The following is a 121,896-nucleotide window of genomic DNA, read 5'->3' on the forward strand; positions in this document are numbered from 1 at the left end:
ATACGGAGAAGTCGTGTTGGATACGGTATTAACACAATTCCAACTTGTAGAAGCGGAGTTATTTGAGTTTTTCGATAATAATTCTTGGATTATCCACCGATCAAGGATAATCCAAAATTAATAGAGAAAAACTCAAATAACTCCACTTCTACGGGTTGGAATTGACTCAAATCTGTTTTGCATCGTCTTTGAAGAAGATGCAACAATTATGGATGGTCCCGATTTGACTCAACTTGTTTCCTCGCTACTAAGACAGATCAGTAAATATTCTGGCGACCCATCCTTATCACACAGGTGAAATGATTTCAGCTATCATTACCACATAGGTTGAACGTTTTCAGCTATCTGGATGATGATTTACAGCCCCACATTATTAAAGTTTAAGCGCTATCCTTCAACAGCTTGATTGACATGGTCGTCATTCATCCTATTTTCTTTGGTTCGTGTTGTTGTTGTTGTTATTATTATGAGTAAAAAAAAACCAAAAAAATAAAAAAAATCATGATTTGAGTTATTTAATTGATTGAAAATGATTTAAACCAGAACCCTAATTGGCGGCCGTCGACATGCAAATTGAATCCCAAATTCTCGGCCGACTATAATAAATCTTGCAATTTTTTTCGCGCTGGGCGCTATTCAATGTGACTCTATTTTTCGATTTTAATACAGTAGCGCCCTTTGCAATATGAGCCCCACTTTAGACGCGAACAGTAGAGGATAATGATGCGCCCGAGATACAAATACCAACTTGGAATCGTGTTCTCCTCACGAAAGAAATTTGTTTCGGGTACGTTTGAACGATTGCAATGTATTTCCACTATACCGACAATCCTGATGAGAGGTCAAGAAATAACAGCATACAACAAAGTGACCAGTACCAATTGGCTCGCTCGAAGATGCATCATCAATTATAACTTTCCCTAACTTTTCTAAAGCACCCTCTCTATCAACTTTACCGGTGAATATCCGGTCACATGGGCTGAGAAAGCATAAATATTTGATAGTGAAACTACTAATAACAATGACGAAACTGATCCGTGAAACTGAAAAAAGTACGCGCTTCCAGCAATAATACCCTTCCCAGTAACATGACCACTCGCGACCACGGTGCGTATAGTAAGGCTATATGAAAAAGTAGATTAGTCCGGAGTTCCTCGGAAATGGACATGGGCAGTTTAACATGAGTATTTGGCGTTCAGTTAGTTCATTACTGCCATGTCCTGGAATGCGGTCGTAGGCTACTCAAGTAATCGACATGTCCCTGTGGAAAGCAAAAATGTAGCCCATCTCTGCACATAGCTATCAACATAAACTAAACCAAAAGTAGCCAACGACAGGCTTGTGTTTGACATTACAGTAATTGACTACAATAATTATATTTTATCTTCGTCGGTAGCAGGGGTTCTCAACGTTTTTTGGTCATGGCTCATTTTCCGGTTGGAAAAAGTGATGTGGCCCACCTCTTATCTTAGAGCAGACCGGGGCAAATTGCAGCCCGCTATAGTCTGAGCGGCCCGCGTGCCCGTTGCTTGAAATTCAAAACATAAAATATACTTTTGAATTTATAAGGATTTATACACTGAACCAGAAGTGAAATTGGTTCACTTTGAAGCCTGTTCAGTGTTCATGTGCATTGGGCAAATGTGCAATAATATGCCGCGATGACTCAGCCAACGCATCGTGCAGGCTCGCAAGCGGAATCTAGATTCAAAATAAAGCCAATGCATCGAAGTATTCCCTAACAATTAAAGTCACAAGGGGTCTCTCTTTCCATATGTAGTTTGCTTCAAATATAGATAAACTAATCTACGTAGGCAAGATATCTATCGTTCGAACCTTCTTTGCTGCCATTCGTCACATTATGCGTTACACGGTCTGTGCTTCAAATTGTTGCGTGATAGACTACCAATCTCGTGAAACAATTTAATCACTGCTCGTTTTTACTACGAGAAATCACCATTCATAAAAGATGAAGAGGTTTGTCAGAAAAAATTCGAAAGCTGAAATACAAAGATAACACAGAGCACTAAATACAGGGCCATAACTTTCGACCCCCCCCCCCCCGTCAATGGAAGGGGCCATAATTATTTTGTAAATTAACATAAATTAGAGTGTTTTTTAAATATTCCTAAATTTCTACTAAAATTTTCTTCTCGCTATTTATCAGTGCTAGTTGTCTTGATATTGATATGGGTACCGCCCTCCGCGATTAAAAATACGCTTCATTTACAGAGATCAGCGTTCCGGTGTCGGCCGGTATACCGTGTCACGACACACTAAAACGTTGAATACATGCGGTACCATGCGACTCCGTGAAGTCTGCTGCTAAAAATCTCGGCGGCGAGGTACTCTTGACCAAAAGTACCGCCTCATGTAGACCGAAACAGATATATATATATTATATAGCCTTTGTCGATTTTACCAAGCCGCAACGGGTCGCGAGATGCCATAATAACTCCGATTTTGGTGGTAGTCTAAAAAGCTGCTTTACTGTTATTTAACTGTTATGAATTCTCAAGTTAAAGCGAGCTAAAGAGCAGAACACACAGTATCGTGAGTTTATTTGCTCTTTTCATTTACACGCGAGACAGAAAATGGGAAACTGAAAAAAATAGAACACAAGTTGGAGCAACTAATCATAAAGTAGCGAGTTCTGATGTGCTCCGCTTGACCGTTGTTTTGCACCATATTTTTCAAGACATAAGGCAAAAGCCCCAGCACAAATATGTAGGTTTTTCATCCTTCCGACAAACTGGAGCCTTCGTGACCAATGTGTCAGCTCTCGATTTCTGTGATCGAGTTTTGACATTGTGGCGCAACAATTCTGTCTGCCAAAAAAATAATGAAGCTGGGAAGAAAGAGCCAGACAGCATTGTTGCGTCACAATGTCAAAACTCGATGGCGATGCAATTTTCGGGGCTTATTTTGGAGGGTTCCAGGACCATGAGCAGAATAAACTTTATATTTTCGTCATCGATACAGCAGAGGCTTTTCATTGATATCTGTTTTATCGAATTTACCGCTCGGCAAGCCGGCCAAAAATGGCCGTAAAGTTGCCGTTGACCAATTGGAAGTTATGACGTAGTCAGAGGTCTCAAACTTGAATGTGCTCGGGGGCCAATTTCTTAGTTTTGATGACGCCACTGGCCGCACCACCAATAGTAGGGATATTCAACGCAGAATTTCCAAGTAGGCCTTGTTTGATGGGAGCTTGAAGACAGGCATTCCACAAACATCATGAAAATGTAATTTACTATTGTATTATTCACGTTTGACACGGAAAAAATCATTTTTTCAAATATTCGAATAAAATTGTTTTTATGTCGGGCAATATTTGTTAAAATAATCAGTTATAGACAGCATGTGAGATGATGCATCATGACCAATGTTCCCTCTAAGCTGCGCACGTGCGCAAATGCGCAGTGCTGACAAGGTCTCTGCGCACAGAAAATTCAAGTTGCGCACAAAGAAATCCGAAGTGATGATCTTTCTCTTTAGTCGTTACGCACTGTTGTCCAAGGGTATGTGCAGTGAGTTGGTGACTCTGCGCAGATGCGTCAAAATTAGAGGAAACATTGATCATTACATCGTCAAACTGTCGGGTTGTAATATTTTAGCGAGTGGACGTTTGACGTGCCACAATTTTATGTAGAATATTTTTAAATCTATACGGAAGATTGATCTGATAGCAGAACATTTAAGCGGTGTAGCCTAATCCGGGTTATGATAGAGTCGTGATAAGTAGGCTATTGTTAATATGTCATTGCCAAAGTCAAATTAAATCATCGTCAGATTTGGCCTTCGATTAATATTGGAACATATCAATAACAACTTGAATATAGTAATAGCATTGTTTCTTAACCTTAGCGATCGTGCCCCTCGTGCTTTGAATAAGATTTCTCGTAGCACCTGGATATTTTCAACACAATTTCTGATTGTACCTATATTAAAAGTAGAAAGCCCATACACGTAAAATCTTGCGTAGAGCGAAGACCATTTTCCAGTTGAATAAATTGGTCAAGAAAATATTCCACAGCATAGAGGCCTAATTCCACAATGCATCTCGTACCCCATGATGTGGTGCTCCGTACCCCGAAGGAGTCTGCACGGTTTAAATCAGCCTGATTTAAGCCAGAAACCTACCGCCAATACATACTAATTTAATTACGTGTCGACGGCCGCACGAATTCCCTTCTACGGTCGTAGGTTGCCCACCCCTGGTTATGTGTGACATTATAATATGAGGATAGGCTATTCTTAAAATGTCATAATTTGACAGGTCTTTATCGAGCAGAAGATAAATATGTCACTGCAAAACATGGGCAGCGAAGGTCCTATTCCATTATTAGAAGACGTGGACGGAAAACTGATGTTCAGAAGAGACAACCTTAAAAAGCTTTTTGAATCGGAAGCATTGAAGAACAAACAAATAGCAATAATTTCTATTGCTGGAGCGATGCGATTGGGAAAGTCTTTTCTTTTAAACCTGTTCCTGCATTATTTTAGGATTAAAGGGGTAAGAGATATATTCGATCTACCAAACAATGACCTGCTGTAATAGGTTTGTTTGTTTTGTGGTATTCATGGTGTTTGTCGACTACTATGGTCATTCACACCAGGCCGATATTATCCAAGTTTATTCTGTAACTGCCGACTTACAGCACGTCCCACTTCTAGGCTTGTTGTAAGACACCGCTTACGCGGATGAGTTGTCGATGAGGAGGCTAGATAAATCGCCAACACTTATGGATAGGAATTCTGAAGTTGACCTCGGTGGGACTCGAACCCGCAATCCATTAGTGTTGCAGCCGCAGATTATACCACTGTCCTATCTGGTCCCACTGGTGTACTAGGTGTTTCGATCCATTTATTGCAGTGGTTCTTGACCCCTATGGTCGCGATACAAATTCTGATCACTGAGACATTTTGATGACGAATCTAAAATTTGACTGTTTCTGTTGGCACGATAACCCGCATATAATATGGTTACAATCAATGTTCCCTCTAATTTTTCAAGAGTCTGCGCAAACACGCTAACTCACTGCGCAGGCCCTCGGACAAGAGTGCGCAACCACCCTCCAAAATGGTGATAAAACTAACAACTGGGGGGCTTCGCCCCCCAGACCCCCCACGGTTTGTACACTTTTCCCGGTATTCCGGCATCTACATTGGGTGTACGTTTAGTGGTTGCGTCCCTAAACGCGCCAAGCGCGAAAAAATTCTATATTCATGATTGCATCGGTCAATATGATTGGGAATTGCATATGTATTGCTATCAATTTTTATCCTCTCCCTGCTCACATATTCAGATTTACCGGTAGAGCCGATCCAGTGAGGTGTGTTGGAATAGATGGATCCTCTGAATAATATTAAATCATCTTCGGGCATACCCGTTGATATAATGACTTCGTTACATGATGCTATTTCGTGACCCCCCATCTGCTATGTTAGAAGATATTGAAATCGTCAAAACGTACTAAAGTGAAAGACGTACACGATTTCAAATTGGTTTTTATTTACTGGATAATAATGTTCCCTCGATATGGCATTTGTGGGACTCGGATCGCCAGGACAGGAATATTCGGCGTCATCCATTTAGGTGCCTATGAACATGAACATTGAACAAATACACATATATGTATATATATCGAAGTTTCCGGTCAGCACAGGGGCAGTCTTTTTCGCCTTTGGTTTTCTCGCTGCTGATCGTTCTGGCGTTTTCTTGGAGTCGCATGTTACATAGCCTTCAACTTCATATGTCTTGGCGCGTCATGGTGCGGTAATGGTCGACGCCCAACTGCCCATTTCTATAAATCATGCGTATTTTTTTGTTGGGAAAGAGTACCCAATAAACAAGATATCTGACAATAATAAATCGCGCGTAGCGCAAAAAAAATTCCTGAAAGATTCCAAAAAATACACCATGATTTATGTTAATTCTCGAAATAATTTTGGGCCCCCTTCGAGCTCGGCCCCTCTAATTAGGGGGTTTGAGGTGCGACAGTTACGGTCCTGAGTAAATCTTACGCAATGTTCAAGCCACGCGGAGAAGGCTATTCGTTAGTTTCTCGCAGATTAACTACGAGCTAGCCCATTGTTATTATTATTTATAACTTTGGTAAACCATTTTATTTCGCCATTCCCAGAAAATAATGCGCTATTGAAATGATATCAGTATCGCTCACGCGTAAGAGACCATACTAATAAAATATCTTTCGTGAGGCGCACGTGATTGTAAATTCTCTTTTCTGCACGGAGCGCAATATTTACCTTTGCGGGCCGCAGTTGTACCTCGGTTTCAGACTTCAGTGATAACACTATTTGGCCCTGGCAATGTTTCATCTTAATTTCCACAAGTCTGCGCGCCCACGTGGTCCATTGGACAACAGTACGCAACGACTAAAAAAAACATCATTTCGGATTTTTTGTGCGCAGCGTAGATTTTCTGTGCGCAGAGACCGTTTCAGCACTGCGCTTTTGCGCACGTGCGCAGCTTAGAGGGAACATTGGTTACAATACGTCCTCCTTTAGAAAGATTTGTCCTCCTTTTTCAGGTTCTTGAAAATGTTCTCGTTTTTGGCATGTTTTTATTGGGTTTTTTTATGTACTTTTTTCTAAGTCATGACGGCACGCATATTTAATTGTGGCGTGATAGTGAATTCATATTCATAAATGAAAAATATAGGGTAACATATCTCCTTTGATTAAATAGGCTTCCAAGCCCTGACATATACGGACAAAAAATCTCTTTAACCAGAACTAGATCGTCTTGCAGCATTTCTACGGTCGTTTCTCATCATCATCATCATCAGAGTCCACTCTGTACCAATGATGTATATCTACGAACTATAGCTGTTGGGCCTACTATTTCGAAAGTTGCAATCACCCCGTATCGTATACCTTGGCTATATCCAGTGACGTGCGGTGAGGTTCATGGCTGGTGAGGCACGGACCCCCACCCCCCCGCACCCCCACACACAAACAAGCACACACGGACGTAAAGTAGCCTACCTGATACAAAGAGATCCCAAATGTTAATAACACCAGCAGCGGGTATATACAGAGCATTTTCTTTGCACACTGATAGCCGTTGCAATTCCACGTTATACAATACATGTAGGATTGGTCGCTATTGTGCTAAATGGGCAAGTTTAGACGGATAATAATTAGTATCTCTTCAAGTACCGATATAAATTATTCGAAGCATAAAGCAACGACAATGAAGCATATGCAAGTAGCTATCACATACCACAATTTAACGGAAAATAAATAACAACAGAAGTAAGGGAATGTAGGCTATTTCCTCCGCATTACGTATTGGCCGTCACTACTATATGATTCCTACAAGACAGTCAAGACCAGTGGTTCCCAAACTTTTTCGGTGTGAGGGCCAAATTTAGAATTTCAGAGTACGGTCGGGGCCGCACGAATACTACGACTATGAAACGGACCCAAAAGTCATCATGGCTATTTCGGAGTAGTTTTATTGCCCTGGCGAGATTTTAAAACTGTACACTGTTTACCGCTACTTATCTGCTGCATTGGGTGTCCGTCGAGTGAATCAGCTTTTCTCGCCTAAACGCGCGAAGCGCGAGTAATTTATTTAGTTTCATGACTTTAGTTTCATGACTTAAGTTTCATGAATCGTTCAATATGATCGGGAATTGCATGTATTGCTATCAATTTTTGTCCTCTCTCTGTTCACGTAATCTGATTTACCCGTAGAGCTGAGTGAGGTGTGTTCGAAAAGGTATAGGCCCCTTCAATAGTAATTAAACATCTCCGGGGGTACACTCGTTGGCAGCAACGTAACAGTACTTCGTCAGGACCCCGGGCTCCCATAGGGTTATAAACTGACCCCGCATCACGTTGTTTGCTTTTGCCACGAAATTAAAGTTGTACTGTTTAATGAGACAGCGCGACGCGCGAATATTTCGATAATAACCCCGTAAAATTAAACATCTTCGGGCGGCCGGACCCTAGGTATGACTTTTTTACATGATGTTATTTCGTGACATCCTGTCTGCTATATCAAAAAATGTAGAATTGCCCAAACCTACTAAACTGAAAGATCACATGATTTCAGACTGGTATTTCTGCACTGGCATAGAATTTTCTTTCCTGCGGGATTGTATTTGTCTTGTGAGGTTCAGATTGCCAAGACAAGAACATTCGGCGCCAGTCATTTAGGCGCCTATATTGACAAATAAACCTATATGTATTTTGTATATATAACGAAGTTTGTGGTCAGCATAACAGCAGTCCTTTACGGCCAAGGCTTTTTCGCTGCCGATCGTTCTGACACACTTCTTGGAGTCACGTGTTACATTGCCAACGCTGATATGCCCATTTCTATAAATCTTATGTATTTTTTTCTTGGGGAAGAGTACCCAATAATCAAGGTATGTGGAGAATTAAAATCGCGCAAAACGCGAAAAATTTTTGAAAGAGTTGCACAAATTTTTAAAAAATACTCTATATTTTATGCTAATTCACAAAATAATTTTGGGCCCCCTTCGAGCTCGACCCCTCTCAATTGGGGGTTTGGGGTGCGGCAGTTACGGTCCTGACTATAGGACTACCAATTATGCTGCTTTTAGCCGGCTAAGCAGTATGCATCTCGGCGTATTCAACCGTGAGTCACGTGTTGCACATGTAGTTATCATAGGGTTACCATACGTCCTCTTTTAAGATGATTTGTCCTTATTAAGATGATTTGTCCTCGGAGGACGCCCAAATGTCTTCTTTTTTGAGATTTTGTCTTCTTTTTTGAGGATTTTGGTTACATATATGGCCAAATTCGACTGGTATACATTAAGTCAGCACTGTAGGAACGCTACGGCGGCTATTTCGGGAGCTGGACCGGAAAGTTGACCTTATTTTCAGTAAACCACGTGTTAATGTGAAAGAAAAACCGTATTTTCTGGGAGTTGAGCCTCGTTTTCTTTTTTAGTCAAGCGACCACGAACTATGGGAAAAATCTACAATTTTTTCAAGATATTCCTCCCGTTTTGAAAGTTATCAATACGTATTTATATCTATAGCTACTGCTCGTTCATCTGGAAAGTTAGGGCACATTGCATTGAAACAGCAGTGACGTAACGTTAGCAGTCTATGACAACTTTCCTGCAATTCTATTATTAAAAACTACAGAGGCCAAGCCAGGCAAGAGTATTTTATAAATATAAATTTTATTTTTTGTCATAAATCGATTTCTTAATATATTTTGGGGGCCGCAAGAAGGCTATCTGGGGGTTGCATGCGGCCTTCGGGGCCGCACTTGGGAATCACTGGTCAAGACTGTTGTATTCCGAAATCGATAGCGCGTTTCACTGTGCTGCGATTGTCCAATTGTTAGCGAATAGTGCATGAAGCAAATTCGTTTGTGCCTCACCTGGCCATTGTTTTTCTGCGATGGCATTGTTTGTAATGAAGCCGAATGTCACCTTCCTTGGCGATTTTGAGGGGGTTCTGATGGCCTGACACTGTTAATATTTGGATTTTCGGACGTGTGACGATAGCATTTGATTGATACCAGTTGTTATGAATTCCGAGCTATTTATGATGAATTGCATTGTCGCAGGTGAGGCACGACCCGCCCGTGCCTCAACTGTGCCGCAACTGTCCTTTCGCGCTGTATTTTTGAATATTAATTATGAAAATTGATGGTGTTGTGTGTTAATTGATGATGTTGTGTGCCTCACCTGCCTCATTGGACCGCACTTCACTGGCTATATCGGGTGGTAATCGTAGTCCATAGGCTCATACAACATGTTTTTTGAAAGTATTCACACAATTATGGCATAATTTATACAACTTGAAAGTCCTTTGTTTGAAGCACCATATAAAAATGTTTTTAACAAAGTGCTTTAAACAACCATTTGTTTTAAATGCAAACCTAGTAGCAATTTAATGATAATGAAACTTTCTTGGTTGCTTTCGAACCTTATTTAACGTCCACTTACAAAGTAATAATTATATTTATAATACGAGCTTTCGAAGCGCCACTCCTTCATCACGTGTTAAAGTGATTATAACGCAGAAAGATATTGAATCCAAACAAATACCCATATTGTGACATCATTATAATGTAATGTTAGTAAGACCAAGTTAATTCATGCAGTGGTTATAACTAGGACAAGTTTTTGTTGCAGTCAAATCCGTGGAATATTGCACTTATTTTTCACAAAGGTTGCAGGTATTTTTCGCAAAATTTGCACTAAAAAGTTGCAATTATAGACAAGTTCCTTGAAATTACTAGGGTATATGAGATACTTGAATCGATCCATATCCAAGCCACTGTAGCAAAACTCAATATTGGCGACTTCAACAAAATCGTTGCCTGGAAAAATTGACCCAGTGAAAATATAATTTTTGGCGGTATAGCCTGAATGTACGTCAAATCAGAATGGACCTCAAATTTAAACGACAATTTACATACTATATACTTATGTTCAGCTAACTTCACCTAGCGTTCATTTTTATCATAGAATTTTTACGTCAAAGTTTGCCAATTTGATTTTCGTTTGAATATCTTTCTACATGCTTGTTATTGTGTCCTTGATTCTTGATATGGGGCATACGAAAAGTCTTCGAGTTAATAAATTCTTTACTGCATTGAATGTAGTTCTGAAAGAAATATTTACAAATAGTGCCTAATATTTCCAGTAAAAAATTATTTGAAGTAAAAATAAATAAAAAATTGCAAAATGTTGCATGAAAAATCGGAAAAGCTGCAAAAATTTGCATGAAAAAATATAGAAAAGTTACAATATAAGATTCCTCCAAGCAACTTAAAGCATAGCATACTTCATAGCTTCTTAGCATATAGTGCAGTGGTTCTCAACCTTTTTGGCTTCGCGGACCATTTTTGACCATCACGGACCCTCGCGGACCCCCCTCAAGTTTTATTTCAATTTTAGCTCTATTATGTAGCAACCTTCATCTGTCTTGTGCAAATATGAACAGTAGGCTTGTGATAAACAGCAAAATAATGATTTTTTTGAAAATAACCTCATACTATTTATGTAGAAATTGGTAGACTTTTATTATTTCAAAGCTAATTTTGCTGCTGTATTTCTTGAAGTACGTGGTCGTGTTTTGAAAATCCGCGTCTTCGTTTTGATATGAACGAGGAGTGCCGAAAGTCATTTTCGCAAAGATAGATGGAGGCTAACGCAATAGCAACGCACAACGCTTCCGACGGTACTTTTGGCGTGATCGCAACATTTATGGCAACAAAATGAAGAATTAGATATTTTATGAACATATCACGCCCAGCATCTAGCGCAGGGACGGGCAACATACGGACCGCGGGCCGGATTCGGCCCGCAGAGACTTTCTACCGTCAAAGTGAAATCCTAATCTAAAAGTATAGACAAATTTTATGCGCCAAAGAATGAATCCAAGTTTTCCAACCTGAGAAAGACTGTCATGAAACGACTGTTCGGGTTTACATATATATAGGCTATATACGAGCAAACATTTTCGACCATGAACAATTGAACATTAACAAGACAAGGCTGCATACCAACATAATTGGTGATATGAATTTCAGGGTTGGGCCGTAATGCTTTGATAGCAACGAAACACCCCTTGTTCATCAAAAAATCAGCCTTATTGTCGATAGGGCATCCGAAATAAGATTGCGCCAAATCTGATAGCCGAGCTTTAAGAGCATTGTCCGATTTATGACGAGTGTCTGCCGAAAATATTCGGGCTCATTTCAATATGAATATACTATTCAATTGTATGTTGAAGTTCTGTACCTCCGAGAAGCTGCTCAAATAGTGGTTATGTATATCACAGGACAAAATGGATTATGTGGCGAGGTTTCAATCGGTGCATTGGGACAAATTAGGGAAATACTTCGGAGATTTTTATTTCAAACGACTGTTCACTAATTTGATGAGACTGACAATTTCAAATCGAGAAGGTTTCGCAGACATTATGAAGTCACCCTGATTGACGTTACAGAACTTTAATACATTTTTAAGCTTCGGGTTTTAATAAATTCTGCAATGAATATATTATTAAAATGTATATCTCCATATTTTTATTTTTCTCCACAAACATCAACAAAACTTCTCTAAACAGCAATAAGTTTGTATCAGCAGGTTATTGGAAAATTGGCAATGAAAATGAATTTCCATACTACGATAGGTCATGTCAGACGATTACTATGATGATATATGAGTCATGAGGTTTTAGCAGTTGTGGTGCGAAACTGCCTCATGCTTTCTCAAATTAAAAAATAAAATTAAAATTACGTTATCAACCATTTTAAAAATTTAGAGGTCTCGCAGACCCCCTGAAATTGCTTCGCGGACCCCCGGTTGAGAACCGCTAATATAGTGAGATGCCGGAACCTGTTAAAAAGTTGCACAAAATTGCAAAAACTTGCCCTATAGTTACAACAAAGACAACGACTGAGGATTAATTTATGAACTGAAAAACGATGGACAGCCACCTTTGTCGTTATTATTGAAATTGAATCACTTACTACAATCCTCCAGCTGCGTTTTCACACGCAATTTGTTTCTATGCAATGTACCCTATGGAAATAGCATCCACCATATCCAATCGGAATAATATGATATGGAACTCTTATGTTGTGGTACTTTATCATATAAAATCTTTGAATATCAGCCCAGTTATCACATATTCTATATAATCAAAATGGTCATGAAATTTTTTATGTAAATTTTAGTGGAAGAAAAGAGACGGCGAATGGTTACGCGACTGGAGTTCACGAGAAAATCCAGGATTTGATTGGCGTAGTGGAGATCAAGGTCATACCCGAGGTATAGTGGCTTGGGGACAGCCGATCGTCGTAGAGCGACCTCGTGATGGAGTTGAAGTAAGTAAAGTACAGACTATGGCTGAAAGAAACGATTTGAATTCATAAATATTAATCGGATGTTATTTGTAACCGTTCGAGTCGGGTAAAAAAAAATCGATTTTTTTAGTACTGGAATTATTCGCTTCGTGCAGTGGTATGATACGCGGTTGCAATACCAATGTGTTGCGGGTCCAAGTCCGACCGAGGTCGACTTCAGAAGTCCTATACCTAAGTTTTGGAGGTTTATCTAGGCTCCTCCTCGCCAGACTTGGATCAATTACAATAATTCAGTTCAATTACAATTACTCACTGCTAAAAAATATCGAATTACAATATAATTACAAGTACTGTTAAACATGTAATTAAATGAATTACAATTACTGTTGAACATGTAATTGCTTCATGTTCTTTGACAACCGTATATCGACGTAATTAGCAACAATCTCAAGTTATTCATGTTTCTTTCATGATACGTGGAATACCCTTTAATTAAAAAAAAATACTCGAAGGTATTCGAACTATTCCTAATCATGAATACTGAGAACTACAAACAAGGAAAAATGTTTCAAGCGATTGCTGTTAACAACCAAAAGTTTCAGCGACTAACAGCGAATAGGCTACAGGACAGTCAATGAAATGTAACAAACGATTCGGCTACTCAGAGCTGAGTGAGGATAATGAAATCTAATGTGTAAGGCGTCAGCGATAATGACGATACCGATAAGATATGTAAAATTAAAATAAATGCAAAAGGAAAGAACTTCCTGAAAACTAGGAATTACAACATTCTGGTGCGCCTTTACATTTTCACTTGCTCGGAAAATGTTAGATCGCATTTGATGAACATCGGGGTGCGAAAATTTCGGGCCCCAGTTAATTCGGTCAAGATTGGAGGTAAGATTGGGATAACATTTCAACAAATGCGTGATCAAGTTTGTTGAAGTCTTGGTTGGAAACTTGAATTTCTTTTTGCAATTGTTGCAGCAAGCCTCGGTACTGGTCAGAGATTTAAAAATAAAACTCTGACCGTGGTGTAGTAAATGATTCAGCACAGGTTTCAAAAGAGTTTATTTGCTGTTCATTCATTTTGATATAGTAAGATTTAGTTTAGCTTACTGGTTCTCTTAACGCCCCCCTTTATGACAGTGAAATATATCGTGCCCCCTGATCGTCATATCACACGATGAAACCAGAATGTTAGCAATCCTTACAGATAGTTTGATGGTATGGAAGGTTATGACTGTTGATGGGAGAATTGTCCAATATGAAATTCGGACTATACACAGAGCAATAACCAGAAATGGAGGTGAATCGCGCCAAGCCCGGAAAAAATTTAAGTTTACCGAAGCTTTGCGCCCCCTTCAGATGCTTTCACGCCGTTCAAGGGGGGAAGCCCCCCCCCCCTAGTTTGAGAACCACTGGTTTAGCTTATATTGTAATTCACAAAGTTTTCTGTTGCTACCGAAGTATGGAGAACAGTTTAGCATGTCTAAATTACCTAGTTATAAAGCAGAACGCATAGAACAGCGATGTAAATATAGTCTAAATATTACAGGTGGCGACTGTGTACTAAGGCCGTAAGGCAGGGGTCTCCAACACGCGGTCCGCGAGGTCCTATTTTGCGGCCCGCGACCTGATTTGAAAAAAATTCAGAAAAACGCATAGTAAATCATGTTGAAACGCTAAAATTGATTTCAGTTGAAACATAATGTTGTTGTTTTTCAAAGTGAGCTATTCTATGTGCCCACTATCACTATTACTCACTAGTTGATACGGCTTCGGCATGGTAATATCATTCCATGGATGAAGAATTTGCTGGTACGAATGGGCATATTGCCTTGACGTGCAATGGCCCACCACTGCCAAGACCGAGACGCCTGCAAAACGACTTCGGGCGCTCCAAAAGACCATGCTTTACGAGGAGATAGTTGTCTAGCAAGTAGGCCTACCGTGTATAGCAGTAGTAGGATTAGCTGGCTTTGTTGCCCGCCAATCCCAGAAGGCCACGTCGCCTTAATTGCCACGCCTACATTGCCACATCATCCGCCCATTGCCGCACCTATAGCACACCTATTGCCACATCATCCGCCCATTGCCGCACCTATATGACGGCCATTGCCACATCATCTGCGCCACATCATCAAGCGCCACGCCTATAGTGCCACATCATCCATCCACAATATCATGATTATGCGTACTGAGCTGTTTTTGAGAATATGAATTCCCCTGTAATACACTAAACGTTGAACTAGATTTCATAACGTCATCACAGAGGAATCAGCCAACTATATTGATCTAGGTTTTAGGTTTGAAGCCTGTAGTCACCGCATTTCATACGATTCAGCGCTTTTCATGTCTCCTAACACTTTACTCAGTCTCATTGAAATAGCATTGCATAGTCTATCAGTTCATTTATTTCGAAAAAAGAGCATATCAATGATATCGTTGAACGTTATTGCGTCGATTCGCGTGCTGAAATCCTCCAGATCGGTTGATGTTTCGAGGTAGTCCGCTTTGATGGCATCCGACGCTGCGATCCGAGTTCTTGCGTTCGATCTGACCGTTTTGTTTGATGTAGCGATCACTGTCGAAGTGCCCTTTGTTTATGGAACGATGATTGAGTTGGCGGCATGCTGTGCAAATTGTAGCTTCCGTTCATTCCCGTCATAGCAGAGGTAGAGTTCATGCATGGGTAGGGTGTGGTGTCGTCACTTGTAACTGTTGCGGTTGGTGATGATGTGAACCCAGAGAATGTCGGTACAGTTGCAAGGGATTGCCTGGCGGAGACATCGATCCTATCACGCCCTGTTCATTTTTACAGGCGGTCTCACACACTTTGGTGCGTCTGAAGTAAAATTTCAGCGTCGTTGTTTGCTATAAGCCGGGAAATTAGAGTCGCTGCTTCGCACCATTTTAAAGGCAGTCTCACACACTTTGCTGCATCTGAGCTTCATACTAATACATGCATAATTTTTGCATGACGAGAATACGGGTGATACGGTCAATAAACGCCGGAGGCGAGTCATTTAAACCTTGTTGCTAGATAATACCGCATTCGGCTACGACAAAGTTGCCCTGCAACAAAAAATAGAAGCCCTAATGATCATGCAGAGGAAAGTTCAATTATACATCGAATTATTCGAATAGACCAGTGCTTTTCAACCTGTGTGACGGTTCGCACTCGTGCGAATGAAAATAAATGCAGTGCGAATGACGAAGATGGTGCGAACGGTGCGAATGAAAATCCCGGATGAGTGCGAATGACGAAGGTGGTGCGAATGGTGCGAATGAAAATCCCGGATGAGTGCGAATGAAAATCGTGAATAATAATTGTTAATTTTTATGACCTGGAATACTTCAAATAAACCTAATTAGAAATTCAAGGGTAGTGTAACTTTTGTTGTTGCGACGCAATTGTAAAAACTTGTTTAACTTACGACCCACCATACTAATCGTAGCTCTCCCAAGCCGTCGTGAATTGATATTTTCGCACTCTAATTATTACGTAACCAAAGGCCTGGTTTGGAAGCTTGTGTAGTGGCAGACATATACAGTATATCAGCCAGTCTGAGCCTGCGACAGGCCGGAAAAATGACGTCAAATTGACTTTATGCTTTCTTTCGCTAAACAATCATCATACTTTTGTAATAACTGTTCGATTTGTGCGAGGCTCGTGGATAGTAGTAAATACCATCATTACAGACTCACAATTGCAAGTTGGTGTATTGCAAATTTTACCCCTTCAAGGGTTATAAAAGTATGGACGGCAAAAGGTATAATTTTTGGTCGACATGGTGCCTTAGCTATCTGTCAATAGGTATGTAATATTTGTTGAAATAGTTGCTATTGATCATAGACCAAGCTTGCTTTCAGAGCTGGAAACTAAACGCATATGAAAATTTACCTAGGTGTTCCCCACACGCATCAAATGTAGGTCTACTCAAGTGTTTATGAGGTGGCGAATAGTTCGACGGTTGTTGGCATGCAAGGACGTCACATAGAATTGTGGAGTATTCTGTAAACTATAATCCAGTGATCTATTTTCAATCACCATATTTTTCATTAATCTAAACTAAGTACTGTTAGTAGGCAAACCCTAGGAAAATATATCCTCTGATAAAAGCAGGAGTAATTTGTTATCCGTGAAATAAATAGATGGTGCGACTCTAATGGACATAAAGAAATGAAAATTTTGTAAAGTAGATATTTTTCGGTATGCTAAATTCGGCTACGCGGTGCTAGACTTCTTGGCCGCATGAAATAGGATGTTTTAGCTTCAACCTCAACGCATTAGCACACCGAATTTAAATATAGGCGATAAATAATATACAGTAGCTCCAATTTTAATGAAAAAATAAAAATAAAAAAGCGTGAAAAATTGCATTTATCCTGGAACGCACCAAGAAAAACCGTATGAATTTGTAAAGTAGTTAGAAAACTACACTATTCCGCTACACTAAAGACTTAAACAATCCGGATTTTGTATGGTGTATACTAATTTTACATTGCGGAGTATTTAGTAAAGTTCAATCCAGTGATTCTCCATCTATTTTCAATCACGATCCTCTTATTTGTCTAGGCTTCGAACCCCACACCCAGTACGTTTTATGGGGATAGTTACTTCTACCCTAATTTAAAAGGTTTCTCAGATATCGATGCAATGGAACTGGGTTGAGCGAGCGGTTAAGGCGTTGGACTTAAGTTTCAATGAGCAGGTGTTCACGTGGGTTCGAACCCCACACCCAGTACGTTTTACGGGGATTAACATTTTTAGATTCAAATATAGCGTATCGAGTACTTTTTTCTCAACTGTAATAAAAACTTTTAGACTCTGGATTTTGTGTAGTAGGCTATATACTAATTTACAATACCGCATTTGTAATTCGTGCAAGTACAGGAATATCATAGTTCTTGTAACAAAGTTGTCTGCGCACAATATATGTTAATCATAAGTCCTACACATTCATGGTTTCGTCCAAGTTTGAGTTTTAGAAAATATTATACCGACATCGCGGCATCTTTTAAAAACAAAACCATGATCAATGCTTGAGAGACCATTTTTGCTATTTTTCATTGACATAAGTCATTCTGGAACGCGAAAACGCATTGTACGATATAGATGAAAATTAAGCAAATCCTAGGATCCTCATTTTCAAAGTAGCTTAGATCTCGAAATAAGCTTTGACTCGCTATTCTCCTCAAACCATGGAATTATCACGAGTATCAGCACCTTCGATCACTGAAGAAAAGGATGAAATTATATCCGAAGCATATTCCTTGACCAGGAATTTTATCATGTACGAACTCGACGGCTCATGCTAATATGTGACTCCTCACCTTGAAACTTGGTACGTAGTTGTAGGAATTGTGATTATGCAGCATACCAAATTTCCTCACGCATTTCATAATGGAACAACTTTAAAACTAACGCGGTTCTACATCGACTTTTTGCGTACATCTGTTTTGCGTGGGGGCGTATAGCACGTACCTATACATAGTCAGCTTTAACAACGGAATTACCATGCTTAACATTGAATCCCAACTCGAAACTTGATACGTAGTTGTAGAACATTATGGCAATGCACCATGCTAAATTTCATCACACATCTAATGATGGAACACCTTTAAAACTAACGCAGTCGAATACCGACTTTTACGCATATCTGTTTTGCGTGAACATAGCATATACCTATACATAGTCAATTTTAATAGCAGAATTACCGTGTTAAACATTGAATTCCCACCTTGAAAGTTGGTACGCGGTTATAGAAGATTATAACAATGCACCATACCAAATCCCATCACACATTTCATGATGGAACAACTTTAAAACTAACGCGGCTCTACATCGACTTTTTGCGTTCATCTGTTTTGTGGGAGCGTATAGCACGTAGCCTACCCATACATAGTCAACTTTAATAACGGAATTACCATGCTTAACATTGAATCCCAACTCGAAACTTGATACGTAGTTATAGGACATTATGGCAATTCACCATGCTAAATTTCATCACACATCTAATGATGGAACACCTTTGAAACTATCGCAGTCGAATACCAAATTTTACGCATATCTGTTTTTCGTGAACATAGCATATACCCATACATAGTCAATTTTAATAACAGAATTAGCATGCTAAACATTAAATTCTCACCTTGAACGTTGATACGCGGTTATAGGACATAATAACAATGCACCATACCAAATTTCGTCAGACATTTCATGATGTAACACCTTTAAATCCAACGCAGTTCTATACAGACTTTTGGCTAAATCTGTTTTCCCGTAGCGTAGCACGTACCTATACATAGTCAACTTTAATAACGGATTTAGCATGTTAATAATCGACTTTGTTTAAATAAAATACGGAATATAAACTAATCGAAAAATTCGGTAACCAATTTCGCGTAGGCTATGCATGCATACAAATGAGGAAAGTTACATCAACGCGTGTTAAAGTAGCTGTATCGAGTTATCGAATGATTTTTCCTTACATCAAAACAACTAGAATGTATAACTAAATTGAAAAACGTATCTAAATGAGCTCCAGGGCATTGTGATTATGCTGCATACCAAATTTCGTCACACATTTCATGATGGAACAACTTTAAAACTAACGCAGTTCTATAGCAACTTTTGCCGAAATCTGTTTTCGGTAGCGTGTACATATACATAGTCAGATTTAATAACAGAATTATCATGCTAATATGTGACTCCTCACCTTGAAACTTGGTACGTAGTTGTAGGACATTGTGATTATGCAGCATACCAAATTTCTTCACGCATTTCATAATGGAACAACTTTAAAACTAACGCGGTTCTACATCGACTTTTTGCGTACATCTGTTTTGCGTGGGGGCGTATAGCACGTACCTATACATAGTCAACTTTAACGACGGAATTACCATGCTTAACATTGAATCCCAACTCGAAACTTGATACGTAGTTGTAGGACATTATGGCAATGCACCATGCTAAATTTCATCACACATCTAATAATGGAACACCTTTAAAACTAACGCAGTCGAATACCGACTTTTACGCATATCTGTTTTGCGTGAACATAGCATATACCTATACATAGTCAATTTTAATAGCAGAATTACCGTGTTAAACATTGAATTCCCACCTTGAAAGTTGGTACGCGGTTATAGGAGATTATAACAATGCACCATACCAAATCCCATCACACATTTCATGATGGAACAACTTTAAAACTAACGCGGCTCTACATCGACTTTTTGCGTACATCTGTTTTGCGGGAGCGTATAGCACGTAGCCTACCCATACATAACCAAATTTAATAACGGAATTACCATGCTTAACATTGAATCCCAACTCGAAACTTGATACGTAGTTATAGGACATTATGGCAATTCACCATGCTAAATTTCATCACACATCTAATGATGGAACACCTTTGAAACTATCGCAATCGAATACCAACTTTTACGCATATCTGTTTTTCGTGAACATAGCATATACCCATACATAGTCAATTTTAATAACAGAATTAGCATGCTAAACATTAAATTCTCACCTTGAACGTTGATACGCGGTTGTAGGACATAATAACAATGCACCATACCAAATTTCGTCAGACATTTCATGATGTAACACCTTTAAAACCAACGCAGTTCTATACAGACTTTTGGCTAAATCTGTTTTTCCGTAGCGTAGCACGTACCTATACATAGTCAACTTTAATAACGGATTTAGCATGTTAATAATCGACTCCCCACCTTGAAACTCGGTACGAAGTTGTAAGACATTATGACAATGCACCATGTCAAATTTTGTTACGCATTTCTTGATTGAACAACTTTAAAACTAACGAAGTTCCATACCGACTTTTGCGAGTGCGTAGCACGTACCTATATGCATACTCAACTTTCATAACGGAATTACCGAGCTAAACATTGAATGCGCAACTTGAAGATTGGTTCACAGGTGTAGGGCAGTATGACAATGGAACACATCAAATTTCATCACACATTTCATGATGGAACACCTTTAAAACTAACGCAGTTCTATACCAACCTCGCGTGAATCTGTTTGCGGGAGCGTAGCACGTACCTATGCGTGATCAACTTTAGTGATGGAATTACATATGTAATTAAGTTTCAACACTTTTACAATGATTCGTCTTGCTTCCTATAACATCCCACTCGAGAAAATGCGTCGTAGGATATAGATGAAACTAGCACCACTCATCAAGACCGCTGAAAACAGTACATTTCAACATTTAGTAGCAGTAAATTTCTAGTAAAGTACAAGACGTGATGATTTCCGAGTGAGCTAAAAAGTAAGTATTGCAGGTATAGTTTACCTGAAAACCGAATACTCTGAAATAGAAGTAGATGCAGTGTAAATAGTTAATCACTTGATTAAGTTTAGTGCAAGCAGATAAAACCTATACTTGAGTAGTACAAAATGCACGAGTACTTCGCTATCGCCTCCCTCCACGTAATAAGTGTCTACGGTTTAAGACTGCTTTTACCGATACTCGTCCGTTTCAGTTTTAGATAGAATTCGGAAACCAAATAATTTCATAAACATAAGCTAATTTAATGAATTTACTCGAATGTACTATGCTGCGCTGATAAGATTAATTATAATATACTTATCATGTTACAGCGATTTTTCTAGCGTAGAAAATCTTTAAAATGTAGTAAGCAGGCCAAATGAAGATATTCGTTGAGCTGAATAAACATAAAAATACTCTAGACTACTTTATCGGTACTTTACAGTTACAGTTTTAGATAAAATTTGTCCCTTTCACCTATAATTACAACTCCTCGCTATCTAAACATGTTTAGAATATATTATTTGCGATGATACGAACCCGTGAAGTACTCAAGTTGCTTTTCGTAGGATATAGATGAAACTGACAACACTCACCAAGACCAGTGATCCACTGAAAAAAGTACATTGTAGCAGTAAAGTCCTACTAAAGTACAAGAAGTAATGATTTCCCAGTTAGTTAAAAAGTAAGTATTGAGGTATAGTTTGGTCGAAAAAGCGAAAAACTCTGAAATAGAAGTAGATGCAGTGTAAATAGGTAATCACTTCATTAAGTATAGCGCAAGCAGGCCAAACCTATACTTAAGTACTGCAAATGTACAAGTACTTCGCTATGTTCTCCCTCCACGTAAAAAGTGACTAGGTTTTAGAGTACTTTATCGGTACTCGACAGTTTCAGTGTTAGATAAAATTTGGTAAGACTTTAAATTTTAAAGTAGTTTGAGCTTACGCTTGTATCACCTTGACAAGTAACATTATCAGACATGAAAATGATACTATCACCGAATATAGAAGTTAACACGCGTCAATGTGCTTCGGAATGCACGAGAAATTGCTTACTAAGAGAAGTATATTGTTGTATACACAATAGTGGAGAGAATATTTAAAATGTAGTAAGCAGGCCGATGGGTATTCGTTTAGTTGTATAGGCATAAAAAACATTCCCGCGCGCGTCTTAGTATTAGGTGGTAGGGTTAGGAAGTGTTTTGTTTAAGAGCGCGTGGGAATGTTTTTTATGCCTATACAACTAAACGAATACCCATCGGCCTGCTTACTACATTTTAAATATTCTCTCCACTATTGTGTATACAACAATATACTTCTCTTAGTAAGCAATTTCTCGTGCATTCCGAAGCACATTGACGCGTGTTAACTTCTATATTCGGTGATAGTATCATTTTCATGTCTGATAATGTTACTTGTCAAGGTGATACAAGCGTAAGCTCAAACTACTTTAAAATTTAAAGTCTTACCAAATTTTATCTAACACTGAAACTGTCGAGTACCGATAAAGTACTCTAAAACCTAGTCACTTTTTACGTGGAGGGAGAACATAGCGAAGTACTTGTACCTTTGCAGTACTTAAGTATAGGTTTGGCCTGCTTGCGCTATACTTAATGAAGTGATTACCTATTTACACTGCATCTACTTCTATTTCAGAGTTTTTCGCTTTTTCGACCAAACTATACCTCAATACTTACTTTTTAACTAACTGGGAAATCATTACTTCTTGTACTTTAGTAGGACTTTACTGCTACAATGTACTTTTTTCAGTGGATCACTGGTCTTGGTGAGTGTTGTCAGTTTCATCTATATCCTACGAAAAGCAACTTGAGTACTTCACGGGTTCGTATCATCGCAAATAATATATTCTAAACATGTTTAGATAGCGAGGAGTTGTAATTATAGGTGAAAGGGACAAATTTTATCTAAAACTGTAACTGTAAAGTACCGATAAAGTAGTCTAGAGTATTTTTATGTTTATTCAGCTCAACGAATATCTTCATTTGGCCTGCTTACTACATTTTAAAGATTTTCTACGCTAGAAAAATCGCTGTAACATGATAAGTATATTATAATTAATCTTATCAGCGCAGCATAGTACATTCGAGTAAATTCATTAAATTAGCTTATGTTTATGAAATTATTTGGTTTCCGAATTCTATCTAAAACTGAAACGGACGAGTATCGGTAAAAGCAGTCTTAAACCGTAGACACTTATTACGTGGAGGGAGGCGATAGCGAAGTACTCGTGCATTTTGTACTACTCAAGTATAGGTTTTATCTGCTTGCACTAAACTTAATCAAGTGATTAACTATTTACACTGCATCTACTTCTATTTCAGAGTATTCGGTTTTCAGGTAAACTATACCTGCAATACTTACTTTTTAGCTCACTCGGAAATCATCACGTCTTGTACTTTACTAGAAATTTACTGCTACTAAATGTTGAAATGTACTGTTTTCAGCGGTCTTGATGAGTGGTGCTAGTTTCATCTATATCCTACGACGCATTTTCTCGAGTGGGATGTTATAGGAAGCAAGACGAATCATTGTAAAAGTGTTGAAACTTAATTACATATGTAATTCCATCACTAAAGTTGATCACGCATAGGTACGTGCTACGCTCCCGCAAACAGATTCACGCGAGGTTGGTATAGAACTGCGTTAGTTTTAAAGGTGTTCCATCATGAAATGTGTGATGAAATTTGATGTGTTCCATTGTCATACTGCCCTACACCTGTGAACCAATCTTCAAGTTGCGCATTCAATGTTTAGCTCGGTAATTCCGTTATGAAAGTTGAGTATGCATATAGGTACGTGCTACGCACTCGCAAAAGTCGGTATGGAACTTCGTTAGTTTTAAAGTTGTTCAATCAAGAAATGCGTAACAAAATTTGACATGGTGCATTGTCATAATGTCTTACAACTTCGTACCGAGTTTCAAGGTGGGGAGTCGATTATTAACATGCTAAATCCGTTATTAAAGTTGACTATGTATAGGTACGTGCTACGCTACGGAAAAACAGATTTAGCCAAAAGTCTGTATAGAACTGCGTTGGTTTTAAAGGTGTTACATCATGAAATGTCTGACGAAATTTGGTATGGTGCATTGTTATTATGTCCTACAACCGCGTATCAACGTTCAAGGTGAGAATTTAATGTTTAGCATGCTAATTCTGTTATTAAAATTGACTATGTATGGGTATATGCTATGTTCACGAAAAACAGATATGCGTAAAAGTTGGTATTCGATTGCGATAGTTTCAAAGGTGTTCCATCATTAGATGTGTGATGAAATTTAGCATGGTGAATTGCCATAATGTCCTATAACTACGTATCAAGTTTCGAGTTGGGATTCAATGTTAAGCATGGTAATTCCGTTATTAAATTTGGTTATGTATGGGTAGGCTACGTGCTATACGCTCCCGCAAAACAGATGTACGCAAAAAGTCGATGTAGAGCCGCGTTAGTTTTAAAGTTGTTCCATCATGAAATGTGTGATGGGATTTGGTATGGTGCATTGTTATAATCTCCTATAACCGCGTACCAACTTTCAAGGTGGGAATTCAATGTTTAACACGGTAATTCTGCTATTAAAATTGACTATGTATAGGTATATGCTATGTTCACGCAAAACAGATATGCGTAAAAGTCGGTATTCGACTGCGTTAGTTTTAAAGGTGTTCCATTATTAGATGTGTGATGAAATTTAGCATGGTGCATTGCCATAATGTCCTACAACTACGTATCAAGTTTCGAGTTGGGATTCAATGTTAAGCATGGTAATTCCGTCGTTAAAGTTGACTATGTATAGGTACGTGCTATACGCCCCCACGCAAAACAGATGTACGCAAAAAGTCGATGTAGAACCGCGTTAGTTTTAAAGTTGTTCCATTATGAAATGCGTGAAGAAATTTGGTATGCCGCATAATCACAATGTCCTACAACTACGTACCAAGTTTCAAGGTGAGGAGTCACATATTAGCATGATAATTCTGTTATTAAATCTGACTATGTATATGTACACGCTACCGAAAACAGATTTCGGCAAAAGTTGCTATAGAACTGCGTTAGTTTTAAAGTTGTTCCATCATGAAATGTGTGACGAAATTTGGTATGCAGCATAATCACAATGCCCTGGAGCTCATTTAGATACGTTTTTCAATTTAGTTATACATTCTAGTTGTTTTGATGTAAGGAAAAATCATTCGATAACTCGATACAGCTACTTTAACACGCGTTGATGTAACTTTCCTCATTTGTATGCATGCATAGCCTACGCGAAATTGGTTACCGAATTTTTCGATTAGTTTATATTCCGTATTTTATTTAAACAAAGTCGATTATTAACATGCTAAATCCGTTATTAAAGTTGACTATGTATAGGTACGTGCTACGCTACGGGAAAACAGATTTAGCCAAAAGTCTGTATAGAACTGCGTTGGATTTAAAGGTGTTACATCATGAAATGTCTGACGAAATTTGGTATGGTGCATTGTTATTATGTCCTATAACCGCGTATCAACGTTCAAGGTGAGAATTTAATGTTTAGCATGCTAATTCTGTTATTAAAATTGACTATGTATGGGTATATGCTATGTTCACGAAAAACAGATATGCGTAAAATTTGGTATTCGACTGCGATAGTTTCAAAGGTGTTCCATCATTAGATGTGTGATGAAATTTAGCATGGTGAATTGCCATAATGTCCTATAACTACGTATCAAGTTTCGAGTTGGGATTCAATGTTAAGCATGGTAATTCCGTTATTAAAGTTGACTATGTATGGGTAGGCTACGTGCTATACGCTCCCACAAAACAGATGAACGCAAAAAGTCGATGTAGAGCCGCGTTAGTTTTAAAGTTGTTCCATCATGAAATGTGTGATGGGATTTGGTATGGTGCATTGTTATAATCTTCTATAACCGCGTACCAACTTTCAAGGTGGGAATTCAATGTTTAACACGGTAATTCTGCTATTAAAATTGACTATGTATAGGTATATGCTATGTTCACGCAAAACAGATATGCGTAAAAGTCGGTATTCGACTGCGTTAGTTTTAAAGGTGTTCCATCATTAGATGTGTGATGAAATTTAGCATGGTGCATTGCCATAATGTTCTACAACTACGTATCAAGTTTCGAGTTGGGATTCAATGTTAAGCATGGTAATTCCGTTGTTAAAGCTGACTATGTATAGGTACGTGCTATACGCCCCCACGCAAAACAGATGTACGCAAAAAGTCGATGTAGAACCGCGTTAGTTTTAAAGTTGTTCCATTATGAAATGCGTGAGGAAATTTGGTATGCTGCATAATCACAATTCCTACAACTACGTACCAAGTTTCAAGGTGAGGAGTCACATATTAGCATGAGCCGTCGAGTTCGTACATGATAAAATTCCTGGTCAAGGAATATGCTTCGGATATAATTTCATCCTTTTCTTCAGTGATCGAAGGTGCTGATACTCGTGATAATTCCATGGTTTGAGGAGAATAGCGAGTCAAAGCTTATTTCGAGATCTAAGCTACTTTGAAAATGAGGATCCTAGGATTTGCTTAATTTTCATCTATATCGTACAATGCGTTTTCGCGTTCCAGAATGACTTATGTCAATGAAAAATAGCAAAAATGGTCTCTCAAGCATTGATCATGGTTTTGTTTTTAAAAGATGCCGCGATGTCGGTATAATATTTTCTAAAACTCAAACTTGGACGAAACCATGAATGTGTAGGACTTATGATTAACATATATTGTGCGCAGACAACTTTGTTACAAGAACTATGATATTCCTGTACTTGCACGAATTACAAATGCGGTATTGTAAATTAGTATATAGCCTACTACACAAAATCCAGAGTCTAAAAGTTTTTATTACAGTTGAGAAAAAAGTACTCGATACGCTATATTTGAATCTAAAAATGTTAATCCCCGTAAAACGTACTGGGTGTGGGGTTCGAACCCACGTGAACACCTGCTCATTGAAACTTAAGTCCAACGCCTTAACCGCTCGCTCAACCCAGTTCCATTGCATCGATATCTGAGAAACCTTTTAAATTAGGGTAGAAGTAACTATCCCCATAAAACGTACTGGGTGTGGGGTTCGAAGCCTAGACAAATAAGAGGATCGTGATTGAAAATAGATGGAGAATCACTGGATTGAACTTTACTAAATACTCCGCAATGTAAAATTAGTATACACCATACAAAATCCGGATTGTTTAAGTCTTTAGTGTAGCGGAATAGTGTAGTTTTCTAACTACTTTACAAATTCATACGGTTTTTCTTGGTGCGTTCCAGGATAAATGCAATTTTTCACGCTTTTTTATTTTTATTTTTTCATTAAAATTGGAGCTACTGTATATTATTTATCGCCTATATTTAAATTCGGTGTGCTAATGCGTTGAGGTTGAAGCTAAAACATCCTATTTCATGCGGCCAAGAAGTCTAGCACCGCGTAGCCGAATTTAGCATACCGAAAAATATCTACTTTACAAAATTTTCATTTCTTTATGTCCATTAGAGTCGCACCATCTATTTATTTCACGGATAACAAATTACTCCTGCTTTTATCAGAGGATATATTTTCCTAGGGTTTGCCTACTAACAGTACTTAGTTTAGATTAATGAAAAATATGGTGATTGAAAATAGATCACTGGATTATAGTTTACAGAATACTCCACAATTCTATGTGACGTCCTTGCATGCCAACAACCGTCGAACTATTCGCCACCTCATAAACACTTGAGTAGACCTACATTTGATGCGTGTGGGGAACACCTAGGTAAATTTTCATATGCGTTTAGTTTCCAGCTCTGAAAGCAAGCTTGGTCTATGATCAATAGCAACTATTTCAACAAATATTACATACCTATTGACAGATAGCTAAGGCACCATGTCGACCAAAAATTATACCTTTTGCCGTCCATACTTTTATAACCCTTAAAGGGGTAAAATTTGCAATACACCAACTTGCAATTGTGAGTCTGTAATGATGGTATTTACTACTATCCACGAGCCTCGCACAAATCGAACAGTTATTACAAAAGTATGATGATTGTTTAGCGAAAGAAAGCATAAAGTCAATTTGACGTCATTTTTCCGGCCTGTCGCAGGCTCAGACTGGCTGATATACTGTATATGTCTGCCACTACACAAGCTTCCAAACCAGGCCTTTGGTTACGTAATAATTAGAGTGCGAAAATATCAATTCACGACGGCTTGGGAGAGCTACGATTAGTATGGTGGGTCGTAAGTTAAACAAGTTTTTACAATTGCGTCGCAACAACAAAAGTTACACTACCCTTGAATTTCTAATTAGGTTTATTTGAAGTATTCCAGGTCATAAAAATTAACAATTATTATTCACGATTTTCATTCGCACTCATCCGGGATTTTCATTCGCACCATTCGCACCACCTTCGTCATTCGCACTCATCCGGGATTTTCATTCGCACCGTTCGCACCATCTTCGTCATTCGCACTGCATTTATTTTCATTCGCACGAGTGCGAACCGTCACACAGGTTGAAAAGCACTGGTCTATTCGAATAATTCGATGTATAATTGAACTTTCCTCTGCATGATCATTAGGGCTTCTATTTTTTGTTGCAGGGCAACTTTGTCGTAGCCGAATGCGGTATTATCTAGCAACAAGGTTTAAATGACTCGCCTCCGGCGTTTATTGACCGTATCACCCGTATTCTCGTCATGCAAAAATTATGCATGTATTAGTATGAAGCTCAGATGCAGCAAAGTGTGTGAGACTGCCTGTAAAATGGTGCGAAGCAGCGACTCTAATTTCCCGGCTTATAGCAAACAACGACGCTGAAATTTTACTTCAGACGCACCAAAGTGTGTGAGACCGCCTGTAAAAATGAACAGGGCGTGATAGGATCGATGTCTCCGCCAGGCAATCCCTTGCAACTGTACCGACATTCTCTGGGTTCACATCATCACCAACCGCAACAGTTACAAGTGACGACACCACACCCTACCCATGCATGAACTCTACCTCTGCTATGACGGGAATGAACGGAAGCTACAATTTGCACAGCATGCCGCCAACTCAATCATCGTTCCATAAACAAAGGGCACTTCGACAGTGATCGCTACATCAAACAAAACGGTCAGATCGAACGCAAGAACTCGGATCGCAGCGTCGGATGCCATCAAAGCGGACTACCTCGAAACATCAACCGATCTGGAGGATTTCAGCACGCGAATCGACGCAATAACGTTCAACGATATCATTGATATGCTCTTTTTTCGAAATAAATGAACTGATAGACTATGCAATGCTATTTCAATGAGACTGAGTAAAGTGTTAGGAGACATGAAAAGCGCTGAATCGTATGAAATGCGGTGACTACAGGCTTCAAACCTAAAACCTAGATCAATATAGTTGGCTGATTCCTCTGTGATGACGTTATGAAATCTAGTTCAACGTTTAGTGTATTACAGGGGAATTCATATTCTCAAAAACAGCTCAGTACGCATAATCATGATATTGTGGATGGATGATGTGGCACTATAGGCGTGGCGCTTGATGATGTGGCGCAGATGATGTGGCAATGGCCGTCATATAGGTGCGGCAATGGGCGGATGATGTGGCAATAGGTGTGCTATAGGTGCGGCAATGGGCGGATGATGTGGCAATGTAGGCGTGGCAATTAAGGCGACGTGGCCTTCTGGGATTGGCGGGCAACAAAGCCAGCTAATCCTACTACTTATAGCTAACCCCAATATTGATTCTTCAATCCATGGGTGGCCAATCTGCAGCAGTAGAAGGAAAATTATGCGGCTGTCGACACTTGTAATAACAACCCTAAGTTTTCACAGATACCCCCTGCATCAGCTGTATCTGGGAATCTGATCACATTGGCCGAGAAAGGATAAATATTTTATAGTAATATGTGAAACTATACTAATATTTATTGACGAAATTCACTCATGAACATGAAAAAATTTTCGCGCTTCGCGCGACTACAGATTGGTTCTCTGTGGCTCTTTACAACATAACTACTAACGATTTGGTGCGCATAGTAAGCCGATATGTGCATATAGATTAGTTCGGAGTGTACCGGCAATGGACATGGACATGATAACGTGGGTATTTGGCCCCAGCTAGTTTATCACGACTAACCACCGCGGTATGCGGCCGCAGGCTACATGAGTACGCGAAATGCGGCCGTGAATTACAAAAATGTTGGCCACCCCTGTTTTAGCGGCTAAAGAGTGTTGTCATTGTCAGGTATCGTGTACAGCTCATAGTCCAAAATATAATGACATTGATGATCATGATACTTTTTGTTGTATTTGTGTTTGTTCAATAAAATATTAGTTCTTTTGTGGTGACTATAACCGTCGCCTATGTTAGAAAGCACAGCGTTGTAATAACGTAGAGTTATCAGACGTGGTTGTTGAACTGCGTTGCCTACTTTTATATCGATATTGATGTCATGCGGCCCGCGGCCTCCAGGAATTTGGAAAAGTGGCCCGCGACCTATTTTGAGTTGGCGACCCCTGCCTTAAGGCCTTGCGATCCCTCGTCGTCATCCTGGTCTGTACCGAATTTTCACTGGTGTGTCGAATAAATGATGGATTAATTATATTTTATGCTGTGATTGTCAGGTTTCCATAACAATGTAATTGAAATTGTAATTTAGCAACATTTTTATCAATTACAATTACAATTACACAAAACAGAAATGCTTCAATTACAATCACAATTACAATTACATGAAAAAATGTATTAATTACATTCAGCTCAAATACAAATTACAATTGATCCAACTCTGCTCCTCGCCACATCATCCGCGTAAGCAGTGTATTACAAAAAGCCTACAATTGGGCCGTGCTACAAGTCGACAGTTACGGAATAAAACTGAAGAATATCGGCCTGGTGTATATGATCTTAGTATTCGACAAACACAATGGTTACCACAAAACAAATTCGGTTCATGTCGAGAGTTATAATTGTTGGATTTATCGTTCTAATTCTTTCGTCGCACCGCAAAAGCGTTGAAGCTGAAATACTTCGAATTAGAGCATCCAAATCAAGCGTGTCAAACAAACAAATCAGGTGGCATGTGACGAAATGTGTTATGTTCTTGATCATGTTTGAACAATACCTCATACGACGCGGTTGCAATATGAAATCAGTATATTATCAACAGAATACCTTTAGTACAGGCGACACGATCCAGAGTACAGGTGAACGAAAGACCAGTAGACAGCAGCACACAAGGGTATTAATACGAAGCACGACACACGATAAAGTAATGCTTGACGGTAAATACTAATCCTAGACAAATAAGAAACAAACGATACCAACATAAAATGCAGGAACATGAAAGTCCTTCCCTGTAAGGTAAAGGGTACAGGTACTCTACGTTGGCCGATCGAAATCAGTTTGCTTCCTATTTCTAACCGGATAACGTCTAATCGACGTTCGAGCAGGACTAGATGCAGGACGGTGTGCCCTATTCATGACCGATTGTTGCTCAGCTTGCGATTGTTGAGGCTGAGCATTGAGCAACTTACTGTGTGACTGTATCATTACCAGTGGAAATCAAGCGTGGTTGGAGTTGGTTTTTATGCCTTCTCCAATACCCATGATCTGTTTTTATAATGTACACAACACGTCCCAGTATTTCCGCCACCACGCCAGCAACCCACTTTGGTCCGTGTCGGTAACTGCGCGCGTATACCGAGGAACCAATCTCGAAATGTGCAACTCATTGTCCAGGCGTAACGGATTTCGATTTATCGAAGCACAAACTTAACAAATTGCGCGGCTGCCGACCATGTAGAATCTCAGCAGGCCTTCTACGGTCCATGCGCGGGTGCGGTGCACATCGGTACGTAGCGAGAAGGGTTTGGAGCGCGATATTAATCTTTTGCCCAGTCGCAATTTCTTTATTAATCCGGATTTAAGAGTCTGGACGAAACGCTCCTCATCCCCGTTCGAAACAGGGTGAAAAGACGGTGATGCGATATTGCTGATTATCAAATTTGAACAAACCGTATTGAATTCATTCGATGTGATTTGCGGTCCGTCATCCTTGACAATTGTTACGGGCAAGCCGTCGATAGAAAAGACCTCCCCCAAAGCGTTGATTACACACGACGGTTGTGGTAGATCCGACATTCATTACTTTAAAGCAGTGGTTCCCAACCTTTTTTCACCCGCGAACCATTTTGAGGTTTTATGCAGTGCTCTCGTACCATCACCTACATATAAGTTACGCGGGCCGAAGGCGGACAAAAAATGATGTCATCGTGATGAGCTGTCGAAGGCAGCGAAACAGAATATAAGGCGCAATATATGATTTCTGTAGCGCAGGATTGGCCAACCTTTTTGCTATTCACGGCCGCATTTTGAGTAGTCATGTAGGCCTAGCCTATACGGCAGCATTATAGGACATTGTTCAGAGTTCGTAATGAACAAACTAGACGCCAAATACCCGTATGAAACTGTCTAGTCCAGTGGTTCCCAAACGGTGGGGAATTCCCCACTGGTGGGGAATTCAATGATTTCTGGTGGGGAATAGACGCATTTGTTCAAAATTATATAGAAGACAGTCTACACATTCGTGGAGACACATGCGCAATTACCGTTACCAGTAGACTGCTGTGGAATGTATGTATCGACAATTATATTGCGTGTTGTTCACAAAACTTCATATTTAGCTCTGGATGGCCAATGATGGCGTCACAAACGCATCCAGAACGACTAGTTTGACGTGAAATAACGCTTTCGCGAAATTTTGTGCGTTACTGGTATAGGTTCACAATACTTTTTATGTTGCAGTTATTGGCGATTGTCTTGCGTACTGGTGTGGTTGTGTGTCTTGTGTAGTCAAACCAGCAAATGGCTGCTCTGTGATGACAAAAGTGCTGGGTAGTGGGGAACTGGACCGTAACTGCCGCACCCCAAACCCCCCGCGATTTAATATTGCCGAATATCTGATTATTGAGTACCCTTCCCACACGAAAATAGGTAGAATTTAGAGAAATGGAGACTTCGGCGTCGGCCATTACTGCGCCACGACGCACCAAGGCATATGAAGTTATAGGCCACGCAACATGCAACTCCGAAAATTGTGCCAGAACGATCAGCAGCGAGAAGACCTTGGCCGAGAAGGAATGCCCTTGTGGTGACCCAAAACTTCGATATAAATACAATATACATATATGTTTAATTGGCTAAATGGCTGGCGCCGAATGCTCCTGTCCTGGCGATCTGAACCCTTCATGACAAATGCTATCTCTCAGGGAAAAACTATTTGCCAGTAAAACAATACCAATTTGAAATCGTGTTTGCCTTTTAGTTTTCGCGATTTCCCTATATTTTGACATAGCAGATATAGAAGGTCACAAAATAGCATAATGTAACGAAGTCAATGTACCAACGGGTCCGCCTGAATATGTTCAATTCTTATTTAGGGGTCCTACGTTTTCCAACACCCCTCACTCAGCTCTACCGGCAAATCTGATTACTTGAGCAGAGAGGGGGTAAAAAATTGATAGCAAAATATATGCTATTCCCGATCATATTGGCCGATTCAAACACGAACTATGTAAATTTTTCGCGCTTCGCGTGTTTAGCCGAAATAAGGCGACGCACTAAACAGTAGACCCAATGTAGCTGATAAGTTGCAGGGAAAAAGCGTACAGGCTCAGCGAAGGGGGTTCTGGGGGCCCAAGACCAAAGTTTTTTTGGCGGGGCTGAAAAAGTGCTGTTACGGTACTGGTGGGGAATGAAGGCTCGGAATCAATATGAAGTGGGGAATGAAGACAAAAAGGTTGGGAACCACTGGTCTAGTCCATGTCCATTTTCAGTGAGCTCCTGACTAACGTAGGCTATTTATTCATATCGGCTTACTTAACACACCGATATCGCGAGTTGTCAGGTGATAAATTGATTCTTGATTACGTCATGATCGCGCCAAGCACGAAAATTTGTCAGATTCACGAATGAATTTTGTCATTGATATTCGTAGCTTCACATATTACTATCAAACATTTATCCTTTTTCGGCCAATGTAATCAGATTTTCAGGCAAAGTTGATGGAGGTTGTGTTTTCGAAACTTTAGGGCAAGTTAAATGAAGATGTATCTTCGGGTGGACTAATTGTAATAAGTCACTTTGCTGCATGTTTTTATTTCTTGACCTCCCATGAGAATTGACGGTATATTGGAAAGATATCGAGATCACCCAATCGCACCATAGAAGCAAATTTCTTACGTGATAAAGACACAATTCCAAGTTGGTATTTCTACATGGGGCTCGTCATTTTTCGTTGCTGTTCACATCTGTACTGTGGTGCTCAGCTTGCAAAGGAAGCTATCCTACACTAAAACTGAAAATGATGCCGCATTGTATCGCGCGCAGCGCGAAGAAAATTTAAGGGTTAATCAAAATCACCCAAAAATTTGGGAGTAAATTCGTAAATTCAATTTTAATGTCGACGGCCACCAACTCCTACTGATTGAAATATGTGTCCACGGCCACACACATTTCCTTCTACAGACGCAGGTGGTCAAATCTTTTAAAACGAAATTTGTTTTGGTAAGAATCCCAATGCTTTACGACTAGGCCATCATTGGAGGGATTGCCCATACCCACGACGACGACGATGGTTCAAAACAACTCATAATCAACCCCACCTGAACTAATAACTCCCTTCGGTCGGAAAAAATAAACGAAATCTACACGCGTACCACCTGAAAGACCTTTGCGTACCACAGGCTGGGGACCACTGCTTTGCCGAAAGGATATTTCGAATGCGCACCAGCGATGACAAGAAACATTATATTTTTTATTTGAACTGCGAAGTCCAAGTGAATCCGTTCAAAGCTTTCAGAAGTGTTGGGCCATTCGCGTTACTGACGACCAGGCGGTTTTACTACCTTACGGCAAGCGTCGCAACTCTTAACGAGATTTTCAATGTCACGATTTCTGGAAGTCCAGGCGTTGTAACGTCGAGTCATCTGCTTCATTTTCGCGATACCCCAATGTCCTTCGTGCAACAACGATAAGGCTCGCGAGCGAAGTGACTGCGGAATTACTACGCGCTGAAAACCATCAATATTGAGCACGACTATGTCTTCGTGCAGAGAGAGCGAATGTTCGCGAGTGGAAAACCAAGAAAAATCACTAATGTGCGTCTTTCGATTCCAATTACCACAAGTGACGGATAATTTCACTAGCTCCATGGTTTTGTCTTTCAGCGTCGCGTCGCGAATTTCATTGCGAGTTAACGGTAAGCCATCGAATGTCATATTAATAGCGTGAACGATCTCCGCGTTTTCACGAGTTTCCTGTTCGTCACACTCAGGGTCTGGACCCCAGTGATTCCCAACCGCGGCAGAAATCGATTTATGATATTAAATAAAATTTATATTTATAAAATACTCTTGCTTGGCTTGGAGTCTGGAGTTTTTAATTAAGATTGCAGGAAAGTGGTGAGTAGAGTGCTAACGTCACGTCAATGCTGTTTCAATACAATGTGCCCTAACTTTCCAGTGGAACGAGCAGTAGCTAATAGCTATAGATATAGGTGATGATAACTTATCTACGGATGCATGTACAACACGTGACTCACGGTTGAGTACGCCGAGCCAGCTAAAAGCCGCATAATCGTTAGTCCTATAGCTCGCGACCCCAGCGTCAGATCCATTTGATATGTTCGGTCTTTATCAAAAGCTAGATGCCGCACCGATTCCAAAAATACGAATTGAAATCTCGCCAGGGCAATAAAAGTACTCCGAAATATAGCCGTCTTAGGTCGATCGTTCTGAAGAATGGGAGCGCGGCAACACAATGACCATAACAATAGCCAATGGCGTCGAGCGATTGTGCCAATGACTAGACTATTTTGGGTTCGTTTCATTGCCTTGGCCAGATTTAAATTTGTATTTTCTGAATCAGTGCGACCCTTGCTTTCGATGAAGACAGTACATATTAGACATATTGAATGTGGACGCTCGGATCGCCAGTTATAGGACAACCAATAATGCTGCTTTTACCGGGCTCAGCAGTAGGCCTCTTGGTGTTTAAACCGTGTGTCATGTGCTGCGCATCAATCCCTATGTTAGAAATATATGGTTAAGGCAGTGGTTCTTAACCTTTTTTCCTACAGCGCCCCCTTTCAAAAATTATCGTGCTCCAGCGCCCCCCAACCGCATATTTTAAGGAATATAATATGTCGTTAACACACACAGCCACGCACTCCTGAACCGGATCGTGACTACCTCTATGGCAGAGGTCTCAAAAACGCGGCCCGCATACGGTCCGCGAGAGCATTTTGTGCGGCCCGCGACGGCATTTTGGAATTTCAAGTATTCAACAATATATTCAAGTGCCATACATTATTTTAGATATAAGAGCTCAAAGTTCAATCTAAAACTACTATAAAAATCAGTGGGATCTCAACAAACTTCACTATCACATCACTTTTAAAAGCTACCATGAGGTAGAAGATCAGCTATTACGTCACATTTTTAGTTCATGACGATAGAACATGACCCGTTGATGATTCGTGACTTAAAATTGTGATTTGGTTTGGTGCGACCTTCTCGTAAAATTACGCGGTTTTGGATTGACTGAGTGATTAAATAAAAATGACTCGAGTTGAGTCGGATCAAACGTTAAAATCAGATAAGGACTAGCGAATCGAAACGGTGACTTGTTAATTCTACGGGCGCAACAATCTATGAAACTCTAATGGAGAATAGCAATATATCAAAAGGTCGCAGCTTTCGCTGCTTAGAGCGTATAACTATAGAGCAGTGGTTCCCAACCTGTCGTACGCGTACCACTGATGGTACGCGAAGGTCTTCCAGATGGTACGCGAGTAGATTCTGTTTTTTTTTCTGCCGAAGGGAGTTATTAGTTCAGGTGGGGTTGATTTTGAATTTTTTGAAGTTATTGACTAGTGGTGAAAAAACGATCCCTTGCATCCCATCGGCCGTGGCTGATAATGCCTAGTTTAATGGAATTTGTTTTTACTAGGGCGATTTTTTTGACATGTCGAAATGAGTCAAAATTTTATCGAAATTGAAGTGCTAGGTACAAAAATTGTCAAAATTGTTTACAAAATCAAAATTTTTTCGACCCCTACATTTCGTTTGTAGAGTTTGCACTGTCGGTGAACTTATCATTTGATATTTTACAGCTTATAGCCTACTTTATAGGCCTACCGTTGTAGACGGTCCATTGTCTGCTCATGGTGAATCATAAACGGTCAATCGAAACAAATAGATTGACAATTGACATGGTGTTGTGGTCAACGTGCCGCAATATCCCAACGGGAGCAAGACTGTTTGTGATTGTTTGTGATGTTGACAACATTGTCATAATAAAGCAACATGGTGTGTCACCAGCAGTGTAGGCCTACGGATAACTTCAGTGTTGTCAGCCAACAACTGCTGCTGTTGAACGTTATTTCACCATTCTTGGCAAGCTACTTAGTAAGGACAGACACTTTCTACCCGAGAATGTAGGAAAGTATCTTTCGTTGTTCTACAACAGATTTTAATCAACTCTACCATAATACGTGATGTAACTACTGGAATTCTTCATAGGGCCAGATATCGTTGAAATAAAGTTTTTTCATGTAAAAATTTGTCTGTTTTAAGTCAAAAACGCTTTTTCAGGCCAAACTACTTCTAAGGACAGACAGTCCCAACCAAAAATGAATATAAGTAGTACAGTTTTACAATTATGAGCGAAAACACCTAATTTGCATACGTTAGGTCAACATTTGGTCAAAATTAAGTTTTTTTAAGTCAAAACCCTCCGTTTTTTAGGTAAAAATTCGCTCTAGTTCTTACACCCCACATAGGTCAAATACGTGATTATGACGTCATAAATAGTGAAAACATTTTTGAACGCCTACGGCACGCGTAACTTATGTAGGTGGTACGCGAGCACTGCATAAAACCTCGAAGTGGTACGTGGATGGAAAAAGGTTGGGAACCACTGCTATAGAGTATGACTCGAGTGACGACTCGATTGTTTTCCCATTGTTAGCCGGCAGAATGGTCACGGTCAGATGGCTGCACCCAAAACAGGAACGCTCAGTTCTTGTTTCTATGGCGTTCAAGGCGATTCGTCATGTATTTCTCGAAGTAGCGTCGGATTTAGTTGGAGAGTTCAACATTTAGGTAGCGGTGGCGAGTCGTTATGACTAGTGAATATTACCATGTAGCCTATGTTACATTTCTCACGAGATTGATGTAATATTGTGGCTTTGATCCTTTATAGAGTTTGCTACGTATATAAATATAATGACAGAAGGTATATAGAATATCTGGTTCGTGTGCATGTGCATTGGCTATTGTGAGATGAATTCATGGAAAGGACGACTGAAGAATACTACAGAGTGAACAAGTGGAAAGATCTTGAACTATATCGATATGCAGTTAACAATAGCTTTGATTGAAAATAAATCCTATATTAACTGCAGAAATTCGAGTATGAATATAACAAATAATATCGCAGCAGTCTTGTGTGCCTGTCCGATAACCGAAGAAACTTGAGTATACCTAGAACCAGAGCCTTGTGTAATGTCAATGTTCTGCTTGATCTCGATTCACAATAGTCAGAGCTTACTCCTTGGAAGTATGCAAAATCGCACTTGAATGGAACTCGTTGTCATAGCCAAAAATACAAGAATACCCTGGAATTCGCTTGGAAGACCTCTGTCAGTCGACATTAGTAGAAAGCCAATGCACCACGTCAAGGTTTCGACCAACGCATTGGTTTCCTTTTTTAGGTAGGGAATCTCAATGTGGATAGGCAGCATTTGCCACAGAGAGATAAAACTACCATACTAACACTACCAGAAACTACATTCGCTGCATCTTTTCTTGGTCATGGGTTCCTAGCCGACTTTTGTCCTAGGATTTTGATCACCATAGACTTATGTTGTATTGGCACCTTTCCCTCTCTTATGGCCTTACGCTGGCATAAGGCATTTACTGAGTAACTGACTTGGCTAATATCTGGATTCCTGCTGTATGTCATCGAAGACCGCTTTTAACTTTTAACATCGGTGAATAATATTAATGAATGTCAACTGAAGTTACCAAAGATCCAAATGCCGCTTCCAGAACATCTTGTGTTAGGACTCTGAAAGATACTGATTCCATAACACCATTCAAAAGCCGAATTGCTAGCTTGACCATATTCTTGGTCCATATTTGTATAGAACTCTGAACATAGCGTTCACTTTGGCCTTCTTGAAATTGGATGTAAACTTCACCGACTTGTTACTAGTGGTAACTAGAGTGGAGCCACATAGTCGGGTGGTTATAACGGGACCTATGAACATGGAAGTATTTCCTGCCAAAAATCTCAACATTTGTAACAGATATGCTGGAAAATATAAGAATATTTCAATCTACTCGTAATTGCTTCGCGGGCCGCATGAAATCGTCTGGCGGGCCGGATGAGGCCCGTATCGTTGACACCCCTGCTTTACATTATAGTTAACCCCACAGTGATAGCAGTAGCAATTGTCAGATTGGTAAATAAATACCATGGCTTATACAATTTCAACAATAACAAAATAGAAAAGACTTTCAACAGCATCATGATTGAAACAAGAGATTTGAAAGTATAGAAAATGGTGGTAAAAGAGCATTTTTTTTTCAAGCTATCTTGCAACCATTTGGAGAATTGTGAGAACATATGTTATTCAAGTGTTTCAATGCCTTGTCCATGACATCCTCAACCTCAATTAGGTGTGAAACAGATTGAAGGGATACAGTATGAATCAATTTGTTATAGAATGGATCGCATTGAATTGCCTCAAGTACCCTGAAAAAATTTATCTTTTTGAAAAAATTTATCTTTTTCAGGGGTTTTGCCATTTCTTTACTGTGGATAACATAAAAGCGGAGAGCCATGCCATGAAACTGTTCAGACGGGCTCTTCAATCCACCGTCTTTCTTCTGCATCACTTTAATGAGGTTTCCCGATGGCGCTGCAGTTGTTAGGCATGTGGCAATTGCTTCGTTGGCTTGCTTAGAAATGGCTTCCAAAAGCACTCGACCAATATATTCAAGTATGTCTAAAAACACGTCAAAGTTTTTCCATGGAAAGGCAAAGTATAGGCTATTTACTTACCAGATTCCTTGCTGTTGACTCCTCCAATCTCTTTGATTGGATGCTGCTCTTTACCGCAGACGAGAGAACCAAAAATCTTCAAAAGTAATGCTGAAGCTGGCAATTGTGGCAAACCCAGAAACTTGTTAGCTTGATGGCAGGATATTAGAGTAATGTTGATAAAATCCGTCAACACCAAGTTTACAATATTCAGAATGGAGTTTTTCCACCAATCGAACGGCTTTGGTCATGTCTAGTTCCTCGAATGATGGCGCGCATTCAAAGTATTTTTTGCTATTTACACAAGCTCTCTTCAAAACAGCAATTACAGCATCCTCAGATATATTCCAATTACTGTTGAGAACGCATCATTTTTGTAATATTTCTTCAAAGCTTTCACAGTGGGAAAGGATGCTTCGCATTCCTCACAAAACACACCTTTCCAGTTGTTGAGTCCTTCGAAACATATTTCAATTTCCATTTCAGTTAGTCCCTCCCAGTCATCCCCAAAGGCCAAAGTGATGCGGCCGAATCAGCCATGATACCGACTTCTATGCGTGACGAAGTATGATCTAATTCTGGCGAAAAATATAACAGAGGATACACGGTATTATTCACTAGTCATAACGACTCGCCACCGCTACCTAAATGTTGAACTGTCCAACTAAATCCGACGCAGCTTCAAGAAATACACGACGAATCGCCTTGAACGCCACAGAAATAAGCACTGAGCGATCCTGTTTTGGGTGCAGCCATCTGACCGTGACCATTCTGCAGGCTAACAATGGGAGAACAATCGAGTCGTCACTCCAGTCATACTCTATAGCAGGGGTTCTCAACTTCCCTTGTATAACGGGCCGCATTATAACAGCAAAAGGCGCTGCGGGCCGCAGAACAATATTACCATGTATTTGTGGGCTAATATAAAATTTAGGCTACTGTAGCCTATTTACCAGTCGTATACGGGCATTTAGTACATTTTCATGCATTATAAAGTATTAATGGACACTGGACAGCGTTCGTAAGTTTGCAGCTGCTGCTTGTTGTGAGAATATGTAGTGTAGGCCTATCTTCTAGCGGCGCAAGTAAATCTTTTCATGGATGGTGCATTGCATTCGTTGCGAAGTCGGTATATGCAACTTCAAACCCTACCACCGGAGAACCGAACTCTCTGTTTCAATGCGCGAGCGAGCAAGTATAAATTAGATAACTTTTGCGTTACAGAGGCCATTATCACATTGAGCTCTGAGTGATATGAGAAGAGGCCCGGCGTTCGGGGCCATTTCTGAGCAAACCAATCACCCCATATCATTTCCTTCTATGCCTGGGGGAGAAGCCAGCTTTTTCAAGTTGATATTTTTCGCTGGTCCCCTCCCCACGTTTGCCCAGCCAGCATTTCCTCTGCATATATTATGCAAAGTTGGTGGATTCGTCCGAGGCTGGGTTAAAGTAGTCTACGCGGCAACTTGTTTCAGAACATGCGATAAAAGATCGACTGGCATTAATGTTACTCCTCTGGTCACGATTGAATCGGACGACTGTATCTTAGAAATTTGTCCGGTGATATTGCCCTTGCTGCTAGTCCGGAAACAACAAATATTCGCGAATAATGTCAAGGTTTTAAAAAAATCACACCGTCTACAGTAGATTCCTTGGGGTTAGCCATATGCCAAGCACTTTTGAACGATGCCTCTGTAACGTAGTCGGCAATCTCAACAACCGTTCGCAGTGAGTCAAACGCTCATTAAAAGTGTACGCCTACAACATAGCGGGATTATCTTGAATCCGAGTCAAGCCTAATACCGATTCAAAACAATAACAATCTGAAATCGAGCATATATCATGAAACGCCCCATTAAAGCAGTGGTTCTCAAACTCTTTCAGACACGCCTACCTTTTTGATAGGGAAAAAATTCGAGCCCCCTAACGTGATACAACATAATGAAACCAGAATGCTAGGAATACAAACGGCAGGTTTGATGGCACGGAAGGTTATGGCTGTAGATGAGAGAATTCTCAAATATGAAACCAGACTATACACAGTGAAATAACAATGAATTGTAGATATATTGCGCGCAGCGCGAACATTTTTTTTCAGTCGACCTCATTTTTGCGCCCCCCTTCAGATGGTTTCACGCCCCAAGGGGGTGCGCCCCCCAGTTTGAGAACCACTGCATTCAAGAATGAGTAATCAAACGAAACAAATACGGTGCGATAAAAGTGCTAAGTATCTAAATTAATTTGTAGCAATACTGTGTCAGTAGTACTTGAGTTTATAATGAAAGATGTCGCGGGCCGCAAAACAATCGTCTGCGGGCCGCATGCGGCCCGCGCGCCGCGGGTTGAGAACCCCTGCTCTATAGTATAACTATCCAATCTGGTCAGTATGGCAACCAGGGCTGTGGAGTCGGAGTCGGAGTCGGAGTCTGGTAATTTTCGCTTGATGGATTGGGAGTCGCAGTCGTGAAAACTATAATAGCTGGAGTCGGAGTCGGAGTTTGTGAGAATAACCCAGACTTCGACTCCCACTCCAACTTCTTTATCATGAAAACATTTGCTTTCAAAGAATTTTCAATATAATTTTTATGTACCGCCAATCACTGTTATTAATAACCATACAGATCAGGTGCGGCCAACCAGTGGCACGCAGGCCAAATTTGCCACACGAAAAGGTTAGGTGTGGCCTTCGAGGTAATTCTCGAAATTATTTATGACATCAGGTACAATTGCAAGGCCAACCACAATTTGATTAGCATGACCGTGGAATTTGATGATGACTAAAACAACAGTTCTGACGCATTGACGTATCCAGGGGCCAGTCTCATTTATCCCAGATCTTCGTATATGACCATAAAGTAGAATATTTCATAGCAAATTTAGTTGACTTGAAATTTTTCTCTGTTCTCGCAAGTAGTTAGATAAATGGGCACGACGCCCCCATTCGCGATTTATAAAAAACAAACAAACATTATCAATATAATAAACAGTGTAAGAATTAGCTCATTCTCAGTTTTGCAGCAATACTCGAGGGGAATTCCCTTCTGGCTGTGCGGCAATTAAAAAAGGGGAATAATTACCAATAGAGAGAAAACGAACAAAGAATCTGAGTTGACCTTTGTACTCAGACATGAGACTGGAGTACTTCTACTTGTACTTTTCCACTCCTGATTCTACCTCGCTTGACCTCTGGACACGAGACTTGTGTATTGAGTATTTATTATATTTTCTGACCTGTCATTCCGTGGTCCAATTTCGTGGCTCGGGAACAATAGAGCGTCAAGCTGGTTGACTTGTCGTTCCGCGGTTGATTCAATTTCGTGTACGGTGGGTCATAATTACCGGTCGTGACGTCAGTATAGTTTCTTCTGATCCATGAGATCCTGGTGCGTGTTTTAGGTGTCCATACGTTCGGCTATGTAAAGTGACGCTTGTGGTCTATGTCTTGTGTACTGTTGTACTTGAACCCTTTTTTGCTTTGTTATCGACCCAGACAGTAACGAGAAATGATCTGTTATTATTATAAATATGTGTGTCATTTCGAGTCATATCGAGAATGAGAATGAATGTCCTAGTAGAAATGTGTATTAGGCACCCCGACATAGATTAACTTAAATAAATTAACATTATAAATACAATAAGTAATTGAGCAAATAGCTGATTCTCAATTTTGCTCGCATCAACATGTTAACCCCTGGTATTACGTACCTAGTAATCGGTGCAAGCAACAAATGTGGCTGTTCCATACCTATACCTCGTTCTAGCGTATTCATAAGGACAGACAGTCCCGAGCAAAACAATGTATTTATGATGGGTTCTTTTTACTGCTTCACGGTTGGTCAAGCGTAATCATCCCGGTGTCTGCAAATGATATTCAATTTACCGCGGGATATTAATTTTGTATGCTGTACATGATATACAACTTGAATCGATCTGTTGGCGAACTAATGCTTTGCCCGTCTGTAACATACACATATCGATCACGAGCTCACCACGCACTTGCCGTTCGAGGGCGACTCATTTCGCTGCAGACAATCAGTTGTGTTCGCGTGTATCGTAACATATCCTCAACACTTGGTATGCCAACACCTCCACGCATATTTACAATATCATACCAAAGAACTATTGCTTCGGCAGCCACGCACTGTCGCTCGAAGTCGACAAATTTCGCTACAGACAGTCAGTTGTGTTCACGTATGTGTCGTAAATATATCCTCAACACATGTTATGTCAACACCTCCAAGCATATTTACAGCATCATACTACGGATATATTAACTCGGCGGAGCGTTACCGTCAGAGAATTGCTGTGTCACGCCTTCGAGCCTCGCATTTTCCGTTCGAACTCGGTAACTGTGAGTACGACGTCAGATTCAATTGTATAGTGACAAATCGGGGAAGCTCGCTTCATCGGGGTGGACTGACCTTATTTGGCTGAAACGAGCTCGGGTGGTGTAATAATGGGAATGAATTATGACAGATCATATGTGATGCGATCTATAGCCTGAGGTGAGGTGTAAAGATGAGTGTGAGATTTCGTAATCGGAATCCACTGCGACTATAGGATTGCAAAATCAAAGTCCAAAAAATCCGACTGACCCGTAAGGTCCTGGTTTCTCCATATATTAGGCTGGGTAAAATGCGGCATAAATCCGACTCTCAAAGACACTTGGCCGCATCCAGTCCGGGTTTAACCAAAGCTGATGAAATCTGCGCCGGAAACGAATCGTGACCACCCCGTCCAGTTCTGTTGTAAGGGTAGTGTCGCTGTACATTCATTTGCGTACAGCGAAACTTTGTATCGACTCATTGGCGGACTTCTGTTTGTCTGTACAGGTGTTATCCGTGTAATTAGATTTGCCACCACAAGGAGCATACTGGTAAAATCACACAACGATAACAACTTTACCCGTCAACAACTCTCATGACCTGTCGTTGGTACGCTTCCAATTTCAATGCGGTCAGATGTACGCAAATCAGCTGTGATCAATCGAGCGTGACAAAATCGATGTCAGTCATCAATCCGCCTGTTTGCTAAAACTCGCGTTTTCGGGTTGACAGCAACACAATGCGATACATTTGATGTCACCGTCGACCCTCCTATTTAATAGGGTTACCATACGGCCTCATTCAAGGGGGCATATGTCCTCCTTTTCCCAGATATGTCACCCCTTCGCCCAAATGTACTCTCTTTCTATCAATTTGTCCTCCTTGTTAGCTTAACATATCCAAAAAACACCACGAGTAACACAAAATGGGGGCCTAGATTACGAAAGTCGGGGATTTAGATAGACAAGTCGAAAAAAATGACGCTATGATGGCATCGTGCAGGCTATTACGTGGATACGGGGGCCTGTGTAAACATGTGAATAGTAAAAGCGCCCCCAAACTACCGTTACATGAAAAAGATCGAGCGCACTCGACCATGCCGGGGTATACCCACCTTAGTACAGCGAAATGATCCAATGTCGTACCGAGAATAGCCAGGGTGGTGGTGTATCATTCTCACAAGATGTACTTTGGAATGCGTGTGAAATCGACATCGCCCGTTACTCGACTGAAGCAAGTCGCCACTACAGCCCCTCTCTGTGTATAGACAACGAGCTGAGCACTGCAGATCCAGACGAAACTAGGCATTCTGGCGAGGTTATCGAGATAGCTGGAGCGATTTACAACACATGCTAAATTTACTTCAAAACGGGATGACAATATATAGCTTTGGAGTACTCAAGTAACTTTAAAATAAAACATCGGTATCGTGGAATCGCTTTTCTATCCTAATTATAAAAGAGTAGGTGCCCATAACACTGTCGAGCTCAAGCACGTTGGTATCTGTGATAGTAAACAAAACTGACTCGAGTCCCTCAGAAATAGCGACTGTATTTCGTAGCTGACCACGCGCCTGCTTATTCACACCGACTGACTCTCGTAGTAAGCAACTGCGGCCCCCGTCATCTTCTTATTGCTCAAATAATTTTACAATTCACGAAATTCATTCTAATTTGTCGGTAGTGTTATCAGCACAAGAGACATAGTTACACAAGTCTCGTAAATAGGTGTTGATACACTATCATCATCATCATTGGTTTATTAGCAATTTTATCAGTTCAATACACCACAAAAAATGCGATACAATGAAAAGACAGGAAGATGTCGAAGCGACAAGGAGTAGTCTATGGAATCTGACACCCACCTTGGCCTAGGCGATGTAAAGAGGAGGCATGCACACTGAATGAAAGTAAAGAAGATAGTATAGAAAAAGAATGCGACAAGAAAATAGGGCGGCATGTCATGGGAAGCGAGATCGATAGGTCAGTCGTGGTCCGGTAATCTTGAGGATGGACTACAATCGTTTTATCGCCTCTATTTAATTCATAGATCGATCGCACGAGTGACGTTTCCGCAGACCAATTTTTGGCGTTTGATCAACTCTTGAATGGTTATGGGGTTTCTAATCACAGGCCGATTGAGATTCGGGTGTGTCTTTTCGATACGTTGGGCAAACTCGATACCTTTCGTTCGGAGTACGTATTCGCACTGCGGAAACCATTTTGCATGTTCTGTCCAAGCCTCGTCTTCACGGTCCCAACGAAGCCCGCCGTCACAGTAAAAGCATTTGGTTCTGTCCGAATCAACGTAGTAAAACCCCGCTTTTGCCAACTGTTCAACACTAGCTCTAATTTTATTCGGTTCCCAGCCCTTGTCGAACGTTGCGATTCTTTTTGACAGCGACGACATGAAAGGATTTACGGGGTTAAGACAAGGAAATAGTTGCTCAAGACATCGCTTTTCGTCCTCGGAGGGTTCCTCTGGTTCTTGCAGATGTAAAGTGAGACGTCGTATTTTGTCGTCAAGCAACTTATCCAAATTGTCTCGTTCGTACTCGGTTAACGCCACATTCCCCGAATCGTCGCCACGTGCGAAACAACAATCCGGGCGATACGTCAAGTGTATTTCAGATACATCGTCTGTAGGCCTCCAATTGCGTAGAACGTCGGAGCAGTTGAAGCACTGCGTTCTGTCCAGGTCACCGAGGTAGAATAAACCTTGTTTTGCCAACTCGCCGACCGCCCGTGGTATGGGATAGCTGGGCCATTTCTCAAAGGTTTCGCGACGCTTCGACTCCTTTCGCAAGTCTAGATTCCTAACCCGATACTCGTGCTCTTGATCAACGATATTCACAAAGTTGATATTGGCGTTTCCAATGGCTTTAAACTGTCTCAATAAACTTTTGAAATTCGATTTCACAATAGGTATGTTCAACGCGTCTCGTACACAATTCGCGTCATGACGCCGTGCACTCGACCCGGTCCATCTTTCTAGGTACACACTGCATCCAAAGCATTTGATTTTGTATTCAAATCCTAGCCAGTAGTATCCCTCAGACGCTAAATCGGTGCGTGTTGCGTATGATACTTTAGAGAATTTGGCGAACGTGGCGAGTCTGTATAATTCAGTGCGGTGTGAACCGAAAGCGATATACACTCGTTTCTGTCCGGGCGGATCAGAGTTTCTCCCCATTGACGTTATGCCAAGCTCTTTCATAAACATGGAGTACTAAGACAGAGCTTTTTGTGTCTAAACCTGTACCATAGCTCACACATATAGGCTATATTCCTAGTTTATCCTTGCGAGCTCTATCGCTTACTGGTTAGTTGTACTTTTATGTGTGATTGACAACCGTTAGCTGTCGCTATTGCACCATTTCTATATGTGTTATACCAGGAGCGGTCAACTTCTGCAGTCCGCGGGGCGTGTATAGCATAATTAGGTACTTGGTGGTGCGAATTGCTGAATCGATACATTATTCGACCACCGATCAGCATATGCCAGGAATAAATCGTATTCAATCAATGTATTTTAACAACAGCAATGTCAATGCAAAGCCGTATCTCGCCGATATTAACGAGGACAAAGTGGATTTGAGAACAGTATTTTTATACAGGCACCGCCATGTCTGCTTCTCTCTCACGGTGCAATACTTAAATAAGATTTCATAGTGGTCTATAAGCCCGATACTCTAAATTGACAGAGATATCAATTCAATAAAGTTGTTTTCTAACGACATTACAGAGAACAACGCGTACCAGTAAACACAAACCGAATTGTCCCACTGTTGCGTCAATTCACCGCCGACTCAGTATGAGACACTCTCGACCAGCGAATGTACATTAGGCAACCGAAACAGGTGACCTTGCGTAGGGGGTGTTTTCGATAACACCGATACGGCAACTTAATTCTTTCTACTGACAATGTGATGGAGAGCGGCTTAATTCATCAGACAAAGACTGGAGGCAACAATAACTAGCAAACACAAATCTGATGGCCACACCGACATTAACAGGTATTCGATAGACCCGAAAATACCAACGTCACCCAACATCTGTATTGACACGGGTACGATGCGGGGTACGAAGCATTTTGAACGGTGTTGCTCAGTCGCGGTTCTTGGCCTTCCAAGACCTCTGTTAGTATCAGTCTATCTCACTGTTTGGAGTGCCAATGCCAAACGTCGTAATAGTGATCACTCGGTCATGTGTAGAATATAGAAATTGACGCCTGGCCTATTTGCAAGACCTCATGGCTTTGGCAAACTTACTGAAGCGGAAATTCACAAAGTCACTTGCGTACGTGCTTTCATGCCTTTGAATGTTTGTTATCATCGAGTCTAGTCATAAATAGACATGGGGACAAATTTGATGCGTTCAGCACAATATACGTTTACCACATCTCATTCCGGACCGTAACCGATCGTTTACCGCACCCTCTATATGGAAAACGTCGCTTTTGCTCATAGGTAAGCCGATGATCTGTGAAAACACATGCGCTAACGTGCCATTTCGTTATTCCTTCAACGTCACATGGCCGCCTATATGAAGGTTTTTTGGGTGCCCACCAATACAGTGTTGAAACGTGATCCATAGGGACCCCACTGCGTGCTATACGCCTAAATAAATATGTTTACTCGAGTATACACCTGGTGTGGAGCAGTGAAGTGGATGCAGAAAGTAAATTAGACAACGCAAACCAGTTGACAACGTCGATTAATATACGAGGGTTGATAAATTTTGTCAAGTGACTTTTGAATGGATGTTATTTGTTTGTTGTTTGATGGATAAGATTGTATTCATTCATAAACTACTAATATACTTCTTGTGGTGCTAAACCTGATTATACAGATGGACCAGACAGTATTCCGCCAATTGGGACTAGTTGCCCGTCGTCGTGATTGATCTCCTAGTTCGCGGTGGTAACAAAAAATGATCGCATAAAATTACTAATAAGCTATGCCCCGAGTTTCCGGGTCCCCGCCATACCCCGTAACTATGTGTTTGGAGGGGTGGACGCGCGTTATTGGGTGTACCGAAAGGCTGTTTGCACTGCAAATTGGGGTAAATCCAGGCTGGTAAGCAAAGTCCTGTTATTCCCCCCATGTTGTGAGGACAAAATCTAGTATAAATCTGACTCTCAAAGATACGTCGCCGTATCCAGTCCCGACTTCACTCAAAACCGATGAAATTCGGGGGGTCCGGAAGCGATTCGTGACCACCCCCGTCCAGACAAAATGGTTCTGCTGTCATTACACGATATGCGGGGTTTCGTTGCATATTCATTTGCGTACAGTGAAACTTTGTATCGAACCATTGTCGGAATTCTGTTTGATTTGTCTGTACATATGTTGTTATTGCAGTAGGGTTTAGCACCACAGGAAGTATATTGACAAAATCTTATCCATCACACAACGATAACATCTTAACTGACGGCAAACTCAACGTTCATCACTCGTCGTTCGAATGCTTGTAATATCGGTGTGATGTACACAAACCAGCTGTGATTAATCGAGTGTGACACAAACGGTTTCAGTCGTCACTCTCCTGTTTGACTAAAATCGCATATTCGAGCAGGTTGACAGCAATGCGATACATTTGATGTTCACATCGATCCTTATATTTATAGGGCTACCAAAGTCCTCCTCCTTTTCCCAAATATGTACAGCCTTCACCCAAATATCTTCCTTTTTTGTAATTTTATCCTTATTTTCAGCTTAAAATAACAAAAAACACCACGAATAACGCGAAATGTCGGTCTGATCGATTTCGGTGAGTGACCTTTTATTTAGCTAACTCACACAACGCAAGTAATTGACGGGTATTTCGGTAGTCAAGTCAGAAGAAATGACATTGTTTTCTAGTCAATCTAATGAAATTAGCGGTATAAATATAAAAAACGTCTTCCCCAATCGTAACTTGCAACCTGTGAAAAACGTGTACCGCAAAATATCCTCATCACCCCCAACAAAACATAGTTGCGAAAAATATCATACTATGGACGTATTGACTCGGCGGAGTGCTACCGTGAGAGAAATGCTGTTTGACCCCCTCGACCTAGCCTTGGATTTACCGTTCGAAAAATTCCACCGGAAGAAGCTGTGATCGAGTGTCGCAATAAATGTCAGCCACGCTCCATCAATCTGTTGCTTTGACAAAACTTGTACGTATACGCCAGAGATGAGCATTGATTATGATTTAGAAAAAAAACGTATTGTGAAATTTTGCTGGGTTAGGATTGCATTAGATTTTGAGATTGATTTACTATATCGTACAGGCTACAACTGCCGAGCCCCGTCGTGACGAAATAGGATTAATCAGTTGTTGAACGATAAGTTAGGGCTAACCGCTTATACCCCTAGTTTATTCTTGAAAGCTCTATAGATTACTGGTTAGCTGTATTGTTGTGGACGACTGACAACAGTTAGTTGTCGCTATTGTACGATTTACACTTTGTGTTATACATTTTTTGTTACCACCGCGAACTAGGAGATCAATCACGACGACGGGCAACTAGTCCCAATTGGCGGAATACTGTCTGATTCATCTGTATAATCAGGTTTAGCACCACAAGAAGTATATTAGTAGTTTATGAATGAATACAATCTTATCCATCAAACAACAAACAAATAACATCCATTCAAAAGTCACTTGACAAAATTTATCAACCCTCGTATATTAATCGACGTTGTCAACTGGTTTGCGTTGTCTAATTTACTTTCTGCATCCACTTCACTGCTCCACACCAGGTGTATACTCGAGTAAACATATTTATATAGGCGTATAGCACGCAGTGGGGTCCCTATGGATCACGTTTCAACACTGTATTGGTGGGCACCCAAAAAACCTTCATATAGGCGGCCATGTGACGTTGAAGGAATAACGAAATGGCACGTTAGCGCATGTGTTTTCACAGATCATCGGCTTACCTATGAGCAAAAGCGACGTTTTCCATATAGAGGGTGCGGTAAACGATCGGTTACGGTCCGGAATAAGATGTGGTAAACGTATATTGTGCTGAACGCATCAAATTTGTCCCCATGTCTATTTATGACCAGACTCGATGATAACAAACATTCAAAGGCATGAAAGCACGTACGCAAGTGACTTTGTGAATTTCCGCTTCAGTAAGTTTGCCAAAGCCATGAGGTCTTGCAAATAGGCCAGGCGTCAATTTCTATATTCTACACATGACCGACTGATCACTATTACGACGTTTGGCATTGGCACTCCAAACAGTGAGATAGACTGATACTAACAGAGGTCTTGGAAGGCCAAGAACCGCGACTGAGCAACACCGTTCAAAATGCTTCGTACCCCGCATCGTACCCGTGTCAATACAGCAGTTGGGTGACGTTGGTATTTTCGGGTCTATCGAATACCTGTTAATGTCGGTGTGGCCATCAGATTTGTGTTTGCTAGTTATTGTTGCCTCCAGTCTTTGTCTGATGAATTAAGCCGCTCTCCATCACATTGTCAGTAGAAAGAATTAAGTTGCCGTATCGGTGTTATCGAAAACACCCCCTACGCAAGGTCACCTGTTTCGGTTGCCTAATGTACATTCGCTGGTCGAGAGTGTCTCATACTGAGTCGGCGGTGAATTGACGCAACAGTGGGACAATTCGGTTTGTGTTTACTGGTACGCGTTGTTCTCTGTAATGTCGTTAGAAAACAACTTTATTGAATTGATATCTCTGTCAATTTAGAGTATCGGGCTTATAGACCACTATGAAATCTTATTTAAGTATTGCACCGTGAGAGAGAAGCAGACATGGCGGTGCCTGTATAAAAATACTGTTCTCAAATCCACTTTGTCCTCGTTAATATCGGCGAGATACGGCTTTGCATTGACATTGCTGTTGTTAAAATACATTGATTGAATACGATTTATTCCTGGCATATGCTGATCGGTGGTCGAATAATGTATCGATTCAGCAATTCGCACCACCAAGTACCTAATTATGCTATACACGCCCCGCGGACTGCAGAAGTTGACCGCTCCTGGTATAACACATATAGAAATGGTGCAATAGCGACAGCTAACGGTTGTCAATCACACAAAAAAGTACAACTAACCAGTAGGGCTGGGCATAATGATTCGAGTACTCGAATCTGAATCGAGTATTAATTTTAATGATTCGAGTCGAGTAGTGAAAGACGATTTTTTCGAATACTGACATTATACGCTCCTCGCGACTGAAAGTTAATTTATCACCGAGAATTACAGTTTCGATACTAATTTCCACTGTTGAAGCCTTGAAACCTTGCTTGGCCGTATCGCAGCATACGAAACATATAGTACAGAGCTAGGAACGTTACTGGAAATAGCATATTGCTGAAGTCGTATCTTTCCACAACATTGTCAGCAAGTGCAATGAAATCGGTATGGTCGAAAAAACACCAAAGTATCTTTAATGTGATGGATAACAGGCATTATCTTCTTTGTGGACGAATAAAAGGTACTTGAACTTTTAAATTTTACATTCTGTTATGACGTCATAATGAGTGATACTCGATTACTCGACTCGACTCGAAGCATATTACGTGATTCAGAATCGAATCACTCAGGTACTCGATTTTGCCCAGCCCTACTAACCAGTAAGCGATAGAGCTCGCAAGGATAAACTAGGAATATATATGTGTGAGCTATGGTACAGGTTTAGACACAAAAAGCTCTGTCTTAGTACTCCATGTTTATGAAAGAGCTTGGCATAACGTCAATGGGGAGATACTCTGATCCGCCCGGACAGAAACGAGTGTATATCGCTTCCGGTTCACACCGCACTGAATTATACAGACTCGCCACGTTCGCCAAATTCTCTAAAGTATCATACGCAACACGCACCGATTTAGCGTCTGAGGGATACTACTGGCTAGGATTTGAAGACAAAATCAAATGCTTTGGATGCAGTGTGTACCTAGAAATATGGACCGGGTCGAGTGCACGGCGTCATGACGCGAATTGTGTACGAGACGCGTTGAACATACCTATTGTGAAATCGAATTTCAAAAGTTTATTGAGACAGTTTAAAGCCATTGGAAACGCCAATATCAACTTTGTGAATATCGTTGATCAAGAGCACGAGTATCGGGTTAGGAATCTCGACTTGCGAAAGGAGTCGAAGCGTCGCGAAACCTTTGAGAAATGGCCCAGCTATCCCATACCACGGGCGGTCGGCGAGTTGGCAAAACAAGGTTTATTCTACCTCGGTGACCTGGACAGAACGCAGTGCTTCAACTGCTCCGGCGTTCTACGCAATTGGAGGCCTACAGACGATGTATCTGAAATACACTTGACGTATCGCCCGGATTGTTGTTTCGCACGTGGCGACGATTCGGGGAATGTGGCGTTAACCGAGTACGAACGAGACAATTTGGATAAGTTGCTTGACGACAAAATACGACGTCTCACTTTACATCTGCAAGAATCAGAGGAACCCTCCGAGGACGAAAAGCGATGTCTTGAGCAACTATTTCCTTGTCTTAACCCCGTAAATCCTCTCATGTCGTCGCTGTCAAAAAGAATCGCAACGTTCGACAAGGGCTGGGAACCGAATAAAATTAGAGCTAGTGTTGAACAGTTGGCAAAAGCGGGGTTTTACTACGTTGATTCGGACAGAACCAAATGCTTTTACTGTGACGGCGGGCTTCGTTGGGACCGTGAAGACGAGGCTTGGACAGAACATGCAAAATGGTTTCCGCAGTGCGAATACGTACTCCGAACGAAAGGTATCGAGTTTGCCCAACGTATCGAAAAGACACACCCGAATCTCAATCGGCCTGTGATTAGAAACCCCATAACCATTCAAGAGTTGATCAAACGCCAAAAATTGGTCTGCGGAAACGTCACTCGTGCGATCGATCTATGAATTAAATAGAGGCGATAAAACGATTGTAGTCCATCCTCAAAATTACCGGACCACGACTGACCTATCGATCTCGCTTCCCATGACATGCCGCCCTATTTTCTTGTCGCATTCTTTTTCTATACTCTCTTCTTTACTTTCATTCAGTGTGCATGCCTCCTCTTTACATCGCCTAGGCCAAGGTGGGTGTCAGATTCCATAGACTACTCCTTGTCGCTTCGACATCTTCCTGTCTTTTCATTGTATCGCATTTTTTGTGGTGTATTGAACTGATAAAATTGCTAATAAACCAATGATGATGATGATAGTGTATCAACACCTATTTACGAGACTTGTATAACTATGTCTCTTGTGCTGATAACACTACCGACAAATTAGAATGAATTTCGTGAATTGTAAAATTATTTGAGCAATAAGAAGATGACGGGGGCCGCAGTTGCTTACTACGAGAGTCAGTCGGTGTGAATAAGCAGGCGCGTGGTCAGCTACGAAATACAGTCGCTATTTCTGAGGGACTCGAGTCAGTTTTGTTTACTATCACAGATACCAACGTGCTTGAGCTCGACAGTGTTATGGGCACCTACTCTTTTATAATTAGGATAGAAAAGCGATTCCACGATACCGACGTTTTATTTTAAAGTTACTTGAGTACTCCAAAGCTATATATTGTCATCCCGTTTTGAAGTAAATTTAGCATGTGTTGTAAATCGCTCCAGCTATCTCGATAACCTCGCCAGAATGCCTAGTTTCGTCTGGATCTGCAGTGCTCAGCTCGTTGTCTATACACAGAGAGGGGCTGTAGTGGCGACTTGCTTCAGTCGAGTAACGGGCGATGTCGATTTCACACGCATTCCAAAGTACATCTTGTGAGAATGATACACCACCACCCTGGCTATTCTCGGTACGACATTGGATCATTTCGCTGTACTAAGGTGGGTATACCCCGGCATGGTCGAGTGCGCTCGATCTTTTTCATGTAACGGTAGTTTGGGGGCGCTTTTACTATTCACATGTTTACACAGGCCCCCGTATCCACGTAATAGCCTGCACGATGCCATCATAGCGTCATTTTTTTCGACTTGTCTATCTAAATCCCCGACTTTCGTAATCTAGGCCCCCATTTTGTGTTACTCGTGGTGTTTTTTGGATATGTTAAGCTAACAAGGAGGACAAATTGATAGAAAGAGAGTACATTTGGGCGAAGGGGTGACATATCTGGGAAAAGGAGGACATATGCCCCCTTGAATGAGGCCGTATGGTAACCCTATTAAATAGGAGGGTCGACGGTGACATCAAATGTATCGCATTGTGTTGCTGTCAACCCGAAAACGCGAGTTTTATCAAACAGGCGGATTGATGACTGACATCGATTTTGTCACGCTCGATTGATCACAGCTGATTTGCGTACATCTGACCGCATTGAAATTGGAAGCGTACCAACGACAGGTCATGAGAGTTGTTGACGGGTAAAGTTGTTATCGTTGTGTGATTTTACCAGTATGCTCCTTGTGGTGGCAAATCTAATTACACGGATAACACCTGTACAGACAAACAGAAGTCCGCCAATGAGTCGATACAAAGTTTCGCTGTACGCAAATGAATGTACAGCGACACTACCCTTACAACAGAACTGGACGGGGTGGTCACGATTCGTTTCCGGCGCAGATTTCATCAGCTTTGGTTAAACCCGGACTGGATGCGGCCAAGTGTCTTTGAGAGTCGGATTTATGCCGCATTTTACCCAGCCTAATATATGGAGAAACCAGGACCTTACGGGTCAGTCGGATTTTTTGGACTTTGATTTTGCAATCCTATAGTCGCAGTGGATTCCGATTACGAAATCTCACACTCATCTTTACACCTCACCTCAGGCTATAGATCGCATCACATATGATCTGTCATAATTCATTCCCATTATTACACCACCCGAGCTCGTTTCAGCCAAATAAGGTCAGTCCACCCCGATGAAGCGAGCTACCCCGATTTGTCACTATACAATTGAATCTGACGTCGTACTCACAGTTACTGAGTTCGAACGGAAAATGCGAGGCTCGAAGGCGTGACACAGCAATTCTCTGACGGTAACGCTCCGCCGAGTTAATATATCCGTAGTATGATGCTGTAAATATGCTTGGAGGTGTTGACATAACATGTGTTGAGGATATATTTACGACACATACGTGAACACAACTGACTGTCTGTAGCGAAATTTGTCGACTTCGAGCGACAGTGCGTGGCTGCCGAAGCAATAGTTCCTTGGTATGATATTGTAAATATGCGTGGAGGTGTTGGCATACCAAGTGTTGAGGATATGTTACGATACACGCGAACACAACTGATTGTCTGCAGCGAAATGAGTCGCCCTCGAACGGCAAGTGCGTGGTGAGCTCGTGATCGATATGTGTATGTTACAGACGGGCAAAGCATTAGTTCGCCAACAGATCGATTCAAGTTGTATATCATGTACAGCATACAAAATTAATATCCCGCGGTAAATTGAATATCATTTGCAGACACCGGGATGATTACGCTTGACCAACCGTGAAGCAGTAAAAAGAACCCATCATAAATACATTGTTTTGCTCGGGACTGTCTGTCCTTATGAATACGCTAGAACGAGGTATAGGTATGGAACAGCCACATTTGTTGCTTGCACCGATTACTAGGTACGTAATACCAGGGGTTAACATGTTGATGCGAGCAAAATTGAGAATCAGCTATTTGCTCAATTACTTATTGTATTTATAATGTTAATTTATTTAAGTTAATCTATGTCGGGGTGCCTAATACACATTTCTACTAGGACATTCATTCTCATTCTCGATATGACTCGAAATGACACACATATTTATAATAATAACAGATCATTTCTCGTTACTGTCTGGGTCGATAACAAAGCAAAAAAGGGTTCAAGTACAACAGTACACAAGACATAGACCACAAGCGTCACTTTACATAGCCGAACGTATGGACACCTAAAACACGCACCAGGATCTCATGGATCAGAAGAAACTATACTGACGTCACGACCGGTAATTATGACCCACCGTACACGAAATTGAATCAACCGCGGAACGACAAGTCAACCAGCTTGACGCTCTATTGTTCCCGAGCCACGAAATTGGACCACGGAATGACAGGTCAGAAAATATAATAAATACTCAATACACAAGTCTCGTGTCCAGAGGTCAAGCGAGGTAGAATCAGGAGTGGAAAAGTACAAGTAGAAGTACTCCAGTCTCATGTCTGAGTACAAAGGTCAACTCAGATTCTTTGTTCGTTTTCTCTCTATTGGTAATTATTCCCCATTTTTAATTGCCGCACAGCCAGAAGGGAATTCCCCTCGAGTATTGCTGCAAAACTGAGAATGAGCTAATTATTACACTGTTTATTATATTGATAATGTTTGTTTGTTTTTTATAAATCGCGAATGGGGGCGTCGTGCCCATTTATCTAACTACTTTCGCATGATTCATTTTCACTAGATTTCTTGCATTCAGTATTTGAGCCCCCTTCTGAAAATTATAAATACGTATTATTCACAGAATTGATTCTAACTATATTCGCAATTAGGAGATAACGTGTCGTCCAACATGCGGCTTCGCTTGTCCACTCGCAGTGAGATCGTCGACAAAACATTTGCACAAAATGATAGAGGCATGTTCACTGATACCGTCGGTTTTGCTTGTCTGAACGTCGAATAATCCTGTCCTTGCCAAATGAGCCCAGGGGTATACAGATGCGACCTCCAATGTATGTTAGCAACATATTTATTGATCTAAATCAGTCAGATTGCGCACTGCACAGTTACATGACATATTATTACCAATTTTAATATTAATATCAGTCTTCTTTGCAATGTTACCTAATTCGGTTCGCACCTATCGGACGAATAAAAAAAGGTTATCAACAGTCCAGTTGCCCGCGTAATGGATCGTAAATCTCATGTGTCCCGTGGCCGAAAAACTTGCCCACCCCTGATATAGATAAAATTAGACATCACTTGCAAATTACAACTCAGTTGCACAGGGGAAGAAACTCGCAATATGCGTTTTGGCGATGCAGTCAAAATTGATGCAATTTTTGGAATTATACCATGAATCTGTGACAGAGCAAATGCATCGGCTGGTTTTGTAAAATTGTAAAAATGATGTAAATATGACCAAACGATGCTTCCCACTTGACAAAATTAAAAATATTTGTAGTGTAGCTTAGCTGTTTGGATCGAGCAAATGATTAAGAAAGACTGCGAGTTCCAATCCTTGAATACTTGATTAAGTAGGCCTACATGTAGACTATACATAAGAATACTTAACTAAATTCCATTTATGACCAATGTCTATTAGGAGTAAGAGTGTGTCTGGCGCGTGTTCGGACATCATGTCTGGGGTGAGATCGGCCATTCAAACATGGTGTCTTAGGCGTGTTCGGCCTCTGTTGACACTCGGATGTCGTGTCTGGCACGTGTTCGGACATCGTGTCTGGCACGTGTACGGAGATCATGTCTGGCGCGTGTCTGGACATGGTGTCTTGGTCGTGTTCGGCCTGTGTTGACAATCGGACATCGTGTCTGAGGTGTGTTCGGCATGTTCTACCATTAGGACATGGTTTCTGAGATGTGTTCGGCCTGTGTTGATGCCTGGACATCGTGTCTGGAGCGTGTTCGGACATCATGTCTGGGGTGTGCTAGGGCTGTGTTGACACTAGGACATCATGTCTGAGGTGTGTTCGGACATCATGTCTTCCAGGTGTGTTCGGCATGTGCTGCCATTCGGACATGGTGTCTGGGCGTGTTCGGACATCATGTCTGGGATGTGTTCGGACTGTGTTACCACTGGGAAATCGTACCTGGTACTGCAAGTGACCTCATAGTGAATATAGCGACTATCCGTATTTCAAACATGACTATCCTTATTTCTAACTTGACTATCCTCATTTCAAACAAATCTGACCTTATTTCAAACAAATCGAACCAACCCTGCTCGATAATTCGAGCTGTGCCACAATGAAACAATTTAGCATGCCATCGTTAATCATATGTTTGCATATGAGTAATGGTTGTATGATAGTCATTCAACCGATAATGTGGCATATAATTTTCGAAGTAAATGGGTAATAATGCTGAAGTCGGTGTCGGTACGTTTAAAGACCCAGGAGTCGGAGTCGGAGTCGGTATATTGGAAATGTGTGACGTCGGAGTCGGAGCCGAAGTCGGTGGTAAAATTTACCGACTCCACAGCCCTGATGGCAACCGTTGGCATTCTATGACCCCCGTGACGTATAGTTGGTTACATGCTGGGTGTTGCTAATTGTTCTCTTTGTCCATGTTATTATCGTAGGCGAGTAGGGTAGCACTACGCTATACAGCTGTAACACCAATGAATTATTCGCCGATTGGACATTTCTATTCCAGGGATTCTTAAGCAGGATCCGTAGACCCCATCGGGGTAGGCCTACGAAGCACCACATCAGGATGTGTGAGATGCATTGTGGAATTGGAATATGGAATATTTTCTTGGCCAATTTATTCAACTGGAAAATAGTCTTGTGTGAATAGGCTTTCTGATTTTAATATATCATCAGAAATTGTGTTGAAAATGGACAGGCGCTACGAGAAATCTCATTGGAGGCACAAAAGGGGTACGATCGCTAAAAAGACTAAGAATCAATGTTATTATATTCAAGTTGTTATTGATATGTTTCAAATCGAAGGCAAAATCTAACGCTGATTTAATTTGACTTTGGCTATGACAATAATAATAGCCTATATTTATCACGACTTTATCAAAACCAGGAGTAGGCTCCACCGCTCAAATGCTCTGATATCAGATCAATCTTCAGTATATTTTAAAATATACTTCATAAAATTGTGGCACGTCAAAGGTCCACTAGCTGCACTATTATAACCCGACAGTTTTACGATGTCATGATCCATGTTCTCTCTATGCTGGGCACGTGCGCAAATGCGCAGGGCTGACACGGTCTCTTTTAGCACTGAAAATCTAAGTTGCGCACAAAATATCCAAGGTGATGACCTTTTTTTCGCCGTTACGCACTGTTGTCGTACGGTCTGCGCAGTGAGTTGGTGAGTCTGCACAGACTCGTCAAAAATTAGAGGGAACATTGGTCATGATGCATCGTATTATGTCTATAACTTATTAATTAGAAAAATTAGGCCCGGCACAAAAAAGATAATTCAAATATTTGAAAATGTGATTTTATTTCGTGTCAAGCGTCAATATTGCAATGGTAAATCACATTTCCACGATGTTTTTGGAATGCCTGTCTGCAAGGACCCGTGAAATAAGGCCTAGTTGTAACCTATACATTGAATAGCTCGATTATTGATGCTGCGGCCTGCGGCGTCATCCAAAACTAGGAAATGGCCCTCGAGCACATTGGAGTTTGAGACCTCGCTCAATGGTCTATGAGCAAAGCGTTGCTGGTGTGACGTCATAGCTCATTTTGGAATCCACCAGTGGGCGCTAAAGAGCGTCCGTAATTTGGTTTGCTGAAATATGGTAACCCTAATTTAGACGGATATCGGACATATCTATCCGGACTCAGAATAAAAGTATTTTCCAAACTCAACTGTGCACCAAACGATTCGACTAAAGAACTAACATAATTAACTAGCATTGAAACCGAGGGCCGCTAAGCACCAAACTTTGCTTCAGACGAAACGTATTTTCAACAGGGATTTTAGATACAGTGTCGCTATTTAAGTACATTTTTGGCCTTTTCCGCGGTATTTACTTGTAGAAATCCGTTTAAGCCCTGGATACCTATACCGGTACTCTTCAAAAAAATTGTTATTTTTTCAGCGAGGTGTACACTAATCGACAGATCTCGTTTATAACATTACACATAACGACCTAGAACAGGTCTAAACCAAATTTCAGAGCAGATACAGACTCAGAACGACTTAAAACTCCCGATTGTTCGCATATGAGCGAACGCATTGTCTGGGACTGACACTAGTGACACAACAATACAGATCGGCTTTTCTGATTGTCTAGACTCGGAGACAGACAATCGGCTTGATTGTTAAGACAAGTTTCTCATGTTTCTATAAACCCAGACAAGTAAGCACTAATTCCAGCGGTCGTGAATACCGTTCTCAGAACATAGCATTATAAGATTATAACTTGTGCGAGATAAGGAAAGATGAGAGCTAGACTAAAATCTTTGGATCTAGTTTTCTCGACAAACGTCAGTTACAAAGAAGTAGTCGAAATAATTCGGAACAAGCAAACACTGCAAAAATATGCGAGCGAAATAGTAAGCGTGTTGCAAATAGGCTTACGAACTTTCAATATCACATACAAAGATGAGGAAACCCGGCAGAAAATATAGAAGGAAACAGTCGGTATGATAAAGCGAAAATATTTCTCCCCAAAAAGAACAATTGGTTTTACATCAACATCAGAGCTGTACCAACTGAAGTTGAGAATGAGGAAATGGAACAACTATTGAGAAATTTGAACTGTGGTAATATTGTACAAATAGAAAAGGTCAAACACCGCGAAACAGGTTGCTATAACGGATACCGTAGCGTCGAAATCGAAGACGTAAATCTGGATAACATCCCATCCTTCCTAGACATTGAGGGGACCCACTGCAAGATTTTCTGACAGCAGTGAAGAAATGCGCTAGGTGCTTTCAGTCCGGGCATCAGATATCAGAATGCACGAACAAAGTAGTGTGTCTGTATTGCAAAGCTACAGGACACACGCAAAACGATTGCCCAAAAAAGCAATCGGATTAGCCAAAACTGCAGAGAAAAGAAAATGAAAATAGAAACAAGAGTATATCAGAAGTAAACAACGGCGAAAGCAAACAAAACGAAAAAAAGATAATATGACGGAATCAAAAAATGCAAATACAATGCAAAAAGAATTAAAAATACAAGAAGAAAATACTTACGACATACTAGAATCCCAGTCAGAAATCCCAGAAACTAACGAATGGAAAGAGTTACTCCAACAGCTCTCATCTGACGTATCTGATTCAGAATCGGAACCAAACCCGAAATAGCCAGAAAAAGGGGAGAACACACGCCAAACCGAATCGGGCCCAGAAACTCGGATACAAATTTTTTCTGAACAAGAACGTAATGATATTTTAGCGAAATTGAAAACTGTAACTCCTAGAAAAAAGCGGACTATTAACAACAGAACAAGAGTGCGGAATAAACAGAAAGGAGAATCTAACACAGATCGGGCAGTCAAAAAGAAACACTTTGCTGAGATAGCCACATGGTGGGACCTCATGAAGTTGAAGTTTAAAGAAGTCGTAGGAGGAGTGCTCTAGAAGAGAAGAACATTGCATCACAGAGTGACGGGGGTGAAAACAACTTTTTGAAAGAAGAACTCAAAAAATTAGATCTAAAAGAGTTCAAGAGGGAAGCTCTCCAAGCTAGACTAGAGGACGTCGAAAAAGATGAAAAACCGACGAAAGAATTTTCAAAAGAGTGAAAAGAGCCTCGGAGAGACAGAACACCTATGTCTTAATAAACGGTAATGAAGAGATAGTAAGCTCCGAAAATGAGATCACCAAAGAAGTAACAGAAGTTTGAAAAAGTTTGTGAGGAACGAAAGCAATAACTAATCTGATAATGCAAAAACGATTCATCAACGAAATGGAAAATAATCAAATATCAGATAAACAGAAAATGATAATAAATGAGCCAATCGATGAAAAATAAATTAAAGCCTCGATAAGCAATATGGAAAAACGGTAAATCACCAGGATCCGATGGCCTTTCCGCAGAATTTTATAAAATGTTCTGGTGGAGGATTAAATCTGAATTAAAAGAAGTTTCAAACAACGCTTTCCTCCTTAAATCAACTTGCGAGTCTTGGAATAACGGCCTAGTGAAGTTGATATAGAAAGAAGATGCCAAGGATCTGAAAAATTATAGGCCCACTACGTCATTAAACACCGATTATAAAGTTCGGTAAAAAATAATAAATACGACTCTCCAACGTACTACCGAGCGTATTATTGAACACGCAGAAATGCAATGTCAAAAGCAGGAATATCTTCGACGCGGCGCTAAATATAAAAACAAGCGTAGAATACGCGACGGAAAAAGGCTTAGCCTACCCCTTATAGTGATGAGCCTTGGCCAAGAGAAGGCGTTCGATTTGGTCAATCATGATTTCATGATGAAATTGATGGATCGCCTGAACCTAGGCAAAAACGTTTGCGGATATATCAGCAAGACGTACGAATCTGCCACGAGCAGTGTGGTCATAAACGGAAAAATATCAGAAGAGATAAAACTATAGAGACGTATCAGACAGGGCTGCCTAATGAGCATGGGGCTTTATGCAATTGTGGTAGACCCTCTGGCCAGATGCATAATGAAAGATGATGGAATCAGGGGCATAAAACTGGGAAACCATACGTTGAAAATCCAACAATATGCCGATTACCTCATTGCTTTGGTGACAATATACCGAATCCATCAAAAGAATATTCAAAAAATGCAATGATTTCCAAGAAGCAACCTTACAGAAAATTAAAAGCAAAACACAACGCCTCCTAGTAACACCGAGAGCAAGAAACATAATTGAAAACTCAGTATTCAAAGTATTTAGTAGAAACCAATTTAAGATACTGGGACATCTAATGGAGAAAAATAATGAACAAGAGATGTGGAATAAAATTGGAGACAAGGTCAGAAAAGTTTTGAACATGTGCATGCAAATGCCGCAGACTCACATGGGTGGGGAAGATGACTATTATAAAAAGCTTGGCGGCATCACTGTTGTTGCACACCGCATGTGTACACCCGCCCAAAGAAGAGATGAGTTAGAAAGAGACTTTTTCGAATTTCTATATTTCCCTGAGAAAATTGAGACAATCGCGAAGAAAACAGCACTGATTAAAGCGACAAACGAGGGTGCATACCGATACCCTATCCTCGAACAAGAATACTTGCAAGTAAGCTAAAAGGATTCTAAATTCTAAAAGGATTAGCAAAGATGGATAAGTCAACGGAATTTTGGCATCGATACCTTATGTATCAATTCGACTCTAAAATCAAGAGCATCAATTCGGAACTTTATACAAATGAGATACCTCATCAAACAAACCCGATCAAGTCTTGGCTTGATATCATCGATGAGAATAAAAAGCTAAGGTGGAATAGAAATGACTAGAGCGAAACGACTTTCAAGTCACTCTACTTGAACCTAACTAAACAGCACAAAAAATAAAACGAATATACTAGGAACAAAAAAAAAGTTGGCTAAAAGTAAAACATATAAAAAGCAATGAAAAAACATACTTGACGAACAAAGAGGAATAAATTTTAGACTTGCAAACATCGGATACATATTTGGGGACCTAAAATACAGAAGAGGAATGTTGAGGATGAGGAATGGTAGAATGGAAATTTACCGTTGTAAATTCTGTGGAATGACTGACACCACAGAACATGTCTTCCTATATTACGGAACGGCAAGAGACGTGCTATCGAAGGCCGAAAAGGCGATAGGTATAAATAGGGTTGGGAGTGAAACAATTCTATACAATGAGGGCGATCGAGTCGGTATGGTGACGACGCTAACAGCAGTTTACAAAAGAGGATATTGAAAACGAAAAAAAAGCTTGGACATTGAAAACTCGCTACTAAAACAGAAGATTTGGATGGAAAGCACAGTAGCAAGAACACTAATAAAAACGTGTAAAAGATTTGGAAAATGTTATGTTCTTGATCTTGTGTGAACAATAACTCACACGACGAGGTTGCAATATGAAATCAGTATATTATCAGCAGAATAACTTTAGGTCAGCGACACGATCCAGAGTGCAGGTAAACGAAAAGACGTAGAAAACAGAACACAAAGGGTATAAATACAAGCACGACACACGAGGAAATAATGAATGGAGGTAATTACTAGTCCTATAGAAATTAGGAGTTAAACAACACTGAACGTAAATGCACGAACATAACAGTCCTCCCCTGTAAGTTAGAGGGTTGCCCACATTTACGTAGGTCTATAGAAATCGGTGGGTTTCCTATTTCTAAGAGGATAAAGTCTACCTGTCGTACGGGCAGGACTAACTGCAGGACCTTGTGCCCTGTGCCTAACCAATGGTTGCTAAGCTTGTGACTGTTGAGGCTGAGCAGCTTCCTGTGTGGCTGTATTATTGCCAGCTGAAATCAAGCGTGGTTGGAGTTGGTTCTTGTGCCTTCTTCAATACTCATGATCTGTTTTTATTATGTACTCAATACGTCCCAGTATTTACGTCACCACGCCAGCAACCCACTTTGGTCCCCGTCGGTAACCACGAGCGTAAACCGAGGAACCAATCTCGAAATGAGTGACTGATTGTCTAGGCGTAACGGGTTTCGATTTATCGAAGGGCGAGCACAAACTTGACAAATTGCGCGGCTGTCGATCATATAAAATCTCGGCAGGCGTTTTCCATTCTATGCCCGGGTGCGGTGCACATCGGTACGTAGCGAGAAGTGTTTGGAGCGCGAAGTTGAGATCTTTTCCTCCGTCGCAATTTTTTATTAATCCAGCTTTTAAAGTCTGGACGAAACGCTCCGCTTCCCCGTTCGAGATAGGGTGAAAAGACGGTGATACGATATGGCTGATTGCCAAATTAGAACAAAACGTATCGAATTCATTCGATGTGAACTGCGACGCGCCATCCGTGACAATTGTTACGGGCAGGCCTTCAATAGAGAAGACTTCCCGCAAAGCGTTGACTACACACAATGTTGTGGTGGATCCGAAATTCATTACTTTAAACGAAAAGATATTTCGAATGCGCATCGACGATGACAAGAACATTATTGTTTATTGGACCTGCGAAATCCAAGTGAATTCATTCAAAGCTTTCGGAAGTTTTTGGCCATTCGCGATACTGACGATCAGGCGCTTTCATTACCTTACGGCAGTGGTTCCCAACCTGTGGTACGCGTACCACTAGTGGTACGCGAGGGTCTTCCAGGTGGTACGCGAGTCCATTCTGTTTTTTTTTCGACCAAAGGAAGTTATTAGTTCAGTTGGGTTGATTTTGAATTCTTTGAATTTTTTTGACGAGTGGTGAAAAAGCAATTCCATGCATCTCATCAACCCGGGCTAATAATGCCTAGTTTAATATAATTTGTTTTTACTAGGGCGATTTCGCTATATAAAATTGAGCGTTAAGTCATAAAATTGTCAACATTGTTTACAAAGTCTAAATTTTTGGCACTTCTTCGTATTCCCCACACATCCAGAAGTGATCACCATGAAACCAATAAATGATCCCCATGAACATGTGAAAATTTATAAACGTCAAAATGAATTGTTTTTCGCGTTGGGATTAGGGCCAGGGGAATATTAGGGTGGGTTTGGGTCAAGGTTGGGACATCCTAAAATTAGGGTCGAGGTAGGAGATATTAGGGTCGTGGGAAGGTTTTTTTGGGGTTGGGTTGGAGATATTAGGGTTGGGGAAGGGGGTATTACGATGGGTTAGGATCAAGGTTGGGATATTCTAGGATTAGGGCTGCAGAAGGGGTTGTTAGGGTGGGTTAGGATATCCTAAGATTAGGGTTTCGGGTGAGGGTGCTGGGGTAGGTTAGGGTCAAGGTTGAGTATCCCGAGATTAGGGTTAAATTTGGGATCAGGGTATCCCGAAATTAGGGTTTGAAATATTGCTATCTTCCCCCCCCAACCCTGATCTTAGGATATCCTAACCCCATCATTGACCCTAACCCACCCTAATATCTCCCTCCCCATTCATAATATCTCCCGACCCTAATATCCCCAACCCTAATCTTAGGATATCCTAACCCATCCTAATATCCCCATCCCTAATATCTGTCTATCCCACCCCAACGCGAAAGACAATTCATTTTGACGTTTATAAATTTTTCTGTTTATGTCTATGGGGAAACATTTATTGGTGTCGTGGGGATCATTTTTTCGATGTGTGGGGAATAACGAAGAAGTGCCAAATATTCTGGACCCCTCCATTTCGTTTGTATCGTAGATTTGATATTTTCCAGCTGGTAGCCAACTTTATAGGCCTACCGTTGTAGGCGGCCTATTGTCTGCTCATCGTGGATCATAAACTGTTAAACGAAACAAATAGGTTGACAATTGATATGGTGTTATGCTCAACGTACCGCAATATCCTAACTGAAGCAAGACTGCTTGACATTGCATGGTTATTTTATCAAGAAGCGCATGATGAAAAATTGTGATGCATGATAACATTGACAGTATGAAGCAACATGTTGTGTCACCAGCAGTGTACTCATAGCTTCAGTGTTGCCAGCCAACAACTACTGCTGTTAAACGGTATTTCTCCATTCTTGGCAATCTACTTAGTAAGGACAAACACTTTCTACCCGAGAATGTAAGAAAGTATATTTCGTTGTACTGCAACAAATTTTAATTAACTCTACCATAATACGTGGTGTAACTACTGGGACAGATATCGTTAAAATAAAGTTTTTTCATGTCAAAATTTGTCAGTTTTTAGGTCAAAAACGCTTTTTCGTAAGGACAGACAGTCCCTACCAGAAAGAAATATAAGCAGTACAATTTTAATATTATGTGCGAAAACATCTAATTTGCGTACATGAAGTCAAAATTTGGTCAAAATAAAGTTGTATTGGGTCAAAATCCTCCGATTTTTAGGTAAAAGAATCGTCTAGTTCAGGGGTTCTCAACTTTCCTTGCGTAGCGGGCCGCATTTTAACAGCAAAAAGCGCTGCGGGCCGCAGAACATATTACCGTATATTTGTGGACTATACTATTATATTTAGGCTAATATAGCCTAGCATTTAGTTTGTATGCATTCTACAGCATAATGGACAGCGTTCGTAAGCTTTCAGTTGCTGTTTCTAGTGATTGTGTCATCTTCCGACGGAACAAGTAAATCCCTTCATGAAGCGTGCATTGCATTCGTTCCCAAGTCGGTATGTGCACCTTCACACCCTTGCACTAGAGAACTGAACTCTCTGTTTCAATGCGTGAGCGAGCAAGTGTAAAACTACGGTAACTTTTTCTTTACAGAGGCCATTGTCACTTTAGGCTCTCAGTGATATGAGAAGAAGTCTCATGTCCGGGGTAATTTCTGAGCAAACCAATCAACCATTCTCCTTTTCTTCCATGGCTGATGCCTTGCACCTATAGTTACAGAAGTCAGCTTTGTTAGGTTGATGTTGTTTGCTAGTCCGCTCTCCCCACGTTTGCCCAGCCAGCATTACGTGTACAAATATATCCCCTCTGATAGAATACCCCAATACAATTAGCGTTGCAATGTCCGTAGACTTTGTCCAATGCTAGGTTAAAGTAGTCTACGGGGCAACGTGTTTCAAAACATGCGACAAAAGATTAAATGTTACTCTTCTTGTCACGGTTGAATCAGACAACTGCAGCTTCGAAATTCGTTAGGTGAAGTTGTCCTTGCTGCTAAATTCCGGAAATAGCGGAGATTCGCACAGTATAGTAATGTTTTGTTGGAGAAACATCTTTTCTAACCGATTTCATGGGTTTAGCGATATACCAAGCAATTTTGAACCATGCGTTTTTAACGTCGTCGGCAATCTCAACAATGCCTCAAAATATGGATTGCTTAGCCTGAGACCTAGCTCGCAACGCTTTTTCCTAAGATCGGGGGATATGTGTAACTCGAGATGGAGCTGTCCGAAGACCTATTCAGAAAAATAAGAATCTAAACTCGACCATATCAAGAAACCAGAAAACATTGAAGAATGAGAATAAATCAAACGAAACACAGACGGAGCGATAAGAGAGCTTTAGTAGCTAAATTGATACCGCATGCAACAATACTGTGCCGGTAGTAATTGCGATCATATTGAAAGATCTCGCGGGCCACAAAAAAAGCCTCTGCGGGCCGCATGCGGCCCGCGGGCCGCGGGTTGAGAACCCCTGGTCTAGTTATTACACCTCACATAGCTCAAATACGTGAGTATGACGTCATAAACGGTGAAAACATTGTGACCGCCTACGGCAGCGGTTCTCAACCGGGGGTCCGCGGACCCTAGGGGTCCGCGAAGCAATCTCAGGGGGTCCGCGAGACCTCTAAATTTTCCAAATTGTTGATAACCTAATTTTTATTTTATTTTTTAATTTGAGAAAGCATGACGCAGTTTTGCACCACTACTGCTAAGACCCCATGACTCATATCATCATAATAATCGTCAGACATGAACTATCGTAGTGTGGAAACTCATTTTCATTGCCAATATTCCAATAACCTGCTGATACAAACATATTGCTGTTTAGAGACGTTTTATTGGGGTGTGTAAAAAAATATGTAGATAGTAACGTCAATCAGGGTGACTTCGTAATGTCTGCGAAACCTTCTCGATTTGGAGCTGTCAGAGTCTCATCAAATTAGTGAACAATCGTTTGAAATAGAAATTTTCGAAGTATTTCCATAATTTGTCCCAACGCAAGGAACAGCTTCTTGGAGGTACAGAACCTCAATATACAATTGAATAGTATATTCATATTGAAATGAACCCGAATATTTTCGACTGACACTCGTCATAAATCGGACAATGATATACCTGCTCTTAAAGCTCGGCTATCAGATTTGGCGCATTCTTATTGAGGATGCCCTATCGACAAGGCTGATTTTTTTATGAACAAGGAGTGTTTCGTTGCTATCAAAGCATTACGCTCCAACCTTGAAATTCATATGACCAGTTATATTGGTATGCAGCCTTGTCTTGTTAATGTTGAATTGTTCATGGTCGAAAATGTTTGCTCGTAAATATATATGTAAACCCGAACAGTACAAGTCATTTCATGACAGTCTTCCTCTGGTTGGAAAACGTGGAATCATTCTTTGGAGCATAACATTTGTCTATACTTTTAGATTAGGATTTCACTTTGACGGTAGAAACTCTCTGCGAGCCGAATCCGCACCCGCGGTCCGTATGTTGCCCGTCCCTGCGCTAGATGCTGGACGTGATATGTTCATAAAATATGTGTTTCTTCATTTTGGTGCCACAAGTGTTACGATCACACCAAAAGTATCGTCGGAAGCGTTATGCGTTATTACATTTGCTTCCATCTATATTTGTGGAAATCGTTTTCGGAACTCCTCGTTCATATCAAAACGAAGACGCGGATTTTCAAGACACGACCACGTACTTCAAGAAATACCGCAGCAAAATTAGCTTTGAAATAATAAAAATCCACCATTTCCACATAAATAGTATGATGTTATCTTTAACAAAAATCATTGTTTTACTGTTTATCACAAGCCCACAGTTCATATTTGCACAAGGAAGATGACGGTTGCACCATAATAAAGCTAAAATTGAACTAAAACATGAGGGGTCCGCGAGGGTCCGTGACGGTCAAAAGGGGTCCACGAAGCCAAAAAGGTTGAGAACCACTGGCCTACGGCATGCGTAAATTATGTAGGTGGTACGCGAGCACTGCATAAAACCTCGAAGTGGTACGTGGGTGTAAAACGGTTGGGAACCACTGCCTTACGGCAAGCGTCGCAACTCTTAACGAGATTTTCAATGTCGCGATTAATGGAAGGCCATGCGATGTAACGTCGAGCCATCTGCTTCATTTTCGCGATACCCCAATGTCCTTCGTGCAACAATGATAAGACTCGCGAGCGAAGTGACTGCGGAATTACTACGTGCTGAAAACCATCAATATTGAGCATGACTATGTCTTCGTGCAGGGAAAGCGAATGTTTGCGAGTCGAAAACCAAGAAAAATCATCAATGTGCGTCTTTGGATTGCAATTACCATGAGTGACAGATAATTTTACTAGGTTCATGGTTTGTCCTTCAGCGTCGCGTTGCGAATTTCATTGCGAGTCAACGGTAAGCCATCGAATGCCACATTAATAGCGTGAACGATCTCCGCGTTATCACGAATTTCCAGTTCGTCAAACTCAGGGTCTGGACCCTTTGGTAGGCGAAATAAACCGTCGGCGTTTCCGTGCTGATTAGTCGGGTTATAGCGAACATCGTATGGGTAAGCCATGAGCGTTAGTGCCCATCGCCGTAAACGTTGCGCTGTAATCACGGGAATTTTCTTGTCTGGCGAGAAAATAGCTAAAAGCGGTTTGTGGTCCGTTGCGAGCGTAAATTTTCTACCATACAAGAATTGACGAAATTTAGTGACTCCGTAAATGATTGACAGAGCTTCCTTGTCTATTTGAGAGTAGGATTTTTGCGAATCGGAAAGCGTTTTCGATGAGTGCGCGATCGGTCTCTCTTCGCCATTGTGTTCAATTGAGAGGACAGCGCCGATTCCGAATTGAGAAGCATCCGTTGACAAAATTATATGCTTGTTTACATCATAATGAGCTAACTGCGTAGCGTCGATTACGTCGTTTTTGAGAATGCGAAAAGCTGCGTCACAGTCCGTAGGCTATTCCAAATGAATTCCGCGTCTTTTTGCAGAAGACGGTACAAGGCAGCGGCTTTATTCGTAAAATTAGGAATAAACGCGCGATAATAATTGACTTTGCCCAGGAATGCCTGTAGCTGGCGAACATCCTGAGGTCTAGGCAACTGTTTGATTGGTTCAACGGATTTTTTAGACGGGCGTTTGCCATTCTTGTCAATTATGTGACCAAGATACCTGATACTACTTTTGAAAAATTCACACTTAGCGAAGTTGACAGTGAAACTGTATTCGGTGAGGCGCTCAAAGTGTAGCGATAAGTTGTGAAAATGATCGCGTTCATCAATGCCAGTAACGATTATGTCATCGATAAAACTAGCAACACCGGGTAAGCCGGCGATCATGGCATCAATACAACGTTGAATATTTGCGGGACTAGATGCGACTCCGAAACACCTGCGTCGATAACGGAATAGACCGAATTGGGTGTTGATAACACACAAATTCTTCGCATCATCATATGATTCTAGCTGAAAATAAGCATCGGCAAGATCAATTTTCGTGAATATACAACCACCCTGCAACTTGTGATGGATTTCATCTGAGGGCAGGGGATGTTGTAGGTAGATCGATCTGAATTTTTGATTCAATGCTTTGAAGTCCCCACAAATGCTTACTGATCCATTAGACTTAGTGACGGAAACAACTGGTGCTGCCCAATCCCTGTAGTTGATTGGTTCGAGAATACCTTGATTGACTAATCTATCCAATTCGGTTTGAACAGCGATTTGCCTTGCGACATGCAAATGACGTGGCTTGTTAAATACGGGCTTGGCATTAGGTTTCAAGTGAATTGTCATCTTTGTCTTGGTGCATCGTCCCAATTATACATTAGAGAAAACGGAGGGAAATTTGGACTGAAAAGATACCAATTTGTCGTTCAAATCACAAATGTCAATAGCATTACATGATTGCGATTTGACCATCTTCGAGGAAATTGCATCCAAAGCAGACGTTTCCTTAGCGGTCATCGAGAAAGCATCGCTCCAATCGAGACCAAAAATGTTTTGCCCACGGTGTTCGTCGAAAACTACCAATTTTAAGCCAACTCGAACTTCGGAATCCACCTGCACGGTTAAAGTGCAAATACCTTTCACTTTCAATGGCTTGTTGCCTTACGCTACGAAATAGCAATGGTATGCTGAGAGTTTCGGAGAGCCCTAAGTTTTGTACCCAGTCAATCCCACCATGGTGGATGGTGCACCAGTGTCCCACTGTGTCGGCAACGGGATGCCGTTGATGCTGGAGTTGATCCAGATCTGGTTTCCTACGCGTCCATATAGTTGATCGATGTCGAAGGAGAGGAGTGGCACTGAGCAGAAATTTTCGGATGTGACCGGTTGCATGATACTAGGTTTGCAGACGCACACTGCAGATGCACACTGCACAGATGCACAGATGCACACTGGTTTGATATGACCTTTACGACCACATTTTTGACATACTGCATGTCGATATTGACAGTCTGGTGAACGATGAAAAAGCGGCTGCAGGATTTCAGTCTTTCCGATAAGTCGCCTTGGATGGATCCGGACGGTTTTCTCCCCTTCTGATATCTTACCGTCATTTTGTCGACGATGGAAGTGCACATGTCTTTACCGGTACTCTCGCCCTGGATAACCCTATCTGTTTCGAGCGTTCTCACGTATGTTGCGGCTACTCTGAGAACGTCGTCAAGGGATGGATTAGTTTGTGTTAGACAATGCCGTCTAACATCCGCGTGCGGCGTTCTTTAATGATGAGATCGCGCATTAGCTCATCAACGTAGCTCTGATTACAGCTTTCACTAGAGTATGTGAAGTTGCAATCTTTGGAGATTCCGCGTATAGTAGCGATCCAATCGGCATCGACTGTCCCGGTTGCATTTTGCAATTGTAAAATTCGTACCTGGCTGCTTGCACATGAATTGAGATCCAAACAAATTAGGAAGGAGCGAGTACGTTTCAGGTCCAACTCATGAGAGTATACATGCTCTACTTTTCGCCATGTTGAAAATACCGCATTTTGCTAGGTGATGGTTGAATCGCTACAGATATTGGTCTTATTTCTCCTTTGATTTTACGAACTAATCAAACTTGGGAGCGGTAGCTTCAAAGGTTGACGCATCGAGACTCTACCTCTGCGTTAATTGCGCCATTTCGTCTTTGTGTTGTGCTTGTTGTTGCTCCAGCTGTGCTTTTCGGCTTACCATTGTTTCATGTAGACTCGTCATCATTTCCTGCTGCTTTTCGAGAAGCTTCAATATACCTGAATCCATGCTGTATCTTCGCAGCAGAAGTGACTACGAATCCGACTTCTGACACCAATTGTTATGTTCTTGATCTTGTTTGAACAATAACTCATACGACGAGGTTGCAATATGAAATCAGTATATTATCAGCGGAATAACTTTAATCCAGGCGACGCGATCCCAGAGTACAGGTAAACGAAGCACGACACATGAGTCGGCTTACCATACGTCCTCGTTTTAAGAGGATTTGTCCTCTTTTTTGACTTTTTTGAAAGTGTCCTCGGAGGACGCCCTTTTGTCCTCTTTTTTGAAAATTTAGGTAAGATTTAGAGCAAATTGCATGTGAGTAGTATATTAGATCGCTCGTGGTGTGCCATTGTGGCTTATGGGCGGGGTGGTGACCTGCCTGAAAACCCGGGGTGATGACCCCACCCTTTTAGACCCCCCTTGTGGTGGTGACCTGCCATTGTTTCTTATGGGTGCGGTGATGACACCACCCTTTCAGGTATAGGCTGCGGCGATGATATACCTTGAAAACTCGTGTTGGTGACTCCACCCTTTCGGTATAGGCTGCGGCGATGACCTACCGTCTCGTCGGTGATACCACCCTTTCAGGTATACGTCGCGGTGATGACCTACCATGGATTGTTTGGTAGTGAACTAACGTTGTGGATATAGGCGGTGGCGGTGATTCGCCTGTCATGTATTGTTACGGGATCTGTGGTGACTCGCCATGTGTTCTTATGGGTGCGGCCGTGAATCGCCCTTTCGGGTATAGTCAACTCTCGCGCTGTGTTGAATAAGTATCAGGAATAGTAAATAGTCACGTGATTGATTCTTAGGTAATGTGTATATTACAAATTATTAAATATGACCGATTCGAGTTAATCCCAACGTTTACGGTGAGTACGACAATGATATATCGTTATTCTTATGACGGGGTGGCATGCGGCTATTGTGTCTTATGGGTGCGACCGTGAATCGCCCTTTCGGGTATAGGCATCTCTCGCCCGGTGTTGAATATGTATCAAGTAAATAGTCATGTGATTGATCCTTAGTTAATGTGTATATTCCAAATTACGGCGAGTACGACAATGATATATCGTTATTCTTATGGACGCGGCGATGATTCGTACTTTCGGGTATAGACTGCGGGCGGAATGTCGTACTTTCAACAAAAAAGGCGTGAAAATAGTTTGCAAAATCTAGGAATTACTCGCATGGTAATGTTAGATTACCCCAGAGCCGGCGTAGACGGCGATTAGAATACCAACAATAACCACGCTCACAAACTAACACTTCAAATAGGTGTGAAATATATAACAAACCCCGCGATCGCTCACAAGATAACACCAAAGACATAGCCATTTCTCGCGTCTTGTCATTACATACATCCCAATCGCTACAGTGTAATATGTCGGTGGTTGTTACTATCAAGTAATAAGTAATGAATAACAGTACCAGCGCAGACCGTGATTCGAAAACCAACAATTTGACACTTGCACGCGATCGCTATATGTTTTGACACTTTGGAACAGTCGTTGACTTTGCGTGATAAGAATCATGCGAATATTCAAGCAATGCATCAATTTGACAACTTGAAATCAAACTTGCTACACAGCTCAAGTTGATTCGTATCTGAATGTGTTAATTCGGTACAATTCTAATTAATTTGAGAAATCTTTTTAACGTGATCTTTTGATTCGACCGTAACCTGAATATTACTGACGCCGACTTTCAGTCACATTGAATTATTCACACATTCGCGCCACTGTTTTCACGCCTATAGAATCAATACCAACTATAACTCTACAAGAATCAAGAATCACAAGTATGTGCATTATACAGTTATTGTCTTTGTCAACTTGAAATCCGACTCTTAATACAAACACGCATCTTATCACTTGTCAACTCTATCATGAAAATCCTCGAACCTGTATTATTAGGAATGTTATAGTACGGCGTCGGAATCCGTTCGCGGGATGTACTAAAGGTAAATTCAGATAATCCAAAATGAAATATTAGGACTTTGACATAATCTGAATTGAAATAGATCAGTGCTTTTCAACCTGTGTGACGGTTCGCACTTGTGCGAATGAAAAAAATTGCTGTGCGAATGACGAAGGTGGTGCGAATAGTGCGAATGAAAATCATGATCAAGTGCGAATGACGAAGGTGGTGCGAACGGTGCGAATGAAAATCCGGATCAAGTGCGAATGAAAATCGTGGTTAATTGTTAACTTTTCTGGCGTGAAATAATTCAAATAAACCTTATAGGAAATTTAAGGTCAGTGTAACTTTTGTAGTTGCGACGGAATTGTAAAACTTAATGCGACGCACCACTAATCGTAGCTGTCACAAGCCGTAGTGAATTAATATTCCCGCACTATAATTATTACGTAACCAAACGTCTGGTTTGGAAGCTGGTTTAGTGGCAGTATAGAGATCTCTACAATCTCTATAGTGCCAGACATACAGTATACCAGCCCGTCTGAGCCTGCGGCAGGCTGGAAAAGTGACTTCAAATTGACTTTCTACTCTCTTTCGCTAAGCAGGGGTCACCAACCCGGTGCCCGCGGGCACCAGGTAGCCCGCGAGGACTAGATGAGTAGCCCGCGAGTCCATTCTAAAAATAGGTGGAATAGGAGCATTTACCAATTGTCGTCAGATTATTAACAGTGAGCTTTCAAATATATAGATTGATTGATTCAGCTATTCTTGTTTAAAACACACTATCATCTAACTTACAAATATAAACACTCAAAAATATCTTCGATTACAATTAGTAATATATAGATGTATGTGATAGAATCACCAGAAATTCAAGATACGGCGCATTGCCTATAAAGGCGACATGACGAAATGCCGTCCACGGTCTTCTTGAAATGGTGGGGGGTTCCGTTACGATAACTCGACGACCAGGACAATGCCAAAGTAGTAGACAATATTACTATTCGTAGTCAGATAGCCGTGAAGTACTAGCAGATTTTCAATATCTGTACACCCATTATACGTATTGCATCTTTTGGCACAGCTTGTTTCTGTTACACTCAACGCAGTTTAGTATACCATGTTTCTAAGTTTCTGTAATAGTTGCTGCTGTCCGGTATAATGAAATCTTGTCATTTCTGGATGCTGAACAGTTGGAGATTGAGATTGTAACGCTACAAAATGACCCCCCTCAGTATGCAGCAAACGTTTGGTACATTGTTAATACGGAAAAGTACAGTGGTGTATGCGCAGCAGCTATGAAGGTTACAAGCGTCTATGGTTCAACTTATTATCGTTGTGAATCAGCCTTTTCGGACATGAACTTCATCAATAACAAAGACAAAACACGCCTAATTAATGCACACCTGAAACACTCACTCAGAATTGTAGTGTCAAGTTAAATACCAGACTACAGCGCACTAGTTGATATCATACAATGCCAGGCTTCCCACTGACTGCTATAGAAACAGATAACATGATGTCCAGTCCTGCCCGGTGCTATGAATATCAAAGTGGAAATTTAGTGTGGTACGGGTAAACGACGGGAGTAAATAGTAGCCCGCCGCTTCAATCATTACGCAAAAGTAGCCCTCGGATGCAAAAAGGTTGGTGACCCCTGCGCTAAAGAATCATCATATTTTCGTAATAACTGTTCGATAAGCGCGAGGCACGAGGATAGTAGTAAATACCATCATTACAGACTCACATTTGCAAGTTACTGTAACGCAAATTTTTCCCCTTTAATGGTTATTAAAGTATGTACCGCAAAGGTTATAATTTTGGGTTTACACGATGCTATCTGTCAATATGTATGCAATATTTATAGAATTTATTGCAAAAAATCCTGCGATAGTTTTTACATATTCAAGGTCACTGTGTTGGGTACTGTAGCCAATAAGCGAGACACGCAGAAAATATAGCTTAATCATGAGAATTCATGATAAGATTTGTCCTACTGCTTTTTCTGGAAAACATGGTCGAAGACCGTTGGGATGAACTAAGGTAGGGTTGAGCAACAAGCGAGCTCTGCAGGCATATGAGATTCATTCATTTCGAGACTAACCCCTTCTGCATCGGGACACCTGAAGACGTAAAGTGTTGGCGAACAAACCGCTGGTAAAAGGCGGTGCCAAAAACATAAGCTGCGACAAAACCTCAGACGTAAAATGACCGATGCTGGATGGCCAAACCTTTCGAAATGGATTGGATACGCTCCGTGGTCGGCACGGAATAGTCCCGTTCTTCCTATCTGAGTAGACAGTAGCATGGGTCGCCTACTCAAAACGGGTCGCGGGCCACTTTTCAAATTTCGACGAGGCCGCGGGCCGCATGAATTCGATATCGATGTAAAATAGGCAGCCGCGTTCTAAAACTCTACTTCAGTACAACGGTCAGCTACCTAACATAGGCGATGGGCATATTGACCAGAAAAGAAATAATATTTTATTAAATGAATACAAATACAACAAAAAACCATAATCATCAATTTTAATTATATTTTGAACTGTGAGCTGTGTACGATACCTGGAAACGCTTTTCAGCGACTAAGGAATCGATATTGGAACCAGCGAGAATCGTTACTAGCCGAAAGACCATCTCCACGTAAAGCTTGATATTGTCGGGAAGCCATAATCCAGTCGTTCTCAAACTTTTTTAGACATGTCCCTGATACTGAAAAATCGTCATATCACAAAATGCAACCAGAATGCTAGCAATCTCAACGGCTAGTTTGATGGCATGGAAGGTTATGGCTGTTGATGAGAGAATTCTATAAGATGAATTCCGGACTATACACAGAGCAATAACTATGAATATGAGGTATATCGCGCGGAGCACGAATATTTTTTCATTTGAGCGCATCTCCGCCTCCCCATTCAGATGCTTTCGGGCTCCTCAGTTTGGGAACCACTGCCCTAAGCCATTTCTAAGCGTCTGGCAGTGTTTTTGGGCCATTGCAAGTCAAGGCAATATGTCCATTCATATCAGCAGATTCCCCCGCGATGGAATGCTGTTGCCATCACCACAGCCGTTTTAGCTATAGTGACGAATAGTGATGTTGGGCACAGGAGAATAGCTTGTTTTGAAACAACAACAACAACATGTTGAAACTGTAGTCAATTTCAGCATTTGAAATTAGATTTCTTAGCATTCTTCCGAAATCTCAAATCAGGTCGCGGGCCGCAGAATATGACTTGGCGGGCCGCCCCGGGCCGCGTGTTGGTGACCCCTGCAGTAGTACAACTGCGATACGCAGAAGAATTTAATTCGCTCTAATTTGAAATCGCGTACGTCATACATGTTTTGTAGAGCTGTCGTTAGTAGAATTGTGGTGTACGCGTTCTGTATGTCACACATGCCCGTAAAATCGTAGCATACAACTATAACATTAAAAATGAATTCCTTTTCATGGGTGAGGCACGGGTCGCGAGATGCCACAAAAACTCAAATATTTGGTGGTGATGTAAAAGCAACTTTACCGTTATTAAACTGTTATGAATTCTCAAGTTAGCTTGAGCTAATGAGTAAAACATGCAGTATCGTGAGTTATTTGCTCTTCTCATAAACTCGCGAGACAGAAGTTGGAGCAACGTATCATAAGGTAGCGAGCTCTAATGTGCCTTGTTCATTTTCACCTAATGTTCCAAAGACGTAAGGCAAAAGCCTCAACACAAACATGTGGGTCTTCCATCCTTTCGATAAACGATTTCTGCCAGCATTCATTTTTCACTCGCGAAAAATACGCTGTAATTTGGATAGGAGTGCAGAACAGATTATAAGACCTGGTCATCCACTAGTAGACGTTCTTGTACAAATTCCCAACAACATTGTTTGGCTGAGAAGGGTTTTTCTGAAATAGTTGAAATCAAAACGAGCGAAAAAGTTGCTTTTTTAATGAGACACTTAATAGCTTAAGTTACATAGTAGTCAATCTGTTGCACATCTGTAGGCCTATCTTCATCTTCTTTATGTATAGCAATTTTCGATCAGTTTGTGCGAATGAAATTTATTTTACAAAAAAAGTGCGAATGGAGCTCAAAAAGGTTGAAAAGCACTGAAATAGATTGACAAACATAACTACCAACTTTCACCCAGTCACATTTCGAAATTATACGCATATTGATTTGAAACAAGTAATGAAATATCACAACTATATTCGCGATCGGACTTTCCGTTTGGCAAAGATAGTTTCAGAAATACTATCACTATGACATCTCAACATTTTAACATCTTGCCATACACAAAAGAGTAAAATACAAAAACCTCGTCAAGTCAATCCGTTTGTAGATGTACTAAAGGTAAATCCAGATAATCCAAAATGAAATATTTGGACTTTGACATAGTCTGAATTGAAATAGATTGACAAACATGACTAACAACTTTCAACCCAGTCATATTTAGAGATTATACGCACATTGATTCGAAATAAGTAATGAAACATTACAACTCTATTCGCGACCTGTCTTTACGTTTGTCAAAGAGAGTTTCAGAAATATTATCACTATGACATCTCAACATTTTAACATCTTGCCATCAACAAAAGAGTAAAATACAAAAACCTTGTCAAGTCAATCCGTTTGTAACTCACCGAACCAAAGCAAAAAGTGTCCATACGAAAAGTAGACAAGACTATCCAAGTAATCACTACAACCCACAAACATATCAAGTTCGGTTTTAGGCATATACCACCAACTCGTCTTTTTTTGTTCAACTGTAAAAGTCGTTACTATGCCGCAAGACAAAGAAATTACTATGCGGTATATTTTGTAAGACAAAAGTAATTACTTCTCGGTGTCGGCGACTTGAGATTAACATAATATATTTCAGTATACGACATTTGAAAGTATGACCATCGTAGTTTCTTACAATCGAACGCAGGTGTTATATCGAAAATTATCGTGATTTAAACATAAGGATTGTCACATCGATTTAACATATGAGATTTTGTAATGGTCTATCATGACTTGATTATTAAATTATTCGCGTTAATTAGACCCGGCGTTGTGGTAAAGGTTATTACGACAGCAACAAACTTTTCAGTACCGTTGTTATTAACATATTGAGTTGTAAAACTATGCGTGTCTGAAATGTTCTTGAATGGAAAATTATTCCACCTTGGTACATATCACCCTGCGTATCGCGGATATCAGAAAATATTTCACAAATGTAATTGTCTCCACTAACCAAGACTAAAGATGAAACAACAATTTCCTTTGTTAAACAATAACCGGTACAATACTTTATCATCGTAATCAGCACTGAGAATTGAAACACTTTCGCACATTATCCGGTGTCAAGATATCACACTAGGTGAATTGACATACCGCCGATTGATTAATACCTAATCCATTCGCACCATTTCACATACTTTGATCATTACAAAAGTAAATTGGAATATGTTTGCTAGATGCATTCAATTCAGTTAGAAATGTCTGGTACACAACAATCGTAATATCAAGGAAGTACTTGCTACGCTGTAATTCACTTAACGTGTTTTGTATTGTTGTTCATTTGTAGTATTGATTGTTTTTGAACCCCCAAATAATAATTCCCGACATGAAACCAAACCGCTGAAAGTCGTTACCATCACAACGAAACAATTTGTACGATGTTTGCCAAATGTATCCTATAGTTAGGTGTACTAGAATTATTTGTCTAACACATACACCGACAATGCAACCGAAAATTTTTCCGTTATCATTCGCTAAAGTAAATGTCATCACTAGGGCAATTTTTTTTTGACATGTCAAAAAAAGTCAAAATTAGGTCAAAATTGTAGCGTTAGGTCAAAATTTGTCAAAATTGTTTACAAAGTCAAACATTTTTTGACCTCTGCATTTCGTTTGTATCGTAGATTTTGCGCTGTCGGCGAACTTATCATTTGATATTTTACAGCTCGTAGCCTACTTTATAGGCCTACCGTTGTAAACGGACCATCGTCTGCTCATTGTGAATCATAAATGGTCAAATGAAACAAATAGTGACATGGTTTTATGGTCAACGTACCGCAATATCCTAGCTGAAGCAAGACTGCTTGGACATTGCATGGTTCTTATATCAAGAAGCGCAAGCTGAAAAATTGTGATATAGACAACATTGTCAGAATGAAGCAACACGGTTTGTCACCAGCAGTGTGCACACAACTTGAGTGTTGTCAGCCAACAAATGCTGCTGTTGAACGTTCTTTCTCCGTTCTTGGCAAGCTACGTAGTAAGGACAGACACTTTCTACCCGAGAATGTAGGAAAGGATCTTTCGTTGTACTAAAACAAATTTTAATTATTTCCACCAGAATACGTAATGTAACTACTGGAATTCTTCACAGGGCCAGATTTCGTTAAAATACTAGTTTTTCATGTAAAAATCTGTCAGTTTTTGAGCCAACAACGTTTTTTCCGGCCAATCTACTTTGTAAGGACAGACAGTTCCAACCAGAAATGAAGATAAGTAGTACAATTTTAACATTATATGCGAAAACACCTAATTTGCATACGTGAGGTCAAAATTTGGTCAAATTTTAGTTTTTTTAGGTCAAAAAAGGTCAAAATTTAGATTTATTAGGTCAAAATCTTCCTTTTTTTAGGTCAAAAAAAATTGCCCTAGTCATCACAATACTCATCAAGCTGTCATCTGTAAATCAAGATTACATCCAACTTGTAACTGTATCGTTTAACTACCGGGTTGCATCAGTTTGCTATTTTTGTCATTTAGTGACTGCTGAACATACCAAACGATACACATTCACTTACGAAATACTGTGTTGGTCGTAATTTCCATCATCGTGATAATCGAAGTACATTTGTTTCGAGTTCGTAACAACCGACTACTTCTCTATGACATGGCGAATTTTTGAAAAGTTACGCTTAGAAGATTGGTGCATCTCGCGAAAAATAATATACCACTCATATTGATACTGTTACTCCATTGACCGGTATTTTCAAACGAGTCGATTTTCAACCGAGCAAAATTTATTACTTGAGTTGTCCCGCTTACTATATTTAAATGTAAACTCACCCGTCTTTCAACAACAAACAATGATAAAAAGTACACAAGCAAACACAACAAGTTTTACTTTTGTTGGAAACTAATTATTATTCCACACATCTCATTTCATACTAAGTGTATATGAAAGATATTCACGGCACACGAAAATATTCGATATTCCATGCTACGAACATACGCAATGATTGGTGACGCTTTCGCACTATTTCGATTTAGTGTAACAAAAACAACAACAACAATTTTCACTCTCTTGACTTATGAAAACAACAGACGAACCTTCATTCAACATTTTGTTTTTGTCAACTAGTTACTTTTTCAAGAGACCCCCACAACTCTTACAAAAGTACGAAAGATATTTACACAAAGTAATCAACTTTACTCGATATTCTCACATTACGAAACTAAAGAATGGTTGGTTTGACTCTACAAACTGTTTCGTTACCTCAAGAACTTTATTGTCTGAATGGTTGTTCATGTGTCTTAAGAACCAAATAGTTCAACACAGCACTAGTACCGACAGTAACATCAGAGTTGTTTACAGAAAAGTTTGTATGTGCGCAGTATGCGAATACCACGTGTAAGTCCAGCACAATTGCAGTATCCAGCCGAGATTAGTTAACACGAATTTATTACAACGGAGCCACGTAAACTTTCGTGAATGTAAGGCATACTCACTTCTCGAGATTCTGTCAATGTCATAGCAATAAACCAGCTACTCCAACAACAGAGTACATACGTTTTCTAGTAACGACTCTCGAATCTTACACACAGATCAATCTACTTTGCTAACGAAAAGTGCTGAGTCATCACATGATTATCCTCACAGCAACCAGTAGATGGAGCTGTATTAAAATGTTCCTAACCCTCTGCACACCAGTGACAAATTGTTTTGTGAATCGAGTTGTTGTTCCACGTCAAGTCTCCATGTTGAAGCGTACATTAACCAGCGCAATCCAATTAAAACCATGAATCTATTTTCATTTCCTCACAAACTGTCACATACAGAAAAATAAATTTTATTTCGCCAAAACATACTTGTAACCAATCGCTTTCATTAAACATACAACACCATAAAAGTATTTACTTTCTACAACATAGACATTCCGATGTAGTCAAGAAATATTTTTATTAATCAAAATCATCGACTTCTGTTTACGGCGTTAGTGTGTGCATGTCATACATGTGGGGTCCGTATTAAAATGGACACGACACGACTGAATGTAAGGAGATAGAAGTCTATCGCATAGATTTACATGTGGTCTTCGCTGCGGTTTCAAAAAACTAATCATCTCTTTTGCATTGATCGAGACCGAGCAAGTTAGTTAATGGCCATGATTATGTTTGTCATATGCGAATGATAGGGTTACTGTCAAATCTACATACAACAACCTTCTGACACTCATAATAGCAATTTCATTCTCTTCCTTCGTAATTGTAGACTCACGACAAGTATATTGTACAACTCGACAGCTACGTTTAACAAGACCAAGGACACTGAACCCACGACGTTTACCTACGTAAAATTACCACTTTCACTTGGCAGTCCATCGTTTACCTGACCAAACATATTATTTTCCTTTGGAGATCTGACGTCTACCCAGAGTAAGAAACCATTTTCATTGGGAAGTGTATTTTTTTTCCTGGGTAACAAACCTTTTTTCACTTGGAAATATATTTTTTTCCCGGATAACAAACCTTTTTCACTTGGAAATATATTTTTTCCCCGGATAACAAACCCTTTTCACTTGTAAACATATTTTTTCCCTGGGTAACAAACCTTTTTCACTTGGAAATCTATTCCTTCTCTGGATAACAAACCTTTTTCACTTGGAAATATATTTTTTCTTTGAGCAACAAACCTTTTTCACTTGGAAATATATTTTTACCCTACAGCAACAAACCATTTTCACTTGGTAGTCCACCGTTTACCTGAGTAAAAATATCATTTTCCTTTGGAGATCTGGCGTTTACCCATACTAACAAACCATTTTCACTTGGAAAAATAATTTTACCTAGAGTAACTAATCATTTTCTTTTGGAAATATATTTTCTCCCTGGGTAACAAATCCTTTTCGCTTGGAAAACTGTCATTCACCTGAGTACCAATACCGTTTTCACTTGGAAATCTATCTTTTCCCTAGGTAATAATACCATTTTCGTTTTGAAAACTGACACACACACCGGACAATTTGATATTTTTGTATATTGTTACAACAGACGGTGACAAAATATACACCAACAACGACTCCATACATTTGTGTAATCAAATATTCAGTTGCTCTGATGCATCCCATCCAAATCATTGGTTACTCACATACAATAACAATGTGCTGTTGTACATCGACATGTATGTTTTCGGAATTGGTGAATAAAGGGGTTTCCGATATGTCCGGGTTCGTGCTTTGGATTTTCCAGAGTCAAAATATCTGAATAAAACACCTCCTCGACTTTGGTAACTGGTTGATACACGGATAATGGTGTTCGGAAAACGGATGAATTTATGTTCCCCATCGCGCTGACCACATCGGGTTACTTGTGAGTTTCCTCGGGTCTGTTTACTATATTGTGTCTTTACTGCAGTCAGCTGAAACCGGATCACTAATATGAGAAAGTGTGGGTCCGGATCCGGATATTCACTCATCACCCAACGACCGATATTCGAGTAAACATGTTACAGACCGTGTTTTGTCTCCATGAAAAATACCAATGCATACACCATCACATCAAGTACGTCACGATTGTTCACAAGTATTCGCGTAAACGAGGTGTAGGCCTACATACAATGTGTCGGTGTACAAACATCATGGGACAAAAATTCACGTTCTCAAGTCTCATCATGCGCCGACTCTGTACATTCAATGTGGGCATAGATGACACACGACATGATACAATGGACAGTGCATTATGCATACTGATATATTCTCAGTCAAATATGCGAACCATACACAACCATATACCCTGATTTTCGCTGAATATCTACAACACCAACAAATCTGTACATTTCTTTTCCCTTGACCTCGACGATAGAGTTGTCATCCCAATGTACCAATCGAGTGTATGGTTCATCAGGTGTAAAATCCAAATCAAATGTCACCAAGGTATCGTTTTTCATTTTCAATATTTCCACCGCTGCATCTTGTCTGTGTCGTAAAACCACGGTGTGGGGCCAGAGGAATCTATGGAACGTTACGCGTAGTCCCATAATTACTCGTGGATATTGACAGGTAACGACAACGTTTTCTCAGTGGTCTGCGTGGGTGCACCGTTTCAATACGTAGCTGGATCAACTAGACCAAAAGTTTCCAACCGCGTTTTATAACGACATGTAGAATTACGAGACAGCACCCTCTTGCGGAGTGGTTAACACGAAATCAGTCTTCAACCCGCAGAGACACACCTTGGATTACATTATCAAATCGTAATCGAGATTCACACACACAGAGTCCCCGTTTACGATTTCAATCCGGCGTCATTGCTCACGATGTTTAGCTGGAGTCGTTATGTGGGAGTAGCGACATCCGACATACTCATCGCGTGAAAGATTGATAACGATGGTGATCGCCAAATACATTAAACCAGTTGAAACACTGCGGTCTCAGCAAAAAAAGTTCACAGGTTATGACCAACAATACGTGGGGATTGAGCGAGTTACGCAAACCGATTATGTCGAGGTCTGGATCACGATGCAAGTCTACCTGAGAATCCAAACAATCTTGCAAAATCAAGGTGTGAACCCGTGAAATGATTGTACTCGTGTGAGATTCATTTTTCACAAGTTGGGTTAGGCGGTTCATACTAAGATCGTGTTACGTCCAAATATGGCTGCTTGTCTGTCCCCAAGTCATCTATGCCCACATTGAATGTACAGAGTCGGCGCATGATGAAACTTGAGAACGTGAATTTTTGTCCCATGATGTTTGTACACCGACACATTGTATGTACACCTCGTTTACGCGAATACTTGTGAACAATCGTGACGTACTTGATGTGATGGTGTATGCATTGGTATTTTTCATGGAGACAAAACACGGCCTGTAACATGTTTACTCGAATATCGGTCGTTGGGTCATGAGTGAATATCCGGATCCGGACCCACACTTTCTCATATTAGTGATCCGGTTTCAGCTGACTGCAGTAAAGACACAATATAGTAAACAGTAACAAGTAACAAGTAACAAGTAACCCGATGTGGTCAGCGCGATGGGGAACATAAATTCATCCGTTTTCCGAACACCATTATCCGTGTATCAACCAGTTACCAAAGTCGAGGAGGTGTTTTATTCAGATATTTTGACTCTGGAAAATCCAAAGCACGAACCCGGACATCACGGACATATCGGAAACCCCTTTATTCACCAATTCCGAAAACATACATGTCGATGTACAACAGCACATTGTTATTGTATGTGAGTAACCAATGATTTTGATGGGATGCATCAGAGAAACTGAATATTTGATTACACAAATGTATGGAGTCGTTGTTGGTGTATATTTTGTCACCGTCTGTTGTAACAATATACAAAAATATCAAATTGTCCGGTGTGTGTGTCAGTTTTCAAAACGAAAATGGTATTATTACCTAGGGAAAAGATAGATTTCCAAGTGAAAACGGTATTGGTACTCAGGTGAATGACAGTTTTCCAAGCGAAAAGGATTTGTTACCCAGGGAGAAAATATATTTCCAAAAGAAAATGATTAGTTACTCTAGGTAAAATTATTTTTCCAAGTGAAAATGGTTTGTTAGTATGGGTAAACGCCAGATCTCCAAAGGAAAATGATATTTTTACTCAGGTAAACGGTGGACTACCAAGTGAAAATGGTTTGTTGCTGTAGGGTAAAAATATATTTCCAAGTGAAAAAGGTTTGTTGCTCAAAGAAAAAATATATTTCCAAGTGAAAAAGGTTTGTTATCCAGAGAAAAAATAGATTTCCAAGTGAAAAAGGTTTGTTACCCAGGGAAAAAATTTGTTTACAAGTGAAAAGGGTTTGTTATCCGGGGAAAAAATATATTTCCAAGTGAAAAAGGTTTGTTATCCGGGAAAAAAATATATTTCCAAGTGAAAAAAGGTTTGTTACCCAGGGAAAAAAGAATACATTTCCTAATGAAAATGGTTTCTTACTCTGGGTAGACGTCAGATCTCCAAAGGAAAATAATATGTTTAGTCAGGTAAACGATGGACTGCCAAGTGAAAGTGGTAATTTTACGTAGGTAAACGTCGTGGGTTCAGTGTCGTTGGTCTTGTTAAACGTAGCTCTCGAGTTGTACAATATACTTGTCGTGAGTCTACAATTACGAAGGAAGAGAATGAAATTGCTATTATGAGTGTCAGAAGGTTGTTGTATGTAGATTTGACAGACACCCTATCATTCGCATATGACAAACATAATCATGGCCATTAACTAACTTGCTCGGTCTCGATCAATGCAAAAGAGATGATTAGTTTTTTGAAACCGCAGCGAAGACCACATGTAAATCTATGCGATAGACTTCTATCTCCTTACATTCAGTCGTGTCGTGTCCATTTTAATACGGACCCCACATGTATGACATGCACACACTAACGCCGTAAACAGAAGTCGATGATTTTGATTAATAAAAATATTTCTTGACTACATCGGAATGTCTATGTTGTAGAAAGTAAATACTTTTATGGTGTTGTGTGTTTAATGAAAGCGATTGGTTACAAGTATGTTTTGGCGAAATAAAATTTATTTTTCTGTATGTGACAGTTTGTGAGGAAATGAAAATAGATTCATGGTTTTAATTGGATTGCGCTGGTTAATGTACGCTTCAACATGGAGACTTGACGTGGAACAACAACTCGATTCACAAAACAATTTGTCACTGGTGTGCAGAGGGTTAGGAACATTTTAATACAGCTCCATCTACTGGTTGCTGTGAGGATAATCATGTGATGACTCAGCACTTTTCGTTAGCAAAGTAGATTGATCTGTGTGTAAGATTCGAGAGTCGTTACTAGAAAACGTATGTACTCTGTTGTTGGAGTAGCTGGTTTATTGCTATGACATTGACAGAATCTCGAGAAGTGAGTATGCCTTACATTCACGAAAGTTTACGTGGCTCCGTTGTAATAAATTCGTGTTAACTAATCTCGGCTGGATACTGCAATTGTGCTGGACTTACACGTGGTATTCGCATACTGCGCACATACAAACTTTTCTGTAAACAACTCTGATGTTACTGTCGGTACTAGTGCTGTGTTGAACTATTTGGTTCTTAAGACACATGAACAACCATTCAGACAATAAAGTTCTTGAGGTAACGAAACAGTTTGTAGAGTCAAACCAACCATTCTTTAGTTTCGTAATGTGAGAATATCGAGTAAAGTTGATTACTTTGTGTAAATATCTTTCGTACTTTTGTAAGAGTTGTGGGGGTCTCTTGAAAAAGTAACTAGTTGACAAAAACAAAATGTTGAATGAAGGTTCGTCTGTTGTTTTCATAAGTCAAGAGAGTGAAAATTGTTGTTGTTGTTTTTGTTACACTAAATCGAAATAGTGCGAAAGCGTCACCAATCATTGCGTATGTTCGTAGCATGGAATATCGAATATTTTCGTGTGCCGTGAATATCTTTCATATACACTTAGTATGAAATGAGATGTGTGGAATAATAATTAGTTTCCAACAAAAGTAAAACTTGTTGTGTTTGCTTGTGTACTTTTTATCATTGTTTGTTGTTGAAAGACGGGTGAGTTTACATTTAAATATAGTAAGCGGGACAACTCAAGTAATAAATTTTGCTCGGTTGAAAATCGACTCGTTTGAAAATACCGGTCAATGGAGTAACAGTATCAATATGAGTGGTATATTATTTTTCGCGAGATGCACCAATCTTCTAAGCGTAACTTTTCAAAAATTCGCCATGTCATAGAGAAGTAGTCGGTTGTTACGAACTCGAAACAAATGTACTTCGATTATCACGATGATGGAAATTACGACCAACACAGTATTTCGTAAGTGAATGTGTATCGTTTGGTATGTTCAGCAGTCACTAAATGACAAAAATAGCAAACTGATGCAACCCGGTAGTTAAACGATACAGTTACAAGTTGGATGTAATCTTGATTTACAGATGACAGCTTGATGAGTATTGTGATGACTAGGGCAATTTTTTTGACCTAAAAAAAGGAAGATTTTGACCTAATAAATCTAAATTTTGACCTTTTTTGACCTAAAAAAACTAAAATTTGACCAAATTTTGACCTCACGTATGCAAATTAGGTGTTTTCGCATATAATGTTAAAATTGTACTACTTATCTTCATTTCTGGTTGGAACTGTCTGTCCTTACAAAGTAGATTGGCCGGAAAAAACGTTGTTGGCTCAAAAACTGACAGATTTTTACATGAAAAACTAGTATTTTAACGAAATCTGGCCCTGTGAAGAATTCCAGTAGTTACATTACGTATTCTGGTGGAAATAATTAAAATTTGTTTTAGTACAACGAAAGATCCTTTCCTACATTCTCGGGTAGAAAGTGTCTGTCCTTACTACGTAGCTTGCCAAGAACGGAGAAAGAACGTTCAACAGCAGCATTTGTTGGCTGACAACACTCAAGTTGTGTGCACACTGCTGGTGACAAACCGTGTTGCTTCATTCTGACAATGTTGTCTATATCACAATTTTTCAGCTTGCGCTTCTTGATATAAGAACCATGCAATGTCCAAGCAGTCTTGCTTCAGCTAGGATATTGCGGTACGTTGACCATAAAACCATGTCACTATTTGTTTCATTTGACCATTTATGATTCACAATGAGCAGACGATGGTCCGTTTACAACGGTAGGCCTATAAAGTAGGCTACGAGCTGTAAAATATCAAATGATAAGTTCGCCGACAGCGCAAAATCTACGATACAAACGAAATGCAGAGGTCAAAAAATGTTTGACTTTGTAAACAATTTTGACAAATTTTGACCTAACGCTACAATTTTGACCTAATTTTGACTTTTTTTGACATGTCAAAAAAAAATTGCCCTAGTGATGACATTTACTTTAGCGAATGATAACGGAAAAATTTTCGGTTGCATTGTCGGTGTATGTGTTAGACAAATAATTCTAGTACACCTAACTATAGGATACATTTGGCAAACATCGTACAAATTGTTTCGTTGTGATGGTAACGACTTTCAGCGGTTTGGTTTCATGTCGGGAATTATTATTTGGGGGTTCAAAAACAATCAATACTACAAATGAACAACAATACAAAACACGTTAAGTGAATTACAGCGTAGCAAGTACTTCCTTGATATTACGATTGTTGTGTACCAGACATTTCTAACTGAATTGAATGCATCTAGCAAACATATTCCAATTTACTTTTGTAATGATCAAAGTATGTGAAATGGTGCGAATGGATTAGGTATTAATCAATCGGCGGTATGTCAATTCACCTAGTGTGATATCTTGACACCGGATAATGTGCGAAAGTGTTTCAATTCTCAGTGCTGATTACGATGATAAAGTATTGTACCGGTTATTGTTTAACAAAGGAAATTGTTGTTTCATCTTTAGTCTTGGTTAGTGGAGACAATTACATTTGTGAAATATTTTCTGATATCCGCGATACGCAGGGTGATATGTACCAAGGTGGAATAATTTTCCATTCAAGAACATTTCAGACACGCATAGTTTTACAACTCAATATGTTAATAACAACGGTACTGAAAAGTTTGTTGCTGTCGTAATAACCTTTACCACAACGCCGGGTCTAATTAACGCGAATAATTTAATAATCAAGTCATGATAGACCATTACAAAATCTCATATGTTAAATCGATGTGACAATCCTTATGTTTAAATCACGATAATTTTCGATATAACACCTGCGTTCGATTGTAAGAAACTACGATGGTCATACTTTCAAATGTCGTATACTGAAATATATTATGTTAATCTCAAGTCGCCGACACCGAGAAGTAATTACTTTTGTCTTACAAAATATACCGCATAGTAATTTCTTTGTCTTGCGGCATAGTAACGACTTTTACAGTTGAACAAAAAAAGACGAGTTGGTGGTATATGCCTAAAACCGAACTTGATATGTTTGTGGGTTGTAGTGATTACTTGGATAGTCTTGTCTACTTTTCGTATGGACACTTTTTGCTTTGGTTCGGTGAGTTACAAACGGATTGACTTGACAAGGTTTTTGTATTTTACTCTTTTGTTGATGGCAAGATGTTAAAATGTTGAGATGTCATAGTGATAATATTTCTGAAACTCTCTTTGACAAACGTAAAGACAGGTCGCGAATAGAGTTGTAATGTTTCATTACTTATTTCGAATCAATGTGCGTATAATCTCTAAATATGACTGGGTTGAAAGTTGTTAGTCATGTTTGTCAATCTATTTCAATTCAGACTATGTCAAAGTCCAAATATTTCATTTTGGATTATCTGGATTTACCTTTAGTACATCTACAAACGGATTGACTTGACGAGGTTTTTGTATTTTACTCTTTTGTGTATGGCAAGATGTTAAAATGTTGAGATGTCATAGTGATAGTATTTCTGAAACTATCTTTGCCAAACGGAAAGTCCGATCGCGAATATAGTTGTGATATTTCATTACTTGTTTCAAATCAATATGCGTATAATTTCGAAATGTGACTGGGTGAAAGTTGGTAGTTATGTTTGTCAATCTATTTCAGTGCTTTTCAACCTTTTTGAGCTCCATTCGCACTTTTTTTGTAAAATAAATTTCATTCGCACAAACTGATCGAAAATTGCTATACATAAAGAAGATGAAGATAGGCCTACAGATGTGCAACAGATTGACTACTATGTAACTTAAGCTATTAAGTGTCTCATTAAAAAAGCAACTTTTTCGCTCGTTTTGATTTCAACTATTTCAGAAAAACCCTTCTCAGCCAAACAATGTTGTTGGGAATTTGTACAAGAACGTCTACTAGTGGATGACCAGGTCTTATAATCTGTTCTGCACTCCTATCCAAATTACAGCGTATTTTTCGCGAGTGAAAAATGAATGCTGGCAGAAATCGTTTATCGAAAGGATGGAAGACCCACATGTTTGTGTTGAGGCTTTTGCCTTACGTCTTTGGAACATTAGGTGAAAATGAACAAGGCACATTAGAGCTCGCAACCTTATGATACGTTGCTCCAACTTCTCTCTCGCGAGTTTATGAGAAGAGCAAATAACTCACGATACTGCATGTTTTACTCATTAGCTCAAGCTAACTTGAGAATTCATAACAGTTTAATAACGGTAAAGTTGCTTTTACATCACCACCAAATATTTGAGTTTTTGTGGCATCTCGCGACCCGTGCCTCACCCATGAAAAGGAATTCATTTTTAATGTTATAGTTGTATGCTACGATTTTACGGGCATGTGTGACATACAGAACGCGTACACCACAATTCTACTAACGACAGCTCTACAAAACATGTATGACGTACGCGATTTCAAATTAGAGCGAATTAAATTCTTCTGCGTATCGCAGTTGTACTACTGCAGGGGTCACCAACACGCGGCCCGGGGCGGCCCGCCAAGTCATATTCTGCGGCCCGCGACCTGATTTGAGATTTCGGAAGAATGCTAAGAAATCTAATTTCAAATGCTGAAATTGACTACAGTTTCAACATGTTGTTGTTGTTGTTTCAAAACAAGCTATTCTCCTGTGCCCAACATCACTATTCGTCACTATAGCTAAAACGGCTGTGGTGATGGCAACAGCATTCCATCGCGGGGGAATCTGCTGATATGAATGGACATATTGCCTTGACTTGCAATGGCCCAAAAACACTGCCAGACGCTTAGAAATGGCTTAGGGCAGTGGTTCCCAAACTGAGGAGCCCGAAAGCATCTGAATGGGGAGGCGGAGATGCGCTCAAATGAAAAAATATTCGTGCTCCGCGCGATATACCTCATATTCATAGTTATTGCTCTGTGTATAGTCCGGAATTCATCTTATAGAATTCTCTCATCAACAGCCATAACCTTCCATGCCATCAAACTAGCCGTTGAGATTGCTAGCATTCTGGTTGCATTTTGTGATATGACGATTTTTCAGTATCAGGGACATGTCTAAAAAAGTTTGAGAACGACTGGATTATGGCTTCCCGACAATATCAAGCTTTACGTGGAGATGGTCTTTCGGCTAGTAACGATTCTCGCTGGTTCCAATATCGATTCCTTAGTCGCTGAAAAGCGTTTCCAGGTATCGTACACAGCTCACAGTTCAAAATATAATTAAAATTGATGATTATGGTTTTTTGTTGTATTTGTATTCATTTAATAAAATATTATTTCTTTTCTGGTCAATATGCCCATCGCCTATGTTAGGTAGCTGACCGTTGTACTGAAGTAGAGTTTTAGAACGCGGCTGCCTATTTTACATCGATATCGAATTCATGCGGCCCGCGGCCTCGTCGAAATTTGAAAAGTGGCCCGCGACCCGTTTTGAGTAGGCGACCCATGCTACTGTCTACTCAGATAGGAAGAACGGGACTATTCCGTGCCGACCACGGAGCGTATCCAATCCATTTCGAAAGGTTTGGCCATCCAGCATCGGTCATTTTACGTCTGAGGTTTTGTCGCAGCTTATGTTTTTGGCACCGCCTTTTACCAGCGGTTTGTTCGCCAACACTTTACGTCTTCAGGTGTCCCGATGCAGAAGGGGTTAGTCTCGAAATGAATGAATCTCATATGCCTGCAGAGCTCGCTTGTTGCTCAACCCTACCTTAGTTCATCCCAACGGTCTTCGACCATGTTTTCCAGAAAAAGCAGTAGGACAAATCTTATCATGAATTCTCATGATAAAGCTATATTTTCTGCGTGTCTCGCTTATTGGCTACAGTACCCAACACAGTGACCTTGAATATGTAAAAACTATCGCAGGATTTTTTGCAATAAATTCTATAAATATTGCATACATATTGACAGATAGCATCGTGTAAACCCAAAATTATAACCTTTGCGGTACATACTTTAATAACCATTAAAGGGGGAAAATTTGCGTTACAGTAACTTGCAAATGTGAGTCTGTAATAATGGTATTTACTACTATCCTCGTGCCTCGCGCTTATCGAACAGTTATTACGAAAATATGATGATTCTTTAGCGCAGGGGTCACCAACCTTTTTGCATCCGAGGGCTACTTTTGCGTAATGATTGAAGCGGCGGGCTACTATTTACTCCCGTCGTTTACCCGTACCACACTAAATTTCCACTTTGATATTCATAGCACCGGGCAGGACTGGACATCATGTTATCTGTTTCTATAGCAGTCAGTGGGAAGCCTGGCATTGTATGATATCAACTAGTGCGCTGTAGTCTGGTATTTAACTTGACACTACAATTCTGAGTGAGTGTTTCAGGTGTGCATTAATTAGGCGTGTTTTGTCTTTGTTATTGATGAAGTTCATGTCCGAAAAGGCTGATTCACAACGATAATAAGTTGAACCATAGACGCTTGTAACCTTCATAGCTGCTGCGCATACACCACTGTACTTTTCCGTATTAACAATGTACCAAACGTTTGCTGCATACTGAGGGGGGTCATTTTGTAGCGTTACAATCTCAATCTCCAACTGTTCAGCATCCAGAAATGACAAGATTTCATTATACCGGACAGCAGCAACGATTACAGAAACTTAGAAACATGGTATACTAAACTGCGTTGAGTGTAACAGAAACAAGCTGTGCCAAAAGATGCAATACGTATAATGGGTGTACAGATATTGAACATCTGCTAGTACTTCACGGCTATCTGACTACGAATAGTAATATTGTCTACTACTTTGGCATTGTCCTGGTCGTCGAGTTATCGTAACGGAACCCCCCACCATTTCAAGAAGACCGTGGACGGCATTTCGTCATGTCGCCTTTATAGGCAATGCGCCGTATCTTGAATTTCTGGTGATTCTATCACATACATCTATATATTACTAATTGTAATTGAAGATATTTTTGAGTGTTTATATATGTAAGTTAGATGATAGTGTGTTTTAAACAAGAATAGCTGAATCAATCAATCTATATATTTGAAAGCTCACTGTTAATAATCTGACGACAATTGGTAAATGCTCCTATTCCACCTATTTTTAGAATGGACTCGCGGGCTACTCATCTAGTCCTCGCGGGCTACCTGGTGCCCGCGGGCACCGGGTTGGTGACCCCTGCTTAGCGAAAGAGAGTAGAAAGTCAATTTGAAGTCACTTTTCCAGCCTGCCGCAAGCTCAGACGGGCTGGTATACTGTATGTCTGGCACTATAGAGATTGTAGAGATCTCTATACTGCCACTAAACCAGCTTCCAAACCAGACGTTTGGTTACGTAATAATTATAGTGCGGGAATATTAATTCACTACGGCTTGTGACAGCTACGATTAGTGGTGCGTCGCATTAAGTTTTACAATTCCGTCGCAACTACAAAAGTTACACTGACCTTAAATTTCCTATAAGGTTTATTTGAATTATTTCACGCCAGAAAAGTTAACAATTAACCACGATTTTCATTCCCACTTGATCCGGATTTTCATTCGCACCGTTCGCACCACCTTCGTCATTCGCACTTGATCCTGATTTTCATTCGCACTATTCGCACCACCTTCGTCATTCGCACAGCAATTTTTTTCATTCGCACAAGTGCGAACCGTCACACAGGTTGAAAAGCACTGATCTATTTCAATTCAGATTATGTCAAAGTCCTAATATTTCATTTTGGATTATCTGAATTTACCTTTAGTACATCCCGCGAACGGATTCCGACGCCGTACTATAACATTCCTAATAATACAGGTTCGAGGATTTTCATGATAGAGTTGACAAGTGATAAGATGCGTGTTTGTATTAAGAGTCGGATTTCAAGTTGACAAAGACAATAACTGTATAATGCACATACTTGTGATTCTTGATTCTTGTAGAGTTATAGTTGGTATTGATTCTATAGGTGTGAAAACAGTGGCGCGAATGTGTGAATAATTCAATGTGACTGAAAGTCGGCGTCAGTAATATTCAGGTTACGGTCGAATCAAAAGATCACGTTAAAAAGATTTCTCAAATTAATTAGAATTGTACCGAATTAACACATTCAGATACGAATCAACTTGAGCTGTGTAGCAAGTTTGATTTCAAGTTGTCAAATTGATGCATTGCTTGAATATTCGCATGATTCTTATCACGCAAAGTCAACGACTGTTCCAAAGTGTCAAAACATATAGCGATCGCGTGCAAGTGTCAAATTGTTGGTTTTCGAATCACGGTCTGCGCTGGTACTGTTATTCATTACTTATTACTTGATAGTAACAACCACCGACATATTACACTGTAGCGATTGGGATGTATGTAATGACAAGACGCGAGAAATGGCTATGTCTTTGGTGTTATCTTGTGAGCGATCGCGGGGTTTGTTATATATTTCACACCTATTTGAAGTGTTAGTTTGTGAGCGTGGTTATTGTTGGTATTCTAATCGCCGTCTACGCCGGCTCTGGGGTAATCTAACATTACCATGCGAGTAATTCCTAGATTTTGCAAACTATTTTCACGCCTTTTTTGTTGAAAGTACGACATTCCGCCCGCAGTCTATACCCGAAAGTACGAATCATCGCCGCGTCCATAAGAATAACGATAGATCATTGTCGTACTCGCCGTAATTTGGAATATACACATTAACTAAGGATCAATCACATGACTATTTACTTGATACATATTCAACACCGGGCGAGAGATGCCTATACCCGAAAGGGCGATTCACGGTCGCACCCATAAGACACAATAGCCGCATGCCACCCCGTCATAAGAATAACGATATATCATTGTCGTACTCACCGTAAACGTTGGGATTAACTCGAATCGGTCATATTTAATAATTTGTAATATACACATTACCTAAGAATCAATCACGTGACTATTTACTATTCCTGATACTTATTCAACACAGCGCGAGAGTTGACTATACCCGAAAGGGCGATTCACGGCCGCACCCATAAGAACACATGGCGAGTCACCACAGATCCCGTAACAATACATGACAGGCGAATCACCGCCACCGCCTATATCCACAACGTTAGTTCACTACCAAACAATCCATGGTAGGTCATCACCGCGACGTATACCTGAAAGGGTGGTATCACCGACGAGACGGTAGGTCATCGCCGCAGCCTATACCGAAAGGGTGGAGTCACCAACACGAGTTTTCAAGGTATATCATCGCCGCAGCCTATACCTGAAAGGGTGGTGTCATCACCGCACCCATAAGAAACAATGGCAGGTCACCACCACAAGGGGGGTCTAAAAGGGGGGGTCTAAAATCACCCCGGGTTTTCAGGCAGGTCACCACCCCGCCCATAAGCCACAATGGCACACCACGAGCGATCTACTATACTACTCATGTGACATGCCGCAAATTAGCACAGGGGGTTATTTCGGAGTGAAAAACGGTGATTTTAGCGAAAAGATGACCTTTTTTTTTAGTCAACCGATCACAAAGTGGGAAAAATTCACCGGTTTTTGAGAATTCTACTCCGGTTTCGCATCTTGCTAATTTCTGAAAAAGTGTCCTCCTTTTACATTTCCAAAATATGGTCAAATAAGAGACAAACGATACCAACGCAAATTGCACGAACATAACAGAATAAGAGATAGATATGTTAGGTCGTGCTCCAATAAACTCGAGGGGTTCTCCAATTTTTGCAGTTGCGAATAAAAATGATACTAGAATAAAGCTCATATATGACAGGTAACCTTCTGCAATGAATATAGGCTTGATAATGTATTATTACACTCAAAACAAGGGTCCGATTTTGACATCATTAAACTAGACGAGCCTGCAAGCGATCAAAAGGTTTAAATTAGGTTCAATATCCAACAAAGTTTGACACCCACCCCTCCCCCCCCCACATGATCTCCACTATGGTATATAATTGTCATCACTTTATTTGTGGTAGAATAAAGGATATATCTTCAAAATTACCGAATCTTTTATATTTTATGCTGTCCTCATGAATGTTACTGGATATTCCAGACTCGACTCAAAGCCTGATACTCGACGCGGAATTGAATCTCTCAGACATTCCATTCCCCCCTAATTGGCAATTAGGGATGGGCATAATGATTCGAGTACTCGAATCTGAATCGAGTAATAATTTTAATGAATCGAGTCGAGTAGTAAAATACGATTTTTTTCGCGTACTGAAAATATAGGCTCCTCTCCACTAAAAGCTATTTATCGACGAGAATTATAGTTTCGGTACTATTTTCCACTGCGCAAGCCTTTGAACATTATTTGACCGTATCGCAGCATACGAAACATATAGTACAAAGCTACTAACGTTACTGGAAATAACACATTTCCAAAGTCATGACCATCCCACAACATTATCACAAAGTGCAATGAAATCGGTAAGGTCGAAAAAATACCGAAGTATTTTTAATGTGATTGATAACAGCCATTATATTCTTTCGGGTCGCATGAAAGGTACACATTTGAACATTGACATCTACCATTTTGTTATGACATAATGGGTAATACCCGAATACTCGACTCGACTCGAAGCATAATACGTGGTTCAGAATCGAATCACTCAGGTACTCGATTTAGCCCAGCCCTATAGGCAATACCCAGCGTTATGTACGATAAAAGATGACGATCGCGAATAAGTTTTACTTTTACAGATAGCGGTTTTACTGCTGGATACTCAAGGAAGTTTCGAGAATGGCCGGGCAATGAAAGAGAATATACGGATTTTCGCATTGAGTACGCTCTTCAGCTCGTTGCAATTCGTCAACCTCCATAAGCAAATACTGACGAGCGACATGGAATATCTCCAGGCAAGTTATTTTACGCAACTTATGGTTTTGCTGCCCAATTAAACCTTTCCTATCGTTTGGAGTAGAGGTGTCGACCTATAGGATCTTCTAGATCAGGGCTCTTCAACCGGGTGTATCGTACACCCTGGGGTGTACCATACTGATTAAAGGCTATACCAGTCGGTTGGGGTGTGCTGGGATATACGAGATCCGCAATACTACATTTCATCTACATTACGACCTATCACAATAAATACGCAGGTTTATGCTCCAGAACAGGTTGACCGTATGTGCAATATCATGCAATGTTCGTATCAGTTGTTTGCCGACATCCCACTCACTGGCTTCTATTCGAGTAGATCAGTGGCTCCCAACCGGGGGGAAATTCCCCCCTTGGGGGGAATTCTGAAATTTTTAGGGGGGAATCTGGCTTAAATTTTTTAATGTGGAATCTGTCTTTGGCATTGATACACTGGTTTCATGAGGTTTTCAGATTTTTATGGTATAGTTAAGTAGAAATTAGTTCTTTACAATTGTATGTTTCTTTGGTGGATTTAAGCTAGGTGTATGTTTAGATGCATTCCGTAGATATTACACCCTCTGATAAAGTGATGCTCACGAGACGATTTCGTAGGACCCGCGACAGAGTCTCGACCAAATTGCTACTAAGCAGGAAAAATTCTAGCCGAATTCAGCACAAGGCCGCTAGTGCAATTGTTCAACTTTTAAGCCAACATATGAGCTAATGTGAAAAACATTCCAAATTCATCGATTCAACTTAAGTCAATAGCAAGCGGATTTATTTTTCGTCAGCGGCTACCCGACCGGTAAAAACAGGTCAAATTTAACGGTACTTTACCAAAGTGTAATACGGTCCGCATTCGATATAGTCCGGACATATCTGAACATGTTTGACCATTAATTACTCTGTCAACAAATGGTTGTGCGTTACAAAGCACCTTTTTTAGTCACAGGCAATTTTTTCATAGGGGGGAATTTTAGCTCAAATATCGGCCAAGGGGGGCACGAGACCAAAAAGGTTGAGAACCACTGGAGTAGATCAAGGTAGAGTTACGTTCAGCTTGCGATATCTGTCTCTATCGATTCTTGATGAATTCATCGACATGGCTCGGACATTTTGAATGCACTTCCTGCGAGATGCGTACAAATAGCGCAGTGAACATAATTGCAGACAGAGCCGTAACAGCACTTCGTCAGGCCCCCTCAAAACGTTGGTCTTGCCCCACCCCCCCCCACCCCACCCATAGCGTGGGAAACCTAACTTATGGTGGGCTTCGCCCCCCAGCAGTCCCCATCCTCCCAGGCTATAAGCTGTTTGCCGCTACTTAATATCTTTTTCATTGGGTGTCCGTTTAGTGAGTCAGCTTTTCTCTCCCGAACGCGCAAAGCACAAGAGATTTCCATAATTCATGTCTGAATCGGTCAATATGATCGGGAAATGCATGTATATTGCTATCAATTTTTAATCTCTCTCTGCTCGTGTAATCTGACTTAGCGGTAAAGCTGAGTGAGGTGTGTTTGAAGAGAGGACTTCTCAATAACAATTAAACATCGCCGGGATCCGTTGGCAGGAACGAAACAGCACTTCGTCCGGCCCCTCAAAATACTTGAGTCTTTGGCTCCTATAGGGTGATAAACCGAGCCGCCATCACGTTGTTCGGTTTTGCCACAAAATTATAGTTGTACTGTTTAGTGATCAAGCGCGAAACGCAAAAATTATCGCTCATTCAAGATAAAATCGGCCAATAAGATCGGGAATTGCATATTTATTGCTATCAGTTCCTTTTCCTCTCTGCTCACGTAATCAAATTTACTGGTAGAGCTAAGTGAAGTGTCTTTCAAACTGTAGAGCCTCTAAATAATAATTAAACATCTTCGGGTGGACGGACCCGTTGGTATATCACTTCGTTACTTACAAGATGTTATTTCGTGAACTCCTGTCGGCTCTCTCTCTCTATATATATATATATATAAAATAGAATCGCCCAAACGAACTAAACCAAAAGATCACACGATAGTCACGATTTCAAATCGGTATTTCTTCACTGGCATATAATTTTCCCTGCGGGATGATATTCGTCTTGTGTGGTTCAAATTGCCCAGACGGGAACATTCGGCGCCAGTCATTTAGGCGCCTATGGACAATTAAACCTGTAGGACAATTAAACCTGTAAGTACGCTACGTTCTCAGTCGCAAAATCTCTTGTCCGTTCCAAGAGTCAGAACATCGACCTACGGCGAAAGAACCTTTTCTTCCTCGGCCGCCATTCTGTGGAACAATCTTCTAATTTCTATCAGACTATGTGACTCGCTATACGTTTTCAAACGCAAAATCAAGACCGTTTTATTCACACGAGCGTTCGAACTAGAGTAGTGTTCATTCCGCTCTACAACTATGCACTTCGTCTTTTATACATATCGTTTACTTTTATATTTTATTGCCTTTTATGTACAGCGCCCTAGTGTAGTAATGATATATTGTTATATTCGGCGCTCTATAAATTATTATATTATTATATTCTTTATTCACAGTAAAACTGGTAAATACACACATAACCCGGGGAGCAACCTGCCTCTAAAGGAAAATGGCGAGATTAGAGTAAATTTTAAAATTTCAGTAATACATTCAAATTGTTATTCCTATGCAATACATAATGAAGTCAGATTACAGAATTGCAGCAGATGAAGAATTGGCAAGGGTTACAGAGCAGAGGTAGATATGATTGAAGATGAAGACTCGAAATTACAGAAATTATGCTGTGATTATTATATTCTTTATTCACAGTAAAACTGGTAAATACACACATAATCCGGGGAGCAACCTGCCCCAAAAGGAAAATGGCGAGATTGGAGTAAATTTTTAAAATTTCAGTAATACATTCAAATTGTTATTTCTATGCAATACACGGAGATTATTATTATTATTGTTATGTATTTATTATTATATATATTCTTTATTCACAGTAAAACTGGTAGATACACACATAATCCGGGGAGCAACCTGCCCCCAAAGGAAAATTATTATTATTATTATGATTCTTTATTCACAGTAAAACTGGTAGATACACACATAATCCGGGGAGCTACCTGCCCCCAAAGGAAAATGGCGAGATTGGAGTAAATTTTTAAACTTTCAGTAATACATTCAAATTGTTATTCCTATGCAATATTATTATTATTATATTATTATATTCTTTATTCACAGTAAAACTGGTAGATACACACATAATCCGGGGAGCAACCTGCCCCCAAAGGAAAATGGCGAGATTGGAGTAAATTTTTAAAATTTCAGTAATACATTCAAATTGTTATTCCTACGCAATACACGGAGAAGTCAGATTACAGAATTGCAGCAGATGAAGAATTGGCAAGGGTTACAGAGCAGAGGTAGAGATGATAGAAGATGAAGAATCGAAATTACAGAAATTATGCTGTGATTCACAAGTGTAATTTTAGTCCAGTGGTGCATTCAAGGCCTTCCGAAGAATGTGCACAGTGCCCAATAATGTGATTTTCTGGATCATGTCGAATCGAACGTTACCCGGAATTTGTTGGATATGCCTCATGAGTTTTTTGCTCACGACCCCTGTAGCACCAATGACTATCGGTACAATGTTTATTTTGCATCGCCACATTTTCTCACATTCCATTTTGAGGTCTGCGTATTTGGAGTATTTTTCTGATTCTTTTTGCAGTAGGTTGTGATCAGCTGGGACAGCCAGTTCAATGAATAAGCATTCTCTTTTCTTTTTTAGTTTGACGATTATATCCGGGCGGTTGCTCCTGATTTCGCGGTCAGTTATAACTGGTACATCCCACAGAATTTTTACTTGTTCGTTTTCTGTCACTGGTGCTGGGCTGTAATCATACCAATTTTTTGTCGAAGTGGTGATGTTAAAATGTTTGCATAATTCAAGATGAATGTAGTGACCAATCCTATTGTGTCTCCATGTGTATTCGGTAGCTGCAAGTGCCCCACAGCCGGACATGAGATGTGCTACAGTTTCATTTTGGTTGTGGCACATTCTGCATTTGCCGTCTGTGTTTTGCTTCAGAATTCTTTTGCGATAGTATTTTGTAGGAAGCGATTGGTCTTGTGCTGCGAAAATGAATCCTTCGCTTGCCGGTTTCAGGCCAGAGCTGGATAGCCAGGTCCATGAAAGCTCGTCTACATGGGGCTGTGAAGTTAACTTCTTGTGCTGTCCATGAAGAGGCATCGATTCCCATATCGTTTCTCTCATTTTGAGCATTGCATTTTTGTACTGGACTCGTGCTGCTTTTGCTATTGTTGTGGGTTTGGCAACAGTGTTTTCAGCAGTGTACAGGTTAGCTGTTTCCATGTTGACTTCTCTGACGTACTTGTCGTGACGATAGCTCAGGGATTTTGTTTTGCGCTGTTTGTCTTCCTGTGCAATGAGTATGCAGTAAATGTTTTCGCTGTTGTCGATGTACTGTGACAAGCCGATGATTTCTGTTTTGAAAGTTTGTTCAATTTCTTGTAGTCCTCGACCACCTTTTTTTCTGGGGATGTACAGTCTTTGTGTATCAGATTTTGGGTGATGCATGTGGTGCATTGTCATCAATTTTCTCGTCTTTGTATCCAATTTTTTAATTTCATCTTTGCGCCAGTTCACCACACCAAAGCTATATCTCAAGACAGGCACTGCAAGACTGTTTATGGCATTGATTTTGTTTTTGGAATTGAGTTCAGTTTTGAGAATTGACTTGAGCCTGCTAATGTATTCCTTTTTCAGACTTGATTTCATTGCAGCATGTTTAATGTTGTCGCTTTCACAGATCCCTAGATATTTATAGTGATCTTCGGCATTCAATTCTGTTATGGTTTCACCCAGTTTGAAGCTCATGTCGCCAGTGCTGGTGACTCTTCCACGTCGTATGGTAAGTTTTGAGCATTTATCCAAGCCAAATTTCATTTTTATATCTTCCGAAAACTCATGAACAATTTTCATTTGGTTATTCAGGTCTGCATCGGATTTCGCGTACAGTTTCAGATCATCCATGAACAAAAGGTGATGAATCTTTTCACCTTCAGAGTTTGCTGCTTTTTTCATCACGTATCCTGTTTCATTTTTTCTCAGCAACTCACTGAGTGGAGCTAAACTGAGGCAGAATAGAAGTGGTGAGAATGAGTCGCCTTGAAAGATACCATTCCGTATCTGAATTGTACAGGTTGTACAGGTAATTGTACAGGTATTATTATTATTATTATGTATTTTGTATATATACCGAAGTTTTCGGTCAGCATTAGGGCAGTCCTTTTCGGCCAAGGTTATTTCGCTGCCGATCGTTCTGGCACACTTCTTGGAGTCGCATGTTACATAACCATAAACTTTATATGTCTTGGTGCGTCGTGGCGCGGTAATGGTTAACGACGATCTGCCCATTTCTATAAATTTTGAGTATTTTTTATTGGGGGAATAGTACCCAATAATCATGATATTTCGCAACTTGAAATTAAAAATTTTCAAAAAATAGTTTATAATTTATGCTAATTCACGAAATAATTTTGGGCCCCTTCGAGATCGCCCCCGCTCTTATTGGGGGGGTGCGGGGTGCGGCAGTTACTGCCCTGATTGCAGAGCCGTAGCCAGGAGGTCTCTAGGGTCTATTTTGACAACCACTGTCTTGGGTCCTGCCGGCACTTGCCACCTGATTTTGTCGATTGTTATTTTATCGTACCATCTTTTACTTTTCATCCAGCATGCAGGCCTCCTCCTTACATCGCCTAGGCCAAGGTGGATGTGTGATCTCAATGACTACTCCAAGTCGTTTCGGCATCTTCCTACACTTCATTTTATCGCAGTATCGTGATGTTTTGAAATGATGAAATTTTATGAATAAACTTGAACTTGAACTCGAGTCTGGGGACTAGGTTACAACCTTGCAAAGTAGCAATATACAACACAATTAATAATAAAACCGGACTATAAATCGTCATTAATTTTTAGAGCTTCTTGGGGGTACAGAACTTCAATGTACAATTGAATTGTATATTCATATTGGAAAGAACCCGAATATTTTCGGCTGACAACTCGGTAGGGGGTAATCGTCAGCAACTAGTAGAGAATTGGTAAGAACATTGTATATCAATAATCTTACCACAAATTATGACGTCACCAACATGAAATTGCGAATGAGAGTGCGTTCCGTATACTATTTTAGGTGGTACACGAACTCCTTTCGTTAACAGAGTTTTGGTTGGTGTATTATGATAAAAAATCGACTCCAAGGCACACAAATGGAAGTGTGAAGGGCCCCTCCCGACGACGCGAAATCTGTCTTCTCGATAATTTTTTGCACAAATCGGTTAATCCAACAGATGTTTGCCGATGGTAGAATTATTGGCATTTGATCGTCAGCATCAAGCTTAAGCGGATGAATTAAGAGTGAGCTTATCACCAAGCGTGATGCACGTTCTGGGATGAATCTGGGGATATGTTGGTTCATGCGTTCCTTCCAAAATTCCATCATATCTACCGGTAGTAGTTAGTATGACCGGTCTGGGTGTGCCTGGGGCTCTTATGGGCCCGCTCACACGCGGCTGCGAAACTCGTGTTCGCACGGTAACCCTTTTGGCCCCCCTATCGGTCGCACGCGGCTATTGTGTCTTATGGCGCCTCTCGCACGGTAACCCTTTTCGGTATAGGGATCGCTCGCACGCGGCTTCGAAAACTCGTGTTCGCACGACCACCCTTTTTGACCCTCCTATCGCTCGCATGCGGCTATTGTGTCTTGTGGTCGCATGGTAACCCTTTCAGGTATAGCACCCGCTCACACGTGGCTTCGAAAACTTCGTGTTGGCATGTCGTGCTTTCGGGTACAGGCATCTTTCGTGTAGTGTTGAATATGTATCAGGTATGGTAAAGAGACACGTGATTGGTCCTTAGTTAATGTATATATCCCAAATTATCATATATGACCGATTCGATTGATCCTAACGTTCACGGTGAGTGCGACTTCAATGTATCGATGTTCTTATGGACGTGGCGACACGGTAAAGTAGCTGATGTAGACGCGACATGATAGCGTTACAGTATAGGGATCGCTCACACGGTTCTACATGAAGACATCATAGTTCAGGCATGACAAACGACTGATCGTGTTCTAACTCAAGTCTTTCCTCGCTGTCTATTGATTCGTAAGTAACCTGAATAATACCAACTTTCAGATCGGATTATTCGCACCTCCCATACCGCTGTTTCGCACCTACAGAATAGTCTGCTGTTCACAACCACAACAAGAATCACAAGTATACACATTTATACGTTCATTGTATTTATTACTCTGAAATCAAACTCTTCACAAAAGCACGCACAATCGTATCATTAACTTTTTTATCATCACCACAATTATTCAAGTATTTCTTGGCTGAAAATCCTTTAGCTCTTTTTATCGATAATGCTATAGCATGATCTCCGTACACACATCCGAAGTTTTACTCTGTAACTGTTTCACAGTCACGGAAAATTCATCCGGCTCCAGGAATTCGATTATCTGAGGTTTTAGTGGTCCGAAACCTAGTGAATCATGGAAATGAGTATCCTCATATCTGTATATAGACTAGACACCCAGTGAGACCCAGGTAAGCTCGACTCGTCGTAATTAATGGTAATAGCGAATTTCCCGCTAATTGGTTTCTTTGATAACCGGTCTACGGGATAAGTCCCAAGATATAGACTAAGTGTGTCAGGATGGTCATAGAGAATATCATTGATCTCAGACGTATTCATATTTCGACGACTTGTCTTTTTTGATTCAACTGAAGAAGATGTTGAAACTCCTTCAAACATAACAAGGTCATGGAGGTTGGTAAAGGCTTCGATGTAGTCAAAACCAGATGCACAAGTTTGTCACAGAGTCGACGCAGACGGTGATTCGAAAACCAATAATTTGACACTTTCTGGTGGTCGCTATATGTTTTGACACTTCGGAACAGTGGTTGAATTTAGTTGTATGATAAGAACCATGCGAATATTCAAGCAATGTGTCAATTTGTCAACTTGAAATGAAACTTATTACAAATAAGCTCAAGTTGATTCGTATCTGAATGTGGTAATTCCGTACAATTCTAATTCTTTTGAGAAATCTTTTTACCGTGATCTTTTGATTCGCCGGAAACCTGAATATTACTGACGCCGACTTTCAGCCACATCGATTAATCGCACATTCCGCGCCGCTGTTTTCACACATATAGAATCAATACCAACTAACTCAACATGAATCAAGAATCACAAGTACGCACATACAGTGAATGTATTTATTACTGAGAAATCAAACGCTTAACAAAAACACGCAACTTATCATTTACCAACCTAGCATCACCAAAAAATTCGGGTATTGCTGATTGAAAATCCTTGAGTCCTTATTATCAAAAGTGTTATAGTACGGTGGCGGAATCCACTCGCGAGATGTACTAAAGGTAAATTCAGATGATCCAAAATGATGTATTTTGACTTTGGCATAGTGTGAATTGAAATAGGATTGACAAACATAACTACCAACTTTCACCAGTCCCATTTCGATATTATACGCACATTGATTTTAAACAGGTAAGGAAACATTACAACTCTATTCGCGATCCGGCTTTCTGTTTGTCAAAGAGACATTTTAACATCTTACCACCCTCAAAAGAATTATTCACAACATTAACAAGTGTTTAAAATCTAGTTTTCACTTACTTGACTATATCACTACAACTCGCAAACTTGAATTAATTCATCCTGATTGTATTCATATGACCGATAATTTTTATTCAACTGTAAAAGTCGTTACTAATCTATAACACAAAGTAATCACTATTCGATGAATACGACGAGATTTGAATACTCAGTCTATGATAGCAATTCGCGCAAGTGAATCCAAAACATCCGGCTGTGAGAAAATCTTCACGGGCGTTGTTATTACCACATTGACTTACTACCTTATCCGACTTACTCAAAGTAAAGTTGACACGATTTCAATAATATACACAATCGTTACAACTGTAAACTATATTAATCAATCTCGGTCGTATTCACATATCACAGACCTGTGTTTTTTATTCCTTCGGTAAAATGTAGTCGTATTAATTTGATGATAACGTGCACACGCAAGAAACATTACCGCGATTTTATAATTGATCACTTGACTTAAGGTACCGAAAAACATTACCGAGATTTTTTATAAACTGGCCATATTACTCAACACATCCTTCAATATCAGAACACAAGGCCAATAGCAAAACAAAAGTACTTTTTAGTTTATTAAAAAACAAATCATTCGTCTTCAACTCGTGTTTTTTAAGATTTGTATTCAGAAATTCATTACGAATGAGTTGTAACGAACTTACGAAAGAGTTGTAAAGCAAACATTTTAGAAACAGCATTATCATCATCTCGATATCGTGAATCTACCAAACACAATCACGATCGATGTATTCAAATATATCACAGACGTATTAGACTGTAGTAGAGTTGTCCCCCTAAAAGTACACGCACACTCGATCCTCATTTTAACTGCGGGAGCGAAGTTTAGGAATCGCTTGCAATGACATATCCAACAACCCACACAAAACCTATTGTCGGAAACAGCCACATCGAATAGAAATATACGCACATTACGCAGTATGAAAATATCACTTTGGATATCGGAGTACCATTTTAAGTGTGGTAAGCTCTGTTTACACTATCTATCGAACGTGTGAAATGTGAAACATTACGAGGTCACACTCTAAGACATTGATCATCAAAAAAGTTAATAGAGGTATCTTTACTGGATGGATTCTATTCAACCGGTCTTGGTTAATACAAAACCCATGTTAATAGTAAAATCGAAGTATGTGCTACACTGAAATATAGAAAAATATGGTTGTATTGTTGTTCATAGTTAGGGCTGGGCAAAATCGAGTACCTGAGTGATTCGATTCTGGATCACGTATTACGCTTCGAGTCGAGTCGAGTATTCGAGCATCTCTCATTATGACGTCACAACAGAATGTACTGTGTCAACGTTCAAATATGTTACTTTTATGTCACTACAACCAATATATTGCCTGTTATCCGTCACATTAAAGACACTTTTGAATTTTTTCGACCATACCGATGTCATTGTACTTCTTGGCAATGTTGTAGGATGATCATGACTTCGAAAATGTGTTATTTCCAGTAACGTTCGTAGCTTTGTACTATGTCTCGTATGCTGCGACACGGCCAATCCGGGTTTCAATCCTTCCTCAGTGGAAAATAGTACCAAAACTATATTTCTCGCTAGTAAATTACCTTTCAGTTGTGAAGTGCGTATAAATTCAGTACGCGAAAAAATCCTCTTTAACTACTCGACTCAAATGATTAAAATTAATACTCGAATCATTGTGCCTAGCCCTATTCATAGTAGTGATATCGATTTTAACCTGCAGAACAATTGCCATCATCTAACCAAACTAATGAAAGTCGTTGTCAATTTGTATGATGTTCACTGAATGCATATACTCGAACTATTTGTGCAACGCACACGATCGGAGAAATTGGAAATTTTCCCATTGCCATTCGTCAAAGTAAATGTCGTCACAATACTCAGTCAATAAAAGACCATATACTTGTATGTGATTGAATCACCGGCAATTAACTAGCTAAATCAAACCCCTAACAAATTTCATTCACTCATTGGATACAGCGTCGCTTAATCGGTTAGGGTCGTTTTTTCTAAATACAAATCATATCTGTCCAGCCGAAAACAATTTTCACTCACTTGGGTAATGAAACCAGTGTACAATATCAATACAAGATATTTTCCTCACACAAAAAATAATCAACTTCACTCGATATTCTCGTAAAACGAAACGGTGTAATGGTTTCATGTTTTTTGTATGACATGGAATTAATACCGATCGAAGTAACCGTATTGGAAATGACTTTCAAACAAACACACTCTACGTGGTTAACATTCTGATCGATTCTATTGTGAACAATGTATACTTCATGTGTTCTGAATTCATTTCGATATGGTTAAACATTCAACTCCGACAGATACGAATTGTCACACACTCAACTAATATCATACCAAATAGTTATTTACAACAACCAAGACACAGAAAATTTGTTTTGGCCGTTTCGATTTTATTACTGGAGGTGCTCATCATTTCGCTTAATACAATCTAGATTTAAACTCCATCGAACCTTTGGTGAGTATCGTTTTGCTGGATACGAATTATGTTAGTCTAACAGTAAACAATTTTGACTATCTTGGGTTATGAACTCGGTGTGTTAGCGGTCATTCAATATTTTGTAGTATCAACTAGTTACTTTGTAGGATACGAATGATCATCCTCACAACTCCTACAAAAGTACGAAGGATATTTACATCACACAAAGTAATCGACTTTACTCGATATCCTCACACTTACGAAACTAAATGGTTGATTAGACTCTACAAACTGTTTTTGATGTCACAAGAACTTTTTTCACACAAATGGTCACGGATCTAAATATTCAAATAATCCAACACACAACTATAGTACTTACAGAAATATCATAGTTCATGTAACAAAATTGTATAAGCATAATGTTTATCATAAGTCCTACACATTCATGATATCTGTCGAGTTCGACTTTTAGAAAATATTATATCGATATCGATACATCTTTCAAAAACAAAACCTGGTCACTGCTTGAGAGACCTACCAACGTCATCGCAGTAATCTTGTTACTTCCACAAAAGAGTATGTATTCGACTTACGTTCCACAAATCTAACGCGCAAAACAATTTACTTTGCTACCGAAAAGTGCTGAGTCATCATATGATTGTCCTCACAACAATACAATTAAATAGTATATTCATATTGAAATGAACCCGAATATTTTCGGCTGACACTCGTCAGGGGTAATCGTCAGCAACTAGTAGAGAATTGGAAAGAACATTGTATATCAACAATCGTATCACAAAATATGACGTCAACAGCATGAAATTTCGAATGAGAGAGCGTTCAATGTACTATTTTTAGGTGATACACAAACTCCTTTTGTTGACAGAGTTTTGGTTGGTGTATGTTGATAAAAGTTGATTCCAAGGCACACAAATGGAATTGTGAACGGCCTCGACCTACGATTCGAAATCGGTCGTCTCGATAATTATTCGCACAAATCGGATTATCCAACAGATGTTTGCCGATGGCAGAATTAATGGCCTTTGATCGATCAGCATCAATCTTAAGTGGATGAGTTAAGGGTGAGCTTTTCACATCGCGTGACGCACGTGTTCTGATAAATCTGGGGACATGTTGGTTTATGCGGTCCTGCAGACGTCTTGACGTTCTTCCCACGTAGCCACAATCACAGCGGCACCTATATTCGTACACTACATTACTTTGTTGAAGTGCAGGAAGCACGTCTTTGCGTGTTGAAGGGAGCAGTTGTGTTGTTGTAAAAATCACATTGGTTTTGACTGTATCGTAACATTTACCGACAGCAGAAATCAATTGTTTTTCAAAGCGGGTGGAAATGGGGCCAATCCAAGGTAGATGGATAAAAACATCTTTTATTGTTCGTGCGGTGGGCTCTGTTCGTTTTTCTGCGTTGAATTGCGTTAATTTCCTCTCCATGCCGCGGCTGATGACGTGTTCAGGGTAACCGTTATCAAGTAAGATTTTTCGGATGTAGTCAAGTTCTAAACTCAGTTTGTTACCCGAACATATCATCAACGCTCTATGCACAATACAACTAAAACATACTATCGTACAAAATGGCCGTTATAGTTTGTACACCAACGGTACCTCGTACAAGTAACAAGTCTCGAGAATCGAGTTATTGAATAACGTGAAAGTGTTTTTTTTTTCAATGTCAAGTCGTTATGTTGACGAAAGCGTATATTGTAATATCATGATCAATTTGCATTCGTTGGTCACAAACTGTCACTACTCTAAATAATTCCTTTTCACTCAAACACAAAAGGAGACTTGTCACCATTCGTTTTCATCGAGCACGAGTTCAAGAAACTTGCTTACTACGAAATTAATTGTTATTTTTATGTTTAGTTAAATCAACTACAATTTTCAGAATTAGTCCGTCGATAGCATCCGAATAATTGGCATTTTGTCTTTTCATAATTTGCAATTGTTTTATGGGGCTAAGTAAATGTAGCTGAAAGGAAAGACTTCCGGTAAATTTCTCTGGATGGATTTTATATTTAGAATCAAAACTGAACCATTATACTTGATGTTACAACGACTTTTATTATTTCGTCACTCATCAGAGACTGGCATATTGCCACAGTGTCATGCTAACAAATTCAATGCCTTATAGTTATATTTGAGTTATCTAACGAACAGAAGGGGAGAACGAAACAGCGACCGTATATTGCATTGATTATTTATGCTAATCTATACATATATAAATTTTTTTCGGATCAGAAAATAATGTTTTGTTACTTCATTTCGACTAACAATTAATGTTACCAAAATTTTATTAGCAGCAATATTTCACATACATTCGAAAGCGAATTTCAATAATCCACACCAAACATTGCGTATTGACCGAAATCTCCTCCATGAATGCTGAGTGGAAATTTAAAAGTTAGTGCAGGTCGCCTTAAAAAATTTCTACGGAGAGCAATATTTTTAATGTGTGAATATTGTCTGCTCCTACTCAAACGCTAGACCAGGGGTTCTCAACTTCCCTTGTATCACGGGCCGCATTTTAACAGCAAAAGACGCTGCTGGCCGCAGAACAATATTACCATGTATTTGTGGGCTAATATTAAATTTAGGCTACTGTAGCCTATTTAGGTATTTACCAGTCGTTTTCCGGAATTTAGTACATTTTTATGCATTATAAAGTATTAATGGACAGCGTTCGTAAGTTTGCAACTGCTGCTTGTTGTGAGAATATATAGTGTAGGCCTATCTTATAGCGGCGCAAGTAAATCTTTTCATAGAGGGTGCATTGCATTCGTTGCCAAGTCGGTACATGCAACTTCAAACCCCAATACCAGAGAACCGAACTCTCTGTTTCAATGCGTGAGCGAGCAAGTATAAATTACGGTAACTTTTGCGTTACAGAGGCCATTGAACTCTGAGGGATATGAGAAGACGTCTGGCGTTCGGGGCCATTTCTGAGCAAACCAATCACCCCTTATCATTTCCTTCCATGCCTTGGGCAGAAGCCAGCTTTGCCAAGTTGATATTTTTCGCTGGACCCCTCCCCACGTTTGCCCAGCCAGCATTTCCCCTGCATATACATTGTTCAAGTCGGTGGATTCGTCCGAGGCTGGGTTAAAGTAGTCCACGCGGCAACGTGTTTCAGAACATGCGATAAAAGATCGACTGGCAATTAATGTTACTCGTCTGGTCACGATTGAATCGGACGACTGTATCTTAGAAATTTGTCGGGTGATGTTGCATTTGCCGCTAAGTTCCGAAAACAGCAAATATTCGCTCATAATGTTAAGGTTTTATTGAAATCACACCTTCTATAGCAGATTTCTTGGGTTTAGCCATATTCCAAACAATTTTGAACGATGCGTCTGTAACGTAATCGGCAATCTCAACAACTGTTCGCATCGAGTCAAACACTCTTTAAAAGTGTAGGTCTACTACATAGCGAGATTCTCTTGAATCCGATTCCAGCCAAATACCGATTCAAAACAATAACAATCTGAAGTCGAGCATATATCACGAAACGCCCCATTAAAGCTGTATGGTTCTCAATCTCTTTTAGACACGCCCACCTTTTTGATAGGGAAAAATTTCGAGCCCCCTAACGTCATATATTAAAATGCAACCAGTAGGTCTATGCTAGGAATACAAACGGCTAGTTTGATGGCATGGAAGGTTATGGCTGTTGGTGGGAGAATTCTCAAATATGAAACCAGACTATACACAGTGAAATAACTACGAACTGCAGATAAATTGCGAGCAGCGTGAACATTTTTTTCAGTCGAACTCATTTACGCGCCCCCTTTCAGATGTTTTCACGCCCCAAGGGGGCACGCGCCCCAGTCTGAGAACCACTGCATGCAAGAATGAGTAATCAAACGAAACACGATAAAAGTGCTAAGTATCTACATTAATTTTTAACAATACTGTGTCAGTAGTACTTGCGTTTTTAATGAAAGATGCCGCGGGTCGTAAAATAATCGTCTGCGGGTCGTATGCGGCTCGCGAGCCGCGGAATGAGAACGCCTGCGCTAGACCCTAAAACCCACACCCGTGTAGCTCTATTGTAAAGGGTTCACATGCTTGTACATTCGCATAATTCTCCCAGTGTGTACTAGAAGCAATGTAAGAAACTGTTCATCGCGTCACATCCTTGTTATCATCCAATGCCCGTCATTCATGACCATCATATGCCTTCGTATGTTATGACGCAGTAATGGTCGACACCGAAAGGACTATTACTATAAATTGTGCTTTTTTATTGGGAAGAGCGGTACCGGGTACCCCTATTAAAACCAAGACATCTGACGATATTACATCTACGGGGTTGGTTCGATTTGTTTGACATAAGGTCAGTTTTGTTTGAAATATAGTCAGTCTCATGCTTGAAATGAGGATAGTTATGTTAAAAATAAGGTCAGTCTTATGTTTGAAATAAGGTCAGTCGCCATAATCACTGTGAGGTCAGTTGCAGTACCAACATATCCAAGGCACGATTTCCTGGTGGTAACCCAGTCTGAACACATCCCACACTTGATTTTTGACCACATCCCAGACTTGATGTCCGAACACGCTCCAGGCACTATCTCTGAATGACAACACATCCCGACCACACCTCAGACATTATGTCCGAAAACGCCCAAGACACGTTATCGGAGTGTCAACACAGTCCAACTCCGAAGACACCCCAGACACCATGTCTAAATAGCAACACAGGCCGAACACACCTCGGACAGCGTGTCCGAATGGCAGTACAGGTCAAACGCACTCCATGCATGATGTCCGAACACGCCCCAGACACGATTTCCTAGTGTCCACACACTCCGTACACACCCCAGATACCGTGTCTGAATGGCAACATAGGCCGAACCCACCTCAGACACCATGTCCGAATGGCAGCACAGGCCGAATACACTCCAGACATGACTTCCGTACACGCCACAGACACGATGCCCAAGTGTCAATACAGTCCGAACGCCGAACCGAACGTCCGAACCGAACGTCCGAACCGATTGGCAAGCACTTTTCTAAACGATAGTCTTGTTGGCGTCCGTCATTGGTTTCTACTGCTGGAACATACTTAGCGATTGAATATCTATGATGAGATTGAAGACCCAATAAAAAGTATTTCATGGTGTCGTCTTGCATTTGAAACAAATTGTGTTTCAAAACAGATTCGTTTAAAACAGGTATTGAAACATGTCCCAAACCAATGGTTCTCAATTTTTTTGACTAATCGCCCCCTTATCAAGCTCGACACAAATTTCCACTGCCATCTTACAGGATCCGAAAAAGAGGACATATAAACGGGGAATTTATCGATCTAATACCGACCACTGATGAATTGACAAAAAAAAAAGATTTATTTTCCAAGACTGTGCTCGGAAAACTGGTTTCCGCGACTATACTCTCCTTTGAGTTGACCCATATATTCAAAGTCAACTTTCTCATCATATACAGAATAGCCGTCTTCACGTGCATATTTGGCTGTGGTGATAAAAATAGATCTTAATGGACGTTTTAACATGTTAGCCCCCTATCGCCGCGCCACCGTCGCCCCCTTTGGTATTTTGCCCGTTTATTTCTCAAAATCGCCACTATCCTAAACCAAAGCCAGCTCGAAAGAAACATCGAGTGTGAATATGTCATAATTGCTTAATATTATTTAAAATGAAAACGATGTAGAATGAACTCGAAATATATATTTCGTGACATATGGAGTTGGTCATCAGATTAGAATAAATAGTCGCATCCGATAATTTGGCTTTAGATATGTCTCACAATAAATTTTAAATATTCTAGTTCTTCGTAGAGTTCGGAAACGCCTCAGGGCGGCAGGTTGAGACTGATATTGACACTGGGAATAATACGCCTCGTCCACACAGATACTTCCAGGTAAACAATCTAGTAGTTGAAGTGTTTCATAGGCCGCGACTAAATCAGGGAGAAATTTATGTGCAGGACATTGGATTCTTAATAAGAGATTGGTCGAGTCCAGGAAAGTACGAATTCGGCGCTAACGGCGGACGTAGATACATCGACAATTTCATGTCAAAAGGAACCGAAAGTCAAAATGAAGTTCAAAATTACCTTCGTGGTACTTTTCGGAATGTCAATTGTTTCTTGATGCCAGAGCCTGGGGAAAATGTGCGAGTTCAAAACGAGGAAAGACCGGAAATAACAGCTGATGGTATAAAATGATCACTGTCATCCATCAGTTGTCTGCGTGCTAAAGCGACATAAATTTGACGATAAATGCCCTACTACATCAGCTACCCATGTACATGAGCTAGGGCCGCGGCTACTGGTAAACAGGGAATTTGGACCACGAGTAGGTAAGCCCTAGCTTATGCAGAGGTGGTCAAAGTAGTCAAGAAAGTTACTCAAGTAGAAATAGAAGTAGCGACGGAAAAATCTACTCAAGTAGGGGAGATGTGGTACCGATGGATCACTGGGACCGAAAATACTTTGAAAATTCTCTATGATAATTCCATGATTACACTACGTGAACTTGTCTACAATTGCATGCTGGCAAAATCTTTCCTCACATACAAAAAAATTCGACGTGCGCGAGCAATGGGGTCTCTCACGGATGATTTTTGTTTTAGGGGGTGTAAACTAAATTTAGATCGACATATGCATTTTTCTTTGTAACCTTCAACACGAACAAACCAGCAATCATTTTTATTGTGAAGTGTAGGGCTTGGATCAGGCTATATAATGGCACCTATTATTTTTTTCAGTACTTTCCTTGAGTGAACTTTTTTTCGATTCATGTATAAAATTCGTAGGGTGGGGACCGATGATACAATAGCCAAATCAAGCAAAATAATCAAGCATACTAATCATGAAACAAATGAAACATGTCTACGTACAGAAAATCTTTATGTAATAATTGCATATAATGTTTTATCGCTATAACGGGGTATTTGGAAGTCACACTGTCGATTTTCGGACAATATGTATGTACCCTCATATTTATAAGCCCGAGCCTATATCGAAACGTGATTTTATGACAACATTTGAGTTAATATTCATTCTATTTTTTGACAGTTGCGACCAAACATTCTTCTTTGGCTTGCTGTAGCTTAGATTCTAATACTGAGCAAGAAAAGTAGTCACATTTGAGTTTTTTATGGTATATGTGTCATAGGTCCCCGGGTCGTGTGTCATTGGACCCACCGGGTGGGGACCGATGACACGTTCGAGCAACAAATTTTGAACGCCCATAAATATTTTTTGAAAAGACGGATATTCATGTATATGTGCGCGATAGGTAGAGCTTGTATCAAAGTGCTGAGCCGCAAAAGATCTGCTGTTTTCGGCTGAACATTTCAAGGCCAGCGATCATTTTCCGATTTTTGATCCATCGGTACCACATCTCCCCTACGAGTAGAAGTACTTCCTGCATAGGACGCCTAAAACTACTTGAAGTAGAAATAGAATTGACTGACTTCAAATCTACTCAAGTAAGTAAGTAGTTTTGAAAACAGTCTTAATAAATGCATTACTACACTTGCTTTTATACTTCAACAATGTATCTTCTGTGGACCAAAGACCTAATTAGAACCCATAGTATGATACTTCGAATATCACGCTAGGAATTGAAAGTGAAATACAAATACCACTTCTAAAAATCGGAAAATATATTTCATGTCTTTCGTCGTTAAAACTTCAAAGGTGATCTGCTAAAACGTTCCAAAAAGGCGTATTTTCCAGATTAGCAGGACACGTTATGGGCTGCTAGGTAACGATAGGATATGTAATTGCTAGATTGCAAAATGGTAGTTTCGAACGTTATGGTTGGCCATGTTTACTGTGATGAAATATTTAATATGGGCGACAATGCGGTGTGAGCGGAACCATAAGCAATCCGGTACCTAAATTATATTCACTGATACTTTCGTGAAAACATATTTGTCACTCCATAACTACTGTGCGCGAAGCGTAACAAAATTTATGGGCTTCACGTGACTTTTATGAATATTAAATGTTGGTACTCCGTGAAAACATCCCCGAAATTCCTCAAGCTATCTTTATTATTGGGGGATTAAACTACTTCTACTTGACAAACTGAGAATAGCGAAAAGTAAGTAAGTAGATCACAAAATATTACGAAGTAGAAGTAGAGAAAATCAAATCCCCGTGAGTAAGTACCAGAAGTAGAGGAAAACTACTTGAGTACTTCCAAAACGTAGAAGTACTTCGTTACTGACCACCTCTGAGCTTAAATACGATTGGAAGATTGCGATGCCTGAATTAAATCAAGCCACGCTAATCTCAATTTTGGTTGCCGTCAGAATTTAATAAACTTTCGATCACGTGCGGGCCAGACCAGTCAAATGATATGTTTCAATAGAAAAATGGCGCGTCTGCACGACACATTTTTGACGTTCCGCGTCCAAGGTTTTGATTGTCATAGGGGGCGTCTACTGTATTACATCGAATTAGTAAGCCTAATAACTTGACCTCATTTTCTCATCGCGGAGACCTTGGTGAGAAATTCCGTACATACTTGACTGCTTTTGCCAATGAATATCTGCACCCTAACGAAATCAACGTCAAACGCATCGGGCAAATTCCAAATACGACGTTGAGAGATGTTTTCAACTACATGGTGGAGGTCGCGAAAAATCTGCCAGACGGAGACGATCAAGACATACCAACTTGGATGAATGTGAGTAATGTAGCATTTCTTTTTAATAATACCGGCGTAATGATTTTGGACAATCAAATCCTGCTTTGCATTTATGGAAAGCTCATGGCTGGATACACCAAGAACATGGCTCACGACAAGGCAATTGAGCGATTCGAACGTGAAGTGAAGGAGGTAAAATTACTTGTGCACTGTGTATTTCGCTAATTCAATGCAGTAGCTGCCATTTGCGTGGTAACCGTATGATCAATTATTATCACAACGATCGAAAGGAAGGACGAGAAGCTTACATGCCGTCAATGCGCGCAACATCCTTCAGTATGAGTAATGGTACAGCAGTGTCTTACTAAGTGTGTCGCAACAACCAAATGAAACGGCTCATTGCGTTTGGGTAACGTCTTTCTCGCTGTTTCACTATAGGGCTCTTCGACCAGGTGCCTCCTCGCCACCTCATCCGTGTCAGCGGTGTCTTACAAAAGCCTAGAGGTGGGCCGTGCTATAAGTCGGCAGTTACGGAAAATAAGAAGAATATCGGCCTGGTATAAATGACCATAGTAGTCGACAAACACCATGAATACCCCAAAACAAATCAACAAACAAATTCGACCGGGTGTATCGTACACCCTAGCAGACTTGGACAACTAGATAATTTTACTAAATTCGAGCGAAATGCCAGTAATTTAATTCCAATCTAATTTGGGAAAGGTTGTTTAGCTCTAGTTATAATTCTAATCTAATTTGGAAAAGCTGAAACTTTTCTGGTTGTCCAAGTCTGCACCCTAGGGTGTACCAAAACTTCTAAAGAGTGTACCACTGGAATAGGGTGTACTGGTGTGTACCAGATCCGCATTATACAACGGACCGATGACTAGGCAAGTTTATGCTGGAGAATAGGTTGACCGGATTTGCAATATCGTACAATGTTCAATGTTCATCTTGTTCATATCAACTGTACGCAGCTTGTATATTACATTCCTGTTCTGATGTCGTAAGCAAATGTCTCTCCTGATCATTTGACCGTTGGTGATGGACTAGTTCGTCTTGGAGCAGATCTGGGTGGAGTTAACATGTGTTCGGCTTGCGATATCTGTCTATTAAAATACAGGAGGAAACCGTTGGGATAGCTCGGACTTGTTGACTTGGTACTTCCTGCGAAATACCTATACCTTCTACTCTTAATTGAATTATGGCGTGTGTCAATACGCAATTTGAATTCACGAATTGGTTGCCAAATCGTTGAGGGTTTTAATTCAGCCTAAAATCTCCCATCGCGCTTGGCGCGATTCGGGGTGACTTGGATTTTTCGTTTTCAATGTAATTGTGCCCTTGCAATCTGAGCCCTACCGTACAAATGCGAACCGCAGAGGGAAATGATGAGCCATATAAAGAAACACGAAGTTGGAATCGCGTGCGTCTCATGAATAAAGGTCTTTCTGGTAGGCTATAGGCTATATATAAATGTATTTGACTATACCGACAATCCTGATGGGGGTAGGTCAAGAAATAACAACATGCAACAACATGATTATTAAAAACCGGACGATGCATCATCATTAATTTTGTGGCCCGATGTTTCGAAGACATCCCTCCATCAGCTCTAATGTGATCGCGTGGGCAGAGAATTGATCAATATTAGACAATAATATGTGAAACAACCAACATTATCGACGAAATTCATTCGAGATCTTCAAAAAATTTTCCTGCTTTGAGTGACTAGAAACCGAATTTTAATAACTTTTTTACTAGTTTTATGCCAACATTTACACTCGCGATTTTGGTGCATAGTAAGCCTGTGGGCATGTCCCGAATCTACAATTAGAAACTTTGAGCCGCAAGGGGATCAAGAAATCAGTGATAGCACCGAACGCCACGAGGGCTATCAGCGGTGCACTCGTATAATCAATTTAACATGTCGTCCGGGGACTGGGGAGGCTAGTGGTAAAGTGTGTAAAACGATTGCGCTAAGACACCAATGGTGACTGGTTCGACAGTGTCTTGGAAAGCCCAGAAACACCGTAAGCCACACTGTAAAAAGTCGGCACCAGAGACCCGAAATTTTGGGTGCATGCGAAAGAGTCTGTGACTAACTAACGGACGTGAAAGATTGAACCGAATGAAGAAGATGCGAAAGATTCAAAGTCATTGAATTGATCTATACAATATCAATGTCGTGATGC

At 40.3% G+C, this 121,896-nt stretch overlaps 1 protein-coding gene and 1 long non-coding RNA gene across 2 annotated transcripts; both read left to right on the plus strand.

The window, feature by feature from the left end:
- Positions 1 to 4,273: 4,273 nt before the first annotated feature.
- LOC145440247 (atlastin-1-like) lies at positions 4,274 to 99,976 on the plus strand. The gene is made up of 3 exons (XM_080317823.1): positions 4,274 to 4,516; positions 12,710 to 12,859; positions 99,762 to 99,976. The coding sequence occupies exons 1-3, from the start codon at positions 4,304 to 4,306 to the stop codon at positions 99,957 to 99,959; spliced, it is 561 nt and encodes a 186-aa protein (XP_080173949.1). The 5' UTR covers positions 4,274 to 4,303; the 3' UTR covers positions 99,960 to 99,976.
- Positions 99,977 to 116,856: 16,880 nt separating this feature from the next.
- LOC145440254 (uncharacterized) lies at positions 116,857 to 119,664 on the plus strand. The gene is made up of 3 exons (XR_013915484.1): positions 116,857 to 116,958; positions 117,025 to 117,253; positions 119,553 to 119,664. It is a non-coding gene; the product is annotated as an uncharacterized LOC145440254 (long non-coding RNA).
- The last annotated feature ends 2,232 nt before the right edge of the window (positions 119,665 to 121,896 follow it).

This window comes from Botryllus schlosseri, chromosome 6 (genome assembly GCF_051294905.1).
Source record: "Botryllus schlosseri isolate E-star chromosome 6, Bs_hap1, whole genome shotgun sequence".
Classification (NCBI taxonomy): Eukaryota; Metazoa; Chordata; class Ascidiacea; order Stolidobranchia; family Styelidae; genus Botryllus; species Botryllus schlosseri.

Excerpts from the sequence above, each read along its gene's own strand:
- LOC145440247 (XM_080317823.1), top strand. The coding sequence starts at position 4,304 with ATGTCACTGCAAAACATGGGCAGCGAAGGTCCTATTCCATTATTAGAA. Across the intron at positions 4,517-12,709 it reads ATTATTTTAGGATTAAAGGG|TGGAAGAAAAGAGACGGCGA; the intron begins GTAAGAGATATA and ends TGTAAATTTTAG. Across the intron at positions 12,860-99,761 it reads GACCTCGTGATGGAGTTGAA|ATAGCGGTTTTACTGCTGGA; the intron begins GTAAGTAAAGTA and ends TTACTTTTACAG.